The sequence below is a fragment of the Rhinichthys klamathensis genome, unplaced genomic scaffold, assembly GCF_029890125.1.
Source record: "Rhinichthys klamathensis goyatoka isolate OS25496 unplaced genomic scaffold, OSU_Roscu_1.1 h1tg000004l_1, whole genome shotgun sequence".
NCBI lineage: Eukaryota > Metazoa > Chordata > Actinopteri > Cypriniformes > Leuciscidae > Rhinichthys > Rhinichthys klamathensis.
In genome coordinates, this window is record NW_026606557.1 from 4,705,582 (window position 1) to 4,831,662 (window position 126,081).

Consider the following 126,081-nt stretch of genomic DNA (forward strand, 5'->3'; position numbering starts at 1 on the left):
TGAAACTCAGCAGATAAGGCGGGCAGGGATCAACCTGTGCTCTGAACGGTGTAAGCAACTTCGGAACGTAGCTTGGTATCGGACTGAGAGTGACGCTGCAGTCATCAGGTCCGAGACAATGCGACAACATTCACTAGAATGAGCGTAAGTCTCCAAGTGCTTCGCTGGGGCGAGAGCCGGTGGTAAGGCCATCTCAGGGAGAGCTCCGTCTCAGCACTTGTCAGTGTGAAGTGTCTTGCTCAACTAAGGACCCAGCAGCGGACACACAAGAAGGTTCCACAGCTTGGGGCTGGGGTGCCACCTTGTAGAACATAGCCGATGTTCTATAGCCAATGTACAGAAGTGCAAATCAACACATAACTGAATGTACATAAACACAGTGCCAGTGGCCGTAGCGACGAAAACTGTGAATATACGCAGTTAGAAAATAGCCCCATAATAGCATAGCACCTCAGTAAGCAAACAAACACAGTCATAACTGTAGCTACAACTGTGAATATATGAGTTTGCACAGAATAACCAGTTGCCCTGATAGGAACGGGGCAATATAACAGCGTAGCACATGCACGTACAGCATAGGTCGCTGTAGCGCCAACTTAATACACGCAGTTAGCTCCGTATTAGGCTGAAGGATACGGGGCAACACCGCTGCATGAACACATCCATTTGTAAATAAATGCAGCGCATGTCGCCGTATCGACGGAGACTGTGAATATGCACAGTTTGACTGGGATAGCTAGTTGCACTGAAATACAGGGCAACATGGCAGCATAACACAAGTGAGTAAGGAATAGCGCATCCTTGCATGTACATAACGCAGCGTAAGTCGCTGTAGCAACAGAAACTGTGTAGAGACAGAAACTAAGATGCATAGTTAGATTAGGATGGCTAGCAGCACTGAAGGAAACAGGGCAGCATTACAGCATAACACATCCGTTTACGTACATACATCCAGAACTGTGAATATGCACGGTTAGATTAGGATAGCTAGTTTTGCACTGAAGGAAACAGGGCAACAAAATAGCAAAAACACGTCCTTGTACGTGCCGTGTAGTCACCATAGCGACAGAACTGAATATGCAGTTAGATAGGATAGCTGGATGTTGCACTGAAGGATAGAGGGCAACATAACAGCATTACCCATCAGTGTGCACATATCAAACATCTGAGTGTATAATGCGGTGCAAGTCGACGAAGCGACCGAGACTGCATGAATATGCAAAGTTCACATAATGGTCAGTTACGTTAGCAACATAACTGCATAACGCTTCAGTGTGGACACAGATGCAGCGCAAGTCGCCGTAGCGACAAACTGTGACTATGCACAGTTAGATAGGATAGCTAGGTGCACTGAAGGATACAGGGCAACGCGATAGCATAGTCACATTAGTGTGTCCAAAAACACAGCGTCAGAGGCATCGCGACATCGACTGTGAATACATAGTAAGTCAGAATAGCCGGTTGCACTGATGATACAGGGCAATATTTAGCGGCGTAAACATAGCACATCAGTGCGTAGCGTGTACACAGCGTCAGTTGCACCGCACAACAACTGTGTACGTAATCAGAATAGCCATTTGCACTGAAGGATACAGGGCAATGTACAACGGCATAAATCATAACACATACAGTGTGTAGAGTGTACATAGACACGGCGTCAGTTGCATCACACGACAACTGTGAATATGCACTGCGTAGTAATCAGAATAGCCATTTGCACTGAAGGACACAGGGCAATATATAATGGCATAAATCATTACACATAACAGTGAGTTGTATGTACGTAACACAGTGTCAGTTGCATCGAACCACACTGTGAATACGTAGTAATCAGAATAGTTATTTGCACTGAAGGATACAGGGCAAAATACAAAGGCAAAATTCATAACACATAGTGTGTAGTGTGTACATAAACACAGCGTCAGTTGCATCGCACAACAACTGTGAATACGTCCTGCATAGTAATCAGAATAGCCATTTGCACTGAAAATTACAGGGCAATATACTGTATAATGGCATAAATCCCAACACATAACGCTGTGTAGTGTGTACGTAACACAGCGTCAGATGCATCGCACAACAACTGTGAATACGTAGTAATCAGAATAGCCATTTGCACTGAGGGATACAGGGCAACAACGGCAAAATTCATAACGCAGTGTACGGTGTGTACGTAACACAGCGTCAGTTGCATCGCAAGACTGTGAATACGTAGTAATCAGAATAGCCATTTGCACTGAAGGATACAGGGCAACAACGGCAAAATTCATAACGCAGTGTACAGTGTGTACGTAACACAGCGTCAGTTGCATCGCAAGACTGTGAATACGTAGTAATCGGAATAGCCATTTGCACTGAAGGATCAGGAACAGGGCAATATATAATGGCATAAATCATACACATAACAGTGCGTAGTGTGTACGTAACACAGCGTCCGTTGCAACGCAACAACTGTGAATACGTAGTAATCAGAATAGCCAGTTGCACTGAAGGGTACAGGGCAATATCGTGGCATAAGCATAACACACACATATCAGTGTACATAAACACAGCGTCAGTGGCATCGCACAACTGTGAATCAGAATAGCCAGTTGCACTGAAGGATACAGGGCAATTTATAGCGGCATGAATCATGAACACATATCAGTGTGTAGAGTGCACGTAAACACAGCGTCATTTCATCGCACAACAACTGTGAATACGTGGTAATCAGAATAGCCATTTGCACTGAAGAAACAGGGCAGCATATAACGGCGCAAATCTTAGCACATATCAGTGTGCAGTGTGAACAAACACAGCGTCAGTGGCGTAGCGACAACAACTGTGATTACGTGGTTAAATCAGAATGGCCAGTTGCACTGAGGGATACAGGGCAATATATAAGGGCATAACAGTTAAATCATAGCACATATCAGTGTGCAGTGTGTACATAAACACAGCGTCAGTGGCGTTGCGACAACAACTGTGATTACGTGGTTAAATCAGAATGGCCAGTTGCACTGAGGGATACAGGGCAATATATAAGGATATAACAGTTAAACCATAGCACATATCAGTGTGCAGTGTGTACATAAACACAGCGTCAGTGGCATAGCGACAACAACTGTGGATACGTGGTAATCAGAATAGCCATTCGCACTGAAAGAAACAGGGCAATATATGACGGCACAAATCATAGCACATATCAGTGTGTAGTCTGAACATAAACACAGCGTCAGTGGCGTAGCGACAACAACTGTGGATACGTGGTTAAATCAGAATGGCCAGTTGCACTGAAGGATACAGGGCAGCCTGACGACATAAGCTGTAAGCTGTGCACCTCCATTACCAGAGCGGGGCGTCCTGACGGGGCCTGTGTCGCCACATTCCCGGTCCCGCCCTCTGCCAACGGTGAAGATCCGGTTCGTTTCGGGTTCGAACCGTTTTGGCGGCTGTAGCCGAATTAGGGGGGACGAGGTGCCGACGAAGAGAGACATCGAGGAAGGCTGGACGTATAGAGATCAAAAGTTTTGGTTTAATGTCTGGCCGCGGCGAGACTAAATTTTATCTGCTGTGAGAGCTGGGATCGAACACGGGTCTCCCGTGCGACGGCTTTGGGGTTCGCCACTGAGCCACAGGGGGAAACAACCACTTTCGCGCCTTTAGACACAGAGCCATCGCCTTGCCTCGTCTCTCTGGATGCGTCTTCGCATGACTTACCATAGGACGTCGTGAAGACGGAATCTTTCTTGAAGTAGCCTGGCTGTTAGATACCGGGCTAAGTAAAATAATAAAAGTATCCTTTCCGACGAAGCCTATCGCGTCGGGTCCGTCTAGCGAGCCCGCGAAAAGGACCGGAGAGGCGACGGGCAGGTTAAAATGTATCTGCTGCGAGAGCCGGGATCGAACACGGGTCTCTCGCGCAAAGGCTTCAGGTTCTGCCACTGGGCCACAGGGGAGAACAACTGTCAACTCTTCTTTGGGCATGAGAGGGCCCACCAGCAGCCGCTGGCGGCAGTGGGCCTCATCCCTGCTGATGCCCGGAGTTTATGAGGGCGCGCACTGGTAGACCAGCACGTATGCCAGTCGTCCGTGAGTGCGGCCTCGGTAGATCCTTGTTTGGGTAGAGCGAGTCAATACCGCACATATCTGGCATGTAGCAGCCATCGGATGCGGGGAGGAAACATGGTGAGTAACCTCTATTGCAACTTCCACGATGACTTCAGATAAGACTTCTAGCGTGAAGAAAGAGATTCTGACGTAATTGTCGCGCCCATGCTATTTATACTGCCCGCGGACCGGTCAGCATTTGCATGTTTTGCGTCAATTGGCCAGCTGTCTCCAGCTGGCGTTAACCTATAAGATTTCAGTGAAAATGGAGAAGGGAGGAGTTCCCATATACGTCAGTATGACGTAATGTCTCGTTCCCGCCTCTCAGGGAACCGAGGTTACGATAGTAACCGGAGACGTTATCTCCTCTACTCGTGAAATGAGGGAAACTCTGGGTTTTCTGTTTCAGAATGGGAGGTAAGTCAAACCTGAGAAAGCAGGGTAAGTCAAGCCAGTTTCTGAAAGAGAGGTAACTTATACTCAGAGTCAGTTACCATGTCGAAGTGACCGCCTTGAAAGGGAACACCATATAAACACCAACATAAATTACACACTTTTCAAACTACACATCCTCAGCATGATTATGATCATTGTTTTGCTTAAGTAACAGTTTCATTTTAAATCTAGAAGGGGACTGCCATAAGCTGTCAAATGCGGCTTTACCAAACTCAACAGCTCTGGCCGAGTCGTGATATAAACGACACGCTATTGGCTCTTTAAAAAAAGGGGAGGAGCTGCTCGATATGTCCCGCCCTGTCTTCCTGTTTCAGTGGGAATTACTTCAACACACTGAATAATGCTGCGTGTTTCAAGGCACTTCAGTGGGAATTAAAGTGGATATTGGCACTATGTGAACAAGTTAGAACAAGTAATACATTTTTACTGGATTTATTGGCTAAGTTTGGCATACAGTTCCCATATTGCTTTAAAAATATTATTTACCAATCTAGTGCTGGAGACGACAATGAAATGCTTTTTTATTTTTCATTAATATTTTCCGTCTAATGGCCAAATACACATTTAAAAGCACCTGATCCATCCTTTTTGTTCTGTATTTTTCCCTTCTTGTATATTTTAGGATATATCTTTGGGGTAATGGTCACATCCACACTAGATGTAGACGTAACCAACACTTTAATTTCACTATCTTACAGATTCCTCAGAAAGAGAAGATGTGTCAGACTCAGAGACGACAAACTCACTGATGAAGAATGGACAGATCTCTGAAAAGTCTTATAGTCTATAGTAACATTATCCCTGAATGCTCTGGAAAATGTGTTTGAAACGATTCTGCATTCCTGTGAAAAATGACAAAGGGTTTCATTTAACTTAAAAATAACGTGTTTTTTTGGTGGTTAATTTAAAGTTGATGGAACGTGTTACCATTAACCGTGATCTTGTCTGTTATGCAGATATTAATGTCATGTATTTTTCATGTCTGTTACATTATATAGTGTCAGTTTCGTTGTTTTGATCAGAGTGAATATGAACAGAACAAAACAGGTGTTTGAATGTTTTCTGTCCTCTAGTGGACAATCGACACAGTTTCATAATGTGAACGAGACACTGCAGTTTTGGTCTGAAACTAAGCCTTTTAAAACAAAACATGCTTTATTTTTACATTTATTTTTATGCTATAACTTTTTAATATTAATAAAAAAACTTGTCTTGAGTAATGATGTGTCAACTGTCTAATTAATTGTCTTGCTAACAACATATTTTCATACTCATATAATATGCAACATAATTACTCATATGATATAAATGTTACAATTAACAGGATTTTACTGTAGCCTATTTAATTATTTTCCGTTAAAATTGGTAGCTTGCATTTTTAAAGTGTTTAAGACAGCTTGACTTTGAACTTTGAACAGCCCAGTGTCAATCAATAAAAGAACCAATGGGCCGCTAGGTGTTTCATGGTCCGGATTGTGAGAAAGAAAAAACCCCAGCGCCGCGAATTAAGCAAAACAAAACAAAACGACTGGGCCGCCGATGTACGAGTTTTATGGGCCATTTAGACACACACAAAAAAAGATTTTTTTTTTTTTTTTTATGTATCGGCTCAAAAAGCCAGATGGCCAGTCCGCCCCTGCTCGATGCGCTTACGTCACAAAAGTGTGAACTCGTAGGAAGACAAGGAGTGTTTAGGTGCCATATAGGACAGGGCCCAATATGTTGGGAATGTGGGTTCCATTACAGTTTTATAATGTGAAAGAGAGGCTGCAATTTTTGTCTGAAACTAATTTAAGCCTCATTAAAAAAAACATGAATTTATTTTAATAACTTTTTAATATTAATCATATAAAAAACTGCCCTGAGTAATGATGTCAAGTCTCATTAATTGTATTGGTAAGTATAATATATCACATAATGTACTATTACACATAATGTATAATATTTTTATAATTTGCAGTAGAATTACTAATTTTACATTAAAATTATAAGCCTGCATTTTTTTTGCTGAAGACACATTGAAAAAAAAAAAAAACATTAGTTTGACTTTCACACTTGCAGTGGGCCTCATCCCTGCTGATGCCCGGAGTTTATGAGGGCGCGCACTGGTAGACCAGCACGTATGCCAGTCGTCCGTGAGTGCGGCCTCGGTAGATCCTTGTTTGGGTAGAGCGAGTCAATACCGCACATATCTGGCATGTAGCAGCCATCGGATGCGGGGAGGAAACATGGTGAGTAACCTCTATTGCAACTTCCACGATGACTTCAGATAAGACTTCTAGCGTGAAGAAAGAGATTCTGACGTAATTGTCGCGCCCATGCTATTTATACTGCCCGCGGACCGGTCAGCATTTGCATGTTTTGCGTCAATTGGCCAGCTGTCTCCAGCTGGCGTTAACCTATAAGATTTCAGTGAAAATGGAGAAGGGAGGAGTTCCCATATACGTCAGTATGACGTAATGTCTCGTTCCCGCCTCTCAGGGAACCGAGGTTACGATAGTAACCGGAGACGTTATCTCCTCTACTCGTGAAATGAGGGAAACTCTGGGTTTTCTGTTTCAGAATGGGAGGTAAGTCAAACCTGAGAAAGCAGGGTAAGTCAAGCCAGTTTCTGAAAGAGAGGTAACTTATACTCAGAGTCAGTTACCATGTCGAAGTGACCGCCTTGAAAGGGAACACCATATAAACACCAACATAAATTACACACTTTTCAAACTACACATCCTCAGCATGATTATGATCATTGTTTTGCTTAAGTAACAGTTTCATTTTAAATCTAGAAGGGGACTGCCATAAGCTGTCAAATGCGGCTTTACCAAACTCAACAGCTCTGGCCGAGTCGTGATATAAACGACACGCTATTGGCTCTTTAAAAAAAGGGGAGGAGCTGCTCGATATGTCCCGCCCTGTCTTCCTGTTTCAGTGGGAATTACTTCAACACACTGAATAATGCTGCGTGTTTCAAGGCACTTCAGTGGGAATTAAAGTGGATATTGGCACTATGTGAACAAGTTAGAACAAGTAATACATTTTTACTGGATTTATTGGCTAAGTTTGGCATACAGTTCCCATATTGCTTTAAAAATATTATTTACCAATCTAGTGCTGGAGACGACAATGAAATGCTTTTTTATTTTTCATTAATATTTTCCGTCTAATGGCCAAATACACATTTAAAAGCACCTGATCCATCCTTTTTGTTCTGTATTTTTCCCTTCTTGTATATTTTAGGATATATCTTTGGGGTAATGGTCACATCCACACTAGATGTAGACGTAACCAACACTTTAATTTCACTATCTTACAGATTCCTCAGAAAGAGAAGATGTGTCAGACTCAGAGACGACAAACTCACTGATGAAGAATGGACAGATCTCTGAAAAGTCTTATAGTCTATAGTAACATTATCCCTGAATGCTCTGGAAAATGTGTTTGAAACGATTCTGCATTCCTGTGAAAAATGACAAAGGGTTTCATTTAACTTAAAAATAACGTGTTTTTTTGGTGGTTAATTTAAAGTTGATGGAACGTGTTACCATTAACCGTGATCTTGTCTGTTATGCAGATATTAATGTCATGTATTTTTCATGTCTGTTACATTATATAGTGTCAGTTTCGTTGTTTTGATCAGAGTGAATATGAACAGAACAAAACAGGTGTTTGAATGTTTTCTGTCCTCTAGTGGACAATCGACACAGTTTCATAATGTGAACGAGACACTGCAGTTTTGGTCTGAAACTAAGCCTTTTAAAACAAAACATGCTTTATTTTTACATTTATTTTTATGCTATAACTTTTTAATATTAATAAAAAAACTTGTCTTGAGTAATGATGTGTCAACTGTCTAATTAATTGTCTTGCTAACAACATATTTTCATACTCATATAATATGCAACATAATTACTCATATGATATAAATGTTACAATTAACAGGATTTTACTGTAGCCTATTTAATTATTTTCCGTTAAAATTGGTAGCTTGCATTTTTAAAGTGTTTAAGACAGCTTGACTTTGAACTTTGAACAGCCCAGTGTCAATCAATAAAAGAACCAATGGGCCGCTAGGTGTTTCATGGTCCGGATTGTGAGAAAGAAAAAACCCCAGCGCCGCGAATTAAGCAAAACAAAACAAAACGACTGGGCCGCCGATGTACGAGTTTTATGGGCCATTTAGACACACACAAAAAAATATTTTTTTTTTTTTTTTTTATGTATCGGCTCAAAAAGCCAGATGGCCAGTCCGCCCCTGCTCGATGCGCTTACGTCACAAAAGTGTGAACTCGTAGGAAGACAAGGAGTGTTTAGGTGCCATATAGGACAGGGCCCAATATGTTGGGAATGTGGGTTCCATTACAGTTTTATAATGTGAAAGAGAGGCTGCAATTTTTGTCTGAAACTAATTTAAGCCTCATTAAAAAAAACATGAATTTATTTTAATAACTTTTTAATATTAATCATATAAAAAACTGCCCTGAGTAATGATGTCAAGTCTCATTAATTGTATTGGTAAGTATAATATATCACATAATGTACTATTACACATAATGTATAATATTTTTATAATTTGCAGTAGAATTACTAATTTTACATTAAAATTATAAGCCTGCATTTTTTTTGCTGAAGACACATTGAAAAAAAAAAAAACATTAGTTTGACTTTCACACTTGTTCACTGCGTCAAATGTCAAAACGTTTGATAGTTAATGTGAGCTTTACTTCCAGTGTGGAGAATCGAATCTGATCCATTTAAAAATCCCAATGAACTTGCTTCCTCCTTTTTTCACGAAACTCGGATTTATTATGTTTTCCCAGCAGTGAAATGATCCAAAACAGTCACAAATAATTTTTTTCATTCGTGTAAACTTGTATAAACCTATCGATCTGAAGTTGGTTAAATATAATAACTTGCTTAGAAAAGTGAAATAATGACGTTAATCGTCGCAGTCAGCTAACTCAGAGATTAGACTCTAAATGAGTTCAGGTCTAATGATTATTATGTCATTAGACCTAATAATACATAACCATCACCACCTGATCACCTTTCCTCTTTGCTTGTCTGGCTGTTACAACTCAGTTACAACAGCCCAAACTAAATCTAATATTAAAAAGTCAAGGGAAAAGCCCAACTCAGGGGCTGTTCACACGAGACCTTTTTCAACTAAAAACGTAAAACGTTTTGGCCGTTCCTTAACACGACAACAGCGTTTTGGGTGCCTGGAAATGCACACTTTTGAAAACGGAGCAAGTATCCGTATGGATCTCTGAAGACAATGACCTCATGCACATGCGTATTACGTGTTCAGTCTATAGTGTTTTGTCGCCATCTACTGGCCTGGCAGCAGAATACAGCGTTTTTTAGTCGTTTTTGCGAATCCGTGTGAACGGGGATCATTTTGACAATGGTGTCGTCTGTATGCGGAAAAATCAAAGGAAAAACTTCTCCATTTTAAGCATATCGTTGTCGTGTAAACGTACCTTAAAAAAACACTGATCACCATAATAGTGACTTAAATTTAGATTTTTCTCCTTTAGTGATTCTGCTTGTTATCAGGTGTCTTCAATAATGGTCAATCAACTGCTCTGGACTTTAGTGACAATATGAAAGGAATTAAATGTTATAGTTAGACAAAATTAGTACGGTGCTGTCACTGTTTACAACAGGATACTGACGCTAAAGTCTCTCCCTTGTTTGCTTTTCACACATACATGACTGATTTCAGCCTTTCCGAGTATCTCCAGGAGTTGAGCACAACATCGGTTTTAAAGACACAGGTTTAGGCATAGGGATATGCTTAAGACTACATTTTTCTGACAGGAATGCTGTTCCAGTTCATCAAAATATGTTGCCCCAGGAATGTGTCTAACTCTGCAAAATCAGATCTATTGATCTGGCCCTATTGAAAGTTTTTAATGACCTGCTACTTGCCACTGACTCAGGTGATTATGCTGTTCTCATGCTCCTAGATCTCACGGCTGCATTTGACACTGTAGACCAACTTGATCATTCGTTTGGAGCACTGTGTTGGCATAAAGGGTACAGTGGTTTAGGTCTTGTCTGACAGAAGCTTCTCTGTTCGCCTTGGGGATTTTGTGTCCTCTTCGGCATCTTTTTCGTGTCCCCCAAGGATACATTCTTGGGCCTATCCTATTTTCCTTCCTTTATGGTCTATTTTTAAGAAGTATGGTATCTCATTTCACTTTTACACAGATGATACACAGGTCTTTCTGCCTCTGAAACGGAAAGATGCTAACTCAATAGTACCATTGTTGCGCTGTCTAGAGGATATTAAAGCCTGGATGACCTTACATTTTTAAAAATGTAATGAAGAAAAAACAGAAGTCATAATATTTGGACCTGAGGGTGCCTGTGAGTTTCCTGATTTGGATTTGGGTGATATAAAACCGTACGTGAAGCCTACTGTAAAAAACCTGGGTGTTATAATTGACAGTGAGTTTAAAATCTCATTGCAAAGAACAGAGATAAATGCTTAAAGATATAAGGCCCATAAGAAGACATTAATGGACCTCATTGCAAACAACAGTCAAGATAAACCCTATACTTCCATCAATGTTGAACATGCGCTCATACTATGTGGTGACATGTTCCCCAGAGCCCTGTTCGTGTGTTTTGTTTGTATTTTCCATTCCCAGATCTTTGCCAAAGTATGGGAATTCCATCGTTTCCCTTAGAGCGACATCTGTGGGATCTTGTTTTCGCATTCGAGGCAATTGAGTGGAACACATCGAGATGTACATCGAGACATGTGGTCTGCTGTGAGAGATATATGAGATACTGTGAAAGATGGGCTAATCTCCATTTCAATCTGTCTGGCTTTTGAGCCATCCATTTTTTTTCCTGTTTAAAAATCTTACATAACTTGGCTGAAAAACAACATACATCTATGTAATCTCAGCATGAGTTATCAGATTCTTAGTAGGAGCCCAAAGCTTTTGAAGTCCACAGACATTATCTCTCTATGCTTGTTAAATGTTTTGATCTTTATCTAATTATATTTGCTGTATTTCCTACGCATACCACTAAACCCATACAAAAACTTTTTAATTAAACTTCAAATATACTAAATAGTTTACTCATACAATGTTGTTACAATCAAATTTTTTTATATTTACTGGAATGAATTTATTGATGGATGAACTGCTTGTCACTTTCAGTGAATAGATGGTTAGCTACACCAATATTTTATTAGTTTGCAAAATAATTTCTTATTTGTTTTATCATTATTTTCAACATTGAAAGGTTTCAGACGTTCAAAAGTTTAAGACGCCCTGCGTTCTTCAGCCAATCAGAACACTTTTGAAGTGCTTTCTACCTGCCAATCATTTGGCGAAGAGGGAAGTCCATATATGGGAAGCTGACCTTCATCGCCAAACATGCTAAAATAATTCAAAAGAAAAAAGGAATAAAAGAGGCCGGTAATTCTTTTTTTTTGCTGGAGAGAGCTAAGGGCTTCTATGTACAGCTTGCGTTACTTGACAGGTAAATATCCCTTTATAAAAATGGAGCGTGTCTAATTTGGTGCCCAATTCAGAGACCAATATTTGCTCATTCTCTCTGGTTTACGAATGGCTGGCATTGTTTAAAGCACCTTTAAAGCCACACTGAAATCAAAATGGGCAATTCTTATTTTTTAATTGAATATTGTATTTAATATAAATGACTTATCTGTGCACAATGTGCCTCATAATCTTTAATCAAAATAACTTCCCCTCCCTCTTGCAGCTCATCTCTTCTCTTGTTTGATGATGTGTTTACTGGCATGAGGGCGGAGCAACCTGTCACTCACATCAGATCCACCAATACCAAACCACAGCCATCCAACCAGAAAATCAAGTCCCGGCCTACATTTTGTTGTTGTTGTTTTTTTTTTTTTTTTTTTTTTTTTGAAGAAGCCGTTTCAACTTCGATGTATGTCACAATATGAAAGAAAAGACTATCGCAACTTCCATCTCATGTCGACTTTAAGCTGGTGTCCTTGTGACAACTCATGGGTGCTCCAGTCACTGATGGATGGGTATTTCAGGTTTTATCCTTTTGGGGAAATTTGGTCACCAAAAAGATCTGGCCCACACAAGACAAACAAACATCCAGCTAGAACTGCTCATTTTCTTTATCATGCTATTTATAATTATGAAGAAACACCATTAACTCCCATATTTAGAAATCTCTGTTATTCTCAAGACTTCCTTCAGTAAACAGCATTTATCTTATCTGTCTCTTTCTCTCGTGACTGGAGCTTTTAAGCATAAATTCTTGCAAAACTAGAAAAACAAACCTTGTCCCAGTCATCCAATCATAGTACATCTTCAGAAGCTTTTGTTGAATAGTCCAGTAAAAATTGACTCAAGGTTTTATAGTGAGAATATATAATAATAAATAATTTCCTTAAAATATGGAAGCGGATTAAATCCTCTTTGGATCTTCCACATTTGGACTGTCCAATTCAACCCAGGCTTACAAGACAATGTTTTCTCCCAGTGGAAGCAAAAGGATTTCATTTCCATTAGAGACTTTTTCCGGTATTTAAAAATTAGGGATTTTACTAGAAAAAGTTACACAGGTTTCGAAGTATTATCTTTACATCAAACTCTCTTTCTTGAACATGCTATATCATACAAGAATGGGCAAATGAACTTGCTATAGAATTGTCTAGTGATTCATGGAAATGCTGTCTTAAAGGTGCATTGCGCAAATTTTCATGTTAAAAATAACTGTTTTTCTATCCTATACATGCTTAAAGAACAGCCTGATGGGCTGAATGAGCCCTTCTCTGCTGACTGAGATTGCCTCTATCATCCTGTACAGTAAAATATATAAGAGGGATTCGGGCTCGAATTTGAGACTGGGCGTGACGTCATGTGCGTTCACGCTCACCAGGCTATGTCTCGCAGGTTTGTGTATTCACCGGCGCCGCCATTCTCCGCATCAGCGAAGACAACTCGTGCGTCAAAGGTAGAAGATGGATTCAAAGAGACCGGCTTGTAGTCCATTCCAAACCCCAACGCAAACTCCACATAAAGTAAAAAAAAGAAAATTTTTGTCTAGTGCCACCAAAAGGTCCAAATTGGAGTCAGACAGGCGTCGGAGTAAGACGGGAGTCAACCTCGGGAAGGCATTCAACAAATGGAGAGATCTCCGGTCTGCTCTTGGTCTCAAACGGGATCCTCAGATGGCTTTTTTCTTGATAAAACGGTAAGATATAGCCCAGTCTCTAATGTTTGATACGGCCAATCTATGTATGACAACAAATGACGATGCGTAAAATGTGCAATGCTTTAGCGTAAGCTAGATACATGTACAATCAGAATTGGTTTTACTACCATTGTTAGTGAACAGTTTCACAAACTAGGAATTGTGTTCGGAAGAATAGTACAACATGAAACATAAAACATATCCAATAAAAGATGCGTGTGGTCCATGAGCGTGCACAACTCTGGTTGCAGTTTCGCTTGTTGCCAGAGGGGGCGTAGTTCTGCAAAAACTCAGAGACTTTTTGTGTGAAATAACTGTATATTCCAGGGTAATAATTGCATGACTTTCACAGTAAATCCACAGTAGGACTTCTCTTGTATCTAATTGCACTCTTGGAAATTTCTTGTAAAATCTACAATATCACACTCTATTTCTACAGTGCATACATGAAGGTACCCAACATGCAGTGTGGCATGAATTATGATGTGGAGTTTCTTGATTCTTGTTGGTTTAATCTGTGCTACTGAACTTATTTTTGGTTCACAATTGATTTGTAAAACTGATTTGGCACCTGAGCCAAAAATGGGCATTTTTGGAGAAACTGCGAGTTGTCACAAGCCGTTTCATTATGCATGATCTTAGCAAAGAAGGCAATTTTACAGAAATGGAAATCTGAGTCGGTGCCCACGTTTGAAACCTGGCTTGAATATTCATACACTTATTTATTTATTTATTTATTTATGTATTCAGTAATGTGTTCATTTGTTTTGTGTACAACACGTATGACTCGTACTCAGCCTAAACCCGTGGCATCTCAGTTCTCAGTGTCTCTGGCTCTTGTGTCTGACTGTGTTCCAGGGGAGCTCTGGCAACACTTCACAGCTCTGCTGAAAGATGACTCTACAGCAGACATGCAAAACTGTTCCAGTCTGAGGAGCCAATATAGAGGCCTGGATGTGGCTGGATTTATGCTTTGTCGGTCACTGACCCATTTCAGCTGGCCAAAATGACCCTTACACCCAATCTGGCAAAGCTGCCAGAGGAAACATGAAAAGGCTGTTAGCTTTTAGGTTACAGTCAGTGATCTGCAATAGGCACTCCTATGAATTATTTTTGATTGGCCCATTTAATCTGAGTGACAGTGTACAGTGACGTCCAAAAGTCTGAGGCCACTTCGACAGTCTGGTATTTAATTGCCATTTAAAACTAGAAGTAAATAGAACGTTTTTGAATTTTAACAAAGAACTATATGCACTTTATAGGTCACTAATCAAATAAGCTAATTTGTGACATTCAAATTTGTGGTATTCCACCAAAACTCAAGATGCTATATGTGTAAAGTGTAGCCTAAGGAGAGGTCAAAATATTATTTGTTTCGACACACAGGCCTTCATCAGGGCTAAAAGACTGCAGGTGCACAAAAACGAATTTAACATTTTTAAAGAACCAATAAGAAAGTCAGATAGTATGGCATCCACCAATGAGTGTGCCGGAAAAAAATAACTGGAGGACGAAGGAACAATGAAACGATGAAGCATCCATTTGAGAATTGAGAAACACCCCGTTTCCCTGTAGTTTAGTTCCTGTTTCCTGTGTTCTTGTTTCTAGTAAGTTTTCATGGTTACTGATTGAGTTCATCTGTGACTTGTTTCGTTCTCAGTATCCTGTGTGTATTTAAGCCCTCAGTTTGTTTCAGTTCTTTGTCCTGCATTGTCTATGTGTTAATGCTAGCTGTTCTGTTCTCTCCTGAACCCTAGTTTGGTTTCTTGTTTTATTACCCAATGTGTTTTGTATAGCAGTAAAACAGCTACAACCAGATCCACATTTCCTTTGCCTGCATGTCGTAACAGAATACAGGACCGAGAGAAGATATTAAAATGGATCTTCCAGCCGTTTGCCTCCTCACCCAGGATGATCGGCCCTTCGAGGACCACACCCGTGAGTTCTCGAACCTTGCATACCAAACACACTACCCTTGACCGCTCACTAATCGCTTTTTTGGACTGGACTCACATTAAACATAGTTCCCCTCTCTGTTGATGGTCCTTGAGGGAAGTTTAAGGATTTAGTTAAATTAGTGCTTGCTTGCCAAGACTGGTTCCTCTTTCACTTATGGTGAGGTTTAGGAGGATGATGCCACAGACCAAAACCTTGAGCTCAGTATGTTTAGTCACCTGTTTTCCTGTGTTCCTTTATTTCCCCTTTCCCGACTCTTTTACCATCACATCTGTTAGTCTTTGAGTTCTAGAAACAAAATGCACTAAAAACCACAGGACACCTTAGAAACTGCATAGCAACACCCTGGCAACTGGCAATTGCTCACATTTACTTCAGACAATGTGAAAATAATTATTTAAACTGCAGTCCTGTTTAATAAAAATAAAAATAAATGAAGCGAAATGAAGGTGTGCCAGTTATTAAAATGATAAAAGATCTGTCTCTTTTCTCCTCATTTGGCTAGTTGGTCAAATGCTATGGCCAGAGCTATGTACTTATAATTTGATATTTTAAGATATTCAGAGCATGAACTCTTGACCCAGCTAATTTTCTCATTTGTGTTAATCTGATTAATTCCACACTAATTTGATTCTGTTTGTGATAAAAGTGTGAGAAAGAGATAAACACCTACCAATTAGAATGATAAGTGACCCACACAATTTCACACAGATAACTTAAACCACTCAAGACACTTAAAAAAGGACTTGGCAACCCATTAAAATCTCATAATAATCCAGCAAAGCAAGCCGATGAGTCAGTGGCACTCCATACCGTAACGGAGTCACCAGATCAGCAAGCTCCGCCCACTCGTTCACTCTCTCCAGAATTATGATTACCTGCACCTGCACATCATCACCAGCACATCATCATATCAGTCTATAGACTCTCTTCTCGTCCCTATGAAAGCATACAGACTCTACCCTGATACCTGTACTTACCCTCTTCAAGGATTCCTTGTCATCAACTCTGTCATCCATCTTCAGCCACCTGTCACCCGCCTACAGCCTGCTGCTCTCTCTCCTTTAATCTGCACGACACAGACCCGTATTATCATCCATCTAAGTCCTTCATCCATTCTGTCTCTCTGCCACGAGCTCACCCGTCTGCATAACAGTTCGCATCCGTGCCACTGCTCAATAAAACTGTTTATCACTCACTTGTCTGCTTCCCTCTGTATTGTGACACATACCTTGTATGATCCCCCCGGAAACCTATAGACTAGACTAGAGCAATGAAAATTGTTAAATCTTTTCATGCTGCAGTACATGAAGGATTTTGGAGGGTAAAAGGCCAGAAATTGAGGAAATCCAGATTCTGCATAATAACCTTTGGAGTCAAGTTGCATTCTAATCTGAGTCACAAATATTTACATGACATAAGGAGAATGAAGGAAGACTGGGAAAATTATACTGGCCCAGACGTCCAACAATTTGTCAAGAATACTTGTTTGATATGCGTTTCACACAGACTTATCCAGTACTGTAAATGTAATTTAAAATCATTTATTAGTAGGCAAAATCTATTAATTAATTTGTGCTAAATCATAAGGTTTGTGCTGGAAAGTCATAATTCTCGGACACATATAGCATTAAAAGATTAGTTCACCTAAAAATTAAAATCTGTCATTATTTACTCATGCTCATGTCCAGACTCCTACTCTGTTAGGCTTTTTTTCTTTCTTTTTTTTTTATAGCAGAATTAGGTTGTCTACAAACCGGAAGGTTGGTGGTTCAATCCCCGGTTCCACCTGACCAAGTGTGGAGGTGTCCATGAGCAAGACACCTAACCCCAGCTGCTCCCGACGAGCTGGATGGCGCCTTGCATGGCTGACACCGCCGTCGCCCGTCGGTGTATGAGTGAGTGAATGGGTGAATGGGTGAATGTGAGGCAAATTGTAAAGCGCTTTGGTGGCCATTGGGTCTGTGAAAGCACTATATAAATGCAGTCCATTTACCATTTTACCATTTGCCCACTAAAGCCGAAGTTGTACGGCAGGGTTTGAAGGGCAGCGCCGGAGACTTAAGGGATGACGCAGCGTCGGGCGAGAGATATGACGCCACTGTCTCTTCAACCCACGGCATCACCCCATAGCTGTTCTCTTTCGAGCCCAGGATGGAGGAATGGGCTCAAAAGTCGTGACGAGAACGGCTTATTCCACAATCTCGACACCTCAGTGTGAAGATCAGTGAAAACTGAAAACTGCCTGAAGACTTTCTTTTGGCTCGCCATTGCTTTTATATGATATAAGAGACAGACAACACCATATAAGACACACAGGGTACATAGAACGCTTGCTGAAGACCAGAAGCTGACGCTGTTATGAGCCGGCGTCCCTTTATAGCTTCCTCTACGCCGTCACTAAATGTTAACTAGTGACTAAAGGCTAACAAAACCATTAATGAAACTAACTAAAACTAAACTAAAATTTATAGGAAACTTGAAAATGATATTAAAATAAAAACTAATTTGAAAATGCTAAACTATAATAACCTTGGTTAGCATCCCTGTTGTTCATTTTGGTTTGTAACGCCACTTCAAATAGCGCCCCCTTCCCGAAGTGCTCATCAAGGGAGCAAACTCGCCATTTGGAATTCACCGTTAGAATAATGTACACCGATCAGTCGTGCAAAATACAAACAGGAAAGTGCATTAAGGAGGTAAACGGGGTTCATTTCGATTTCATGTTGAGTATATTCCAAAATCTGTAACTGGTGTCTTTTGAAACATACAGTTCCTCCTGGTCTTTCTAGTTGATGTGCTCCTCCTGCTTTATACATTCATTGGGATTTCACAGAGCTCTGCTGTCTTTTGTAACTTGTCCAGGCCCTACTGTATACTACAATCTGTTGTACATTTTTAGGTTATGCCTAATTTGGTAAATGCATGTTGTTATTTTCTTTCTCATTTTGCCGTCCATCCATTTCTCATCTCCCCGAAGATTAATTCTGATGCGCTTCCAGTTTTAGAGTTAATGCTTTCATTTCTCTGCTCCTCCAGTTTTAGAGATAAAGCAATCAAGCATTAATATTCGGTCACTTAGATGGATGAATTGTTATTTTTACACACACTCCTTTTTTAATGTAGTTCATTACCTCTTGATTTTAAAATGGATTTGTTATTGCTTATACCGTCGCATGGATATTGAATGCTACACCACTTAATGTCTGAATGCTATTTATGTAAGCCTTTTTTTCAAGGCAGGGTCATTTTCTTCCAAGTCCTTTTAAATCTTGTATCATTTTTGTTATGACTGATTGAAGTGAGTGCTTAAACAATGGTTATGCACTGTGAAAGTTTATATTTTCAGGGTTTTATTTTAATGTCTGAAAATTGCATTTCTTATTGGTCTTTGCCTCTAATGTCACTCTCTAGAACTGCTCTCATGGAGCAGGTGGACAGTTTTTGTGTGTGTGTGTGTGTGTGTGTGTGTGTTAGAAAGAGAAAGAGAAAGAATGCTCTTCGGAAATTCTCTTCCCAGTCAACATCCCGAGGGCCGAGGCAGGACAGTTTTTCCTCAAAGCTATATAAAAAATCTAGTGTGTCTGGGGGAGTATATGCTCTGTCTCATTACATAATGCTGTGAAAGCCTTTGGGGAACAGCCAGTCGACCCTTTAGCTGGTGGTAACAAGCCTTATTAAACCACATTGTGGTTAGTGAACCTCGACGGTGAATCTTTTCCCACAGGATGAACACTACACACCAGCCATTGCTTATAAAGTGACCAGTTAAAGAGCACCATTTCTTGCTGAACTAGCAGGCCAGTTTCTCCATTACAAGATCAGTCTAAACACAACATTCACTTTGGATCAATAAGCATCCAGCGATCAACACAAACCGCCCACCACTTAACTGAGACAAAATAATTGTTTTAATACAGAGCAATATGTACCCGTTTATGAGGGCATTGACCATTTAAAACAGTGTGCACATCCATTAAAACAACCTATATCTGAATTTACCTAATAAAATATTTCCAACTATTTTTGAATTTGTCTACTTACAATTTGTCGTCTACTTACAATTTGTCCTCCTATTTAATCCAATATCTGGGGCATTTGCACATTTCAAATCAAGCTTAAATTATCAAATAAACTCAAATTCATCAGTCACTTGCTAATATGCGTGGTTCCATGTATTTGACAGTATTGTTTTTACTAAGTTTATTCTTGAAAGCCTAGGCCTACCACATGAAATTAGAGCTGCCAGCACTCTTACAATTAACTTTTTTAACTAAAGTGAATTTAAATTACACACAATATGTATAAATTCACTTTTTCCCCCTCTGTTTTGTCCCAGCTCTCACGATCAATGCAATTGAAATATATAATAAATACACTACCAGTTTTTTTAAAGAAGTATCTTATGCTTACCAAAACACAGTAAAATACCAATATTGTGAAATATTATTACAATTTATAATAATATAATAAACGAAAATTTGTAACATTATAAATGCTTTTACTCCACTGTCACTTTAATGCATTTACTGTCACTGATCAAATGAATGCATCCTTGCTGAATATATATATATATATATATATATTAAAAGTCATATAATAAATTGTTTGTCCTATGTAAAATGACTTGTTGTCCAGTGTAAAATCATCAAGCAAAAACAATTAAGAACCACTTATGTAGTGGCCTTAAATAAGCAAAGCTCTAAATGAGCAAAGTCAGCTAATAGCCATTCATTTTTTTTCATTTTTGCTGCCTTCAACATGATGTCTTTTCTGCTGTTACAGATGTGGCTCGGCCATCTGTCGCTCTTCTCTCTCCGCAGCCCAGAGCTCTGAGGTACGTGCTCGTGGACTGACCTCTGTCTATTACTACATTCAACGACTGTTGTGATGTTTGTATTCAGACACATTAGGAGGTCGTGTCTTTCATATAGTCGGTTTCCTCCTTGTGTCATGGGGCCAATTGCTGGTGCCATTTGGGAGGAGGAAATTAATCTGCCATATGAGCAGGAGAACATTGCATTTATATGTATGAATACATAGGTTGATGGATCGTAATAACTGTGGGGATTGAGCCATTTCCAATAAAGTCCGTTGTGTCAAAATAGTCCTACTGGTTGCATCTGATTAGGCGGGGACAGAACAGCTCTGACGTCTGAAACCCTGCCATTACTTTCACAATATGTTCTCTCGCGTTAGACGGAAGGCGGCTGTTACGCGGAAATTGTTTTCCACGTACTCTGGCCTCTACAAATATGGGCAATCATGGCTGCAGTTAGCATTAGTCATTGCCGAATGGCAGCATGGGGACCGCTTACCTCCTCATTACTATAAGAACAGGTCAGGAGGTCACTTCCCTCTCCGAACCGAAACAGGGACATGCACATTATCACTTCCTATTTCAATTACGCATTTAATTCACCGGCTCCACTGGGGAAAAGCTACAAGAAGTCAATCAGCACTATCTAGCACGGTGAGAGGTGTCCTGGTTAGGTTTTAAATGGTTCCTGCAAAACAACATGCTGGAGAAAATTGCCCTAAGCTAAGACTGTGTTTGAATATGTAGGTACAAATGTTCCAATCAGAGCATTTTTTAATGGTTAGTATACAGTTATGAGGAACGGGACTTTGGACCAGTGAGTGGGCGGGGCTATCCAGCACCTCAGAAATAGCTACATAAGTTCAGGATTTGACTAGTTAACTTCATCAGTTAGTCTCTGCTGGTAGATTTTGTAACTACACCATTATGGAGGTAAATGCATCCTTCTTCATTCACAGCCATTCAAAATAGACCTGTAGTTTTTTTTTTTTGCAAGCAAAATATAATGGCAAATGTTTCATTGCATTCTAGATGTTTTACCAGTGATCTTTTTTTGGGCGAACTAATGGACAGTGTGAAATAAACTTTAAAAATGAAGCATGATGACACCCAGATTGTGCACTTCCTTTCATGAGTTAGTAGGCACTTTGGTTGAACCTCCATACGGGTCAGTTTTGACCCAGAAGAAGTACATAATTTACAGTATTTAGGATGTGGACCAAACATTGGAAGACATATTATTCATAGTTTTTAAGTGTTATTTAAGAGATATGACCTTTTTTTTTTAAATTGCACATTATTACATCTTTTGTGTTCCGGGTCAAATTTGACCGTGTATCAACTGAGGCTTTATCATTGCTCTATTCTCAGGTCTTTCTCATAGTGTTGGATGACTATAAGAACTTGGCATGTGTGTCACTTCATAGTTAGAGTGAAACCTATTTCCCAGTGAAACAGGAAATCATGCCTTATCACTGTAGCTGATTACTACGGTGAACCTAAAAACATACCATATGAATGGGAATATACTTCACTTGGATTTTTACTAATTAGAATTTGAAGGGGCGCCAATAATTGTCCAATACATATATTTCAGAAACAAAATGTTGGTAACACTTTGGTTTAGGGTCCAATTCTAGTTGGTTATTAGAATGTATATTACTAGGAGATTGGCTGTTTATTAGTACTTTTAAAGCACATATTAATGCAATATTCTGCATGACCATTTTCTACATCCCTTAAAGGAACACGTTGACTTTTTGTGACTTTAGCTTATTCACCGTATCCCCCAGAGTCAGATAAGTCCATACATACCCTTTTCATCTGTGCCGTAACTCTGTCTGACGCACCCACCGCTAGCCTAGCTTAGCACAAAGACTGGAAGTAAATGGCTCCAGCTAGCATACTGCTCCCAATAAGTGACAAAATAACGCCAACATTTTCCTATTTATATGTTGTGATTTGTATAGTCACAGTGTGTACAAATAACAAGGTCACATGAGACACAGGCATCTTTTTACCGTAAACTGGGAACTATATTCTCAGAAGGCGAAGCACTGCTACTTGGGCGGAGTGATTTGCTCGCAGCGCCTGAGAAGCCCCGTGGTGAGGAGCAAAGAGTTCGCTCAGAGTCTTGCGCTAATCACTCCGCCCAAGTAGCAGTGCTTCGCCTTCTGAGAATATAGTTCTCAGTATGTATACGGTTAAAAGATGGCTGTGTCTCATATGACCTTGTTATAAGGAAGAAGGCACTTGTAAGAGGGGGCTAAAATGACATTTCCAAAGATTATTTAGATTCAACAAATATTTCAATAACATCAATGGCAAAACACTACTTGTATTTCGAAGCATGCACCATGTACTTCCTATACAAGAGCTGTAATTTAATATACTGAAGTTTCCATGTCTATTAGACAGTAATTACTCTAATGGAGAAGCTTCGGGTCGGTGAAACACAATGTGGATCATGATACTTCTGGGCATTTTAAGTTGGATAGAATTTGACACTGCTGAAGAAAATCCATTGGATTATTTTTCCGGTCACATTTGGCAACGCAGATACTCCAGTACACCAATCTTTTGCAAAAAGCACATTTTCTTCCTCACTTTAAAGTAAGAAGAGCTGCTCTGGTCTGGAAGAGCGGTGTGGGTTTCCACTCAGCTGAACTTCATCATTCACTTTATCATGGACGGGCAGAAAGCAGCGCACCCACATATATCACCACTGATTTTCAGGCTTTTATCCAGCAACATGAAACTACTCATCCCATGTTTCTAGAGCTTGACGGATATGTCCTCAATATCTGCTTAGCTTCTTCAACATAGACATCTGACTTACTGTAACTTGGAATTGTGAGTGGTGCAGCCTTCATGTGTTGTCACAATTATTGCGTGAGATAAACACACACCACAATCACTGTACACGATTACTGTATATTTGATATTTTATTGATTTAAGTACAGTGAAAAAGTTTGCTAGAGCAAGAATATAGGCTTGGATGACGATCCTCAAACATTCACTGTGGTTGACCAATAATGATAAATGGCATTTATTCAGTTACACCTACTGTATAACAAGCATCGTTTGCTCTTCAGTTTATTGCAATAGGGCTAAAAAAGTTTCCTGTTTTGTCGTCTAGTAAGAAAGAGAAAAATATATATATAACTAGGACCAAAATCACTTGAATGCACATCACGTCGTAATTGCGACTGCATAATTAGTCCAGGAGGATTAGCCATAAATCAGGAGAATCAGAATCCTATGGTTTGTCTTCACATTTTGTGTATCCTCAAACTGTATTACGCTAATATTACACAACAGTCATTAACATATTTATTGTTATATAATAAACTTGTTGCTGAAATATTTTCTTGTAGATTGTAAATATCTAAAATGAATCCTCCCGGTGTCATTCACCTTTCTCCGGCGCTGGGTAATTGCTTTCATTTCCATCTAGTCTTGTATTTCATGGGGCTGCATTTTAATTATGATGCAGTATGGATATGGGCATTATGAACATCATGCCTATAGCATAATGAAATGAAAAAAGCTAAAGGTGTGTGTGTGTGAGAGAGAGAGAGAGAGAGAGAGAGAGAGAGAGAGAGAGAGAGAGAGAGAGAGAGAGAGAGAGAGAGAGAGAGAGAGAGAGAGAGAGAGAGAGAGAGACTTCAGGAAACAAATGGGTTAGATGGTGAAGCAGTTCAGTCAGCGAAAGATAAAAAAAAAAATCATTGCAGTTTCATAATAATAATAATTTATTTCATACTATGAATGGAACAGTTAATCCTGGAATGCATTGCCTGGTTTTTAATAATTACTCACAAATAATAACGAACATCATTTGTATTCATCTAAATATTATGGTTATGTAAAATATAATTTCAACCCCTGCACCACTTTACTGCATGTTTAAAATATTTGCTCATTCATTTTTTATTATTTGATGTTCATTATTACAATTATTGTTGGTTTCATCAAGATCCTGCTGAATAACTGGAGGGAATTTAGGCTATTTAATTCAGTCTCTATCCATCTTTCTCTGTGTGGAGTGAAGGGGGTGTTTTTCATTTTGTTGTTCTTCTAACAGAGAAAATTAGCTTTCTTTGTTAGATTGTATAAATGTACTGCATGCTGGCTGCGCACACGCACACACACACACACACACACACATTTTATGGGGACTCTCCATAGACGTAATGGTTTTTACACTGTACAAACTGTATATTCTCTCCCCTACACTAACCCTAACCCTAAACCGGCCATCACATAAACCTTTCTGCATTTACAGAATAATATGATTTATAAGCTGAAAGAAAACAAGTTGATAAAATCCCTTAATATGGGATTGTATCTATACGTATAGTTTAGAGTGAAAAAACTACACGTATAGTTTAGAGTGAGTGATTTAGTTGTGTTTTTTAGTCTAGTTTATTTTAGGTAATACAAATGTTTTTCCTGTTGACGAGACGGCTGAAAGTTTTAAAAAGCAAAATGTTTTTTTCATGTTATTTTTATAAATAGAAGAGACTTACACAACATGCATTGATTTTTATTATGGGTAAAGTGCATTACCATCTAGCTGTAGAAACAAGTATAAGTAGTCTGATAATGGAAAAGGCAGGGAATGTGGGCATACGAGTACATGTGAGAGTGAGCTCTTGTCATTCTAGCGTGTTGTGACAGATGACAGGAGACGTGCACTGGAGCCGCGGGTTATTTTTACTTCCAGGCATGTGGGCCGGGGCCAAGACCTCAACCACTGGCCAAGATGGGATAGCATTGTCCCTCAGCTGTCTCTTAACATAAACACCTACCCAGACTCTCAAAATGATTATACACCGCACTGTTTGAGAGCTTCCTGTCAGAGAGAACACATATTATTTTACTCTGTTACCACTGCCGATTTCAAAATGAAGTCGACTCTTTATCTGTACCGCAACCTGCAACATTAATTACGCCATGTTGTTGGACAAACACTTCAAAAGCCTGTGACCTTCAGCTCATGGAGGGTTTTGTTTGTGCATATTTATTTGAACTGTAACATAACCATTGGCAAAATTCTTTAGGATAAGGATTGGAACATTTTTAGCCTTCTCTCGCCTGAATGCATTTGGTGAACATTATAATGGCTGTTTCTCTTTGGGAAAATGGGTCTGATTCACTAATAATTGCGTGGATTATTCATGTTTATACTGGGAAACTTCTCACGTAAAATATCCGCGTAATTCACAGCCTGTGCGTTGGCACATGCATTTGTTACTAACCTTGTTCTAATGTTAATGAGTTTTGTAAATGAGCAACAGCGCCCAAACCATCTCCATATCAGAGCTTTTGTGAAGCTTTTCCTTTACAACCTTTCGCCACTCACACCAAACACATCACAGTCTCCAATGTTGGGGAAAGTTACTTTTAAAAGTAATGCGTTACAATGTTGCATTACTCCCTAAAAATTAACTAATTGTGCCACGTAGTTACTTTTTGTGAAAAGTACACTGTAAAAAAAATCCTGTTATTTTTACGGAAAAAAACTGGCAGCTGTGGTTACCAGAACTTTACCGTCAAAACTACGGTATCAACGTTTTTGGTTTTACAGACTTAACTTAAAATTTACAGTAATAAACCGTAATTCATTATCTGATATAATGATAATTTACCAACCTATTGAATTATTAATATCTGTTTTGTACCATTGTAATACACTGACAACCAACAATCATCACAAAAGTGATGAGAGTCACATGATAAATCAATGCTCTTCACATGCAATCTTCCACAATAAAGTTAATACTATTATATTGAAGCTGCACAGCGTTATTCGCACAAACATTAAACACCATCATGGTAACACACATGAAATTTTAAAAAGGCAATAAACATTAATTTAACAACATTAAATGTAACATAAAACCCTAATGCACATAACTGATTAGAAAAGAACTAAGAAAACTAAGAAGAAACATAGTTATTTCAACAAAAATAAATCAAATGTGAAGTGTCATGCAGGGAATTGTGGGAATGTCAATTTACGGGTTTTCACTGTAAATTATACAATGAGTTGTTCTTTTCACTTTCAAAAACTGTAAATTTAACGGTATTTTACAGTAAAATTACATTAAATGTACCGTTAGATCTATCACAGTTATTTACCGTATATAGTAAGGAAACTTTCTGATAACCAATTAACAGTTTTGCACTGTAGCATTTTTTTTTTACCGTCTTTTACCGTTAAAATCACGATCATTTTTTACAGTGATAGTGCATTACATTACTTTTGTGTAACGAGGTTAGATGTTGTGGAAAGAAGGAGGCGGGAACCGGCGGACATTCAACAGACTAATACAATAAATTAAACAAATACAAAACGAAAGTAAAACACAGCAGCTCCTCACGGACGACTGCTGTCACATATAACAAAACACAACACAACGTAAATCCAGGCCTGGCCTCTCTCTCTCTTCACTGTCATCGCTCCGCCTTTATGCTTACGCTCCTCCGTGAGAGACACGAGAGTGGTGCGTCGCACAGGTTTAGATTTAGATTAAAATGTCATGCACTAGATCAAATTTTGCATGGTAGATTTATAAAATGATATAATTATAAAGTAATTAAAGTGAGTTATTTGTTTATATTTCTATATATTTTATTTATTATGTGGGTAACGATTGAACCTGAAAAGTAGTTTTTACTCCAAATAATTGGATATGAATTTAAAAGATCTGGTCAAAATTACGATGAATCATGAATTCTGAGGTGGAACATGCCATGATCATGATGTTGAGGCGATTTGGACTGTTGATGTACTAGCTACTTTTCATTAGTTTATTAGGTATATCTAATTAGAATCTGTTCAATTCACACTGCTCTAGTAAAACCAAAATGTTCACTATTTTGGTGATGTACATTTGCAATACATTTTTTCAATCTAATATAGTTATTCACTGTAAAAAAAAGCATTGTTGGTTAAAAAAAAAGTTACCTGGTTGCCTTAAAATTGTGAGTTAATTGAAGTAAATTGTTTTAGTTCATACAATAAAGGAGATTGGTGATTGAGATTATCTGAACCACATTATTATCTAAGTTGTTTTGAGAGAAGAAGAAAAAAGTTGAGATAACAAATCATGAAAATGATTGTTTACAGTTTACAAATGAATTTCTAAATATGAAATTGCTAAACGGTAAATGACCTACCGTTACACTGACACCGACGGCTGAATTATGATGCATTTAAACATTTTTATAGTCAAGAGGATTCAGTGAGACTGATTATTGCACAATTGCACATGGCATTGAATCCGCCTCATATTGATCCGTGTAAAGTATGGCTGTGTGCACTGGCAGTGATTTACAGTCACAAATCCACATTACATTGTGTGTTTTCAATGAGAGTTGGGGATTTCTTCCAATTTTTTTAATTAGCGTAAAAATATAATTTGCATAATAAAATAGACAGCACATATACAGTAGATAAAGGATCAAATAGTCCATTCACTTTGATTTTGCACACTCATCTAAAATGCTTTTCCCTCATATATCTCCTTGATGCAGAAAAATTTATGTTTTCTCCGTGTCCCCTACCACCTCCTCCCAAAAGAGATAATAAATGAAACCATCCATCTAAAAACACAGCTTTATGCTTTCTTGTACTGACTAATGATACAGAGCACATGGGGGTTTACTTTATGAATATTAATGCAGCGAATCTCTTTAGTTTAACTAATTGTTCCCTTTAGATTGCATGACAGGTTGCGTTGATGCTCAGAGAGAACGCAGAAGCTGAGAGGCAGAGAATCACTCAGAATTGCAGTGCTGTGAAAACATGATAATTAGAGCAAAAAGCCCTGATGCCTTCTTTTAGCCAAGCCATCCAGAACACTCAATGTTTATCCCTCATATTTAGAAACCATGTTGATACACGCTCATTTGCACCAGCCGTCCACATTCTTATTCTGACATGACCTAGTTAGCCTGTTGGTCACACACACACACACACACACACACACACACACACACACAAAAAAGTTTATTATATGAGTGATATGTAATGTAAATCAGAAAAGAAAAATAGGCCTATATGCATTTGAGTATATATATATATATATATATATATACACACACACTCACCTAAAGGATTATTAGGAACACCTGTTCAATTTCTCATTAATGCAATTATCTAATCAACCAATCACATGGCAGTTGCTTCAATGCATTTAGGGATGTGGTTCTGGTCAAGAAAATCTCCTGAACTCCAAACTGAATGTCAGAATGGGAAAGAAAGGTGATTTAAGCAATTTTGAGCGTGGCATGGTTGTTGGTGCCAGACGGGCCGGTCTGAGTATTTCACAATCTGCTCAGTTACTGGGATTTTCACGCACAACCATTTCTAGGGTTTACAAAGAATGGTGTGAAAAGGGAAAAACATCCAATATGCGGCAGTCCTGTGGGCGAAAATGCCTTGTTGATGCTAGAGGTCAGAGGAGAATGGGCCGACTGATTCAAGCAGATAGAAGAGCAACTTTGACTGAAATAACCACTCGTTACAACCGAGGTATGCAGCAAAGCATTTGTGAAGCCACAACACGCACAACCTTGAGGCGGATGGGCTACAACAGCAGAAGACCCCACCGGGTACCACTCATCTCCACTACAAATAGGAAAAGAGGCTACAATTTGCAAGAGCTCACCAAAATTGGACAGTTGAAGACTGGAAAAATGTTGCCTGGTCTGATGAGTCTCGATTTCTGTTGAGACATTCAGATGGTAGAGTCAGAATTTGGCGTAAACAGAATGAGAACATGAATCCATCATGCCTTGTTACCACTGTGCAGGCTGGTGGTGGTGGTGTAATGGTGTGGGGGATGTTTTCTTGGCACACTTTAGGCCCCTTAGTGCCAATTGGGCATCGTTTAAATGCCACGGCCTACCTGAGCATTGTTTCTGACCATGTCCATCCCTTTATGGCCACCATGTACCCATCCTCTGATGGCTACTTCCAGCAGGATAATGCACCATGTCACAAAGCTCGAATCATTTCAAATTGGTTTCTTGAACATGACAATGAGTTCACTGTACTAAAATGGCCCCCACAGTCACCAGATCTCAACCCAATAGAGCATCTTTGGGATGTGGTGGAACGGGAGATTCGTGCCCTGGATGTGCATCCCACAAATCTCCATCAACTGCAAGATGCTATCCTATCAATATGGGCCAACATTTCTAAAGAATGCTTTCAGCACCTTGTTGAATCAATGCCATGTAGAATTAAGGCATTTCTGAAGGTGAAAGGGGGTCAAACACAGTATTAGTATGGTGTTCCTAATAATCCTTTAGGTGAGTATATACATAATTTAATTTCTTGGTTGGGTTGGTTGGTATATATTTGTATATGTGCTCACTGTTCAAGGCTTTTAATCTTTCTTAAAATATGTGGAAATGTGTTTTTTTTTATACAAATATTCCATAATACGATTATTTTCATGGGACTTCTGCACTTTAACAGGTTGCATCCTTTACATGCTTGAATTACTGTTTAATTAATAACATGAAAAGCCTTGTTTAAAAAAGAGAGGGATTCCTGGCTTTCTTTTCATACAGTAGTGTGTGAGTTGAGCTCAGCTGTTGTTGCTCATCTGCCAAGATTTTAAATGAAAGACACATTCTTTGGCGAGGATATAGAGTGGAGAATAATTCTTTCCAAAAAATATGTCGTGAGACAAATTCATTTGCAAATGATCTGTTACAATCTGGTAAAGTTTGTTTAGGGAATGTATTATTTGGCCTTTGATACAAATTCATCTTAATCATATATTCTGCCAGGACCCGTTTTTGAAGAACTTTAAACTGGCATTTATAAAACTCTTCAGGGTTCCTTGAGGTATTAAAACCTGATGTCTGGCCAACACTTCCAAAGTAACAATACAAGAAAATGCTTGAATGCGTGCAACAAAACTTCCTTCCAGTCATATTTCACTGCCTAAAGGCTGCTTTAAACGATTTCCCCCCATGTGATTCCCACTACCAGAAAGAAATCAGTGAAATGTGTGTCCTAAGAACTCAAACCCTGGACAGAAACAGAAAATCTCTGTCTGTCAGGATTGGCAAGCATCATTGAAGTGAAGGGTTTTGAAGAGAGAGTTTGTTGGCAGAACGTCTGAAAGCACATGTTAGACTTTTTGTAACTTGTTGGCCCAGTGGCCCCCCCTAGAAGCACATTTCTGAATTGCAGTTTGGATGAAGGACATTTTATCTTATCTTTCTCCTCACAGGAGGTGAAATTCTCAGGGGAACACAGTATATGCTCTAATTCTGCTTTATAAATACATCTCTACAGTCACTGAGTTTCAACACTTAGTCACTTAACATAATTCACGTCTTTTTCTTTCCTCCAAAGAACTCTTGTCTGTTTATTTTACCATCTGTTTTGACAATTTGAGCCGCTTACACTTCCATTGCGGTGCCAAAACGAAAAAGATCACTGTGACCACTCAGCCTTTCCAATTGCAATTTCCAAACCATTTTGAGGTTCGGTTGATTTGAGGTTTCCAACGAACTCCACATGACACAAAAACTCAGGAATAATGGGATGTGCTTATCGGTCACAGGTCGTTTTTGATTCTTTTGCTGTGGAGCCACATGAGGACAATGTTAAGTAGAGTTTAGAAAATGTATCCTGCTATATACGGATGGGACTGCAAATGTCAGGAATCAATGAGTAAGTGTATGTACAACAAATTAAAATGACTTGCTGCTGTGCTGATTCAATGAGCTTATCTTACACACCTCGGTACTCTAATGCATTAAACATTAACATAGACAGACATCATTTATGCATTTGGCAGGATAACACTGTTTTTGACATGCAAATTGAGGTATATGAAAGCAAAACAGAAAAGTGTACTTGCATCGCAAACCGAAGCTTTATTTATCAGGTGGCTCTTGTACTACAATTTGTAATTTGCGCAACAAAGGACACAAAGGCAATGTTAATGTATTCAGTACCAATGCCTCTGAAAATTACATTTATATAATTTACCTGGCTGCTATTGCAACACGCTTTCCATACGAAAGAGCCTTTTTCAAAGAACATTGTAGATTAATCAGTCTATTCCGGCGAATGACTCAAAAGCCCAAAGCAATTTGATTAACTGATCTCTGGAAGACTTTGGAAGAAGCATTTATCCAATTCAAAAAGCTTTTCTTTCAGAACTGAGCGTAATATAATGGCTCAGGCCTGATGATGGATTTTCACAGAAAACTGGCACAGCTCTGGACCTTTAGCTCAGACTCTGGAACTACTCAGCACCATTTATAAGGAATCTCGTACTTTAACACCCACCGTCAGTCTTAAGAAATCTGTAATCCTTTAAAAAACAGAAGACATTCATTTACTGACGCCTTGATCTGCAAGTGCAGTTGTAGTCGGTCAATGTCACGTTCGTATTTATTGCTCCAGTAGCTTTTTATCAGGCCTGAGAGAAGTCACATTTTTTTTCACAGTTCACTGCTGGCTTTGGTGAGGGATTCCCACATTTGGTACGCGTTGGATCCACATGTACCAGATGTGGCCCGGATCTGGGCCGACACTGTGTTGCTGTCTGGCATGGGAGTCTGGACAGCTGGACCTGCCAGAGAATACACCTCGGGGAATAGTCAGTTCCCATTCAACTACCGTTCACGCTGGCTGAAGGTCAACGTTTATTCAAAACATTGGACCAGAGAGAAAAAATTATCGGCTTTCCTGAGTAGAAATAGATTCATATGCTAGTGTCATTATTTGTTCTTTTATGTTGGGGGAATTTTGCCTGCTTGGCCGATTAGCATAAGTGCCCTGTTAAAAATAACCTGTTAAATGTACAGTGAAAAATTGGCTGTATGGGGGCCAGAAATTCAGGTGTTAGGGGATGGCACATTGGTGCCTGTATTTACAACTGTATATATCGCTACGTTACTGTTAATATACCAAATTTGAACTACTGAAATCTGCTATCCACTTTAAAATCTACTTATAGCCACCATAATAATACAGGTGATACAATAGAAAACCACATGATGAATGAGTTCATTGTCCATAAAACATGGTCCGTGCTTTTATGTAGACGGTGCACGAGAAGGTCATACACAGAGCCATAGAGAGAAAGAGTTGCGACACTCCCATAGACCGCCATAGGAACTTTGGAATGCGGAAGTAAGGCGTGTCGTGGAGCAGCCAATAGTTCCAAACACTAGTTTCTCCATTGAACCCCATTCATTTTCAGTGCTTCCGAAGTACGCTCGCAGGTAAATTAATGAAATTACTGTATTTTTTTTACTTTTACACACATTAGCCGACCTCTCGTGAATCTAGTCTGTAGTTATATTTTATGTTGCCAGTTTTAGTAAATGTTTATTGGAAGATAGTAGGTTAATTGCAGCTATAGCTTACGTGACCAACACTTCACTAACGTTAGCTAACTTACGGTATATAATATATAATATTTTTAATAATATTTTATATGTATGTATATATATATAGCCTATATATAATATTATAAATACATACACACACACACACACACACACAATTCATTTATTTAAATGGGTTAGGGTTATGCATATATGTGCTTATATGTATTTAGGAACATAGTTAATTCAGTCATTAACTATCTCTCCGGTTTAATTTTATGAAGAATATTTTTCTGTTGAATATTTACCGAACATTGCTGTATATAGTCGTTGCTTTCTACATTATGGGAGCAGTCTATTTCCCTCCTAAATCATTCATTTGTACATGCACAGCGTAATTATTTATATTTTATGTTGGTTGGAATTCTGAACGGACTGCAGACCTCTTTGCGTGATCCCGAAGCGGAATTTATAAGCAAGATCACGGGAATCAATAGCCTAATACAGCCCAGTTGTGCTAAAATAAATATCATGAGACGTCCATCATCAGATGAATGACATGGAAAAGTTAAGTTAGAGCCGCTAAAGCCAGTGCTACTACCCATGCGAACATGAACACTAGCGTTTCCCTCCAAAAATATACCCTATAAACTTATCTAAGTTGTCACCCTGCCTCTCCAAATCCAAAATTGACATTAACAAAATGCAATAACAGCTGAAAAAGTACTTGGGTGTGTGTTTTATTTTATATTTACCGTTTAATAATGCAATCGCTGCTGTCTGTCCATAGAAGAACATGACAGCCCGCGTATGTTTTGGAACTATTGGGGCTTACATGAACCACGTGACAGCCGTCGCGGCGACATCAAAGCGTGTCGCAACTCTTTCTCTCTATGGCTCTGGTCATACACACATAGACAAAAAATACTAAATAAAAAAACATTATCAAACTTAAATATCAATCATCAAAAAGTCATTTTTGACCGTCACGGGACAAGCACCAAAGGGTTAAATGATATTTATGAAGCTCTCATGCTGTTTCTTAGAGTAGATATATTTTTGAAAACCTGACTATAATTGGCTATATAAAACTACTGAACATCTCATTAAACACACTCAGGCAATATGCCCCAATGCTGGACATGAAACCAAACCCACTACTATAGAGTTAAGCAAACATTTGTGTTATTGGACTTTTGACTAAGAACTTTGTAGTTGCTGAAATGTTGACAATGTAACTAGCTCCTCCCCAATATATTTACACGGGCATATTTTATAGATTTTTTGGAAAATAAATGATATTTTGACAGTTAACATTTGACTCGACTGTAAAAATCATTCATGCTCTTTAAAGTTTGATCATAACTGTCTTTCTTCTTATAGGGAGAAACACTGAAAGAATGAAAAGTGACCTCTGTTGTTTACTCAAGAGTCGTTTGACTCACCAAAGCTTATCTTCAAAGTTGGGCAATGAACTTTGCATTGGGACAGAGTTCACAGTAAACAGTAAACAGTAAACAGGGGCATTGGAGCTGCATGGGGAGAGGAAAAACATGTCTTTTGAGCTTTTGCAATGTTTTTTTATTTTTTTTATCCTTCAGTGCATGAGTGTCACTTCGTTTTAAGAGGAGGTGGGGACATGCCAGACAGTGTCACAGCAATGCAAAAGCTTAGCTCATGAATATTAATTAGGTTAGGTTGTGTATCGTCTTTCCATTGTGATGCAATATCAGACGGGCCAACTTTATGCTCCTCAAATATGACATGATGTAACAAGTTTTGATAAATAGTCTTGTGATGCTTTTTGTTTTTGTTATTGGTCTGTAGGTCAGGCTTGAGTAGACAATTTAGTCATTTCCAAATCAAAACGGGAATGTAAGCAAACAAACAAATAACTGTAACAGTAATTGCAATGACAATAAATATGATATATGTTGAAAGACTGAGTTTTGGATGCCAGCATTCTTTTGATCATAAATTCAAGGACTCAAACGTGTGTTTTATTTGACAGCATCATACTTACATCTGTCTCAGTGTTTTGTGGGTCAGTGGATAAATGCGATGAGCAATAGATAAATGGATGTGCGTGTCTTGGGGAGAAAACATCGCCGCTTAATGAAATCCACCGCTTATGACAACCGCAGCGAACACTCGGAAAAAAAACAATAAAAGATTCCAGGAGATCGCCCATTTTAGTACATGGAAGGGGAAAAAAATGAAGACTCTGAATTATATATTGCAACTTTTCCCTTATAAACAGAAGGATTTTATAAAGTCATCTCTGGACATATGAAAAATGAACACTGAGTACTTCAAAATAGTACTTCCAGACCCTTGGATCATAATGAATCCAAGTGAAAATGCATTGTATGATTTTACACAGCCTGTCCTCTCAAATGAACATGCTTGCTTGGTAATTATTAATACTTCCCTAGTAGGAAAGTCACTCATCATGGGGTCAATAACCCTTGACAGCGGTATTTATTTATGCTTGGCATTTCAGTGGCACTCACTAACAGATGCATCCGTGGGCCTGATGACTCCCACACAGCGACGACTACTGCGGTGTCACCGTAAGCAAGTGATCAGGATTCTACACGTGAATGGCTTGAAGCGGAAGGATAAAGCGTACGGGTCGAGTCGAGTCAGGGGAGCTTCATGAGGAGGCTGTTAGTCAGGGTTAAAGGAAGAACTGTTGGAAGTGTCCAGTTGAACGTTTTACAAGTCACACGTTAAGGGAATGATAAAAATTCGGTCATTATTTACTCGCTCATTTTTCCATTGAACACAAAAGGAGAATAGTTAAAGAATCTTCACAAAACTATTTTTCCACATACAGTAGGCCTACATTGTGTAATGGCTATTGGTGAATTCGGAACTGCGTACTAGTATACTACTAGTGCACTATTTTTAAATAGGAGTAGTTTCCCAGACAGCAACACAGTGTCGGCCCAGATCCGGGCCACATCTGGTACATGTGGATCTGGGCCGACACTGTGTTGCTGACTGGGATGGTATATGCATTTGATGGTATGTCGAATTCAGCATCTGTCAGCATTAGCGTCAACAAACAAAATTGTTTCCAAACCCTCCTAATTCTGCCATTGGTCAAACAAACAGATAGTCCAACCCACAACTCATGCCATTGGTTGAGAAACTGGTGCTACTTCAAAAATCGCGCACACACACACACACACACACACACACACACACACACACACACACACACACACACACACACACACACACTATATATATATATATATATATATATATATATAGCCGACATATCCTCTGAAGGAGCAATGTTCATGGGGTTTTAACATTAATTATGTGACTAAGCGAACATTGCAGTTGCTCTGTGTGAGGCTTTCAGTGTAATGATGGACCTCCCAGTGATTCTTCACACACAAAAATAAATCACACAGCAGAGGGGAGCAGATTTCCACAAACGAAACACAGCAACGGGTCTCATTCACAGCGTGTTTGTTGCACGATGACTTTGTGTTGGTGCATATTTCCATATCCTAATCTTTAGGTTGACGAACATGATGTTTGTCATGTGTTCTCTGTGTGTTTGTGGACTCTTTTGTTATTTCCTGTCTTGTGCCAGGTTTTGCAGTTCTTTGTAGTTTTCCATGTTGATAAGTTTCCACACCCCCTTGTTATCTTGTTAAGCTAGTCTTCCATCCATGTGTACATAGAGAGCTTGTGTTACACTTGTGTTTTGTTAGTCGTTGTTGGTGTTATGTGTGGTGTTTCGCTATGTGTTTAATTAAAGTATTCCTGCGTTTAGATCCGCTTCCCTGCCTGCTCATTTATACCTTCGTGACAATGTCCACATGCAGAGGACATTATGGCATTGTGTGCCGTGACACTGTATATATGATGAGTGAGTTACAGCACTGTCTGAATTTTCTTTAGGTCCCTAAATGGAGAGATTCATTGTGTGTATTCAGTCATACACTTTATCATATTTAAAACAGAGACCAGTCAGTTTTATTAAAGCTTTCGGTGTCTAATAAGTGTTGTCATATGTCATTTGTTTGATATAGCGGTTGGATAAATCCACACTGACATTCAGATAACAGTCAACTATATCCGATATAAACAAAGAGTTCTCGGGACAAGGGTGTTTTTCATAATGTCAGGTGGTCACATATATTTTATGTTTTCGTTTTATACAATGTAATGTTTAGGAATAGTTTATTTTGGCCAAAACAATGGTTTGGTATTTTTTGTTACCTTTTGCATTCAAGCTGTCGAAATTTATATATATATATATATATATATATATATATATATATATATATATATATATATATATATATATATATATATATACAAGTATAAAAGGCTATTTCCGTAGGCAGGTTCCATTGTGACAACTTACCCCATATAGTGTGGCAAAATGTCCTGCTATTGGGGTATGCTGTCACAAAAGTGCAATGTGTGTTCAGAGTCTTGCATCTTTTTTTCTTTCTTGGACAATATGGTGCTTTACATAAATGACCTTACAAATAAACCTGAGGAATACTAGAGTAAAAAGTGTTTCATCTGTACTCTGTAAAAATAATTTTTCTAAGTTTTTCTAAGTCGAAAAGATTGTTGGAGTAGGCCTATGATTTCATAAAAAAATATATATTATTCCGTTTTTCTACTTCAAAATTTCACGTTTAGGTTACAAACAATTTCCCAGTGAAAATTTCAGTGTATAGTAAACATGTTACTACTTGGCAGAGAAAAAATGCAAGTAGGCCTAGCCTATGTATAAAATAAAAGTATGTGTCACAGTATCATATTTGCAGAATTTGGGCGCTATTTATTATTATTATTATTATTATTATTTTTACATTAAATTGTCTTACATTCGTCTCATTGCCTGTTATTGATGCTGTCCTTTAGTAAACTGTATAATTAATTTAGCAGTGGTCGCTGCATGTGCTGAGTGTTTTTTTATTATTATTTTTTATTAGACATTAGACATAACATACAACAAATTACAACAATAACATGACATCCAAAAAGATAACAATCAAGAATTTAAGTTTACAATACATGAAAAAGAGACAAATAAAAATAGGACATAGTTGAAAGATAATTTTTTTTTTAAAATAAATAAATAAATAAAGGGTAGCCTATAAGTCAGAAAGAAACCAGTAATTGGTACTACTTAAAGAAAGAAAAAAACAGCAAATAATAATTCACTTTTCAATTAACTTCAATTCTTTAGCAAATACAATTGTATCACTACATTTTTTGTTATCGATACATTTGAGAGACTCAGTATACAACTGAAAATCAGCCAAAAAAACCTTCAAACAAGGCTAATAAAATCATAAGATTCATCGTAAAATTTACAGAAGCAGTTTTTGAATCAAAATATATGATAATGTAGATCTTGTAGATCTTCCCAAATATTTTTAGAATGAGAATATTCAAAGAAAAGATTTCTGGCTGATCCAAAAAAAAAAAAAAAAAAGAACAATTTTCATCAATATCCATACATTTTGATAAAGTATAGTTACTAACATAAATATTATGAAGTACTTTCAAATGTATTTCTGCATGGGCTGAGTGTTGACGTCAGGCTGATGATGATGATGATGATGATGATGATGCAGACACGCGCTCCGCAGCTTCACTTTGAGCGCTTCATTCTGCTCGTGCGCTGGAACTATGTGTGTGTGCGCGCGCGTGTGACCAGTCACACCAAACCTGAAGAGCAGACTGATATTCTCCGAAGGATTCATCTCGCATCAATCCATTCAGGATTGGATTACGTGTTTAATCCTGCACTGGGATTCAGTTTTGTTCATCTGAAGATGCCCGCTTGTGGATCGCAGATTGGGGACTTTCGCAGAATTAAACGAGCTAAAGGTAAAACACTTTTGATTTATTCCTCATCTGTGACCTTTGCGAGTAGTTTAAGTTTTGTCCTGGATAGTTAAACTACACAAAGTTGTATCTTTTAGTTTGTGTTTCAGAGAAAGAGGGAAGTTGGAGTTCAGTAAAAGCGACATTTGTAGCTCTTAGGTTATCGATATCATATGCGCATATTTTAACATAAAACTGTTATTTGGGGGAGAAAAATAAGTAACGCCTAAAGTTAAAAATCTATCGGTTTAATGTAGGTTAGCTACTCTTGCGAAAGACAACTTAAAAACAGGCTGTCTGATTGCTTAACTCATTCTTATCATACAGGAGACTGTGATAGGACAAAACAACTAAGTTATGTAACCATATAGACCCAGAGAAAACTATAGCCTAAAATAATATTTCCTGAATGATGTTTTTTTTTCTCTATTTTTTTATGCTTCGTATGCGAACACGAAGAGTAACTTTCACACGTCTATTTTGCAAGTTGGCATACACCAAATGAAAGTAATTAAATTAAATTGTAAAGTTGTTTCGAAGATAGGCTACTTTAGATTAAACCCCATTGAATTGAATCCACGGGGACACCGCGCGAGATTATTGAGACTCGCTACGACTAGACAGTTGATGACATTTCCAAAATTAAGTTAGACAGCCATTTAATCGTATTTTAATAACAATTTTGCTCATTGTAAAATTAGAATAATCGTGTTTCAGAGCAGTTTCCCCCGCCGTTTTAACGTTGGTTTTAAGCTTAATAATAGACTTCAGCAAATAATCACAAACATCGCGAAGCGCGAGCTGGAAGAGCGCGATCACTTGCAGTTTAAATGTGGTTTAAATGTTCATGTTCCTTTCTGTCAGTTGGTAAAGCAGTCTTCACACACCTGCAGTTAAATGTCTATTTTATCTCTCATCGATCTTTAATTGTAACGATTTAAAAGCATATGAAGCACCACCACTATTAAACCTAAAATGGTTCAGCTGCAGGTAATCACATCTGAGCATCTTTTCAGTACCACAACCTGCTTTTATACAACAGTTTCATTAACAAGACATTGAGTAATTTACACTTCAGACATTTTGGCCATTTTATGTATTGGTCAATCAAAACAGTTCCAAAAGAAACATCAATTTTGCATGTCACCAATCAATGCACAGACCACACAAGCCTTCGGGATTTCCCCCTTAAATATGATTTTTTTTTTGTTTTTGTTTTTTTGTAATGCTCTGAACACTGTGAAATGGACATGGACAATTCGGAACAGAACATTCAATAACCATATCATTATATGTGCCCAGCTACCACTTCAGAGGCCTCCTCAAAAACCTGCTACACCACAGAGCACCACTCACAATAATTTTTTTATTTTCCTAAATAATTTACTTTTTTATTTTGTGCTGTTTCATACAGCAACCTGGAAACTTGATGTTCATTCTTGAAGTGCAAAAACGTTTGTGTGTTACTGTTGTCTGTAGACTGAGTAGATTGTACTGTTTTGAACTTGAGCTCACCCGAACAGAACAACACATTCAATGTGCAAGACCTGCACTTTGTCCTAATTGTGACACAGTGTGGCATGGGGCTTCTTGTCCAATGTGCGACCCCCTTTAAAGGAACAGTTCACACAAACATACAAAGTTCTGTCATGAAACTCTTTATGGCGCAGACTGATAGGTCCTTAACTCAATACACTGTAATCACATCATTGTCTATAGGGTACAGCTGATTGGTTCCTGCTGTTTCAGTAGCCAATAAGCTCGCTGCTCAGCCTTCAAATACTTGGTCAGCATTTGCTAGCAGTTTCGGCATGCTTTCAGAAACCCTCCACCTTCCCCAGCTCCACCTGTATAGATCTGCTATACCTGTGTATATATATATATATATATATATATATATATATATATATATTGCTCACAGCTGCGTTTTGTGCGTGTATTATCATTAGCAAGTCCCATATTTGCTCTGCAGCAGCAGCAGATCTATTCCGCCAAGACCAAACATATTAATATTGTCATATCCATTGCCATGCTAAATACTCTTAGATTGTCATGACAGAAATGGAATTGTGCCATAATTTACTAACTCTAATTCCATTCCAAACCTGTTAGACTTTGTTGCATGTAAAGCAAAAAAGATGACTGAGGCCTGTGAAAACTTCACGTGGAACACAAAAGATGATATTTAGAAGAATGTCTCAACTGTTTTTGTCCATATAAGTCAATTGGGTCCAAAACTACAATCAACTTAAGTAATTTCACCTTAAATTACATTAAACTGCTTAACTTATTTGAAGATTTAAAGCAATGTAAAAACATATGGGGCCCTATCTTGCACTCGGCGCAAATGACTTTGTACACTGACGCATGTATCATTCCTATTTTGCACCCGCGCAAAGCGGACTTTTCCCTCCACAGACGCACGTCGGTTAACTAAGAAATACACTTGCGCTCCCCGGGGCGGTCCAGCGCAAAGAGGAGGCGTGTTCCGGCGCAAACTTTCCCTCATGCTATTTTGCTGTTCTATAAAACAATTGCGCCACTGACCAGAAAAAAACCTAGTCTAAAGTCAGTGGCGCGTTGCGCGTTGTTCATAATGCTATTTTAAGCGCGCATGCTTGGCCATAATCAATGTAGCGTGTGCACAACGCGCATACACTTTGATTCTCTCATCTAAGCAGCAGTTTTCATTTTTGCAAATCATACATTATTACGATAGATAGATAGATAGATAGATAGATAGATAGATAGATAGATAGATAGATAGATAGATAGATAGATAGATAGATAGATAGATAGATAGATAGATAGATAGATGATAGATAGATAGATAGATAGACAATTTATTATAAAAGCATACATGTAGCTTACACATTTACCCAAATTATCATACGCCTGTTTAACAGAAGTTAATTTGGGTGGGTTTCTCCATCCCCAATGTCACTTCTCTGTGTTTTACGGCCCTGACGAGAACGTTGCTCTCCTCGGCTGTGAACCGCTCCTGGCGCGCGCCTGGCAAATCCGCCGTTATAATAGGAATCCGCTTTAGAACAAGCGCGCCTGCTCTTAAAGGGAATGTGAGATGACGCTCTGATTGGTTTATTTCACGTTACGCCCAAACCACACCTATGAATAATGAAGCTACTTCAGACAACCCCTTTTAGATTTGCGCCTGGCGCAAGAGGCATTTATCCCGCCGGGAAAATAGCAACAGCGCCGAGATCCGCCCACAAAGTTACTTGCGCTTTGCGCTTTGACACTTGCGTTTCAGATCGTTAAAATAGGGCCCATGTTGTCATAACTTAATGATAATATAATTTGAAAAAAATGATGAAATGATGAAAGTTGATAATGACAACCTATTTTCCACATTGCTTTAACTCATCAAAATAAGTTCAGGAATTTTAAACTTTAAGTTATACATGATGCAACACACTTTTTAAGTCAGTTTAATGTTATTTAAGTTGAAATTACTTTAACATTCAAGTTGATTGTACTTAAACATTTAAGGCAGTGTATGGACTGAAAAAAAAAACCCACTTATGACTCTTTCTGGAGCTGAATGCACATGAAGAAAAGATGGCACCGTCCCGGTCGCGTTCTTCCTGGGAATGCTAATGGATAGCTCTCTCCATGTATTATAGACTTCCTTGTTTAAAACCAGCCTAATTGAGCGGATAACCAGTCAAGCTGGCAACACTGGTTGCTTCCACGTCATGTGTCTGGACTCAACATCTGCTTTGTCGCTGTTGGAGGGAAGTGTGAGAAAAAAAGAAATCAGAATTATCTAAGAGAAGTTTACACATGTTACACATGCAATGCAAACATAAACCCATCCAGATTGTTTTAATGCTTGAGGAAACCTGAAGTGGCCGTGACCCATTAATGCACTTAGACATTTATAGGTTTTTCTACCGGCTACAGCATCACACAGAAGCTGTTACAAGCCAAGATAGCATTTCATATCAAGCAATTAAGTACTAGAGAAAAGGTCTTTCGGATCATAGGGTATAATCCCCAAGGCATGCTATACTTGAAAAATTTGCAGCAATTTCCATTTTATTTAAATTCACATGCTGGGATAGTGACAGTATGTGACAACGGTTTTGTGTTGTTTCACTCTCACATTCTCTTCTCATTGAAAACCAGACCTAATTTCGTATGGATTTTGCTTATTATATAGACCTTCAGGACAAGTTAGATCTTGCATATGCATCACTTGTTGCTGCTGAACATGAAGGCTGAGTCTCCTACATGGTCTAATGATGAAAACGTGTGTAACTGGGGACCTTTCGGTTGTTCTTTAAATGGAAACCTCAAGAGACTACAGACATAAATTTCTTCACATGCCCTGATGGCGCCATCCTTTTTCATGGGCGTAGGAGTCATTTTTAATTTCTTGTCTTTGCCTAATTTAGTGAACAAATGCTTTTTATTTAATGACCTCCAAAAAAGTTCCAAAAGCCAAAAGTAAACCAGACTAACACATGATAGCGATGGCATCAGCGCAACCAAGTTCTACATGAGACGGAGACAAAACACAGTTGTCGTGCACATGATTGGTTGGAGCTGCACTGTTCATTTTGGTTGTGATCTTCGTCCTTACCATCGAACCATATGACGAAGTACGACTGAATGATTTATGCTTGTAGGTAGATTTGCATCATGTTATGGCATTAATGTACTAAGCCCCATTAATGTACAATGCCACTCATGTGTCTGGCTGAAATAAATAACTTATGTATTCCAGTAATGTAGAAAGTGTAAGCTTGTCCAATCAATGAAATGCATATTCATGCCTGTGCTTTATTCAGCCTTTTTTTCTCTCTCAGACTTTTAAGTAGGGACTAAGGAGTTAGTGCTTGGACATATTCTATAAGATTCTGGCCATGATTTGGCCATCTGAGTAGCCTGGGAAAACCCAGACAACTTCCGGCAAATTTAGATTTGCTCTGAAAGTTAGTCTGGCAAAGAGCTCATTCAAGCCCATTTCCAATCTGTCGAAATCACGGCACCAATCAGAAACGTTGGGGCGGGCTTTACACGATGACGACAGCGCTGGGATTTTGAAGCAGATTTTGTAGCCTACATTACAAAGATGGATGCCGCCGTCGAACATCACTCGTTCGAATCAGCTATCGCGTCTGTTTTAAGCGATTTGAACGTTTCCTTTTTGTTAAAAACCGAGCAAAGAACAACACTCGGAGATGTTTCTCCGCCGCTCTGCATACGTCATCTCCTTCATCGCTCTGATTGGTTTTAGGTCTATCCGCGACGTCCGTTGGTGACGCCCCTCTGGAAATGATTTGTCTATGACGCTTTGCCAGACCATAACTCAGTTACAACTGAGAATGGTCTGGTTTTAACCAGGCTACCATCTGAGACCAATTTTGTGAATCCTGAAGGAAGATCCTGAGGCCAAAAATCTGAAGTCATTGATTGTGAGTTTGACAACAACAACAAACCACCACTTGCTTCACACACATTCGTCTTCGTTTTTTCCCAGTTTCGTTTTTTCCAAAAGAAGACATGATTAAAATTAACTCTAGAAATAGTTTTTGCTTGCTAGCCACCATTTCAATCCCGTATGTAAATGCAGCACGCATCACTGAACATGTCACGGATTGATGATGTAAAACTCCATACGAGTCTTCTTGTGTGCATCTGTTTTTAATGCGTCTTGACTGCCGTACAGTCTGACATTAATGACAACACAGTGTGACATGGCTTACAGCGGGGATCGTACAGTCTGACAAGCAACAGTCGTAAATGACTATTATAAATCATAAAGTATGCACTCGGCTTTAGGCTGATATATCAGTATGTGAGGTGGGAAGCATCACATTAAGCCTGTGATCTTTCTTGTTGTTTTTCACCTTTCTGAAGGCAGTTTTCTCATTGCTACCAGTCTATGAATAATATCTAGGGTATTTTTAGTTCTCCCATTTAAGGCAGCAAAGAGGATATTTTAAAAAGATCTTTCCATGTCTGAATCACAGGACCAAATCAGGTAGCATAGCAAAGGGGAAGATAGAGGGGAAGATTGTATCCTTTGTGCCATATATTCTGTCCAGACACTGTTTATTTTCCAGCCCGATCTCACGGCAATTCGTACGAATTTTACGAGGTGGCTAATTCGTACTAATTCATACGACCTCACTCGTACAAATGCGTACGATTTTTGCTAATTCGTACATATTTTACGAGTTACCAAATTCGTATGAATTCGTACGAATGACCTACCCCTGACCCCGCCCCTAAACCTACCCATCACGTGGGTTTAGACAAATCGTACGAATTCGTACGAGTGAGGTCGTATGAATTAGTATGAATTAGCCACCTTTTAATCACTCGTACGAATTCGTACGAATTGGTCGTGAGATAGCGTTGGATTTTCCTATTACAGTATGTCAAATACACAAAGAAAAATGTCATAGTGGTGTTCACTTCAGATTGCACTCAATTCTGATTTGGAATGACTGTACTGTACATAATATTGTACTCAGTATCTGCTTTACAGTTGCCATAATACTGACTATCATCGTGAGATCTTGTAATGCTAAAGTGTCTGAAATCATTTACTTCTTTACTGATCTGAACTTTTAGACTGAAACTCATTCTAGACTCCAATTTTAATCAGATTTCAATTTTTTTCAACTATGTTTTTTTTTTCTGCGTAAACTAAATGGAATAAGTATAAGTAATATGCAAAAAGAAAAAAAATCATATAAATAGTTCCTGTTTGTCTGAACAGAGTCTAAAAACAGAACATGTCTCAGTACTTAATTTAGTCTCAGATTTTCAACCCAGGTTAGTTGGAAAAACAATCAGATTTAATCTTGCCAGACTGAAAAAGGGCTTGTCATTTTTGCATGTGGTATGTTTGTGGCATTGAGACAAACGTTACTAGCTAGGGTGGACCTCACAGTTTCATCATTCAATTGAAATTGGGTGTAACATGGTGTTGCGAGAGGTTGTTAGCACCAGTTGTCCTATGGGCTCTACAGCGTAGGGGTTCACAAGTTCACCTAGAGTTTCATTACAAGTTCAGTGACCACACGTGCTGCAGCACACATACCCTGTGATAATTACAGCAGCGTGTATCCCAGTGTTCATGTGTGCTCTATGTGTACTTACAGGTGTTCAACAAGTACAAACAGTGCCTGAGAGCTGTAGGAAACAATAACCCTTCACTTACTGAATTAGCATTGACTTCTCTCTTTTTAACCAGCTCAAATTTTATTGCCAATCATTCCTGCTTTCCTTCTTGTGGTGTGCTAAACGGATCAGCTCTGAGTTTATTAAATCTGTCCAAGTACATGAAACACTGCGCACGAAGCTGGATGCTGGTCAGGGCTCATTTAATAAAACGTTCTCAAACACACATGCTCTTTATCTCCCTGTGAAATCACATTACCGCTGTCATTTGTCCCGTGGAGGGACAGACACACATGACGTTAACACAATCTGCCTCTGTCATCTGTAGCTTAATCAGTCTTAACCAGGCGTGACGCGACAAGTGTTCAGCAACAAGTGATTCATCCATCCAAACTGAAAGCGAGGATGCATTAATGACACTATCAGAGCTGAACAGGACTTGTCTGATGTTTAATGTACAGTTATGTGGAGTTGGATTTTAGATGTAATAATAATAAAAAATAATGATACACACTTGTATGTTGTTTTATATTCCGCCTATATTGACTTGGCGAATTAAGGATTTTTCCAAACTGGACCATCTGACCAATCAGAGCAGAGTAGACCAATCACAACCGACTAAGCCATCTGACCAATCAGAGAAGAGTAGACCAATCACAACTGACTGGGTCATCTGACCAATCAGAGAAGAGTAGACCAATCACAACTGACTGGGTCATCTGACCAATCAGAGCAGAGTAGACCAATCACAACAGACTGGGTCATCTGAACAATCAGAGAAGAGTAGACCAATCACAACTGACTGGGTCATCTGACCAATCAGAGAGGAGTAGACCAATCACAACTGACTGGGTCATCTGACCAATCAGAGAAGAGTAGACCAATCACAACAGACTGGGTCATCTGACCAATCAGAGCAGAGTAGACCAATCACAACAGACTGGGTCATCTGAACAATCAGAGAAGAGTAGACCAATCACAACTGACTGGGTCATCTGACCAATCAGAGAGGAGTAGACCAATCACAACTGACTGGGTCATCTGACCAATCAGAGAAGAGTAGACCAATCACAACTGACTGGGTCATCTAACCAATCAGAGAAGAGTAGACCAATCACAACTGACTGGGTCATCTGACCAATCAGAGAAGAGTAGACCAATCACAACAGACTGGGCCATCTGACCAATCAGAGCATAGTAGTCAAATCACAATATACTGGACCATCTGACCAATCAGAGCAGAGTAGACCAATCACAACTGACTGGGTCATCTGACCAATCAGAGAGGAGTAGACCAATCACAACTGACTGGGTCATCTGACCAATCAGAGCAGAGTAGACCAATCACAAAAGACTGAGTCATCTGACCAATAATAGCAGAGTAGACCAATCACAACAGACTGGGTCATCTGACCAATCAGAGCAGAGGAAGCTCTCAGAAAGGAGGGATTTTGAGACTGAATCCTTTATCAAACTGATTCAGTCACTGTGAGAAATGAGGTGATGCTGTATATGTATATTTTTAGAAAATGAAAGTGTTTTTTGACCTTGGATGCATGGAGACCTCCAAAACAAAATCAGGAACATTTAAAATAGCATAATAGCGACACTTTAAGGAAAACAGCTGAAAGCCCATTACAACAAAAATGTATTTTTAATAAAAATGATCCAAATTTATACTGTAAAGATCATGGAAAAGTTAACGCACGATTTAGTTCATCAGAGCTCTTCACAGACTCAGGAACTGTTTGCTCACAAGGTTAGAGTCTGATTTCTGACCTGGGTCACATCCTGATCTCTCACAATAATTTCCTATAAATAATGTAAAAAATCCCCAAGAAGTAAAAAAAGACAATTTGTTTAAAGAAAAAATTGATAGCTACGTAGCACCAGTGGCTGATCCTGACAGTATAGAGGCTCACATATCATTCATCATCATTTGCATCAGTTTCAATAGATTATCCTGCTTTCTTGCACGCTGCAGCCTCCCGTCTCCGTGAAAATTGATTGTGTTTTGATTGCATCCATAACCATGTCATAGTAATCATCCGCTCCCGAAATTCATGTTATCAGTGTCTGGAAGCGACAGTGGCGGCCCGCTATGCGTTTCAGTGAAATCACTAAACAATGTGCAAACTAATTTGGTCCCTGCCCTTGATCCACTGACATACTGATGCAATTTTGACTTATTAAAATCAAAGATATATGAGGGTGGACTAAAACTCATTACTCAAAATCGAATTAATGCTGTACTGTAAGTCATCAAAATACATAAAAAAAAAACACATTAAAAATAAGATATTACCTTAGTTCCTCACCAAGAGATACTTAATTGTTTCTATTAAAAATCTAAACCAGTTTAAGCATTCCCACAAATGGGCATGATGGGACAAATCCTCTGGATATTCTCCATTTACAGGAAGCTCAAAGAGAGAAATACCGTCCTATAGCATCACATATTGTAGGCTCTACAGGAGTACACTGACAGCAGTTACTCTCTCATCTGTCCTCAGGACACATCACATCTGTCATCATTGCTGCAAACTTTTCCCAACATGTTTCATTTCTAAAGAGATCGTTGTTGCATCAATAAACACATGCCTCATGTTACAACCAAGGGGAGCCTCCGATGTAGCTAAAAAAACGAGTGAAACTTTCCAGTCATTATTAAAAAACAAACACTGACGGTGTATCAGATTTGCAAGCAATTTCACATTCGCAGTCATGATGTGTTGCATATCAGTGTGTGACAGTGATTCGGCTGCAGGTAATCACAACCATGGTGACATCCAGAACAACATCACCATTGCAAGTGTGATATTACTCTTATACAGAGGTTTTGTCAACTCTGGCGTTTTGCGAGTTTTGTCAAACCAAGTCAAGTCCCCTTCATTTATATAGCGCTTTTAACAATATGGACTGTTTCAAAGCAGCTTTACAGTGATAATAGGAAATTAAAGTAACAGAGATTGTTTTGGCTTTACGGCAGCTCTAGTAAAGTTATTGTCCAGCTAAAGCTAGTTTTGATAAATTCACTTCCGTTGAACAGCTTTTCAACAATATATAAAAAAATCTAGACAGCAACATAGTGTCGGCCCAGATCCGGGCCACATTCAACGCGCACCAAATTTGGGCCCGGTCTGGGCCGACAATATGTTGCTGTCTGGGTGACAATTCTAAAATGACAATAAATTCAGTTCCTTAATTTAGAGCCACTAATCCCACTCCCACTTTTAAACGTAACCATAACCATTTCTTAAAATATATCCAAAATAAAGAAACAAAAATGCAACAGACACGTGTAATCAACTCAGAAAAAGCTGTAAACGTAGACCAAACGACAATGTGTTTCATTCAAAGTGCTCTATGGTGGTATACAATAGTTTTGTATGAGGTACAGAGTGAAATGTAAGATGATAATCGCTGAAAATCTTATCCGGATCCACTCCGTGAAGGCATACATCACCCAAAACATGGCACGTCTCAGTCAGGGACAAAGAAATCGAGAGCCAGCGATCATTGATATCTCTAAAGTGAAACCTTTCTGTAGTCACACAGAATGAAATGTTATCGTTTCAAATGGAGTGAATGAGGCAACTTTATCAAACACATTGATCATAAATACAAAAGAATCAACCCATTAATTCCGCGAATGAAATATTCATCGAATAAAAAAGAATTTTAAGCATTCTTTAAGCATCTGTAAAGTTGTTCGTAAATGATTTACATTTAAGATGCTGTCAGTACGGCAATATTGTACATTTGAATGCCTATGCACAATAATACAGTGCATGATGTTTTTTATTTGAAAAATATATATATTATTTGTGTATGTATGAAAGGTCTGTGACTGTCGTATGATGTATGAAAGTCTAGCTAAGGCTCTGTTAAAGGGCAAGTGTTGTTTTATTAGGATCATATCTTGCCTTGAGGGAGTGACTGGACCGTTTACAGCTATAAGGATTTTGTGAGACACTGTAACATGTATGCTTTTATTTTTTAGGTCACACTTTATATTAGGTGTGCCTATTGTGTTGATGCAGCCTGTTCTCACATAAATGCGTCTCTATAGCACGCATTGTGTATTATCATGCAATTTATACGCGAAAATGAGTTTTTACGTGCATATGATACGCAGTTTTCACGTGCATTTGATACGCAGTTCATTTGCGTGTAATACACACGCACCCCACACCACTAATTCTACCCAAACGTATAATACACACGCACCCCACACCACTACTAAACCTACCCTAACCAACCCATGCGTATCCTATGCACGTAAAAACTCATTTTCGCGTATAAATTACACGATAAACACACTGCGTGCTATAGAGACGCATTAGTGTGATCGGGTTGGTTGATGTTGTGTTGTAAAACACTAGTGCTGCTATTGAGATGGGATATAATGTTCGAGAGGTTTGTGGTATTTGGTTTAACGGTGGGTTAAGGGGTAAAGGAAGAGTGTAATTAAATAATTATAGCTGTGTAATTATCGATGTAACTACATAAATGAATTACAGCTAATTACTTGTATTATTTTTAAATATAAGGACAATGTAAAATCACATAGGTACAATTGTACCGTATTTACAGTGCATTGTATCCTATGAAGGATTTAAATGTTACACTCTAAAAAATGCTGGGTTGTTTTAACCCAATTTTGGGTCAAATATGGACAGACTCAAACATTGGGTTAAAAATGTAATTAAAAAAATGTAACTCAATGACTGGGTTTGTCCATAATATTTGACCCAAAATTGGGTTAAAACAACCCAGCATTTTTTAGAGTGTAGTACATAGTCAAGACTCTTAATAAAAACTGGGACCATTCTTTCTATGGAGCACACGATGTTTTGATGAACCATCACGTACCTCTTTCGATGCAACAACAGTTCATAGTAACCACAGACTGTCAAGCTCCAAAAAACGCCATTATAGTATCACAAAAGTATTCCACATGACCCGTATGATGGGATGAGATTTAAGTCGTTGTTTAATTTTGGGTAAACTATTACTTTAAACATGACTTCATCCTGCCATTTTATTTAATTGAAATAAAAACATTGAAAATGATGGAGCCGTGGTCTTGTTGGGAGTGCATGTACGGCACTTTTCCGAAATGCCAAAATACTTGATAAATTGGAAGCCATTGTTTTTTTTTGTTTTTTTAAATAATTGAACCCATTATTCACGAACAGCTTGATGAATAACAGTCATCCTGTCTTTGGCTCAAATTAATTACCTGTGCATTTAATTGTGTGCGAACCTGTCAATGCACCGGAGCTCTTGCACAGACTGAAGTGTTTCTGTCATCGCGCGTGGCATTTATTCAGTTAAATTGGACTTCCATGAGTGGCACTCAGCGAGAGGCTGACAAACATCACGGTGACTTGCGTCATCAGAGTGGACTCCTGATGTCCGTGTGTTTAGCGTGTTCAGTGTTATTGTGTAAACGAACAGAAAGAGCTGACCTTGATCTATGCCCTACGTGCTGACGGCTGAACCCTGATCTACTGGACTCAAACACTCTCTCTATGTACAGAGGCTTCCTCTGCCCTCTGCTATACTGGTTTCTTGTTTAGAGTTTCATAGAGTTGCACACTGACACCAAACGTGCTTGAAATGCGACGAGAAGCACAAGACACCTCCATTCATTCTCATTTTCAAATCAAGTGCTGTAAGTTGTCATATGGAGATCTACATGATGCTTTGCATTTGATTAGCATTTGCTTTTGCTTTTTTCCTCTCTTTCGCTATTTTTAACCTTCACCATGATTTGGTGATTACATTAGCAAGCCAGCTGCCTATATCAGCTCGATAGCAGTGTGCTTTAACAAACATGTTTACGTCTCACACTGAGAACTAAGATGTTGATTGTTTACACAGCAACAGCAATACGAGTAAAGACGTACATATAGAGCAGGTTATGCGATGCAAACATACAAATGTAGGTTACAAATCATGCACCATGTTAGTGTTTTGAGGTCATAAACTATTTTAGAAGGATATTTTAATAAAAATACAGCTTTAGTTTTGTAGATATATATATATATATATATATATATATATATATATGTATATATATATTGTAATCTGAATGTGAATTTGGGAATCTTTGTGTCTCATATACTTTGTTGGTGATTGTCTTTTTAATATTATAATATGTTTCTTGAGGTTCACTTAATAAACATTTTTTAAACAATTATTTCCAACCTTCATTCTGACCCTTTCTGTCTGGTCAGTTTTTAAGGGGCGGCTCCTTTAAGTCTCGTCAGTAAACGGCCACTGTTACGTCATTGCATAGGAAACAGTATCAACGCCCTCTCACTATTTCACATGAGTAAATGTTTTGAAAACATTATACAATTTACAGACGAAGCATTATGAAATCATTTACTTACATTTTATGATCCGGGACGTCATTAAAGCAGCACTAAGTAGGAATTCCGTTTTTGTCAAACAGCGACCCCTAGAGTCGCTCTGGAGTACTTGTACTGTCGTGAATAGCACTCACGCAGAGATGGCTCGCACTCACGGCCGGATCCCCTCCCCCTGTACACCGGTACCTGTTCAGTAGGATGGACGCTGTAACGAGTGGAAATAAGATATGGCCCCTTTAAGAGCTGCGCGCACCCTGTTTAACTGTCGGCAGTCTGTATTGTATGTGCGCCTCGAACACCACATGTATACGGCGCCGGGTTATTTCTGTTTGATGCTCATTTTATCAGAATTTTATCAGATCTGTTTTTTGGCGTAAAGCAATTCGTTACCTCGCGAGACCTGATATCACACGATACTTCCTAACACTGAGTTCCTAACGGCGGTTCGCCGGCCCAAAGTTGCAAGGGTGGTTTTGCGGCTCACAGGCACCAGGGGGGTGCGAGACGACCACCATTCAACACGAAATCAGTAATATAAACATTACAATGACTCCAAAGCTGTTCGGTTAAGGTAAAAAAGTTACTTAGTTCTCCTTTAAAATGACGCAAACAAGCTGTTTAAACTGGACGCGTCAAAGCAAACGTTCTTTCACTCTTCCGTTTGTCCTGTTGTTGGCAGACTCAAGTGCGTGGAGTATGTCAGCAACTGAATGCACATCTGTATACTATATCCACTGATTATAATAGGTTCTATTTGCTTTTGACGCGACGCTCACATCCAGTTTAGTCACGTGTCAGCCGTGGGCGAAGCCTATGGTGTGATGATGTATAACTATTCATTGATATGTTGCTCTGGAGGCGGTCATATCCAAATGTATTTGGCTGTGCAACATCACAGATCCCATAATATCAAAACGAGCCGTTTTTGGATCATGATGAAATAAATGCTTTGTTTATAATGGGGAGGACATTTAAGCTATGAAACTTTCAGGATGTTTTAATGGTACAATATGGATGTCAAAAGATCAAGGCAAATATTATTTCTCATGTCATGATCCCTTTAAGAGGCATCAAATGTCAAATAAAGGTCAGCAGAAAAATATCGTAAGCATTTATAAAATAGTCAAATAAAAGTATAAAATAGTACATAATTCTAAATTATTATTATAAATATATTGATATAATCAATCCTTAGTATGTCCCCTCCACTTTAAAGTTGTTTGCACACGTCTGCACAGATCAAACAAATCCAGGGCATCTGCATTTAACAGCATAGGGAGAATGAGACAGGTTGGTACAGTTATTATTCTTTGTTGAAAAACTCTGGTGGAATAAACATTAAGATAATCCTACTAGGTGCAAATTGATTGAACTCACCTCTGAATGAAAAATGAAATCCTGTCAATTCAAGCTTTCATTCAGGAGCGAAATAGGTTACGTTTTTATAATCAATCATTAGGCCACACAAAATGTTTGCATGAGTTTATTGCATGAGGGTATTAAAGCTGCAGGTTTTGTGAACTAAAATGAATAAATATCACACATGAATGAGGGATATGTAATCTGATGGCTTGGATGGTGGCTTGGGGGGAAAGCATGTTTTGTGTGTGTGCGCAATATTTATCAAAACTTGTTGTCTGAGACATTTTTTATTATATTGATGTACCAAATAGAAATAATTATTATTAGTATATATTAGTTTCTCATTTTTATGTACAGTATGTCAGGAGTCTTCGAATAGCAGACCTCAGTCCGGTTCCGGACTCTGGCTTGGCTCCAGCCGGACCGCGAGATATAATGACAACTGTAGCACCATTTCACCTTTTCTACAGTTTAAAGTGAGCAGCGCGTCAAAACAACAGAGCGGTTCACACCACATGTGCTCATGGTCGTTTATGGTAATGAGCTTTCGGGACTATATCCTCTAATATTTTTATCTAGAGCCAAACGCACTTCATTCAAGCCCTTTTGGTTCGGTGAACGTTGCTTCTCTCTCCTGCTAAAGACACTAAAGCGCCATTTTAAGAGCTGCAGATGATGCTGTTATTTTAAAGGGGTGATATAATGCCCCTTTTTACAATATGTAAAATAAGTCTCTGTTGTCCCCAGAGTGTGTATGTGAAGTTTTTGCTTAAAATACCCCACAGATAATTTTTTTACAGCATGTTAAATGTGTCCCTTTTTGAGGGTCAGTAAAAACGCGGCGTTTCGTGTGTCCCTTTAAATGCGAATGAGCTGCTACTCGTGGCACAGAGGGCGGAGCTTCAAGAGCTCATGTGTGTTAGCAGCTCAGATTACCTCACAGAAATGTCCGAAACTGTTCTGCCTTTTATGTTTAAACTGGAGTCGGACAATGATGGAGAGACTCAAGAAGAAGTGACAACATGTAGAATGCAACAGGACGTCTCTGAATGGTTAGTTGAGGAATTTTTGTTTCTGATGTGGAGATAACTATCTTTAATTAGCATATTCTGTCATGATAATCTATAAAATCGCTGGTGTGGGAACTGTTGTAAGATGCTTTCAGAGTGACATGCTATTGCATTTGTGTTACATACTGTATTGCATGTGAAAAGACGGATGCGACAGCTTTAGCTGACTCACAAATGTGCTCGACTACAACAACTCTTTCCCTTCTCAACATGCACTGCGTGTCCCCGGAGGCGGGGTTTATTTAAAAATTAGGGTTAGTGATGTCACTAACCCGGGAGGAATGTCGTGTAGTCCCTACCAGCTTTTTGTTGTAGTCCTTAAAAAACGATTTCTTTAAAAGCAAATCTCTTCCTTTGCTTTAAACTTTGAGCGTTGTAACTTTGCAGATGTTGTTAATGCTCAAACAGCAACATTACACACTAACTAAAGTTAGAAAAGGGAAAACATAATCAACCACCCCTTTAAAGGGATACTCCACCCAACAACAAAAAATCTGTCATCATTTACTCACCCTCAAGTTGTTGCAAACCTGTATGAGTTTCTTTCTTCTGCTGAACACAAAGGAAAATATTTTGAAGAACGATTGGAACCAAACAGTTGTTTGGCACCATTGACTTCCATAGTAGGAAAAAAAAAATGCTATGGAATTAAGTCAATGGTGCCAAAGTTCCAATTGTTCTTCAAAAACAGCAGTGCTACTGTAAAGGGGAACTTACAGTAACTTACTGGCAATAATGCTGCCAGTAAGTTACCGCAAAAATACAATCAAATGTCTAACGGTGTATACACCTTGCTAGTACCATCGTTCTTCAAAATATTTTCCTTTGTGTTCAGCAGAGGAAAGAAACTCATACAGGTTTGCAACAACTTGAGGTCGAGTAAATGATGACAGAATTTTCATTTTTGGGTGGAGTATCCCTTTAACAAAAGGGGGTCCAACCTGGTACTAGCAAGGTGTATACACCGTTAGACATTTGATTGTATTTTTGCGGTAACTTACTGGCAGCATTATTGCCAGTAAGTTACTGTAAGTTCCCCTTTACAGTAGCACTGCTGCTTTTGCGTAAACAGAAGATTACTGCAAATACCCATATGCAGTAAGTTACAGTACATAAAAAAAAAAAAAACACAATGCAGTGCATATAACAGTAGTTAACCGTAAATAATATAAATGGTATTTTACTTTTTTGTGGTAAGTAACTGTAAAATTACGGCAAAGTCTAACAGTATATACATATGTTTTTGTTGTTTTGCAAAAAATGTAGGTTGAGGCACATTTTCCTAATGAGCCTATAACTATTTCAAACCGCCTAGTTTCTTTAAAATAAGGGCAGCATTTCTCACACCCTCTTTCTGTTTACCACACATTTCTGAGATTCCTGCATACATTAGTGAAGAACTTTGTTATGGTTGATTGCATTCAGTCGTTTCTGCTTTCTCTCATTCTTACTCTTTGTGTCTAGCTCTGTCATATTTTTCCAGACTTGCTCTGGAATACATCCCAGCTAATTAGCATGAATGGATGCAAACAACGTTCACTGTCACACTAGCTTACACTCTTCACGTTTCATGTCAGACCGGCCATCTTTGGACTGTCGCCCCTAGTGGAAGCTGGCTCATCCATCCATGTGAAGGATGGTCGGCTCACCTAGGCAAGAGTTTCGCCATCAGTAATCTTGCTTGTTGCAGGGAATTTTAATCGCAGTTGTCTTTGAGAAACTGAAGCCATCCTCAACCAGAAACGCCATGCCAAGAAGATAAAGGGAATTATACATTTAAAAAAATGCATGTTAAAAAAAAAATGAAGACTGTAATGATGCTGAAAATTAAGCGTCACCATCACTAATGGAACAATAAAACATTTTAAGATATATCACAATAGAAAAAGTCATTTTAATTGGTAACAATATTTCACCCTATTACAGTTTTTTACTGTATTTTCGATCAAATAATTGCAACCTTGGTGAGCATAAGAGACCACAAACAACAAACTTTTTAACTGTAGTGTGAGTTGAACTTATGACATTGGTGTTGCTATCATTATGCTTTAGTTGATCCATAGCTTCAGTGTATATAACCAAATGGGACATTTACAGTAAATAAACAATCTTCGGAAGCTAAGCGGGTAAGAGGCTAACCTGATCTGACCTGTCACTTTTTGTCCCCATTTATTTCTTAAATTCCTTAATGCCCTTCAAGCTCAGTGGAGCTTTCAAGGTTCACTCAGATTTAGGTGCGATGAATAAGAAATTCTGGTTGACCTTCAGTGATGGAGTGATGCTGTATTGTCCCAGTAAAGTACGTGTCCTATTATATCCTTAGATGTATCTTGTTATTTGAACTTAGTATTGTTTTTCCATGCTTTGCAGACCTTGTCAGAAAATATCTAAATTTCTGGATCACAACCCCTCAAGAACCATTAGGTTAAAAAAAGTTAGAGTTGCTCTACCTTTATTAAAGAAAAATTCCATTCTGAATTGCTTTTAGCACTAGTTTGTGCTGAAGGGAGATAAATTATACGATGGCTGGGAAGATAACGTTGCTTGGTATGTACAGCTGCATGGCTGGATGCTTAACTTGATAAATCCATTATTTATGTTCTGAGGCGCTTGTATGCCAGCTTCTGAAAACTTCATTGGAGAGACACGGCGCAGTGTCACCCTAAACTATGCTTCTCTCCAAAACATTTGGGAACAAATGAGACCTTCCTCTCTGCCCAAAATAAGAATGGAAGTTCAAGAGCCCCAGGCAATTTGATGCGGTTTACATAAGTGTGTGTGTGTGTGTGTAAGAGCATCTGGCAGGACATATGGGAACATGGCTTTAAAAAGTGGAAGTGTGATTCAGAGAAACACAAAATGAGAAAGACAGGAGAGGAGAAAACACTTACAAAGAGAAGACTAAATGAAACAAAAAGCCGAGGAAGCAATTGTATTATTCCACAGAAGTGGAAGTGAGCGATCCAAATGGGAATTTATTCCAGCCAATGCTACAGGAGCTCTGGGCATGTCAGACAGTTCAAGGCCCTGAAACCAACTCTTTATATGTCACTGCAGGGTGATTTACAAAGAATTCCGGAGCACAAGGAGTGCATATACAGAGCCTTTAGCCCCTCTTTCCCTGTGAAATGTTGTTGATTAGGGGTGTACTGTGCTCCCAGCAGGCAACTTTGCATTTAAAAGACGTCTAATAGCCGTCCAAACACTGCCCTGATGTCTGTCAGTGAAAATGTAATAGACTTCTAACCATAGCCCAAGAATAGACTTGTCATCTAGAACATGCACACGTCAAAGAAATGAAACCAAACATAGCACTACTAACTGTTCAAATAAAGTACTTTACATGTGCTTTAGTCAACACATCGAAAAGTGTACTTTAAGGCATGACAAAAGAGTATTAAAACAATGGTTTAAAATGTACTTTAAAGGGTTAGTTCGCCCATTTAAGACATGAAGTTGTATGCAATCCTTACCAGCACTATAGTGCATACACACTGACCCACTCTGTTGTCACCTCCCTGGTCAGAGTTCTGGCCGCTGGAAGTTTTTCAATAAAGTACTCCCGGTTATTTTCCGGGGCCACAAAACTGTGCGTTTTTACGTGAAAAAATTATTTGCGTTTCAAAGCTTGATTAATTTACCTCACAAAAAACACGCCGGTCAAAATTCATACTTCAGTTTTAATCGGCACTATTTTCGATCCATTTCTATCAATCCGCGCTGCTGTCAACGTCAACAGTGCACACGTTCCGATCAGCTGTTGATAGCGCGACTCGCTGACAACATGTCTGACTCCGAAACTTCTGATGATGAAACCAATTTTAGCACAATGCCAGACGGATCAGATGATGAAAGTAATTTTAGCACAACGACAATGTTATTGATTGCAACACAAAACCTCAATTGTGTGTGTGTTCAATCAAATAGTTTTTGATTGAACTAACTCAGAGTCTAAACATCAGTTTAATCATAAAGTTAGTAAATAGAGCTTACCCGTGGTACTGGTACAGCAAAACTCTTTAATTTTCCTTTTCCTCCTTGGTTGGGGATCGCTGAAGTGAGCACTACACACACGAAAATCCTTTATTCTGGATATTTTAGCTCCCGCAGAGTAGCCGATGGCAACCAGCCAAAGCTGTCTCATAGTTATATTCGAAACAGGAAAACGATGGAATCTGAACTTTGATCCCGGCACAATTGTGGTCACAGCCTGGGAATTTACAAGTTCGCACCATTGTTAATTTAATACTTTTTACGTCGTTGTCAATCGATTGTGTAAACACTATGGAACAGCTGATCGGAACGCGTGATTTTTTTTTCCCAAACCACGAAATCCCGCCCTGCAGCCGATTTCATTGGTTTAGGTTACAGTGACGGGTAGGTTTAGGGATCAGTGTTTGGTGTAGGCAATCTGTACAGTGATTGACATGACCAATGACAACTTTAGAATCAGCTGCAGGGCGGGATTTCCGCTGAAGTGGTTTGGGAAAAAAAAATCACACGATCGGAACGTGTGCACTGTTGACGTTGACAGCAGCGCGGATTGATAGAAATGGATCGAAAATAGTGCCGATTAAAACTGAGGTGTGAATTTTGACCGGCGTGTTTTTTGTGTGGTAAATTAATCAAGCTTTGAAACGCAAATCATTTTTTTCACGTAAAAAGCACAGTTTTGTGGCCCCGGAAAATAACCGGGAGTACTTTATTGAAAAACTTCCAGCGGACAGAACTCTGACCAGGGAGGTGACAACAGAGTGGGTCAGTGTGTATGCACTATAGTGCTGGTAAGGATTGCATACAACTTCATGTCTTAAATGGGCGAACTAACCCTTTAAACTAAAACTTTTGATTTGACATTATTAAAAAGTGCACTTTTTAAAAGACTAAGATACATAGTCAAGAATGTGTCATGAAACTCTTTTTAAATACACAAATTTTGAAATAAACTTTAAGGATTTAAAGTACACTGCACATTCAGTACAATTATGCACTCTTTTTTCTCCACAAAACAGAGACAGAATATCACAGAGACCTGAGGTTCTTTAAAAAAAAAAAAAATCCTGGCTAACTGGAAAATAAGATGTGCTTCACCTAACACCTACAGCAAGTGTTTCTCTCTCTCTCTCTCTCTCTCTCTCTCTCTCTCTCTCTCTCTCTCTCTCTCTCTCTCACACCATGGCGCTCTTTTTTGGGCTGGATGAAAATGTAAAACCTGAGTGGACATCTCTGTATAAGCCGCCATTATCGAAGAGGGCAGGGGATTTACAGTGGAGAATCCTTCACGGTATCATTGCTGTAAACTCATTTACTTCTGTTTTAAATTAAGAAGTTAGTTCGGAATGTCCCTTTTGTTCTAGATTAGAATGATTATTTAGGTTATTAAAAGAAATATTCAGCTGTTGTAAAGAGTGTTTTTCTGAAAAAAAAAAACTTTATTCTGGGGGTTAAATATAGTCGGAACAAGAGGTATGCGTGTCAATTGCTGAATTTTATTTTGGGACAAGCAAAATTGGCAATATATACTAGTAGGAAAAATAAAATAGAGCAAAAGCCTTGCCAAAGCATCACTGAGGTTTTTTTCAATGTTGGTTAGATCAAGAGTTTTGATTGATTTTAAGTTTTATAAAACTATGCAAGATTTGTCTACTTTTGAGATGATTTAGTGTAGTTATGCATTGTGTGTTGTTTCTGAAGATGATTTAGTTTTTTCTTTGCAGCTTTTTTTCCCCATTCCTCTTTTGTGAGGGTTTTTTGTATTTGTTATTGAGTTTTGTGTGTTGCTTTAAGGTGTTATTACACTCTTTTTTCAAAAAATTTTTTTTTTGTTTCTATTGTAAAAGTTGTGTGAATTATTGTAAATAAAGTTCTTTTAAAAATTCAAAATCTCTCTCTCTCTCTCTCTCTCTCTCTCTCTCTCTCTCTCTCTCTCTCTCTCTCTCTCTCTCTCTCTCTCTCTCTCTCTCTCTCTCTCTCTCTCTCTCTCTCTCTGTTTGTGTGTGTGTGTGTGTGTGTGCGTGTGTGTGTGTGTGTGTGTGTGTGTGTGTTATCTACATCTTCCCTTTTTTCTGGGTCTCGTTCCACTGCTGGTCAGTCAGGGTGATTTCTTTGGGTCCTTGTCATCTCAGCATATCCTTATACCTGCTCTCAACTTGATGTATTCATCCCTTGATCCTGGTCTGACATTATTCCATAAATAATGTATATTGGAGTGTAAAAGGTATATAGTAAAAAGCCATTTCTTGTTCCTGACATACAGTACAGCATAGTGCACATATAAAAGATTGAGCTTTATTTACTGATCATTTCTTTTGTTAACTGCATGTTGTTAATTATTGATTCTGATGTATTAATAACAAACACATATGGGAAAATCTCACTGGAACATCCCCAGGTTTCATTTCATGTAGGCTACTTTGCATAATGAAAATGAGGCCTGTTGTTTTGCATCATGACATAATTTTAATAATACATAAACAGTTAGACTGATTGCTACCTCTTGCTCTTGCTATCATATTGTGTCCAGAATTATTATTTTTTTTCAAATAATCTTAGTTCATTCTGCATTGAAGGAGCTAAGAGCTCTACCTGTTTGTTGCCTAGATAGAAAAAAGCTGCACAGGGAACTGATTTTCCTTAAAGGGACTTTGTTCATACTCAACACAGTCACAGTCCGGGCAAGTGGCTCTGTGTTTGATGAAGACCAGTATCATTAGACACTGGAACATGGGATTACTATGGTATTTTGTTTAAAACAAGCACTGTTTAAAAAATGATGTGTCATCTGACACAAACACAGGCTGCTGGCAGCTCGGGAGCGTTGCTGTTCACTAACAGTGAGATTAGTGTTTTACTCTCTACATACAGACAGAGGAAATAAGCAGGAGCAAGGCGCTATTAATGGGAACAGTTTGTTTCCCAGGCAATGCATATACTGTCTAAATGTGTATATTACACTAGTGCTGCGTCTGAATATGCATTTTCCATACTGTAGAAGATGACAAAAGATGTCCAAATTCATAGTATTCTTAAAACAGTAGACAAAAAGTACCAGGACTGCGTTTCCCAAAAGCATCGTAAGCCTAAGTTGATCGTAGAGACCATTGGTGGCAATTGTTCTACGATCAACTTAAGCTTACGATGCTTTTGGGAAACCCAACCCTGGTCTCATTTGAAAAACCTACCTGTGGGAACATTTTTTGCAAAACGCAAAATACGTTGCGTCGTGCACGTTTCGCGTCAGTTTCAAAGTGAAATGTCCAGTGAGTGGCACTAAAAGTGTGTTTATTTTTTTACGAAACAGATGAACGTGAATATGGCAACGTTTTATTACGTTGGAGTTTGTACGTCTCACCGCAGTTCTGAATTGAAATGTCCGGTGAGTGGCGCTAAAAGCTTAATGCTCCGTTTTAAAATAACGTGCACCCACTAAACCCTAAACCTACCCGATAGTGTTAACAAAAGCAAATGTGACATAAAAACGCGATCGTAAACGTATTTCATAAACGAAGTACGTATTTCCTATGAGACCAGGTTGAAAAGTACCTACTACTTCCACTGAGATTCTGAAGTGCACATCTGACGGACACTTTACTATCTCATGAGGGCACCACGAGAGGAGTTATGAATGTTGTCAATGTCATATGTCATGTTGTGAGTTATGTCACTTGACATTGACAACATGGCGAATGTAGTACATAGTACTTCTGTAGTTTACTATAAAGAAAGTACTTTTGTGAAGTAAGTTTCAGACTAAATGTAGTGCCTAGTATGCGATTTTGGACGGAGATTGGGATTCTGGATAATGCCTCTGTCAAATACAGGGACCTAGATTCAGATCCCAAAGGTAATATATCATTTTTATTTTAAATAATCCAAGACTGCATCCAAACTTAACACCCAGCGACAGCCCAAGTGATGCAAGAGGCAACAACCTGCATTGCTTCTAGCTTCCTTCCCAGTAGTGTTGGCTGAATGTTGTTGAAGGCACTGGAGAAATCAAAGAACATTATTCTCACAGCGCTGCCAGCTTTGAACCAGGTGTGAACTGACCCTCTGCAGTACGTAGAAGATCACATTTTCCAATTTTTAAAGCTTTTTTAGCATTGCAATTCAGTTTGCAGTTGGAATATTGTATTATTTTAAATACATTTAAGTTTATATGGCCCCCGGGTCCCTGGCCAAGAACCTCAGTTCGTTTGTGAGCATATTTGTTTGTGTTTTTGCATGTCACTTAATTTTGGAAGCCACCATTCAAATTTGAAACACTGGGAGATGAAACATTACCCTGCAAATTTTAATCTTTTTTCCTGATAGTCTACCCAGTTAATGCTGGAAAGCATTTGCACACATCCCTCCTGTGACTATTATTGTGCATTCGGTGTCCTGAAATCCTCTTTTGCTGGCACTTTCCTTGAGTGATTAGAATGATTTGATAGCGCTTCAGTACTGTGATACTCTTACTGTGATACTCTTTACTCATTCTGAATTGCTGTTTCTGTGTGAAATTTAAAGCTGGAGTGTGTCATTTTTTTAATGTTAAAATACTTAAATATTATATCTCAGCAGACTGTTATGCAAGCTTGTTTCCGCCACGTAATAAAACAAATGTAAAAGATAATTACGACTTTTTATCTCACAATTCTGACATATTTTTTTTAGAATTGCGAGAGATAAAGTCGTAATTACCAGTAAAAAAGTCATAATTTTTGAGATATAAAGTCGCAGTTGCGAGTTATAAAGTCAGAATATAAATTCGCAATTCTTAATTTTTTTCTCAATAGCGAGTTTTTATCTCGCAATTCTGACTTTATTTCTTGCAATTCTGAATTTTTTTACACAATAGCGAGTTTTTATATCGCAATTCTGACTTTATTTCTTACAATTCTGACTTTTTTCACAGAATTGTTTAATATAGTCGAAATAGTGAGTTATAAAGTCAGAATTGTGGGACATATACTGTACTTGCTATTGCGAGAAAAAGTCAGAATTGTGGGATATATACTCGCTATTGCGAGAAAAAGTCAGAATTGTGGGATATATACTCGCTATTGCGAAAAAAAGTCAGAATTGTGGGACATATACTCGTTTTTGCGAGAAAAAGTCAGAATTGTGGGACATATACTCGCTATTGCGAGAAAAAGTCAGAATTGTGGGACATATACTCGCTATTGCGAGAAAAAGTCAGAATAAGTCAGAATTGTGGGACATATACTCGCTATTGCGAGAAAAAGTCAGAATTGTGGAACATATACTCGCTATTGGGTTCACCTTTAGCACTGAAGTCCATCTGCTCAGACCGTAAGCTTGTGCAATATGTTTTCGAAGCTTCTCCTGTTGGTAACCCCAGAGGGCATCTGAGTTCACCCTTATAATCCACAGCCTCGCGGATTTCTCTACTGGATACAGGAAAACATATAGACATCAAGCTGTGTGCTTGATAATCTGTTATTTTTTCTCTCTATGGTGGATCACTGGGATAAAACACCCCGTCGTCTCTTATTTCTTGTCAATATAAGTGTAGTAAAAGTCACAACATGCATACAATGTCAAAGTGACCTGGACGGAAGCACTTGCTTCCATCAGAGAATGCAGGTGTAAACAGGTGCACTCTGAATCAATGTGTTTCTTCTGTATATTCAACAATCTCAGATCAGCGTGTGTCTGAGGCATTTAAGGTTTTGTGTTGAGTAATCAGTAGGTGAAGAACAACTCCTGTTTAGTGAAGAAACCAGGGTGCCTGGGAGTCTGAGCTGAGCTCAAAAGGTCACAAAAGCTGTCTGGGCTGCAGGTCTTGTTCCGTTTTCATTACCAGATCGACTGCTAGAGACTTTTTCTGGCACTCTGTCCAGGGCATGACTGAATTAAAGTCACTAAATCCAAGGAGACCAGAGGGGAATGATTTTTGTAGACCACTGGGAAAAAAAAAAAACACAGACACATTGCTTATTCCTCTCAGTTGTATACCACTGCCATCCTATTGCCATTCTGCACATGTTTGCTTCTTTCACTCCTATACGCTACTGGTCAAAGGTTTGGAGTAATTTCGATTTTTTTAATGTTTTTGAAAGAAGTATCTTATGTTCCAGGCTGGATTGATAATAACTGAGCATCAAATCAACATATTAGAAGGATTTCTGAAGGATCGTGTGACATTGAAGACTGAAAAAAGAAAGCAGTTATTTTAAATGATATTAACATTTCACAATATTATTGGTTTACTGTATTTTTTTATCAAATAAATGCAGCCTTGTGAACATAAGAGACTTTCAAAAACATTAGAAAACCATACAGACTTACCAAACTTTTGAATGAGTGTATAAATGCACAATATTATATATATAAGTGTGAGTTTGGTTAATTATTGTCATTAAGTAGGCTATTTCAACCGGTTAGTAGTAGTTTGAGAACCAATGTTTTTTTTGGAAGCTACATTGCAAACAAAACGCAGGTCCGATGAGAATGTGGAAGATCATATTTGACAAATCAGAAGAGGGTGCAACCCTTGGCTGCCTCTGAAAATTTAAAGGATAGTTCATCTGATTGCTCACACTACACAAGGAGCCTTGATTTTGCCAAGTAAGACATATTCCTGGATCGACATATTTAGTTGATTCTGGAACAACATTCCTGTCTGAAAATGTAGTCCTAACCCTATCCCTACCCCGAAACCTAACCCTACCCATAACATATCCCTAAAATCAGAGGGAATTAATGGTGAGTAACACTGATGTAGACGCACCTAACCCTGGTTCTAAACCTAAACTTGACATGAACTGTAAACTTGTCCCTCAAATCTGATGGGTTGCTTGCAATATTGTTCTAGGATCAACAAAGATCTTGATACATCTATGCTGCCTTCAAAAATCACTCAGCTAAAGGTACTGTATCCATACTGTCATTCAATATGACTCAGTATGCTACCCTTTCCTGTGGTTCTGGAAAATCCTCCTGGCATTTGACAGGGGACCTGTAACCTTTGAGTAAGTCCAGTCCTGCTCGCTCTGAATGTTGAGTGTTACTGTGTGCTCCTCTGCGCTTTTTTGAAAGGATATTATTAAGAGATTTTGTAGAGAACTTTCTTTCCGCTCAGAACCGTATTGTGACAACGATGTGCCCTTAAAACCTAGCAGCAACTTCTGATTGTGGCTTTAAGTTGGCTGCTTCCTCGTTTGAGCAGTTTTAATGTTAATTAAATTAGCCATTTTCACATCATTTGTCATTAATTCTGAAGAACTGTGAGTTAACATCACAAATTCTCCCTTGAGGATCGGTTAAGTACCTCTCTATTTAACATATGAATGATCATTAATACAATATTCTTCCTCTCTCTTTTCCCATCTGTTCCCCTCGCTCTTTGTCAGACTCTTTAATGCACATTTCATATTTTACTTAATTGTGCGCAAATAAAATCACCAAAGACTAAGTGAGGCTAATGGCAGCTATGTTTAATTATTGATGACTTGGGCTAAAGAGCCTTAAGCAAACCCTCTGTGTGTTTGCCTGGTGGTAATGCAATAACATATATATTTTTTTAAATATAGAGATTTTGAATAATCAATGCTCTCTTTATCATATAGCGTTCATTTGGTGCATTAGCAAGCACATTACATTATCAGATCTATAAGCACAAAGAGCACTGGCAGAACTGATTCTGTTTCTCAATTAGATGTACTGATGGATCGACAATGGCAGTGTCTGTGTATCCCAACGAGTCGCATAGGTTCATGATAATATTGAAGGGACATTTTTGCTTCTTTTTTTTTTACTTAGGCTATTGCCTAAGGAATATTTTTAATGAACAAGATGAATTCAATTTAAAGCCTCACAAAAATACTTTAAAACCTCCAGATGTTCAGCTTGTGGGATGATGTGAAAGGTAAAACCATGTGAAGCATCCGCAGGCACTGACAGAAATCCCAGAATATCGCTGCAAATGGGCTGTTAATGGATTCTTACAGACAAATGACAGAGCGTTCCAGATCTCAAGAACATACCTTCACGTCAAACCATTTATTACATGTAGCTACGTAGTCAGATGTCAAGCCTTTTTTACTTTCTGGACAACTTTGGTATTTTTTGCATTGCAGCATTTTTCATGTTATTGTTATGAACAAAATAAACGCTAACATTTATTTACAGTCATAGCGAGGGCCCTTTCATCGTTGCTTGCAGCTTTAATTTAGTCTGATGTTTATCTTGCATTGCGTCTTTACTTTGAATTTTTAATGCCATTGTACAGCATTTTTCTACACACCTTTTCGTCAGCGAGGTTTAAAATGCTAGCGAACACATTAAACCTTAAACATCCATATATTTCTAATATTATATTATGTCAAATAATGTACTTTATAGCTAGTCTGGGATCTTTTACTTTTCGGTGTGTGTTCCTCCCCAGCGGCAGCAGTGCAGTGAAAAAAGAACAGCTGACCCAAATTGGCATGAAACAGCATGGTTCCACAATGAAAACCATTCGGCAAGATGGTGGAAAAGCAGCTATTAATTCAGTTGTGTGAAATATTAATGACTCATGTCGACACAGGAAAGTAGTTTCATGGGGTTTGTAATGGTGTTTCCTCTGCCCTCTAAAACCCACATCCATGTCATGCCTTCAGATGGTATTCAGACAATGCATGTTGTCAGTGAGTTGACAGGGCTGTCGATGTGGATTAAAGTGTTGATATTACTATTTTAGGATATACAAGAAGATGCCTTATAGGTGTTCTGAGGTTAAAGCCAACACACCAGTCACATTAATCATCCAGCCACTTAACCGTAACAAACACACACACGTTTGTTTGTCTGCCATGGTGAGGACTTGACATTGACCTCTATTATTTTATACTGAGATTGTAATATATTTGGTAACACAAGTCCATGCTTATAATGAATTATAACTCAATTTATCAGTATTTATAAGCAAGTATTACTATTCTTTAAATATATTCATTAAGACTCATTAAGACCTATACTGCATTATAAGAACAGTTATAGTTACATTTATATTATTTTTATAATTACTTATAAGTCATGCATTTGCTTTTTCAATGCACATACTCATAATCCATCAAACACTGATGTATTAGTATTACTAATACATTAATATTGATAAAAAATTATGAATTAGTCCGACGTATGGTTCCATTAATGTATTTATAAAGATGTATAATAATGCATTGCTATAATGTTATTATTATAGTAACACTTTTTAGTAATTCAGATTTATTTGTCAAATAAGTGAATATATTGCCATTAATAGCTGTGTTGTGTTCTTATAAATACTTATTGTGAGTAATAATACAGTTACTAACCTCTATAAATGCATACTTGATGGCTTTAAGTAAAGTGAAAACTTAAAAGCAAATGTTAAAAAATCATGAAGATGTGCTTATTATACATTTAAAGTTGTTTACTTTTAAATTTAACTAATGAACAATCATTTCTGTAATAAAATAATGGGGGAAAACACAGAAATCAGTTGAATTTTTAAAATATTTTTTAATTTAACATACTTGCAAAACAATGCAACAATATTTTTTACAGTATAATTTCAAACTGCTATAAGCAATACCATGCATATGTCTGAGGAGAAATATATTTTAACAAATCAAAATTACCATTCATGACTCAATTATGTCTTTAATGGCTAATGTTTGCATTAACTAATTGGAACAGCAAACAAGTGTCTCTGGAACTATTTTATATTTATATATAATTTATAAATCAGTGAATAATGGATTATGAGCATGCACATTAAAAAAGCAAATGCATTACTTATAATTATAATAAAATATATATAAATGTAATTATAACTGTTCTTATAATGCAGTATAGGTCTTAATGAGTCTTTATAAATATATTTATAGAATAGTAATGCTTATAAATAAGTATAAATGGAACTATAATTCATTATAAGCATGCAATTCATAGAAAGTGTTTTTTATCCCATACATCACAGTGGCGTTTCTGCATTTTACATTTTCATTAAGATGTTATTTTGAATGTTTATTAAGCCATTTTTCTTATCTGGACTTCTAGCTGCTCACAAACATGTAGGTGGTTTAAAGTTGTACTATCCATGTGGACACACACACACACACACACACACACACACACACACACACACACACACACACACACACACACACGTAATGCATCTATAAGCAAGTTCACTCACCCGGTAAATTGGTTGTTGTTCAGGTGCAGTGATTGAAAACCTAATAGGAAGGTTTTTTTCTTTCAGTCATTATCCACGTGAACAGCTATATAAAATACTTGTCTATATAAATAGTCTGACCATTGAAGAAAATAATGTTATCATTCTACACAGTTCAAAGGCATAGGTTTGCTGTTTGGAAATAAATTAATTGTTCATCCATCACAAGCATGTATTCTTTTTTTCAGCACTGAATTAATTTTAGTATGGGTTACTAAATGAAGCATTGACTGATACAGGGTTTATGAAAACTTACAGCAGGGTTGCTGAAATGAATATGCAGAACCTACAGCAACATTAATACAATTACTGTTGTGAGTTATTACACAAAATAAAAACACTGTCATGTAAAATAAAACATTCTCTCATTCACCATCCATATGCACACATACCAACCACTTTGATTTCCCAAATTTAGTTCACAAAGCAAGCTTTGTGTACACTTATTTGTTTTGAATGTGCACTTTTAGTGTACTTCAAATCTTAAAAATATATTTTTTTAAAACATAACATAAAACATAAAAGACCACCTAAGTGTACTTAAAGAAAGTACACTTTCATGACTGTTTAACACACTTAAGTTCACTTTTAAGCGCACATTGTAATAATGCTAAATTAAAAGTATATATTAAAGCTTTATGTTTTAATAATCTTTTGTTGTTCTTTAAATAAGTACTCTTATTTTGATGTGTTGACTAACATGTAAAGTACTTGATTATAATTTAAACGGTAGTGTGTTATTCGATATGACAATTGTATTTTACAACAAAGATATTACAATATACTAAACTGAATGTCCGAAAACATTGCATTCAGCCCGCACTTAAGAATATTCCTATATTATATCGGTAATATTCTCTTTTGCTAAAGTGTATGCTAAAGTGTACTTCTTTTTCACAAGGGAATGCCATCATTCCTTACTAATGCTTTTCCTTTGGTAATGTACAGCAACCTAACTGGGAGGTTCAGGAGGTTATACAGGAATAACTATATATATTTTTTATTTTATAAAGTGATATGAATGAGATATGCTGGTGCAAATTATCCTGTTGCTAGGGTGATCTTGGGCTTACTGGCTAAAAAAAGTAAAAATATAATATTCATAGATTTTCAAAAATCTTTAATTATGTCGTTAATAAACAGCACACCTCCTCTCATCAGCCTGCATGATTTGAGGCATCATTTACGTTTGTAGCTCAATCGCTCCAGGATGAGTTTAATACTAGTGGTTTTGAAAACCCCTTTATTACAACAGAAACCTACATTGTAATCCACCTACACAACTGCTTTAGCCTGAGCTGTTTTCAAGCTAAAGCAGTTGTGTAGGCGTATAACAATATTGCCTTCTGTTGTAAAAATGTTCGCAATTGATGCTCAAGCTAACATAAGCGATGAATCATTTAAACATTTATTTGTGTGTGTTTTCTAAGCAAGGCATGCTTTTCACAGCTGAGGTTGTTTCAGCACGAAGCAATCATACATGTGCCTGCTTGTCCACTACAAACTCAGAGATCTGTAAAGATAGCACGAGATAGTGGAAGAAAGGGGATGAATGAAGATCATAAATCCACACTCTGTTCCAAAACCTAGTGTGCTGCCTACATAGGAAGCATTTAAGCATCATAAACACACTGCGGAAGCAAAAGGCTGTTCCAATAGTAAGATAAGTTCTTTTGGCCAAAGATTTTAACATCCTAAGGACAGTCAAAGGGAGAATTTAAAGTGGCATCCTCCCTTGACTTAACTGGAAGGCACATTGTGGTATCATCCGCATAGCAGTGATACAAGATGCCATGTTTTTGAAAAATGTAACTGAGGCGTATATTAAATAAAGCAAATAAGCATGGTCCCAGTATAGAACCTTGTGGGACACCACCAAAGGGCAACACCATGAATACCAATGTTTAAGTTTTTCAATAGGAACAGCATGATCAATTGTGTCGAAAGCTGCATTAAGATCCAATGAAATCAGACCCAGCTCCGCGACAACATTAAACAGAATATAATTAGTATCATATTTTTAATCATCATACATCATATATAATATTTATCCAATATGGTGGATGAAGTGAGAACATTTTCAATTATAAATACTGGTAATAAAAATAGTTCATTCTTATTAAAATTGAAATTTTTACTCAATATCTATGTGAAATAAAGTGATATTTTTGTGACACAAAGAGTTGCTTCCTATGTAGTGTTCCAAACCAGTTACTTGATGAAGGATGCTGCCTATGTAGACAGCAGGCAGTAAGTCAGCTCAGTTGGTTTTGAAACAGAACCACTGAGTCTCATCTGTGGCATATCAGACATGGTGTTGATGGAAATGGTGTGGTAGAGTTGCAGATGGAGTCAGCGGTAGTCAGTGAGTATCACTGCTGACACAGGCACAGAGGCAGTGACATTAATCTGAACCTCCATCAAGTGACAGCATTTGGGGTGTGATGTGACAGGGGTGTGCAGCACTGGCACTCTCAGACGTTTCCTACCGCGTTCCTCATTGGCATACAACCTCGCCAACATGCTGGTTCATGACACTGGTATCTCTGAAGCCTCTGTGAACTGCTAATCAGATCATCGGCTCCTAACTGTCACGTCCCAGAAGAGGAACTGCACTTGTTCTCTTACCCCAGTTTAATGGGGTAAAAAGGCATAGTGGTACAGTCTTTTGGGGTCACACTGTCTGTCTGGCTGTTATTGCCTACATGCTATTATAAAATGGTTAGTTCCAGACCTTGATTCTGATTGGTCAATAGCTGTGTTTTATTCACGATAAAGCATGACTATGACTGCTTCACCCAATAGTTCAGTGTATCACTGCAAACACCCTTAGCAACCACCCTTAGTAACATAAACATATGTCTGTGCTTATTTCAAGAAAATGCAGCAGAAGGAAGGCATTTAGTGATTTTACTTAATGAAAGTAGCGATTATAATTGTTTTTGCTTCAATATTTGTTTTGTTTGGTAACCATTTTATAAAAGCAATAAAGGTACTCGAGGATAGTGCTGTATGATGAATAATCACCTTCAGCCGTGACTTATTCACCATACAGCACAGCCCCTCGCACCTTATTGCTTACAAGTACAGTACTTATTGAATTTGAACTACTATAGGTAATTATACATTTACATTTACAACATGAATCCTCTTATCTAATTTTAAATTCATTATTTTAAAGATATAAAACAAACAAATGAGTTATGAATATCTGCATCTGCAAAGTGTATTTTTTTCTAAAATCTAATAAAAAACAAAACAAAAAATAGTGCCTATAACAAATGTTTATGTTTAACATGTAAATTCACATAAGATTAACATTTCAGTCATATCACTGGCCTTAACAAGTATGTAGCACAGTATGTATCACTTTTTTTAACAATCTTCCTATAATTTCCTATCTTACATTTTGTCTTGCTGAATAGTCTGTTTCACTCAGAAATGATAACTAAAAATTGTTTTATGTAGACTTAAAAAAAAAGAAAAGAAAAAAAGTTGTGAAGTGTTTGTTTGCGGTCATATTATTGTATGTAGTAACAAAGTCATGTCATCGTTTGGCTGTAAAGTCAATTGAAACTTCAGATTCACCAGCCTCATTTCACTGGGAAAGGGGTATCAGTGCACCTTTAAAGCTTATTGCATATTTGTCCGAGTCTATATGTCAGATCTCAGTCTGTTAGACCATCACTGTTCTATTAAGCGTTTCACTGATGGATCCACTCAGATTTGGGTCACTCAGCCTAGACGACGCAACAATGGCATGGCTGTAAATACACACTGCCCATGTGTCCACCAAACTCTCACTGCGCTCTTCAGAGGGGCACGAGCAGCCCTGCATTGTGCTCTTCAGTCCGAGAGGTTTGTTTTCTCTTTCATGACAGTCAATGTTTCCATTTTGCAAAATGCCAGGATTAAACTGAGCCCTTAAATATAAATAGTCAATGGTTGTTGTGTGGCACTTGTAAATTATGAGTGAATGCTCAATGCGTGGCTGCTTTGTTTGTTAAGAGACATTAACAGTCTCTGTAATTAAATTCTGTAGTGAATTAAATTCACAGTGACAATTATTACTAAATTATTGTTATTGCTTAAAATGAACTATTACTAGTATTATACACTACCGTTCAGTTTTTATTTGAAGAAATTAACACTTTTATTCAGCATAGTACTGACAAATAAATGCTGGTCTTTTGAACTTTCTAACATCCTTTATCCTGAAAATAATGTGCATCATGTTTTCCACAAAAAAATATTCATGACACTGATGACTAGACATCTTCTAGTATAGCATTTATGTACCAAAAGTAAATGTACCATTAATAGACTTACAATAAGGGAGACTAGATTATTACATATCATTTAGATGTCTGAGTGTTTGCAGTTATATATAGCATATACATAACCTACATTTTCATTATTTGAAACGGGTCAAATGCTTGTTATTAAATTATATCAACCAGTTATTCATTATTATTTCATAACTAGTGACATTTGCTTGAATAGCATAGTACTGCTAAAAGAATTAGCCTCTGTCATTCATGTTACCTAACATACTAGAATATACACTCACCGGCCACTTTATTAGGTCCACCTGTCCAACTGCTCGTTAACACTTAATTTCTAAGCATCCAATCACATGGCGGCAACTCAGTGCATTTAGGCATGTAGACATGGTCAAGACAATCTCCTGCAGTTCAAACCGAGCATCAGTATGGGGAAGAAAGTTGATTTGAGTGACTTTGAACGTGGCATGATTGTTGGTGCCAGAAGGGCTGGTCTGAGTATTTCAGAAACTGCTAATCTACTGGGATTTTCACGCACAACCATCTCTAGGGTTTACAGAGAATGGTCCGAAAAAGAAAAAACATCCAGTGAGCGGCAGTTCTGTGGGCGGAAATGCCTTGTTGATGCCAGAGGTCAGAGGAGAATGGCCAGACTGGTTCGAGCTGATAGAAGGGCAACAGTGACTGAAATAACCACTCGTTACAACCGAGGTATGCAGCAAAGCATTTGTGAAGCCACAACACGCACAACCTTGAGGCGGATGGGCTACAACAGCAGAAGACTCCACCGGGTACCACTCATCTCCACTACAAATAGGAAAAAGAGGCTACAATTTGCAAGAGCTCACCAAAATTGAACAGTTGAAGACTGGAAAAATGTTGCCTGGTCTGATGAGTCTCGATTTCTGTTGAGACATTCAGATGTTAGAGTCAGAATTTGGCGTAAACAGAATGAGAACATGGAACCATCATGCCTTGTTACCACTGTGCAGGCTGGTGGTGGTGGTGTAATGGTGTGGGGGATGTTTTCCTGGCACACTTTAGGCCCCTTAGTGCCAATTGGGCATCGTTTAAATGCCACGGCCTACCTGAGCATTGTTTCTGACCATGTCCATCCCTTTATGGCCACCATGTACCCATCCTCTGATGGCTACTTCCACCATGTCACAAAGCTCTAATCATTTCAAATTGGTTTCTTGAACATGACAATGAGTTCACTGTACTAAAATGGCCTCCACAGTCACCAGATCTCAACCCAATAGAGCATCTTTGGGATGTGGTGGAACGGGAGATTCGCATCATGGATGTGCAGCCGACAAATCTGCGGCACCTGTGTGATGCCATCATCTCTGTGTGATGGCATCACACATCTCTGTGTGATGGCATCACACAGATCTCTGTGTGACATGATGGCATCAACTGTGTGATGGCCATCATGTCAATATGGACCAAACTCCCTGAGGAATGCTTCCAGCACCTTGTTGAATCTATGCCACGAAGAATTGAGGCAATTCTGAAGGCAAAAGGGGGTCCAACCCGTTACTAGCATGGGGTACCTAATAAAGTGGCCGGTGAGTGTATATAGAATATAGATTTATTTAAATGCATCAAAAGAGAGATTTATACGCTGACAGATTGTAAGAGCAGCTGAGGTGGAAAGAAAGCTAGGCTGCATGCATACAGCTCACATCCTTGCTAATGGCGTTTTGTATTTATACAGTATCTCATTACCTATGGCCTCTGTGCCACTAGTCATTATTTCGCAATTTTCACAACCGATTTTAAGCGGGGCCTCATCTAATTTGCAAAAAGCGCATCTGTGCCAGATTTTAGCAGAAATTGGCTTAAGATGTGATAGGAGAGTTGGCTAAAGTTGCAGCTTTAGGTAGGCTTGAAGATATCCCTTTGTCAAATTTTAATCAGTCTTGTTAAGCCTAATAGGACTCAAGTACTAATCCCTAGGCATTATTCCCCATCCGCAACAACCTCCTACTAACAGCATTGCAGCGTGTGCGTGAGGCAAGGTCTCAGGTGTTGAATCTGTCACTCAGTGTTAGTGGTGTCAGAGGCAACAGTGTGGGGAATGAATTTAAAAAGTGCCTCTGGTGTACACTTTCCCGACCCACTGCCTGATTTTAAAGTCGCTTTAACAGCATGCAACAAAATGTTATGCTAGTATATAATACATAGTAATAGTTTATTCATGTACTGTCGTTTGTTAATGACAAAACAGAAGATCTCGCTTTTATTCAGGATTGCGGTAATTGTGAGTGACAGGTTGTTCCGGCCCTCTATGACGAGTGTTTTTCATTGAAGCTGTAGAAAGCAGGTTTAAATGGGTAATTTTTTTTTTTTTTTTTTATAATAGGTCCACTTATAGTTCTACCAAGATTTTTACTTCAAAAACATCCTGATTTAGAAAAAATAAGCTCTTTTCTATATTAATGTTGACCCTTTCTTTCAAACACTCCCCATTCAAGACTTGGAAGGAAACGCCCACTGCTATGATTGGGTAACAGTTTTGCATATTAAAATCATTTTCAATGTCCCTACCATAACATGTGTGGAATTGTTTTGAAAACGTTCAATACTGAAAAATGTCTTGTAACATAGCTAAAACATTTTCCAACAACGTGAAACATTTATGCGTATTACATATGCCTTATTAGTCTTGGTTGTGGCAAATACAATGTAAGTACTTGGAGTTACTACAGTAGTTAACAAGATAAATTGTGGTGTTTTGTGTAAACGATATTATGAATGAATGTACTGTCGTTTGTTAATGACAAAACAGAAGATCTCGCTTTTATTCAGGATTGCAGTAATTGCCTTAGATCAAAACAATAACAAAAGCAGCATTGTCTATGTGCTTTCTTCCGTATCTGGGAACCCCCCACATTAAACCCATAAATGCCGAAGCAAAGGAAGGAACAGCAAATCACAACTATTCACAGTTTGACTGTGGCGCTAAAGTATAAATACTCAAGTACATCAAACAATCTGTATCAGACAGAGCAATAGTGACACTTTACCATGTGATACCTTAAACACTGTTACACACATGTAAGTGTTGTGCCATTACTGTCGGATCCAATAAAGTCTGCACTGTATAATCTTTAATTTTCAGGTTCTCTGAAAAGCCTGCGCCGAACGGTGTCTTGTTTAAAAACGAATCCACAGTCAAATTAAGCAAACAAAGTGTCTTATTGAAGGTATACTTGCTTAATGAAGTTCATTCATGCTTAATAGGATCACAAGGACGGCAATGCAAAGACTTTGTTTTTCTACAACTTGTTATCTTATGTCTTGTAATCCCCAGAGGTATCTCTATTGTTCTGTAGAATAGAATAGAATAGAATAGAATAGAATAGAATAGAATAGAATAGAATAGAATAGAATAGAATAGAATAGAATAGAAAGTCTTTATGGTCATTATACTCTAGTACAACGAAAATAGGAAGTGCTTCCCTTGGTGCCGAAAAAATTATACAACAAACACAAACAATATTACATACAGTACAAACATAATTAATTTGTAGTCAAATTTAAATAGTGCACTAATAAGAATATATTGCACTAAGCCTGTTCATTGCAAAGTGAAAAATACAGAGTAATTGCTGGAGTAATCCTGTGTTTTCGTCTCTCTCATTTTTACTACTACATGACGTGCGCGAATCTGTGGGCGAGGATAAAGAGGCAATGATGCAGAAGTAGGCGTTGACTTTCCTCTGCAGAGGCTATCTTTCATCACACTATGACGTAATAATGTGACAAAATCTAAAACGAGTCGTTTTTCCAACTTGATTTCAATAAAACTGTTTTTGGACTAATGAGGAAGTTTTGAGTTCTGAAAGGCACAGGATATTTTTTTTATAGTATAATGACCCTCTTATATAGTATGTCAAAAGATCTAGGAAATTTGTATTTCTCAATTAATGACACATTTAAACCAGAAACCATAATTTTTCAATCAGATTAATATAAAAATACACTTTAAATAAATAGCATGCTTGTTTCACTTTTTTTGTGTACATTTTACATAATTATACATAACCTTGACATCCATAGCCAATTGGTTTGGATAATGAATATACTGCCAGGATGACCAACTGTCCATACAGTCATTCTCTGTCTGTGTGTCTGGGTTTAACTTTTGTCCTCCTCTCTCTGGAAGAGTTTTGATTGGGCCTCACTCTGCCTAACTAATCATTCTGATTGATTTCTGCAAAATGACAAGAATTTAGATTTTGGGTAGAGTTCGCATAATGCATTTCTGTGGTCTATTGGAGGCTTTAGTATGGAGGAGTGCTTTGTGTGTAATGGCCAGTATAATGGAACATTGCAGAATTTAAATAAACATATTTTCTCAAAACTCACTGAAATAATTTAAATTTAGAAAATGGTGCATGCAACTTTAGTTTAGTGAAAAAACTGCTCATCCCTCAGGAGTTCCAACATAGTTTGTGGGTTTAAGACAGGCTTTGGCTTTCTCCAAATGTAAAATCACCTAGAAGATCAAAGTAAATAAAAGATGACACAGGAAACCATTTTTTTCCCCTCTTTCCATTGGTCAGGACTCAGGAGTTTTGCAGCAAGTTTTGTGATTCTAAAGGCCCTGATATACGTTAAGTGAAATCGAAGAATGAAGTGATGTCACCTCGAACAAAATCAGGCCAAAACGAAGTTCATTTGGTGTTTGTTTCGAGAGTTTGAAACAGCTTGCCAAAGCAAACTTTATGGAAAAGTTCACTCTGGCTGGTAAACACCTTCAAACTACCATTGGTCTGTGTCAATTACATTATAGGTAGGTGTGGCTCTGAGGCTCTGAGGCTCTGCCTTCTTTGATGTGGAAATCTTCTCTGGTTCATTTCCTATGTTGAGTCCGTCAAGATCAGACGTCTGCGAGTAAAAACATGAACACACTGGAGATTCTCTTTATAGTAACTCCCCTGAGCATATGGGTATAAAAGGGAGATGGCATGCATCACTCATTCAGGTTTGTGCTGAAGAGCTAAGACAGTGTCCCTGCCCATTTCAGCGGGCAGTTCAGCGTTGCGGCAGGAGGGACATCACGCTTTGTTCCTTCCATCGGGGAACAGAGGTTACAATAGTAACCGCAATAGCTAAAAAGGTTTTGCCGGTGCAGATTTCGGGTAACAAGCGCACTCACAACATAATAACCTACCCAACGCCCCACATAAGCCGTGTAGTCCTTTGTACCACGTGGGGACAGAGAGGACAGTATTTACCATGGGAATAGGTCGCTTCAGCTGGTCTTTTTGACCTTTTCTCCATTTCTGTTTAAAAAATAGAAGCTCACAGCTATGCAGACCAGAATTAGTGCTGGGGATGCGCTATCTCACTACAAAAAACATATCATGCCATACGAGAGGTTAATATGTGGAGAATATATCACATGGACTTACCAACCAGGAAGTACCACACGTGAAAAAACGTCCCTGTGGTAGGTCCTACCTGAAAAGAGAGGAACTAGAAATGCAGCAACTGGCGGCAGAGATGGAGCTCTACCTAGGGGAACCGTATCGTGGAGAATACATCATATGGAATTACCATCAGCGAACCACTACGTATGGAGCACCTAGCACCAAGTATAAGGACTGACCAGAAAAAGGGCATGCATCATGAGTACTGGACCTGGCGTCATATTCCTCTACCGGATTCTCACCCTCACTTCCAGGATTCGCTAGTCCAGGGAAGTCACATGGACAAAAAAGCGCACATTATAACCACAGGGAGGGGAAAGGCGCTGTGTGCAAGCAGTACACCCGGCCCATTGTCCATAACTTACCTGTTCATACTCAATAGCTCATGGGATGAAAATGGCTCAACCCACAAATTATAAAATCTCACGGAGGGTTTTTGGTGTCGCTCCGCCTGCTGCTCTACAGATGTCTATTCACGAGTTCACACTTACAAATAAGTCAGATAGAATACATGCATATTTGGCGTGCTGTCCGAGGAGAGGGCTCCGGGCTCGGTATGCGGCCCGAACCCATAGTACTCCCCCGTTCCTGACTGTGGAAGAATGAGCCAGGAGTGAGGAGTCGGGGTGGTGGAGGGATGCTGAAACTGTCAAGGAATGTTAGGTGAGTTGACAGTGGATATTTATATATGCTTCCTCTCGTGCTGATAGGGTAGACATGTAATAGTTTGGTGACGAGTTGATTGGAATGATTTATTTGAACGTGCTCCTCCCGAACCTTGTTTATAAAACATCATTTAGAGAGACACCGTTTGCTGGAGCCCAGTAGCATGCAACCCTTCTTGTGGAATGTGCATGCACTCTTAAGGAGCACATCACGCCTTGGGCCTGGTATGCCAAGGCAATGGCATTCACAATCCAATTGGTCATCCTCTGTTTGGAGACAGCCTTCCCTCTTTAGCTGTCCCCCAAAACAGACAAGGAACTGCTCAGAGCTTTGAAGCTCTGCGTGTGGCCCAAAGTAAACACGCAGGGTGTCACGATGTGGGTTTGTGTCCTGTCATGTTCGTTGGTTCTCTGTCTTGTCTATTAGTTATCCCAGGTGTTTCTGATTTCTCACGCCCCCTTGTTATCTTGTCTAGCTCGTTTGTCCCTGATTATTTAAGCCCTGTGTTTCAACCTTGTCTTTGTGAGTTCTTGTTTAATGTTTAACGCTAGTGTTGGTTGTTCCTGTATCCTGTTCCTGAGTCCCGAGTCTTGTATCCAGTCTAGTCTTTATAGTTTGTAGTCTGTTAAATAATGCGTGTGCTGCACTTGGATCCAGCCTCTTCTCTGCTTCAACCGCACCACGTTACACAGGGTGTATACTGGACACAGCAATGACAAAGCTGAGTCTGCCTCATCCAGAGGCAGTGCTTGCAAGCTCACCACTTGGTCCCTAAAAGGGTAGTGGAAATTTGCACGTAGCCCGGCTGGGGTCTCGGGATCACGTGAGAGTATTCCAGACAGAACTCAAGGCGCATTTCCAATCTCTTCTGCAGGAAAGAAATCAATGACCCGACTGCGCATCTCTGTGGGTCTTCGCCTTGGGGGAACAGATTCCTTCAAGCCATAGGCACGCCTCGTAGAGGGGGCTCTAGCCTGAATTGATGTCTATAACCGCTAGTGATAGCCCACTCAAGTCTTCCGCATCCTGTCCAGAGGCCAGACATGGAGGTTCCTGAGGTCTGAGTGTAGGTGCCAGATTGTGCCCCATCCCTGACAAAGAAGGTCCTTCCTCAGGGGAATTCACCAGAGAAGGGCTGTTCCAAGGAGCAAGAGCTCTGGCTGAGAGTAAAGTTGCCAAGCATAGTTCCTGCATCAATCCCGTCTCAGAACTAGAGCTTGTGAAGTAGGATTGGGCAGTGAAAGATGCCCTCCATGACTTTGTCAGTTCTTCATACACTTCCCGGAAGAAAGGCATGGCTGTGAGTCACATTCCGAGCCCAGATATCAATCATCCTAGGGGAGCCACGAACGCTCGGGACAGGATGGAGGATCCCTCTCCAGTTCCATGTTTTCGATGGCCAGGGCAAATATGGCTGCCAACTCTGCATCAGACTCAGACTGAGCTACCACACCCTAGGGTGGGACTCCAGCCGAGTCCTCAGCGTCAGAAGGCAATAACCCCACCCTCTGATGGTGCTATTGTCCTAATCTGGAGCCCCAAGTGAGAAATCAGGTGCGCCATGTGACACAATGTCAAAGTCATTCGGGAACTCAATCGGGCATAACATGCAATACAAGGGACAAACAGGAGGCCGGTGGAGATTGACCTGGCGGAAACACTCCTGTTGCATTTGTATCACCCTCAGCTCTAGCCACCTTGTCCGTGTGCATCACAGAAGGACCGGGATGATAAAATTGTGGGCAAATTTGTGGGCAGTTGTGGCCTAATGGTTAGAAAGTCAGACTTGTAACGCAAAGGTTGCCGGTTCGATGCTCAATACCAGAAGTAAAAATGTAGGTGGAGGAGTGAATGAGGAGGTTCCCTTGAGCAAATTCCACTCACCAATTCCCATTGACCTTTTTCTCAAAGTGTCAGAGGTGTTTGACAGATAGTGTCATGTTCCACTGCCCAAAAAAACAAAAAAAAATATATATATATTAACTTACCTGCCAATAGAAAATACATTTTAACAATTCAAGTAAATTCATCATGTTTTAAGGATGTTTGGATATTTTTTAATGAAAGCCTAAAAAACTGATTATGATCTGATAATTTTTATTTTTTTTGCCCTGCAGCTCACTTAGGATGCAAGAGCAGAAATTAATTTCACACTGATTCAGTCTTTTGGCCCTTGCTCTGTATGCTCATCATCAAAACCATAGCATTTAGATAAGGATTGTAATAGCAGAATCCTCTCTAATTGTTTCTGTCCTGTGCCATGTTGCGGAAGCTCATTTCACTGACAGACCATCCTGAGCGTCCAGCGGTGGATGGGGTGTGCGGATGAAAAGCTTCGGGCATGTGTCACTCTAATTGTTCTGTACCTCTCCATGAACCGTCTTAACTGCTGTTTTTAATAACCACAACATGTTCTACTTAGCGTGAAGTTAAAAAATGATACTGAATCTGTAGTAGCATGGTTACCATGAATGCACAGTGTTATTAAAGTTTAAAACCTCTGCAAAAGTGTCAGTCGTTAAATCACCATTCTTAAATCGACATGAAACTGGGATAGTGTGGCATCTGTCAGGAATTATTAAACAATAGCACATAGGATAGGAGTAGTAAACTTCATCCATCTTGTTCACTTCCGTTCTCACACACATTACATCATTACACGACACTTCAAAATAGTAGTCAACAATGTACAATTCTTCTCATGAACACAACAGATTTGTTCTTCCCTATTGTGATGTATATCCAAGAGAAACAGCTTCTCAAACAAGAAAAAAAAAATGTAGGGCAGTACTTGATTTTATCCATGGGGAATTGATTAGATGGGTGTAAAGTTGTGGTTTGCTATTGGCCGATGTCATGTGAGTGACAGGTTGTCCCACCCTCATGCCAGTAAACACATCACAAGAGAAGAGATGTTGCTGCAAGGGAGGGGAAGTTATTTAAAAAAATTATGAGGGCAAATTAATTAAAATCAACAAAATTAAAGATTTCTTGTTTTCCTTTTTTCCTTTTTGTATATATATATATAATTGACTCAAAACATTCTGCAGAGTTTAAATTGTGTATTTCCAGAAGGTGTCATCTGACAGCAGAGCAACTGCCATCGGATGCAATTTTAAAAGAAATAATGTCAAATTGATGTAATTTTTATTTTATTTATTTCCGGAGCTATCGGCTGGTTTTGCTGTTGGTTATTTTTGTGTATTCACCACAATAAGGTCGAAAGATCATTTCAGTGGCATGTCTGTCCCAACCTGCCCAGACTGGAACAGAATGGAATTTGAAACGTTTTAGCCAAAAATGTTTCCATGGTAAAGGTGTTTTTTGCAGAAACGTTTCAGATTTCGTTCTGTTCTCCGACTACAGCTGAAGTAGGGGTGGGATGTGGATCAGTAACCAGGTGAGTAACTGTTACTACACTTTGCCAACATCAGTGAGCTACAGCACCTTGCTGTTTACTACAAAGGCAGCATCATACTTGAAACAGAACCTGCATGTCACAAGTAGTATGTGAAAACCCAACTGATTTCAGTAGTTTGCTCTTAGCATGTTGCTAAAGTACAGTAACAGTCTGAAATACACAGTACAATTGAATATTTAGTAAAACTGTTATATTGTAATTAGATTGACATTTTTATTAAACCATTTTTGTGTTGTCTTTGTATGTACACTATGGATTTGGAATAGCATACTAGCACACGACTTAAAAAGAGTAATAGTATGTTATTGTCAACATCCCATTTTTTTAACTGGGCTCATTGCAGTACATTCTGGCATTGCATCCTTCTGAAGTTATCTTGCCTATGATGCATTAAAAAGGATAGTTCACACAAAAAGAAAAAAATCTGTCATCATTACCCTTATGTAGCTCCAAATGCGTTTGGCTTTCTTTTTTCGGGGGGGGGGGGGGGGGGGGGGGGGGGGGGGGACATAAAAGAAGATATTCTGAGAAATATCTCAGTGTTTTTTGTCAATACAAAGTCAATGGTGACCAGAACAGTTTGGTTACAAATGTATTATTTTGTATTCCACAGAAGAAAGAAAGTCATTCAGGTTTGAAACAACATGTGTGTGAGTAAATGGTGACAGAGTTATAATGTTTGGGTGAGCTTACTAGAGTCTATATATGTACTGTGATCATATCTGTTACCATCATGTTCTGTTCTAACATCACCTCTCTCTAAACCACACAAGTAATTGAGCTGGATGCAGTGTAAGTGTTAGTGTACCCTATCCACAACTAACTGCTTCATCACGCGAGCAAGAGCTTGGAGCAAAGACAGTGACATGGTCAACAGTCTGTGACCTTCCTTTTCCCAGAGGCTTCTTCACTCTGGGATAATGAGCCTGTTGTTTTTATACTGTCGACCAGTAGTCCATGTCTTAATTGCACTGTAAACATTCTTTGTCCCGTATGCTATCCTGATTGCTTACATTTAGCAAACAGTGAAATAAGTTTAGGGAGCCAATGAGGCCCACACTTCTCGCATTATTACTCAAGAGCCAACATCAGTTCTGGTTCCCAGTCTTGTTTTGGGAGTGGCGATGGGGAAAATTGGCAAAATATCATGTTGTGTTTTGATCATTTTATATTGTTAGCTTTCTATATTCATTGTATGCGTTTTGGCCGTTCTTTGTCTCTTCGTACAAAAATGCGAATTTGTGAAAACGGTGACATCATGTGATGCGTATTACGTGTTCAGTCTAGAGATGCGTAGTGTTTCTTTACAAAGTCACACCGCCAACTACTGGCCTGGCAGGAATAATACAGCGTTTTCAGTCAATTTCGCGGATCCTTGGCGTATCGTATGCACGTGAAAAGCGCAAAGGAAAACCTTTTCTCTTTTTAGTACATCGTTGTCGTGTAAACGTACCCTTATTTTTCACTTATAGTGTGTACTTTTTGCTTAATGAGGTATTTTTAAAATCACAATTTTGAATAGACTAAATGTTGTATCACAGATCATGGTTTGCTGTTTGATAACATGCTGATCTCTGGCTCTCTGTCTGTCTGTGGTTTAGGTTGTGTGGTGACAGCTGAAGCCTTCCTATGAGGTGAGCGTATCCCTTTGGACCCTCGGCTCCCCTCCCAGTGCCAGCAGCAGCAGGACTAAGGGATGTCACAAGTATTCCTCCTTCTGACCCTACTCAGTTTCTCCTCCTGCATCCAGGTCAGAGATTATTCCCCCTCCTCCCTCTATTCTCTCACCATCTCTTAAAGTGACCAGACGACCGTGGAAAAATGATTCTGTCATTTGTGCAGTCACTGCATGTTTGTTACGCAGCTCTCAGTATCCTGAAGAGGAATCAGTGGTTGGACACTTCTTTGTATAATACTTACTGTTACCAATATCAATTTAAAGCATTTTTTTTATACAATCGGACTAAAGCTAAAACGAATTATCAGGAGAAATGTCGCCCTGTAGCTCCATCAGGACGTAAGGCATGGCTCGTATAATCGGGACTGTCCTAATTTTATCTGGACATCTGGTCACCCAACCTGTCTCCCGAACAGGGGCTTGACTAGCCCTTTGGTGAAAAAGATAGCACTTTCAGCATACTTAATATGGAAATAATATACTTTAAGAGAATATTTAAAATGAGTGTTATGTTTTCCGACACCTAATTGAATGTTAATTGCAATTAAATAAAAATGTGTTGTACTTTGTACTAAATGCAATTAGCTGACCCACTTAAATTGGACTTACGGTAAACTAAAATATACTTTAACGTAATTTCTATTGAAACTTGTATGTCATGTATTTAAATATATTTGTAATTACAAAGTTGCAATTTAGTAACTTTAAAAGTAACAAACTATCACAGTACCGTTCAAATTATAATCAGGCGGGGCACAACGTAACGCGGGGCTAGTTGTAACACCCTTGTTTTAAATACTTCCACACATGCTAGCATGACGGAAATTATTGTATTTACTAGCCGTATCAACACTATATAGAGAAAAAAACTGTGCCAAAATTCAGAATTATTTGGAAGATATCACTGAACATTTATTTAACCGTAAAAAGTACATTTTTCTTACTTATGTTAATTTTCCATCTCTATTTTTGGTGTTTTATTTTAAATTAGACAAATCTGATATTATTTTAATCTCCAATATGTTATTTAACAGTTGATATGGTTCTTTAATGCTTTGCTAACTAGCAGAAGACACTAGCAGGGTTTAAATCCCAGTTGTGCAGCTGGGGCACGTTATAACACTGCGTTACTATTAGAACTATGCTATTCTATTCTGTACTTTTATGAATTCTATTGAGAAAACATGAGAAAAAGGTGAATAAAGACTGAGAGTCAATGTTCAGAAATTATTCATTATTATGTTTTGAACATTATTGAATAGCTGTTTCCTGTGTTTTCGTTGTCAATTATTATTATTTTTTTAATTATAAAAAAATGCCATTATTGTATTATGAAAAAGTTAATAATTGTATTTTGAGAAAATGTTTTAGTTTGTCTTGTATATTTGTTTGATTAGATCAGATATTCAAAGCCCTTTGTAATTCAAAGTTACAATGTGCCCATCACATGTTACAGTGTACCCCACCTATGGGGCATGTTGTCACATTTCACATCCATTCTTTCGGGGTATATCAAGAAAAAAAGTATACACTGTAAGAAAAACAACACCACATAATTGTACTTGACATGTGGGGGAAAAAATACTCTGAACCCTAAGTAGATTTACACAAACTGAGAAAATCCAAAAGCGTTGTACCCGCTCTCCCCTACTTTACATGTGATTATATGTTAGTCAACACATCAAAATAAGTGTACTTTTTAACTCATGACAAAAACGATTAAAACATAAATAATTAAAATGTACTTTAAAGTAAACATTTGCCACATTCTTACAAAGTAGGGTTAGTAACCCTAACCCTAACCCTAATTCTGCTAGCTAATTTCTTTAATGTTTTATAGAAAAATTAATTAACTTATTGGATCTTACAGGTGTCATCTTCTGTATCCCTCAAAACTTTGATGGCAAGATGGATGATGTACCGAGATGAATGTTTTCGAAATATCAGCAGAGAACCGCCAATGACAGGTGATTTGTTATTGTCCTTCATAAGGCTTTGCTTGAGTCACAGTTGGTGTGTAAGTTCAGCGATGATAAAACTGCACAGTGCTGTTAAGGTATGTGTGTTAGAAAACACTGCTGAGCCCTCAGATTAGGACTCATGTCACATACAGATCCTGTCCAGCACAGCAAGCAAAGACTAGTAGACTTTAACATCAATGGTTGTTTTCCAGGTGTCGTGTGCAACCGAACGTTTGATAAGTACGCCTGCTGGCCGGATGCTCTGCCCAATACTACAGTGAGTGTGGCTTGTCCCTGGTACCTGCCCTGGCACAAGGAAGGTACTGTAAATATAACATTTACATTTGTTTATTTTAGGACTATTAAGCATTATTTACATTGCAACAATTGCTTAAAAAGGGGTAGTTTACAAAGGATTGTTTTCAGGCTACAAAAAGCATAAATCAAACTTAAGATCTAGTTACACTTGTTCAAGCTTGACATTAAATATGATTGTAGCAATTTCAATGATGAAAAATGTATTATGTGTGGCTGCAGTTTGCATAACGCACTTCTTTTAGCTTAGCTCATCTTCTTCCACTAATTTAACACATTTCTCCACATGGAGTATTCTCTTATGCACCCTGTGTGACCACTCCATCTGTGAACGTGTTTGTGTGTCAGTTCGACATGGGCTCGTGTATCTGGAGTGTGATGCAGACGGACAGTATAGCAAGCAGAAGAACGCCAGCGAATGTCTGTCACGTGACCCCACGCAAATCAACATGGTATGTGAGAAATAAGTGATTGTTATAATAAATATCTATAAGATCTTAAAAATTTTTTTAAGATCAGTTGTGTTCATTTCTGCACCACTAAAGGTGGGAATACACTAAACAACTTTTAAATTCTACACACAGATTCCCCTCTAAAGTCGCCACAAAATATCAGACATGTGTCGTGTGAAATCTGTCAAAATCTGCATACTGGCTCTGACTGGTTGCAACTATTATCAATTCAGCCCGACTGCAGATCGATGTAAAAGTTTGAGCTAAAATGGCATTTTATTTCAGCATTAATGCAGTTTAGTTTTACACAGTTTGTGTCTTAAAAAGCAATGTTGGTAACACTTTAAATGCATTAACTAACAATTAATAATCGTTTGTTATAGTATTTATTAATCGTAGTAAACATTAGTTAAAAAATCCTGTTCGTTGTTCAGCTCAGGTCAATTAAATAATATGAACAGATACAACTTCAGATTTTAACAATGCATTAGTGAATGTTGAAATTAACATTTAACTAAGATTAATAATGCTTTATTATTTTTCATTAAAAGTGATCAGTTGTCTTCACTTAAAAAAAGTGAGGAAACCCGTTGCCTTAAAATTTTAAAGCAAATAAACTTCATGCGTAAATTATTATTATTTTATTTATTTTTATTGCAAATTACCAAAACAGTAACACATACAAGGTAAGAAATCAGTGACACGCATATACAATACAGAAGAGAGAAAAAGCACAAAAACAAAACAAAAACAACGAAATACAAAACAGCCCAACACAGTCATCGACAAAGTGGTGTATGTAGGCACATGAGATGAACTTCATGCGTAATTGAAAAAATTAAGTTATGTGGAATTGTCAAGTTCACATAACTTATTTTTTTCAATTACGTGTGAGGTTTATTACTTAATAATTTTAAGGCAACGGTTTTCCTCACTTTTTTTAAGTTAAGTCAACTGATCACTTTTTACAGTGGTTAACTAATGTAGTAAACAAATCTTAACAAATGAAACCTTATTGTAAAGTTGGGTAACACTTTACTTGAAGGGGTGTGCATAAGACTAACATGACATCTTCATAATCATGACATGACACATGTTATGAATATGAAGGAAGTTGTATGCATGTTTATGACAATTGTCATTAAGTGTCATTCGCTCAATTATGACATTTTTAATGCAAATATGAAATTGTTTGAAATGTCTTTGTTATGACACCTTGACATAAGCAAATACATCATAACCTGTCAGTGTTGTTGTCATGACAACTTGACATTACTAAGACAACACAACCTGTCATAAACATGACATAGCAGATTAATTATCAAACTTAAGAAACCACTTAGCTTTATTGGTTAACATTACATTAAACTGTCAGGTGGTTGGTTTTGACATTGGCTGTTATGAAGCCATTATAACTTTTTAATGACAAATTCAATTTGTACCACTGTAGTTGAGGTCACGACACAGTTATAATGGCCTCATGACAGCCAATGTCAAAACCAACCACATGACAGTTTAACTTAATTTAATGTCAAGTTGTCATGACAAAGACACTGACAGGTTATGATGTATTGGTTTATGTCAAGATGTCTTAACAAAGACATCTTAAACAATGTCATATTTGCATTCAAAATATCATTATTGAGCGAAAGACACTTAATGACAGTTGTCATAAACATGCATAAACCCTACTTCATATTAATGACATATGTCATGTCATGATTATGAAGGTGTCATGTCAGTCTTATGCACACCCCTTCAAGTAAAGTGTTACCTAAAGTTGTTACCAAAATGTCTTTTTAAATTTAGTCACTAACTAGTTGTCCAGTCCGGTTCCGTTCACACATTGCGGGTTTTCTGGGAATGCGGCTGTGAGTCCTGAAAATTTACGGGTGTGAGTTCGGTTGTAGAATGTGATTGAAACTCCTGTAAAAAACTGAACTGTGTGTGAACGTAACCGTACTGAAGACTCAAATACAGGTCTGACAACTGAATTCTGATGCTGTGTGAACTGCGATCATACTGTATAAACATAGACATATTATCAACAAAGAATTGAACCTGCATGCTCATTTAGAAGTTGCTTTAGAGACTGGTATATTAATAATTTGTGTGCATTTAATAAATCTGATCAGATGTGTTTGTATGTCTGCGTGCAGCAACACTACGGACGGATCCTCAGTCAGTTTCGGACCATGTACACCGTTGGATATTCTCTGTCTCTCGGGGCGCTGGTGCTGGCGTTGGGCATCCTTGTGGCCTTTAGGTAACATTCAAGTCATCTATTCCTTCTGCTTACATTTTAAATTGAAAACGTGTTTTTGCATCAGTTTTTGGATCTTTGAAAGCGTTTATGGTTAAGGAGTTGGTTTTCTTTGTGAACAGCTTTCTGACTTTTCATTCGTTGCTCGTTGGTCCCTGTAGGAAGCTGCACTGCATGAGAAACAACATCCACATGAACTTGTTTGCCTCCTTTATCCTGCGAGCCTCTTCTATCCTTATCAAAGATGCCATGTTGGAAAGGCCTGATACCTTCCATGTTGGTCAGGACATCACCACTGAACTGGAGGTGGAGTGGCTGGTTAAAAACGAGGTCCAATAACCTGCTGTCTTTCTTTATGATTTGTTATGAAATGATAATAATACACTACCGTTCAAAAGTTTTTTCAATGTTTTAGTCTCTTCTGCTCACCGAGCATTTCAAATTACAGTTTCAAATAACCATTTTTTATTTGAATAAAGTTTCAAATGTAATTTATTCCTGTTAACTACTGTCTTCAGTATCACATGATCCTTCAGAATTTCTTCTAATATGCTGATTTGATGCTTAAAGAAACAATTCTGATTATTATCAGTGTTGAAAACAGTTGTGCTGCTTTATATTGTTGTGAAAACCGTGATACATTCACTGTAAAAAAAAAATTCTAACCTCCCCAACTCAAAATTGTGAACTTCTGCCAATTTTATCAATTTGCAGAATTTCACTTGGGCCAATTGAAAAATTTAGATGTGACCAGTCGCTAGAAAATTTCGAGTTGGGAGGTTAGACATTTTTACAGTGTTTCTTCAGGATTCTTTATTGAATTTAAAGCTCAAAAAGCACTATAAAGTTTAACTAATTGCCTATAATGTAAATTTAAACTAAAATACATTTTCATTTGAATTGGAATTAACATCCAATTAAGTGTTGTGAAAGATGAAAGTGTTGAATAAAAGTGTACATTTCATTAAAAAAAAAATTAAAAATACTAACCCAAACCTTTGAACAGTAGTGTATATCTCTGGATTCGTGGACATTTTTAATAGTCCTATGCCTATGGAAAGTTGTGATCAGAATTAATGGCACCCCTGGTAAATATGATCAAAGATGGCTGTAAAAAATAAATCTGCATTGTTTATCCTTTTGATCTTTCATTCAAAAAAATTGCTAAAATCTAACCTTTCATTGAAGTAAAAAAAAAAGAAAAAAAAAGTGGGGGGAAAATCACATTATGAAATAAATGTTTTTCTCCAAAACACGTTGGCCATAATTATTGGCACCCTTTTATTAAATTCTTTTTGCAACCTCCTTTTGCCAAGATAACAGCTCTGAGTTTTCTCCTATAATGCCTGATGAGTTTGGAGAACACCCAAGAAGAGATCAGAGACCATTCCTCCATACAGAATCTCTCCAGATCCTTCAGATTCCCAGATCCATGTTGGCGCTTCTTCTCTTCAGTTTTCTCTAGGGTTCAGGTCAGGGACTGGGATGGTCATGGCAGAAGCTTCATTTTGTGCTCAGTGACACATTTTTGTGTTGATTTTGATGTTTGATGGAAGATCCAATCACGGTCCATAATAAGATTTCTAGAAGAAGCCGCCAGGCTTTGATTTAGTGGTATTTGCTAGAATACATGTATCTGAACAAGATGTGCAAGACCTCCAGCAAAAAAAATAGGCCCACAACATTAAATATCCAGCTGTATATTTAACCGTGGGCATGGGGCACTTTTTATCCCTGTTTGCACCAAACCCATCTAGTTTAGTTTCATCTGACCACAGAATTTTTCTTGAAACCCTCCCAAACAACATGTGGTGATATAGTGGTTGTTCGATTTTTTTTTTTATAAGCTTTCTGACCCCAAGACTCAACTAATCTCTGCAATTCTCCATCTGTGATCCTTGAAGAGTCTTTGGCCACTCAAACTCTCCTCCTCACCGTGCATTAAGACAATATAGACACACGTCCTCTTCCTGGCAGATTCGTAACATCTTTAGTTGATTGGAACTTCTTAATTATTGCCCTGATGGTCAAAATGGGGATTTTCAATTCAGCCACTTTCTATTTTGTGAACCTCAACAATCTTTTGCAGCAAATTAAAACTATATTCTTTGTTTTTACTCATTGTGATGGATGATTAAGGGAATTTGGCCTTTGTGTTTCGTCATATTCATACTCCTGTGGAACAGGAAGTCATGGCTGGACAATTTCATGTTCCTAGTCACCATGGTGTGCTAAAAATTTCAATATTAATGGGAATATACTTAAGAGATATTTTACTCTGGCAATAATTGAGGTGTTTTGGAGAAAATACATTTATTTCATAATGTGATTTTCCCCCCACTTTCAATTATTTTACTTCAATGAAAGGTTAGATTTTTGCAAACAAATTTTTTTTTATTAAAGATCAAAAGAATGAACAATGCAGATTTATTTTTACAGCCATCTTTGTTCATATTTACCAGGGGTGTCAATAATTCTGTCCTCAACTGTAATTACTTTAAAGAAAGTTATTTCAGGGTTATTTACAATTTAATATATATGGACAGCATGTTCTGAATTCTTCAATTAAGGGAACTTTCTTTTCCTGTCGGATGGTTTTATAGAAAAAAGTACTAAAAGCACCATTCCACTTTTAAAGGATAGATGTAATGCAATTAGTTTGAATTAGTGTCCCTAAAACTAACTGCAGAATTATTACTAATATATTAACTACATTCAGCATATATAACATGATTCTTGTTAAAAATGAAACGCTATATAACAAACATAGAAATGTCATAAGATTTATGCTGTAAAATAGTTGTTTGTTGTTAGTTTGTGATAGCTAACTAATGTTAACATGCATACTGTGCATTTAACGTAATGAAGATTTCATGGAAGTGCTTTAATAAACAGCTTCTGCTTTCTGCTTTTAAACTCTATGCTGTTTAAAATGCCGTCCATGACCAGGAATGACTGGGAATATTCCTTGAAATGCATGTTTGTATAGATATGGCTTAAATACCTGTTTACTGAATAGAGGCGGCAGGTTCAAATTTAGCCTAAGGCTTTCAGTGACCCAAAAAACACGTCAACTTGTATGTGTTTCAGACGGCCGTCGGCTGCAGAGTTGCTGTGGTGATGATGCAATACAGCATACTTGCTAACAGCTACTGGCTGCTGGTGGAGGGCATCTACCTCCACAGCCTTCTGGTCGTCACAGTCTTGACAGAGAGAAATTACTTCGGCATCTACCTGTGCATTGGCTGGGGTGAGAGGTTCAAAGCTTTTACGCCGTGAACTCATTAACAGGGTTGAAGAGTTTCCTCATACAGAGCACGGCAGATGGTTTATGCCTCATCTCACAAACTCTCTCTCTCTCTCTTTCTCCCTCAGGCGCCCCTCTGATATTCGTACTGCCGTGGGTGATTGTGAAGTACTTGTACGAGAATGAAGAGTAAGTTATCTGGAGCCACGTGGGATGAGTGTGTTTGCGTCGGGAAGACTGATGGAAGCCAGCGCTAGTGAAGCAGTCAGTGTGTTTTTGCGGTTGGAGAGTTGGCAGACAACAGTACTCTGTCACTGTAGCGTTTGTTTTATAACAAATCAAATACATAAATTGTGAACACAAGCTACCTTTAATCCAGATGTCAAAAGCTCTGATGCTATGCAGATATTCAGCTTCTATATGATAGATGAGTATTGAGCACTTTTATGTACCTGCAACATCCACTCCTGCCTCTGGGTTTTGCCTTAAAGTTACACAGTGCGTTGTAAAATCTTGTACTGTAAATCATTCATTCGGTCGCTGTTATTGATGAAAGGGCTTTCAAGATGTACATTTATATTAATGACCCTTTGCGTCTGTTGATGTTACATATATAATAGTATCTATTTCATCTATATTTTTTTTAAACCTGACTGCATTATATAATTCCCATAAGTTACATTGCTATCAAATGTAAGTAGAACCAAAAACTTTAGATATACAAAGATGGTGCACACGTATTACTGTGAAGGGGACGCGCAATATGGCGGAATAAGACCCGCCTTCTAAATAAAAGAGCCAATCGCAGATTAGTAAAGTCATTGCAGCTGCCGTTAGAAGCTCCTTTTTGCTGTAGAAACAGTCAGTGTTCTGAGACGAGCACATGGGCATTGGCTGGTCCAGCCTGAAAAATGCATTTTTTTTGTCATGATTTGAGTGTTTAGAAACTTAATTAATGAGTCAGTTGTTGTCAGATTTCATTGGCGATTTCAAATATTTTACAGGGTCGTAAAAATTCCATCATTATTATTACCCGTCATTTGAATTGTTATATTTTAATTATAATAAGCCATTTAATAGGCTCTGTTTTTGTTCACATTTTCATTTGTACACACAAACTTACAGGAGAAGCATATAGGCTAGATTATGCATTTATTTATGAAGAGAAAGTTGAACAGAGACTGTGGGTCACTTTTCAGGTTTCATCATGAATGTTTGTCCAGTTAATCGCAATAATCTTTGTGCTTTGTACTTTTGATGTGAAACAAAGTATCAGCTTTCAAATTCTGTCTGTTTTATCACAAAATTCTAACAATAAATGCCATTTTGGCTTTATTTAATGTGGCGCGAGAGATCACTGATCGTCTTAATTTAAGCAAAGCAGAGCTCAAGTGAAAGGGATCATCCATTCAGTACGTTACTGAACGAAATAAACATGAATGAACATCAAAAAACATATTGAGAGGTACAGAACAACTTAGAACAACTTACCGAAATCATTATCATGTCATCTTATGTAATCATTCAATCAGTGTTTCAACTGCAGAAAGAAGTCAATAAAACAGCTTAAACAATGTCACGTAACTCAGAAAAGACTTTCAATGACCAATAACTTGATAGTCAGCAAGAGCGCAGAATTACAGTTACAGATTACAACACATGACTATTAGAATGTCAAAATGACGGACAGCTTTTTCCGATCACTGCTAAAAAAAATCCTTCAATGACGGAAAATTTTCAGTTAACGCGACCTTTGGCTGAGAGTAGACGCCTCTCGTGGTTCAAACAAACAGGGCTGGGCAACAAATTCAAGCTCCTCAGACATTTCTCTTTAAAAATTCTCATTTTAGACTTCTAATTCGTGTCCAGTGTCTTGTTTTGCTCTTTTCTCTGCGCTCCCGTGTTCATCAATATGTCAATACGTCATGTGTCGGGGTCAGAGGTCACTCTCCCGCCAGATTACGAGTCCTTCCACTCGAATACGGCCTTTACCAGAAGCCAGTGATTAGAGTTTATAGTTATAAATATGGATATTTTTTCTTACAAAAACGCGTCGCTTCACTTGAGAAGGCCCCTGGAGTCATATGGATTACTTTTATTATGGATGGATGCACTTTTGGGGGCTTCAAAATCACCAGCACTATTCGCTCCCATTCTAAAGCTTGGAAGAGCCAGGATATTTTTAAATATAACTCTAATTGTGCTTTGCTGAAAGAAGAAAGTCATATCACCTGTAGGATGGCTTGAGGGCTAGTCAATTATGGGATAATTTTCATTTTTGGGTGAACTAACCCTTTAAAGTTAATATATTTTAAATGTAAATTGCAACTTCATCATTACAAATGTGTAATTACAGATATATTTAAATATACGAAATGCAAGTTTCAATAGAAATTAAAGTATATACTATAAATGCTTGTCAGTACATTCAGCTGTAAATTTTAATTTAGTTAATTTTGAAATCACATATAAAGATGTCCTCAAGTCCTACTTAAGTGGGTCCAAAAACCCTTTAAAGTTCAGCTGATTGGATTTAATATATTTAAAATATAATATATTTTCATTTAATTCCAATAAACATTCAGTTAAGAGTTTTTTACAAGGGATTGTCTAGTCGCTTTCCTATACTTATTTTAAACCTCACCAGCAGGCACAGAGACGGATATAAGCCGTGTAGGTTGTAAATCTTTAATGTGTCATGCTCTGCTGGGGTTGAGGAAAGGTTCATGCTCTCTCACACTCATCAACCCGTCCATCCTGCTGTATTGGGCAGATAAAAGAATCACTCTATCCTGTTGATAAGCTGCACATCGTTTCCACTCTCTTCATGTCATCTGTCATGTGTCTGCGATGCCATTTGTTACCGTGCCGCTGTGTTTTTTGCACACTATCACTGCATGTGTGATAATGCTGCATTTTCAGTATGCAGATTTCCGGTATGCATTGAAACTATATTTGTCAAAATATGCAGTATGGCAATATAAAACAATGATTCAATTTCTAGTGTGATGAATGAACCAGAAGTAATATGAGCCTCAACTGTAAACATCCTATTCTTTATATTTATATTCTTCGTTTTTATTTAATAGGACTGCCTAAAAAAAAAAAAAAAAAAAAATTGGAGTGTAAAAACTATCAAAATGGATTTACATTAAAGTGATAACTACTACTATTTACCGAATTAAAACAATAATGCACGATGGAGTCATATGACAACAAATTAGGACAGTACATAATGGGCTGTGTTTTTACTAGCTTTTTAAATATTAAGCAGTATCCAGTAAAAAGTAAGCTGGTATTCCTTTCTGGATAATATTTTCTTCAGTGGCGTTAAATGTACTTTAATTCTGGCTATATTAAAACGAATCGGTTACCTAACGTAACCTCGGTTCTCTCTAGAAGAGGGAACGAGTATTGCGTAAGCTAGCTTACGCTGCGGGAAAGATTCATCTTTGCTGAGATATTGAAGCCAAAAAATTATTTCATAATTTGTATCCATTGACAACGCAGTTCCTCTGCGGCAGACCTAGAGCAGGCTAGCTAGCAGCTCATTGGTTCGCTCAGAGAGAACTGCTTAAGCCTATGGGAGAGCGGGGCTGAACCCGCTTCCAATGAGAGGCGCCCGCGCGCTCATTGCGTCATGGCCCGCCAGAATGGGCGTGGCTATGGTGTATATAACAGTCTCTCCCAGGCTTATACACTCTAAAAAACGATTCGTTGGCTGAACAACCATTACTTATAAAAGTAATTAGATTAAACACAAAAAATTAAGTATTCATAACTTTTCAACCTCTACTTAACATATTTAGTGTGTGTAACACAAAAATATAAGTAACTAAGTGAACTTAAATGTATGCATAAATAAAATGAAAAAACATAAGTCATGTCAACTACTATAATAATTACTTCAAAATTAAGTAAATCGAGCATAACATTTTAAGTACCTATACGAGCCACGTGATATGCAATTTCCCGTGATGCCTTTCCAGCCAAAAATTGGAGCCATTTTGTGAAGCACATATGTGAAGACGCTGAAAAGAGGTAAGCTTAACTTTTTTTAACTTAAGGTACACTCAATCGTTTATTGCATTTTTGGTCAAGAAACTAACTTTTAAACTGAATTTCAGAATTGCTACGAATTTTGCATCAACAATTAGAAACGTGTTACGAACACCTATGTAGTCTACAAGTTAATGTATGAAATGAGTGACTTTGCACGAGAGTATATTTGAATTATTAAGCGAGTGTGCTTCCATTGAATAGGCTATCAAGTGCCAAGTGTTTATAGTAGTCAGAGTATTTATTGTGTTTTTCGAAATATATGACCATGACGTTGGCACGTATGCATTAATGGTGTGTTCACACCGAACGCTAATTTAATCATTTGCGCGAGTAGATTACAAAGTCAATGCAAAGACACGAATAGACGCATCGGCGCGAATGACGCGAATTGGGTGACGCGTTTGCCGCGAACGTCTTCCACGCAAGTTGAAAAATTTGAACTCAAGCAGATTCAAGCGTCTAACTAACTAGACGCGTATTGACGCTCTATTCGCGTTCGGTTTGAACACACCATAAGAGGACAATTCGGACGGCGCTTTCCCCCACGGATAAATTCGTAGGCCTACTTTATTAAAGAAATGTAGTTGTCATTTATTATGCAGGCTATGAGTTTTCGGATTAAAAAAAAAATTACTTTGCATATTTACAAATTCCCATCAAGGCCTATTCTATTCTGTAATATCTATATGGATCGCGGGAAAGGGGGGCGGCCAGGCCTTGGGCGCGGGTTAGCCTACTGGTAACGTTCGTTAACATACAAATATTAAATTCGAAAACACATTGGCTACAGCTCCGTGTGCACGATTTATCATTAAATAATGGCGATCTTGATTCAAACACAATATTATTCCTAAATGACAGCTACAACACTGTCTATTAAACCTTCAAAATTATTATCAAAATAAGTAAATAGCTTTTAAGCAAAAGTTTGGCTTCAAACAAAGATTGTAGATCTTTATTTACTGTTTGGCTATTCCAGTAGTGACTGACTGTTAAAATGTTTTGAAGAGATTTGTTCAAAACCTCTGGACAAAAGTCTTCATTAATTAACTTGTTTTGTTTAAATTAATAGATATTATTTAATAGACTCATTTTTATATTTATAGGCATTTAATAATGGACTAATTTGTAACATTTAATTATTGTTTTTTTCTTTTTAGATATATTTTTGATAACCAGAAAAAAATGTGTGTGTATATATATATATATATATATATATATATATATACACACACACACAACCAGTAAGATTGTTTAATGTTTTTAAAAGAAGTCTCTTCTGCCCACCAAGCCTTCATTTATTTGATCCAAAATACAGCAAAAACTGTAATATTGTGATTATTATTATTATTATTTTTACAATTTAAAACAACTGTTTTCTATTTGAATATATTTTAAGATGCAATTTAAAAGTTTTGGGTCAATTAAAACTTTTTTTTTTAAAGAAATAAAATAAATTAATACTTTTATCCAGCAAGTATGCATTAAATTGATAAAAACGTGACAGTATAGACATTTATAATGTTGCAAATGTAAGAGGCTGTAAGAGATTCATAAGGTACATTTCTTTCTCATTCTGTGTTTCAATGCAATTGATTTTTTGCAACAGTCTGAACAATAACAAGTGATGTTGCAAGTAAATGCAGATTTCCTGTTTTTTTTAAATGTTTTTTTTATACTCATAGGAACGAAGAGGAACTGGAACATCTCACATTGAGGATCATCACGAAAGGTGGCTCAGCAGATGATCCTTTACAGACTGGGGTAACGCTGGAAGGCATAGAGGTGATGAGTCACGAACGCTGTGCTAAGTGAGCTGGTCGATAGGAATTACGTTTGTGAAACTAATTACATGGAAATGCATGAATTATATCTGTTTATTAAAATAGTTTCTTCCGTAAACAACGGACCATATTATGAGATTCCAAGTCACAGTTCATCTCACTTAGCACAGCGTTCGTGGCTCGACTGGTCGAGACTGTTTTCCAAGATGGCTCCTGCCTGTATAAGTGTAATGTACTGTCTTTATAAAGTATCTTCTTATTAAACTGTCTGTACACTTACAAAGTTCTCAATGCTTCGGTTTGCATGTAGGGACCCTCATTATGTTACTGTGTTAGTGTGGGGCTATTTTGAGCCTTGTTAGTGGTATTAACTAGCGATTTACTTTTGCTTATTCTATGCCCTATATACTAGCGTTATAAGCTAAACATTTTTTAGAGATAAAACTCTGCGTACATTCGATTATCATGAAAACGCATCCCAGAGAACGATCAACTCGGTAACCATGTGTTAATTACCACTAGGTTCATTTTTCACCGGAATTGTCCTTTAAGAGTTTTTTTGTATGTTCCAAAAGTAAATATTGGAAAAATGTAAATCTTTTGAGAAGTGTTGCAAAGGTGAAAAAGTGACCTGTTAAAAGTGATTTTCCATTTGTCGATTTGCCACATTTTGTTACATTTCATGTGTGGTTTCAGGCTTTCAAGCCTTTGGCAAAAAATAAAAAATAATAAAGTTAAATGCTTTATTGTGTGTGATTTGCATGTTTAATTTATTTTAAGACATTGAATGTACTGGAGCAGTGCAGTTAGCAGACCAATAGCTGAAGATCTAAAATAAGTTAAAATGGTTGGTTTAACTCATTTAATTGTCTTATTTTTATATACAAATGGGCTTAAATGTTAAGTTAACAGAACTAAGATTTGTTTTGATCTCACATGGCCTGCACTGTGTTGGATTTACTTAAAATGTATATGCACCATTTTTGCATCATACTTTTTAAGTAATCCCAACTTGGAATTATTTTACATAAAATAAACAAGAAAACCTTTGTTATATGTACTTAAATATTTGAGTTCACATAACATTCTTTACTTAAAAATATATGTAACGTGATGCATATATTTTTAAGTAAAGAATGTTGCGTGAACTCAAATATTTAAGTACATATAACAACGGTTTTCTTGTTAATTTTAAGTAAAATTATTCCAAGTTGGGATTACTTAAAAAGTATGATGCAAAAATGGTGCATATATATTTTAAGTAAATCCAACACATCGTTTTTTAGAGTGTATGTTGATTTATTTCAGCGTGAAGCGAAACGCTAGTAGCGCAAGCACGGCCGGGAACGCAATACTCGTTCCCTCTTCTAGAGAGAACCGAGGTTACGTTAGGTAACCGATTCGTTCTCTTACGAGAGGTTCTCTCGTATTGCGTAAGCTAGCTTACGCTGCGGGAACACCTGGTCAACGCCGTGCGCGCTATGAATCCACTCATGAATCCCAGGGTGATACCGGGGGATTTTTAACGTGGAGTGAATGTATTATGAGGCCGGCAGAGCGGGCACATGAAGTGTATACATAAGCATGTATGATGAAGTGTACAAGCATTTAAGGAGAGCACAAGGGGCGAACCGGTTGTGTGAGGGACTCCCAGTAATGCAGCTTCTTAGAGAGCTGGTCGTTAGACAGCTAGTAATTTTGCCTGCAAGGCGGGAACTTCCAAGTTGTAAAATCTGACAAAAGTGGACGGGGAGGCCCATCCCGCGGCCACACAAATGTCATGAATGGAAATTCCACAGGACCATGCCCACGATGAGGCCATGCCTCTAGTGGAGTGCGCCCTGATGCCCAGAGGGTAGGGCAGGCATTTAGATGCGTAAGCAGAGGCGATAGCGTCTACTATCCATCTAGACAGTGTCTGTTTAGAGGCGGCCAGACCTTTGGTGCGCCCCCCAAACGACACGAAAAGCTGCTCAGCGCGTCTGAACGCGGCAGCGCGCGTAGTGTACAATCTCAGAGCCCGCACCGGGCAGAGGAGATTGGCGTCGCGCTCACTATCGGATGAAGGCAGAGCCGATAGGGAAATAATCTGAGCCCTGAACGGGGTACCAATCGCCTTCGGGACATAGCCATGTCTAGGTTTGAGAATGACAACAGAGTCATTCGGTCCAAACTCGAGACACGCGGCGCTGGATGAGAGCGCGTGAAGATCCCCCACGCGTTTTACTGAGGACAGAGCCGTCAGAAAAACGGTTTTGAGCGAGAGGTATTTTAGGTCCACAGACTCGAGCGGTTCGAACGGGGGTGCTTTCATAGCTTCGAGAACTATAGAAAGATCCCAGATAGGAACCGAGGGGGGGCGCGGAGGGTTCATCCTCTTAGCTCCCCTGAGGAAGCGGATGACTAACTCGTCTTTGCCCAGGGACTGAGCGCGTCGGGGTTCAGAGAACGCCGCGACGGCTGCCACGTAAACCTTGAGAGTGGAGGGGGACCTGCCCTTGTCCAGCATCTCTTGAAGGAAAACAAGCAAAGACGGCACCTCGCATGACCGTGGGTCCAGATGTTTGTCGGTGCACCATTTTGAGAACACAGACCATTTAGACGCATAGAGCCTTCTCGTGGAAGGTGCTCTAGCCTGTATGATAGTGTTTCTTACTCCTTCTGGCAAATCGACGAATAGTCGTTGATCACCCATGCATGTAGCGCCCAGCGCCGTGGATGGGGGTGCCAGATCGTGCCGCGAGCTTGAGAGAGGAGATCTGCTCTGACTGGGATGGGCCACGGGGCTGTCTGTGACAGCTGAGTGAGCTCCGGAACCCAATTCTGACTCTCCCAACGCGGAGCACCGAGTGGCGTGTGTCCCTGATCCTCTGAATTACCTGTGGTAGCAGAGCGATCGGAGGGAATGCATAGAGCGGGCGGCGAGGCCATTCCTGGGCTAGCGCGTCCTCGCTCCTTGAGAAAAATATTGGGCAGTGAGCGTTCTCTTCTGACGCGAAGAGGTCCACCTCTGCTCTGCCGAATAGCCGCCACAGTATTTGGACCGTTTGTGTGTTCAGGGACCATTCTCCTGAGGAGATGAGGTTCCTGGACAGTATGTCTGGACCGTCGTTCAGATGGCCCGGCACATGCGTCGCTCTGAGCGAGAGCAGGCGGCTCTGAGACCAAACTAAAATGCGGTGTGTCAGTAGGAAGAGATTCCTGGACCTGACACCGCCCTGACGGTTGAGATAGGAGACCACAGCCATGTTGTCCGAACGGATCAGGACGTGGTGTCCCCGAATGAGCGGGAGGAAGCGCGAAAGCGCGTTCTCGACCGCAAGCATTTCCAGACAGTTTATGTGTAAGGGGCTTTCCTGTGTCGACCAATGGCCGAAGGCCGGTGAGCCCTCGCAGACTGCACCCCAACCCGTGTTGGATGCATCTGTCGAGATGACTTTTCGGCGGGAAAAGGTCCCCATCGTGACGCCCTGTCGAAACCATTCTGCTACTGTCCATGGCTGCAGCGCCGTGAGACATGTCTGCGTAACTCTGATCAGCTGGCGGCCCGTGTTCCACGCGCGGTGGGGTACACGGCTGTTTAACCAAAGCTGAAGCGGACGCATGTGCAGAAGGCCCAGCTGAAGCACAGCGGAGGCTGAGGCCATGTAACCCAGCATCCTCTGAAAAGTTTTCAGAGGTGAGCGGGTGCCCATCTGAAACGAGGCGGCCAGTCGCTGTACACTGCGCGCGCGCTGTGTAGACAGGCGAGCCGTCATCGTGACCGAGTTCAAATCTATTCCTAGAAAGGAAATCGATTGACTGGGTTGAAGGGAGCTCTTTGTCCAGTTGACAGAGAGGCCCAGCGTTTTTAGATGGTCGAGGAGAACTGCGCGGTGCGACAGAAGCTCCGTCTGTGATTGGGCCAAAATCAGCCAGTCGTCCAGATAATTCAATATGCGCAGCCCCTGGCTCCGCAGGGGGGCGAGCGCCGTATCCATGCACTTCGTAAATGTGCGGGGCGCCAGGGATAAGCCGAACGGGAGAACGGCGTATTGATAAACATGACCCTCGAAGGCGAAACGTAAGAATGGCCTGTGACGGGGATTTATCTGGATCTGAAAATAGGCGTCTTTCAGGTCTAGAGAGATGAACCAGTCCCCCTGGCGCACCTGCACGAGGAGTTTCCTGGTAGTGAGCATCTTGAACGGTCTCTTCATGAGCACTTTGTTCAAAGACCTGAGATCTAAAATCGGTCTGAGGCCGCCGTCTTTCTTGGGAACCAGAAAATAACGGCCATAAAACCCCGACTCGGTCATAGATGGTTGGACTCTCTCTATGGCGCCCTTTTGCAACAGCGTCGCAATTTCTGAGCGGAGCGTGCCGGCGGCCAGCGGGCTGATAGTAGATTCGAGCCGCGCGCGCGCGCACGAGGCGGGCGGCGGCGAAACTGTAGCAGATAGCCGTTCTTTATAATGCTTAGTACCCACGGGGAAATGCCTGGAATGGCTTCCCACGCTTTGGAGCATGCGGCTAGTGGCCGAATGGCTATATCGCCCTGATTGCTGCACATAGCGGGCTGGACACGGTGTGTGGGCGCGCTTTGAATGTGTGTGGCAACGGGATTTGCACTCAGAGAGGAGTCTATGGGCCGTGAAACAGAGCGAGCAGAGAGGGGACACGCGCACGAGCTCGTGGGCGTGTTTATGTTCTCTGATATTAGAGCGGGCTGTGCCTGTTTCATGTGATGGGGCTCTGATAGAGACACGGGATATGTTATGCTTGTGTGTATGGGTGAGCACATGATTGTGGGCACATTTTCTACACAACTGGCAAATTTTCTCTTTTTGAGATTTCTCTGGGTAGCCGTAAAAACGGCTTTTTGTCGCTCGCAAGCGGGCTGGGACACCGGCTTGTTTGTGGCGGTCAACACTACAGCAGTCGGCGAAATAACGGGGACTGGCAGAGGGCAAAGCTTTGACGGCGGTCCGGCCGCAGCGGGAGAGCACCGTCGTTTTCTTGACTTTGCTAGGCAGACTTCTGATGATCAGGCTTCAGCGTGATCTTAGGTCGCGGGCCTCGTGGGGGCGGCGGTCTGCGGCGGCTGTCAGAGCGAGAGCGAGGGCGGCCGCCCTGTCTGCGCTGGGCTGTTTGAGTCTGCGGAGGGGGGCGCTGTGGGGGAGCTCTGGCAGGAGGCTCGCGAGAGCGGCCCGCGGAAGAGCTAGCGCGGCGGGGCAGAAACAAATTCATCGCCTGAGTAGCTTTCTGGACCTCAGAAAAGCGATCGACGATTCCCATGACAGCAGATCCAAAAAGGCCCGTCGGGGAGAGGGGCGCGTTAAGAAACGCGGCGCGCTCAGAATCGCCCATGTCGGCGAGCGTGAGCCATAAGTGTCTCTCGGCAACACAAAGGCTGGCCATGCATCTCCCCAGAGCTTGTGCGGCGGCTTTAGTGGCGCGAAGGGCGAGGTCCGTAGCACTTCTCAGATCCGTGACAGCGGGGGAGGGGTTTCTACCGCTTTCGGCCCACTCACGGAGAATATCGCTCTGTAATACTTGGAGGACAGACATAGAATGTAGCGCTGCGGCGGCCTGACCGGCGGCGGCGTAGGCGCGAGCATGAAAGCTCGAGGTCGCTCTGCAAGCTTTCGAAGGAAGCGTGGGGGAAGAGCGCCATCTAGCAGAGGGCGGGCAGAAGTGTGCGGCGACCAAGTCCTCGATGGGCGGCATGGCTGAGTAACCTTTTTCGGCGGCTCCGTCCACCGAGCGCAGCGAGGCGGATATATCAGAGCGGTTTCTAGCCGAGAGCGGGGCATTCCAGGACTTCGTCAGCTCAGCATGAAGTTCAGGCAGGAATGGGGCGGCCCGGTTGCACGCGGGGGTCGAGCGCCGATGAAAAAAGCTGCCGTCCATCCGGTTCGGGGCCTGCTCGGGTGGAGGAGACCACTCGAGACCGAGGCGTTCGACGGCCTGTGAGATTAGTGCATTAGTTCCTCCTCTATCCCGGCGCGGATCCCCGCCGACTCTCTCGTGGAACCGAGAGATGACCATTCTTCACTGTCTGATGCGAGCAGTGAACAGGAGTCCTTCTCCTCCGCGGCGTCATCGGAAGCGACAAAGCGGCCACTCGGCGGCAACTGTATGTCCGGCAGGGGCGGGGAGGGAGAGCGGGAAGCGGGAGGCGGCGACGGCGGCCCGCATGGTTCCGCTGGGGGCTCCGGCGGCCTCTGGGAGCGGCGTTTTCTTCTTACGCGGCGAAGAGGGAGGCGGCGCGGGAGCGGATTTTGCTGCCAGAAGTCGTGCCCGCAGGGACGACAACGGCAGGCTCTCACAGAAGTCACATCCTCCATCCGCGAGGGCGAGTTCTGCGTGCTCGAGTCCCAGGCAGAGAGCGCAGATGACATGGCGGTCTCCGTCCTCGAGACGAGCGCGGCAAGAGCCGCAGGAAAAACGAGACATCTTTAAAAAGACGCTCGGCTCTTTTAGATATAAATAGAGAAAAGAGAAGGATACAGTCGTCGGATGGCGCTAGCTTGCAGGGCGGCTGAAGGTGGCGAAGACGGCCGGCTTCTTCAGGGTCCGGGAGCTCGCTAGAGTGATGCCTTCTCGACGGCGACGGCTTTTCTCAGGACAGCAGAAGCGTGCAGCTTGCTGAAGATGAAATGAATCAACATATAAGCCTGGGAGAGACTGTTATATACACCATAGCCACGCCCATTCTGGCGGGCCATGACGCAATGAGCGCGCGGGCGCCTCTCATTGGAAGCGGGTTCAGCCCTGCTCTCCCATAGGCTTAAGCAGTTCTCTCTGAGCGAACCAATGAGCTGCTAGCTAGCCTGCTCTAGGTCTGCCGCAGAGGAACTGCGTTGTCAATGGATACAAATTATGAAATAATTTTTTGGCTTCAATATCTCAGCAAAGATGAATCTTTCCCGCAGCGTAAGCTAGCTTACGCAATACGAGAGAACCTCTCGTAAGAGAACCCTCAGTTTTCGCCAACTCAGAAAAGCCAAGCCAATGTTGATTCTTGTTTTATTACGAATTCTGTCGCGTTCTCTTTTTGCTAGCAGACTCTCCTCTGTTCGCAAATGTTTTTTTTAAACTGGTGATTCCCCGGAGGTTGGAGATTTAGCTGATCCATGCATGTCAAACTTTCTCACTCATTGTGACAACTAACCACTCCCACACCATATACTTGTCAAAGTAACCAGAGAAACTTTTGTCTATTTACGGATATGACGAGACACACACGGACGACGAGTGACGTATGTACACAGTTTCCCATGAAAACCTTCCCGCTAGGTTTAAAATATAAACATATATAATAGGCTTAGCATAGTGAATCAGGGTAAGGCACACACACACACACACACACACAAAAAAACACAAATTTTGAAAGAAGATTTAAATTATGTTCATTTGAACAAAAAAGTTGCATAGTGTGCCTTTAATTAATATGATTCAGTACGTATTTGTGCAATTACAGTGTAACAATGACACCTTAAAATAAAGTGTAACCTAAAACGTTATACATTTAGACTATATCAACCCTGTAAAATCTGACGCATTTTCCCTTTTTTTTTTTTATGGAACAGTTTATTGAAACTTCAGACAAAAGATTTATAAATAATCCTCAAAAGCCTGATGCACCATATTTGATACTCACATGTTAACATGATTTTTTTTCTTTCTAAAAAGTATGTATGTATAATTAAGTAAACCTAAGTTGCCTCAGTAAGTGTTAATTATAAGTGATTATGTTGTGTGTGTTGAGTATATTTAATGAACACAAGTAGCCCTCATTTGCTCATTTACTGTGATGTATTTGATCTCTTGTTGTTGATCAGATGCTGGATGCAGAATATTCACATGGAGTACTGGTGGATCATTCGCTCTCCCATCCTGCTGGCCGTGTTGGTGAGTGAGACACTCGTTCATGTCCCTCATCAGCCTCTCTTAGCTGTACTTATCAGTCTGAGTCTCCCACATCCAGAGCACTGTTAATGACACTTCATCTCCTGTAATGCCACTTTACCTCCACCCTTGAAGTCAACATGAAACCAAAATTGCTTTTTTGCCTTGATTATCTGGAGATTGGACAGGAAAGTAGAAGGAAAGAGGGGGAATGGATTCAGGACCTGCACACACAACATTACCAACACGCCTCTTTTATGTTGTTTTTGTAATTATTTAACATCATTTAAACATCATTTAAACATTGAATTGCTCCACATCTGCTTATGTCACAAATCCCAATCAATCAATTAATCAATCAATCAATCAATGGATAAGCTTCTCATATATTTTTCGTCATTGAATATTCTTTTCCACTCAGAAATGCATCTTTTTACAACTTCAGTGACCCAGTGTTTAAAAAGAAAAGGGCTGGCAAATTTAAAAATAATGCAATAAAAAAGTGTGTAGTACTAAACCAAGTTGTATTAGTGTAATTCGGTGTAATAGCAGAGTGATGACCACACACAGTTACAATACCACTAATTATGAAGAATTAATGTGGTACAACACAAAACGTAAAACGTATTAGTTGTTTCTTAGCTAGACTTTTAGCCCAGACAAGACTTGAGACTTAAAAGCCGATTTTCCACCGTCAGGTCGAACGGTTCTAAGAACGGTAAGGAATGGTTCCGGTTATGGGTGAATTCCAATCAGAAGTGAGCATCCCTATTCACTATTTACTCCGAAGGGCAGAGCCCTTGAAGTGGGGAGTTTTGAGGGAGCAGGGCACTTGCGTGTCATAATGTAGCCATTTTGGAACGCACTTGCTGAAGGGAGCAATGAAAGACCACGTAATTTCCTCATTATCTTCACCTGGAATGTTACCAATACAATGCAGTGTGACGTCCATCAACCCCATTAGGTGTTCTTACAACAGGAATTTTGTTATTATTGCTGTTAATATAATTGTTGCCAAAAAATGTGCATTATAATGAAGTTCTTAAAATATGCATTATCTATTTGTGTGAGTGTGTTTCCTCTGTGCTCTGCATGTAGTCACATTTACCTTACATATACACTCACCTAAAGGATTATTAGGAACACCATACTAATACTGTGTTTGACCCCATTTCGCCTTCAGAACTGCCTTAATTCTACGTGGCATTGATTCAACAAGGTGCTGAAAGCATTCTTTAGAAATGTTGGCCCATATTGATAGGATAGCATCTTGCAGTTGATGGAGATTTGTGGGATGCACATCCAGGGCACGAAGCTCCCGTGTCACCACATCCCAAAGATGCTCTATTGGGTTGAGATCTGGTGACTGTGGGGGCCATTTTAGTACAGTGAACTCATTGTCATGTTCAAGAAACCAATTTGAAATGATTCAAGCTTTGTGACATGGTGCATTATCCTGCTGGAAGTAGCCATCAGAGGATGGGTACATGGTGGCCATAAAGGGATGGACATGGTCAGAAACAATGCTCAGGTAGGCCGTGGCATTTAAACCATGCCCAATTGGCACTAAGGGGCCTAAAGTGTGCCAAGAAAACATCCCCCACACTATTACACCACCACCACCAGCCTGCACAGTGGTAACAAGGCATGATGGATCCATGTTCTCATTCTGTTTACGCCAAATTCTGACTCTACCATCTGAATGTCTCAACAGAAATCGAGACTTATAAGACCAGTCAACATTTTTCCAGTCTTCAACTGTCAAATTTTGGTGAGCTCTTGCAAATTGTAGCCTCTTTTTCCTATTTGTAGTGGAGATGAGTGGTACCCGGTGGGGTCTTCTTCTGTTGTAGCCCATCCGCCTCAAGGTTGTGTGTGTTGTGGCTTCACAAATGCTTTGCTGCATACCTCGGTTGTAACGAGTGGTTATTTCAGTTAGAGTTGCTCTTCTATCAGCTTGAATCAGTCGGCCCATTCTCCTCTAACCTCAAGCATCAACAAGACATTTTCGCCCACAGGACTGCCGCATACTGGATGTTTTTCCTTTTTCACACCATTCTTTGTAAACCCTAGAAATGGTTGTGCGTGAAAATCCCAGTAACTGAGCAGATTGTGAAATACTCAGACCGACCCGTCTGGCACCAACAACCATGCCACGCTCAAATTTGCTTAAATCTCCTTTCTTTCCCATTCTGACATTCAGTTTGTAGTTCAGGAGATTGTCTTGACCAGGACCACAGCCCTAAATGCATTGAATCAACTGCCATGTGATTGGTTGACTAGATAATTGCATTAATGAGAAATTGAACAGGTGTTCCTAATAATCCTTTAGGTGAGTGTACATTTACCTTAAACATATTTCTTACCTATGAAACTCGGATGACGAAATATGTGTGAAATATCACAAACAAAACAACTTGAATTATTCTGTTAATGCGTTAACTTTAAAATGAATCGCAAGGATTTGCCACTCTGGGTCACATGACCTATAAAATGACTATCTTGAAATTTAATATCACAATTCCCTTCACTAACAGCCTTGTGGAAGGGCCCTTTGTATTCAGTTGTTCACTTTCATTTGGAACACCCATACAAATGACGTCCCCTTCCCGAAGTGCCCTTCAAGGGAGCACAAACGCTGTTTGGAATTCGCCCTATATTTCCACTAGCTTGGTTCGACACGGCACGCATACAAACCGTTCTCAGACCGTGCTGCTAAAATGCATGGAGTGACGTTTCCACTCAGGATTGGTCACTTGTCTTTTGCCTGGCTGCCAGTTTCTCTGTAGCTGGCTAAGCACGTCATTTGAGCAAAAGTCAATAATAAAATTAAATTAAATATCTGGTCATCCTCCATAACACAGTCGCTATTGTCACTACACGCCCATGTCATTCCAAACTCGTAAGACTCTTGTTCATCTTTGGAAAACAAATTAAGATATTTTTAATGAAATATGAGAGATTTCTGTCCCTCCATTGAAAGTCTGTTCACCCAAAACTTCACTTCAAAAAGTTCATAAAGAGATCATAAAATAAATCCATAGGAATCGAGGGGCTCAATCCAAGTCTTCTGAAGAGACATGTTCACTATATATGTAGGACAGATTTAATTTATTTTTTTTGTCACATATAAACATTGTTTAGCATAGTTCTAACATATAACTCAACCGTACTTGCTTGAAACGCGAGAACAAACCTCAATGGTTATTGTACATGCTTAAGATTCCTTTTAACAAATTTAAGAGCACTTTTACTATAAGGTACCTATTATGTACTAACCATTGTTAGCATTACCTAACAATGACAATGATGTTAATGATTATTGTTAACATTAGTTGCTAAAAATATTACTGTTCATTGTTATAATATAATATTAACAGAAATAAATGTTGATTTTAATAATATATTGGCAAATGTTGAAATGAACGTGTACTAAGATTAATAAATTCTTTAGAAGTATTGTTCATTGTTCATGTTAACTAATGTAGTTCACAAATGTTAACAAATGAAACCTTATTGTAAAGGGTTACCAAATAATATATGTATAAGGAAACAAAATAGGTACAGAGCACGGTGAAGGAAAAAATCGATGAGATGCGAGGAAAAATGATGTCAATGTTTTCGTGTTCTCTTACTAATGTCTGCATTCCCCAGAGAAAGTTTGTGTCCGCTCGCAAAATGTTTTGCATCCAGAAAGTTTCTTGGAGAAATGCAAAAGTTTTGTGAGAGAACACAAAAGCTTAGAAATGTATTTTTTCCTTGCATCCCATATTTTTTTCCATCACCATGTCCCAGACTCCTTAAATAGGCATGATTAGTCTACACTCACCGGCCACTTTATTAGGTACACCTGTCCAACTGCTCGTTAACACTTAATTTCTAAGCAGCCAATCACATGGCGGCAACTACGTGCATTTAGGCATGTAGACATGGTCAAGACAATCTCCTGCAGTTCAAACCGAGCATCAGTATGGGAAAGAAAGGTGATTTGAGTGACTTTGAACGTGGCATGATTGTTGGTGCCAGAAGGGCTGGTCTGAGTATTTCAGAAACTGCTAATCTACTGGGATTTTCACGCACAACCATCTCTAGGGTTTACAGAGAATGGTCCGAAAAAGAAAAAACATCCAGTGAGCGGCAGTTCTGTGGGCGGAAATGCCTTGTTGATGCCAGAGGTCAGAGGAGAATGGCCAGACTGGTTCGAGCTGATAGAAGGGCAACAGTGACTGAAATAACCACTCGTTACAACCGAGGTATGCAGCAAAGCATTTGTGAAGCCACAACACGCACAACCTTGAGGCGGATGGGCTACAACAGCAGAAGACTCCACCGGGTACCACTCATCTCCACTACAAATAGGAAAAAGAGGCTACAATTTGCAAGAGCTCACCAAAATTGAACAGTTGAAGACTGGAAAAATGTTGCCTGGTCTGATGAGTCCCGATTTCTGTTGAGACATTCAGATGTTAGAGTCAGAATTTGGCGTAAACAAAATGAGAACATGGAACCATCATGCCTTGTTACCACTGTGCAGGCTGGTGGTGGTGGTGTAATGGTGTGGGGGATGTTTTCCTGGCACACTTTAGGCCCCTTAGTGCCAATTGGGCATGGTTTAAATGCCACGGCCTACCTGAGCATTGTTTCTGACCATGTCCATCCCTTTATGGCCACCATGTACCCATCCTCTGATGGCTACTTCCACCATGTCACAAAGCTCTAATCATTTCAAATTGGTTTCTTGAACATGACAATGAGTTCACTGTACTAAAATGGCCTCCACAGTCACCAGATCTCAACCCAATAGAGCATCTTTGGGATGTGGTGGAACGGGAGATTCGCATCATGGATGTGCAGTCGACAAATCTGCGGCAACTGTGTGATGCCATCATGTCAATATGGACCAAACTCCCTGAGGAATGCTTCCAGCACCTTGTTGAATCTATGCCACGAAGAATTGAGGCAGTTCTGAAGGCAAAAGGGGGTCCAACCCGTTACTAGCATGGGGTACCTAATAAAGTGGCCGGTGAGTGTATATTAAAAGCAATATAATCACAAAACTAATGAAATTTAGTTATATAAGTCCTGTTCTGTCAGTCTAATTCAAAATCCTGTGGCCATTTTAATTCAAATTCACATTCATGACCTAAAAAGAGGCTATTCTTAAATTCAGAATTTTGCCCATATTCCATATTCATAGTAAGAATTATTATATTAACAATATTCCTGTGACTCAGGCTTGACTGTATTATTTGACGTAACAGAAGGAATATGAAGAACACAGGAAGGTTAAATGTTTTATGCTGTTTTATGCTCACACTGTCACACCCAATTACATTGCATTCGCTTTAGCATTAAACACAAGTCATTTCCATTATGCACAATATTGCCATAATGTCGACTCTCAGTAAATCAGGAGGTGACTACATGTAATATGTTTTAGAGTCTACAGCTATGATTTCAAAGAATCGCCCTCCCCTAATCCAGTGTCTTATTTCCACATGATTGCGACGAAAGGCGCAATACTGTGTACAATTGTTTGGCATCCATAATGCTCACATTGGCTGTGAAGTGCAGATGAGCATTTAGCAATGTGCAGTGATGTTTCTATGTAACTGTTCAAGTGTTCCTCTAGTGGGCAGAAATTCCTATGTTTGAATTATCATAGGGCTGGACTGTTCTACTTCTATTTCCAGACTCTGTCAAGCATTGCTGACTTCCTTCCCCCACTCTTCTTGCCACCCCAGTCACTCATCCTGAGTCATTTGTTCTTCTGTTAAAAGCGCTTTATAAATGAAGGTGACTTGACTTGACTGTGAGGGAACTGTTGTGTCAGTTTTGTCCTGCTAATATGACATAATGGTCTTAACCAGGGCATTATGATGTTCTCTTCTCTGTTCAGATTAACTTCTTCATATTCATACACATCATCAAGATACTCGTGTCCAAACTGAGGGCGCACCAAATGAGATATACTGACTACAAGTTCCGGTGGGTGTCCTGCAGTTTAAGGGTTAGTTCACCCAAAAGTGTAATGTCTGGTATTATTTATTCACCCTTATTCCAAACCATTTGCTTCAGAGATACAGCATGAAATTTAAGTTATTTATTTGCTGAAAATCTCACATCTCCTTTAATTCAGAGTCTTCAAACTTTTTGCATCACAATTGGTTATGAGAGACTTGAAAACCAATAACATTTGCAAATAGGATGTGATGTGTTGATGCACAATATCCACCATATTTTAATAATTTGCATGCAAACGTGATCAAGATGTGAGACCTGCAGCATATAGTCGAGGGATTTTCAGTCTTGCATTAATATGTTCATGGTTATCTAATGTTGATTATGGTAACATGACATGCAAGTTAACAGATATCATAAAATATTTAATATTTTTTAGTAACACCGTGTCCACACCAAATTGAGACTACACTGGATGCAACAAAGCGACCGTTGCAAATCCATTTGTCCTTCTTGACAGAAGTAGTGCATAAATGTGTCATTTAATTTCTCACTGCATCCAGTGTAGACAGCATCATTGATTATAATGTATTGTATTTGCTTTTTTCGTATCGCGTCACGCCGCTTGCATCTGATGTAGACATGGTGTAAGTTTTTTATTTTTATAGTTGTTGTTTTTATTTTCTAATTATTTATATATAGGGTTGCACATAAAGAAGGCATATTATTATTATATTGCTTTACCTCTTTTATAAAAAGTTATTTTACTACTGTTGTAGATTACAGTTGTCCTGAAAAAAATATATATTTCATGATTCTAATAATTAGAATGTTTATTTATTTTAATTTCACATTGTTTAATTATTAGCTTTTCACCAACTCATGAACCTTCTGCAGTTCCCTCACGAACCCCCATTAGGAAAAACCCTTGTATAAAACATTCAGTACTTTCTTCAAAACAACAGAAAGAAAGTCATACGGGTTTGGAACAATATGTGGGTGAGTAAGTGATGACAGAATATGCATTTTTGAGTGAACTGTCCCATTAAGCATTTGCACAATATTGTGTGTTTGTTTCCAGGTGACCTGTGTATCTTTCTTTTTTCTCTCCTTTTCAGGCTTGCTAAGTCCACCCTCACTCTGATTCCGTTACTGGGGATCCATTCGGTCCTGTTTTCGTTCGTTACTGACGAGTCTACCTCACATGGTGCTCTACCCCTGCGCCTCACAAAGCTCTTCATTGACCTCTTCTTTAACTCCTTCCAGGTAAGAAAGCCTTAATACACCATCACTCTTCCTTTCATTGTGTGCATTTTCAGTGGAATGACAGGACAATGAATTGACTGAATTGCATTCAATTCAAATCAATTCAACACACCCACACAACAGATCAATTTAGTCCAACAAATACTGTTTTCAGGTACTGTAACTATAGAAATAAATATTGACCAAATCTATTGAATCTATTGATTATATAATATGCTGAGTAGAGCATTCTACTTATTAAAAGTAGTATGAAAAGAGCATTACATATAATTAAAACATGTATATTAAATACAAATGATCATATGTGAATAATTAAATTTTTAGAAAACCTACTGAAAATTGTAGTTATTATGTAGTAGGCTTATTACTTAAATGTCTCAGGTTATGACTGTAAACATGGTTCTCTGAAGGGGAACGAGACATTATATCATGAGTTGACGCTACGGGAACGCTGCTCGTGAGCTGGTGTCTGAAGCACGTGTTGGATGCCAATCTTGATTGGTTACTGCAGTCGGGTGATGTTACATCTGCGCTGTTCGAGTCTATAAGGATGGCTAGAAAGAACGTCAACAGCTTTGTTTGTCTGAAGGAAGATGTACAGGAATGCCTGAAAGTATGGCAAAGTGATGCAGTGTCTCCCCTTCTCAGGGAACCATGGATACAGTTGTAACCTGAGATATTACCTAAGTGGAACTCTACACTGCATCATGAGTTGATGCTTTGGGAATGAAACATCCACTATGCCATACTGAAAAAATGCCTGCTCACTGTGCTATGAAATCACCAGCGAGCTAAGCTGTAGCCAAATATTGCCATACAGTGCACCTACTGACCCAGAACTAACAGATTGAGACAAAGTCCGCAGCTCAATACCAACCATGTTATATGATCTTAGACTAAGTGACCCAAAAGCATAACTGACTAAGTAGATCGCAGCCTCACTGCATTTGCCAACCAAAAAGGAGGGGCAGACTAGAGGACTGTCACCCAGATTCTCAGCCATAGTTCCAGAGGGACAACGTCCTGCCAGGGAGCAAATTATTAAGCATCCTATCCTAAGGACCAGAAGAGGCCTCAGAAGGGTACACCATTCTCTCAACTGCCTGTTCTACCCAGGAAAAAAAGAGTCCTTCCCTCTTGGGATGCGCTCTACCAGATATCAAGTCCTCTAGAGAACTAGTCGATGTAAAGTCGTCCGACTATTACCTACAGTATGAATCGAAGGGGCTACTGAGAGAGCGGGAGCCATAGCGCTCTCATACCATTCTCTACCAAGTCCCTCTTGTTGGCTAATGGTTGTCCATTCCTACAGTTCCAGCAAACGACAGAGAGCAGGCCACTAGCTAGTACAGAGTCCACTTATAGTTAGTCCCAATACTCCTTATGGACTGTTAGGAAAACTTGCTAACATGCCCACAGAATGTCCGTACTTATCACCTCCAGGTATAGACTGGAGGTGCAACAAATGAAGGAGTGAGGCACAGAAGCGGAAAAGCTCATTATCATTACTATACTGCCCATACATATATGGGAAAAGACTGATGCAGCCTCCAATCTAGGAAGAGGCTCAGATAGCTCAGATATACCCATTACTCCAATATGAATGTAATTCAACGAGAAGCAGATTATAGTGTTCAAGGACACAACAGACAAAGGGATGGGGCCCTAACAGCCAAACCCTGCTCCATATCTGTGTGGCACCTTTCCCCAAAGGGGACACACTCTGTAACTAAAAGTGGGTAATAAAATGTGAGCACACCAACTTTACTGAATGAGTATGATTCTGAGGGAAGCCCAATAAACCGCAGAGGCGATATACTAAAAAGGTGGGGCAATATGTGGCCACTTATTCAAATTAAAGCACCTGAGCTTTCCATGCTCAGGAAAAGATAATACCTGAGCCAATACTACTGCACTAGTCCAATTTATTCAAGAAGTGAACAGATGAGACCCATCGGCTCCAACTGACTTGTTGAATTTCCTCATTCATATCTGGAGGAGTGAAATATTGATACAGGAGGAAATAAACTCGACCTCAACTGCCACTTCACTCATGTATCAGAAGTCAAGATGAGGATTCGGCTTCTTTCACTCTTAGCCGAGATGACATCCCTTAGATCTCTTTTTTACTTCTTACGAGGTCGCCGCCTCGAGCCCCGACTCCTCGAAGCGGAGCACAGATAGAGCCGCTCTCCTTTTGACCCTGTCTCCAGCTGGGGTCAGGAACAGAGTCAGAAGTGGGATGTGGGATGTGGGACTGTGGCGGTGGATGTACCACTTAAACGACTCTCTGATCTTCTGGACCACTGCCTCGACAGCGGTAAGAAAAAGACCAGTAGGCATTACAGAGACATCCAGAAAAAAAACTCCATCTTTATCCTTGAGCCCCGAGAGACTAAAGGTGATGATACACAGGGCAACTTTTTGAGCAATGTTGCTGGGCAATCTTGCCGAGTGATTGTTGCTTGGGCACTTTCCCATTGAAAATGGGCAATAAATGTATAAATGGATAATTTATATCGGTCTTGGGCACTGTGTCTCATCTGGTTGCCCGTTGAGGGAAACATTGCCCAGCAACATTGCCCAAAAAGTTGCCCTGTGTATCATCACCTTAAGTCAAAAATGCCTCTCCATGGCAACCATGGCAGCAAGTGAGGAGCCGATGGAGCAAGCCTCCTGCTTAGCCTTCCATGAAGACGCCACCACGGGGACGAGGTAGCTCGCAAGAGACTCCTAAACAGGGCATCACCGCATATCTGTCTTCAGCAAGCCCCTTAAAGTTGGTGTAACTATTCATAATAGGGGCGTGAACACGGGCCGAAAACAGATTCTCCCATAATCTTGGAGGAAAGGAAGGCTCACTGGATCGTAACTCTTATGATTTGCTTGAAATCTCTCAAACCTGCTTGGGATAGATTCCTCTCTCTCCACAGACCAATCCAATTTTAACTTGGCCATGGCACTGGTCTTTACATCAATCAGCTCCTCATATGTGGGGGTGATGGAGGAGACAGACTCACTCATAACATCCTCCTCAACTCCCATCACATCTAGTTCCTCAGAACAAGATCTAGCCAATAACATGCTCTCTGCTATGCTCCCTTTGCAGCAGCGGGCCACATTCTGCAGGGTGCAGACGCCTGGGTCCCATCCCCCTTAAAAAAGTATCAGACGGGAGTGGAGCTTCCTCACTGTGAAGCAGGGTTCTCAAGTCTCACGCATTGGCCGTGAGACACACGCAATTCAACCAGTTCACACGCTCACACGCCACACCATGTATTTCTCACGCTGAAAAGACAATGCCAACCAAGTTGTCCTGCAAGCTTTATATATAACGTTGTATACGAGGCGCAGGCACACAAAGTGAAGTTTCCTGCCGCCAGCGCGTCCGTATCTCGGCCAGATTGCGTTCGTTACTAGGCAACATAGATGCACGAACACACGGAAGTTGACGGAACATTCTCGGCCACCGTACGTCCGTTACTAGGTAACCAACAATATCGCGCGAACACACGTCGTGATCATAGGTCGTGTTGGAGAAGGTAAGTTGGAAGAAAGCTTGTCTAACATTTTTAGGCTAGAACATTTAATATATAGCCAATCGTATACATTATTATTGATGCAGTCAAAAACTCTACAACTACTTTGCAACCAGGCCAGAAGCTTTTGCTAGGGGAAATGTTAGTGGGTATGGGAAGGAATGAAGTTTATTGAAGAATTGAATTTTATTTTAAATTATATATTATACTGTATTAATAGTCTTTCTAGTTACATTAAGGCTACATGTATTAAGGCAGAGTGTTCTGGGTAATATTTTATATCCTATCAAAACATACATTATAATCATTGCCATTGCATTTGTATTTTTCAAAGATGTCAGGGAAAAATGCAAAAAGATTTGTTTTTCCAAACTGTTTGGAGCAATTTGTTATATTTTAGTAATTTTGAAATATAACATTAAAGAGTATATTTGATGTGATGAATTGCTCTGTCATTTATCAGATTTACCAATTGTTATAATTTTTATTTGTACTGGTTAATTATGAACAATGGGTAAAATTGGGGGGGGGGCTCCACTGGGGCTCCTCCCCTTGGGCTCCTCCCCTAACCGCATGTGATCTCACTCCAAGCTTTTGATAAAACTTGAGAACCCTGCTGTGAAGTGTTCAAAGTGAGAACAACCAGCCCCCTCAAGAGGGCTAGGATTGAAAAATAAAGTCAAAGTTTAGGAGATGTGGCACATCAAGACATTTAACACACAGATCATCTACAGGCATCATCATCAACAGGCATCATCTAGGATTATATATCTTAAGAACGATGTGACACATTTCCTAAACCTTGACTTTTTGTTCAATCCTAGCCACTAACACAGAGATCTCACGAACAGACAAACAAATGGCTTCCTGAAGACAAAGACCCTTATATAATCTGCCAGTGCGACCTGTGATGTCACCCAACTGCGGTAGTCAATCAAGATTGGTGTGTAACACACGTGCTTCAGACACCGGCTCATGAGTAGCATTCCCTTAGTGTCAACTCATGCCACAGTGTAGAGTTCCACTTCTAAATGAAACTCTTACAACATTTATATGGATAATTTTATTATTTATCTTACAATTCTGTATCTTGTTTGTCACCTCAATTCAATATCAGAAATTTAATTGAAATTTAAGGCACTCTCAATTCAATTATGAATTATGCATTACAAAAAGATGGATAACAAGCTCAAAGCTCAGATGTAATAACAAATTAAACATTGTCATGTTCTCGATATGCGAGAGAGAAATCACTTCACCTTGCCAAAATCTCCCTGAAAGCCCCACATGCTGCAAATCAGCAATGCATTCAAATGTCCCTTGATCGGGCAGCAGCTTTGAAAAAAAAACAACATTTTGTAGCTTATTTTACTGTCAGGACTAATTGCTTTGAGAAAGCAGGAGCTACAAATTGGCTGACTCACCCTTTGACAAACTGATAATGAAACTCAAGTGGAGCACAGCTGCAATGCGTTGAATTTGTATCATCTGCCTGGAGGAAATGGCCTGATGAGACTTTTCATATGTGCAAAGATAAAGAGAGAGAGAGGACATACAACTTGACTGTTATTTATCCATCTGCAGATGGATAAGCACTTCATGCTTATTGGCTTTTGAATACTTTACTGCAGATTGCACTAACTGAACCCTAGGCCTCTTTCATATTGTCATATTTAGCACATTCGCAAAATAGGCTGATTATTACTTTTATAGATTTTTGAAAGCACTTTGTTTTTATTTACAGAATGTTTGACTATGAACAACCACAGATCATGATGTTAAGTATACGTTGTATACGTTTAGCAGTGTGTGGTCCCTGGGAATCAAACCTATGAACTTGGCATTGCTAATCTTACTGTACTAGTCGAGCTACACCTTGAGAACAGCTTGAATTGCTAATCCAGGCTGGTTTATGGTGGTTGTTAGTTCTGGTTTAAGTTAGGGTTAAGTGTAGGGTTAGAGTCGCGGTTTGGACTATTCGATAGGAATGTTGCCCTCGACCTGTGGTTTGTAGCTTAGTTTTGTGGCGAGCAGGACGAGGCAGAGGGCCGTGAGAGAGCGGCACGAGGCCGGTGGCGTGATTGATAATGAGGGACACCTGCGCGGCGCACCGGTCTCGTATCTCTCACTGTCGTCGCTCCTCCTTTATGCTTCCGCTCCTCCGTGAGAGATACGAGAACGGTGCGTCGCGCAGGTGTCGCTCATTGTCAATCACGCCACCGGCCTCGTGCCGCTCTCTCACGGCCCTCGTCCTGCTCACAACAAGTTTATTGTTAGTATGACATGGACTTAAAAAGAACATGCTTTTGTACAAAATATTAAAATATGTATCTATTCATTAGAAGAGGTTTTTCCTCCACCACCTGCATGACGTCATTAAAGGGATAGTTCACTCAAAAATGTCAATTCTGTCATTTACTCACCCTCAAGTTGTTTCAACCCTGTATGAGTTTCTTTCCTCTGCTGAACGCATGAGAAGATATTTTGAAGAATGTCGGTACATTCAAACAGTTGATGGGAGTCAATGGGGTTCATCAACTGTTTGGTTACCCATATTCTTCAAAATGGTAAAATACTATGGTAGTTAAGCGACACCTCTGGTCTTTTCAGCAGGTTGTGTGTTTATACCAAACCACCTTGTTGTAGGTGTGTCTTAAAGTCGGCATGAAACGAAAGGTCCGATAGTCTTTTGAAGTGAAACATTTCTCGAACAAGAAAAAATTATTTTGTTAATGGGAAATTGATTGGATGGTTGTGGTTTGCTATTGCTGCGATCTCAAGTGACAGGTTATCCTGTCGTCGTGCCAGTAACCATGTCATCAGAGAGAAGAAGAGATGTTGCTACAAGAGGGAGGGGAAGTTATTTTGATTAAAGACAATGAGGGCACATGAATAAAAAAATTATGATGTGCAAGGATTTATAATAAGCAAAAATGAGAATTGTCAGTTTTGATTGCATGGTGACGTTAAAAGATTTACTTATTCATGCTCTGACATGTTCACAGGGGCTGCTGGTAGCAATCTTATATTGCTTCGTCAACAAGGAGGTGAGTTCAACTCTTTTCTTTAATGTACACAACCTTACAAAGGTAGTTCTGGATTCACAAATCTGTTTCTTTTCCATTCTGTGCATCTTCTTGATTGGTCAGGTTCAGTCTGAGATTCTGAAGAAATGGAGACGCTGGAAGCTTGGGAGGGACATTGAGGAGGAGTACCGCCACACTTACAGCCAGACCCTTCAGATGAAAAGTGGCAGCATCCTGGTCCATTCCTCCAACCTCCCTCGGCTGCCTGATATCGCTAACACTACCTCCCGGCTTGGGAGTCCAGAAGAGAAGCAGATGTTGGTGTCCAACAACCAAAATGGTATGGGTACTGGGCAGGGATGCCTGCAGTTCACCTCCACACCCCAGGATGGCTCCACCTGCAGTTCAATAACAGAGGAAATAGTGGTGGTGGACAGAGGAAAGTGTTGTAGCGTTCCACAGGGCAATGCTGAGAGAAACCTGTGAGATGAAGAAGACTCCAGGTGTCTCATCGAAGACCCATGGCCCAACCACTCTTGCTTCCTCTGGCTGAGGGCCCTGAACCCTTAGCCCTGGCTGGAGCGAGAGGTGTGTGTATGTATGTGTGTGTCCCTGGCAACCGTGTGAGTTTGTGAGAGCGCTGCCCTCTCTGAAGCTCAGCAGAAAACTCATGTTACATGGGCGAGCAGAAGGTGGACATATGTTAAGAAAGATTTGCACAAATGTACATGCTAACAAACCCTTTGATGAAAACAGAGTCTTAACTCTAGTGTTATACAATATAGCTGTCTGTGATGTTCATGATTTAGTAGAAAAAACCCCTCTGCACTGCATGGTCCAAATGGAACCAGCAACGGTTCAGCAAAAACATCTACAACCAGCGTCTCTGGATGGACAGAAAATTGGAGATACACTTAACTGAACTCATCAAAAACTTAAGCAAACCGGTTAATGCGTTACAGAGTGTGTGAGTTCGGACTGAACCGAAGGAACCCTACACAAATTTCCATGCAAGTTTATGCTAATTTGGGGCAGGTGGACCAGCAAAGCCATGCTGTCCACCTGCAAAAATATCTCGGGTGATGCTGATTGGTCAATGACATTCTCCTGGTTAAGTTAGTGAAAAAGCCTTGTGGTGAAACCAGCACACCAGCATTTTTGTTTGCATATATTTTGGAATCAATTGATGCTTTTGGGTACACGTAACAAGTAAAGCTGTTTGTGTTTAGTTTCATTAAAACCATCTTTGAATTTGTTAGAAATTAATTGCCAAGGCAAGGTATAGATATAGACTGATCAAGCCCCGTATTGCCCATGTGCCTTTTTCTGTAGGTCATAGACCCCAATATCAAAGCAAAAACAGAAAAGCCGCTTTTCCACCGTTGGGCCAACAAAAATGTAAGAATGGTAAGGAACAGTTCCAGTTATATTTCACTTGAGCTTGGTTCAACACGGCACGATTACAAACCGTTCTCAGACCGGAATTCTCAGCACGGTTGGCTAGAATGCATGTAGTGACGTCGCCACTCAGGATTGGTCACTTGTTTGTTGACTGGCTGCTAGTTTCTCTGTAGCTTGCCAAGCGCGCCATTTGAGCAAAGTAAATACAAGTTGATAATAAAATTAAAAGAAATATCTGATCATCCTCCATAATGTTGTCGCTATTTAAATCTCGTACCGTCTGTAAACACTTGTATTACCAGAGTAGCGACGGACTTGTTTGTATTATCAAAAGAGCTCTGTCATCAGCCCCACAGTGGAAAATGAAACCATAGAATAGAACCACAGAATGGAACAGTTAAGTAATGAGAACGCTTTGGCCAGACAGTGGAAACGCGGCTAAAGATTGACCAAACAAAGTAAGTGAAGTACAAATCCATCAGTCACTGACTCAATCTTCAGAGATGAAAGTTACTTAAAGCAGATTCTGTATAGTGAACTGGACATCATGCACACATTAGATGAATGTACCACTATTAATCACTATTAATGATGTGCTCCCTTCAAGGAAACATGCTTGGTATACTCAAGCATGCAAAATAGAGCCATACTGTATGTAGAAGACTTCAAAGGGTCTGGGTCAATGCCTTAATGGAGGATTATGCCAGATCTGATTCCCTTGTGTCAGTTGTCAGAGGAGAGGACAGTCCACAAGACATGTACAAGAGTCAGTGTTAGTTAGCAACTGCTTCTTCTCTCGCATACTTCTCAACTCCCAATAGGCATTCAAATCATTTGCTGTAGAACTTCGGGATGTGTTGGAGGAACTGAGAGGACGAGAGCGAGAAAGCAAAGACAAAATTTAGAACAAATTCCAACTTAAGACATCGATCAAAATGATTCCTCACTCAGAGGATGTTTTAATGCTCAGATCAAGGATATGCTATAACAATACGCAACTGCAAGACACTGAAATGAGGTTGCGGCGAAGGTTAAGTGTGTAATTTCTGTGACATTAACACCACTAAAACTGTTTGTTTCAGTGGCCCAACTGGGACATAACAACATTGATTCCACCAATACCTTGAGTTTGGGGTGGGACTCTCTGTCTGAACCATGTGGTCAAGTTTTGTCTGGTTAATATCAGCAGTTTGCTCCTGCTGTTAGATCCTGTAACTACATAATTATGAAGGAAAAAAACTCTCTTTTCCTCATTGACGGCCATTCAAACGAAGCTGTGTTCTCTGACAAAATACATTTTTATTCCAAATATTTTATCATATGATAGTTGTCGAGAAACTGCATTTAAGAGGAATTAAAATGCTAATGAATGAGTTTCCCCTAGACATCCCCGAGAAGAGTCTGAAATTTGTCATTTTTGCCATTTTGTTTAGTGCCGATAATGGCGAATAAATGACATACTTCACCTTTAATGACAATGAGCAGCTGATGCCCCATATTGTGGCATTTGTGTGCATAATGATGCACATTTTTATTTTCTTTAGATCATCAAGCACATGATGATCATGACAACGATTATTGCAGATACTATGTGGGGCAATTTGCACAATTTTAATTTATAATTGTTGTAGATATTGGTAAATGCCTGTTGAGATTTGTAATGACTTTGTTTTGTGGTGTCTGCTATTTGTGCACATGGTGTGTATTTTGTGCTTGTGTGTGTTTTGTGGAGAGTAAGAGAAACATTTAGGTCCCGGTTTAGTGTTCAGTCAACTAAGAAGAAGAATTGCTGGCATTTTTTGCAACACTCAAGACCAATTTGCCTTTTGAGCGAAACTGGCTGAGATAAATCAGTCCTTCTGTGTTAAAGGTGAGGTAGCGGTGGCTAATTTGTAATAATTGCAGGTGAAAGACTTACAAAGTGCTGAACATTAGAAAATTCAGTTGAATCTTTGCCAAAAGGAAATACTTTATCGCCACAAGGGATCAAAAGCCACGATCTTATTTGCCTGCGGTTGTCTGCCAAAGCAAAACAATCCTGTTGAATATTTCAAACAGATTTTTCAAAATTGGCATCATCTAATGTTATCCAAGCATGTGAGTAATCGCGGAAGTCGATAAATCATGCATGCATGGGTCTGTCTTCTATATCCATGTGAGCGTAAGCCCTCTGTTTCTTGCAGCCAAACTGAAGGGATGCCAAATTCTTCAGTGAGGGAAGCAAAGTGTCTGTTATGCTCATCTATCTGCATTCAAACTTCAGACCCTCTTGGAATGTCTAGGAATGAACTTGCAAAAAGTATCCCAGGAGAACCAGAGCCGTGCTTTGGATGCAGAAGACATGGAAAGCTGAATCTATGTAATAAAACATGCATTTTATCAATTGAACCGATTATTAAGCCTCTGAACGGTAGTAAGGTCACATCAAAAAATGTAATATGTTGAAAAAGTCAATATTGAATAGCTTGTATAGATGTAAACCGTTGGGGTCGATATTGGTCACATGACACATGAGGATCAATTATGTTGAAGAAAATATTAATATTAAATGTGTTGCTCGCCCAAAATTGCCATACTGTATGACTTCAGAAAGCTTCATGAACAGAGCACATATGGACATATGGACTAATTGTTATGGTGCTTTTTACTTTTTGAAATATAAATTGTCATGTATGGAAAAGAGCAGCTTGGACATTTCTTATAATGTCTCATTTTGTGTTATATGGAAGAAAAAATGTAGGGTTGGAATGTCATCAGCATTTTCGGTTAAACTTTATTTTAAAGTGTCCTTGTTACAGTGTAATTATACTATTAAGTACTATGTAATATTAATATCAAACAATATGTACTTAACTATAGGGTTATGGTTACGAATAGGGTTTGGTTTACAGTTATTTGCATATAATAATGCATCATTTACTGATATTTATATAATAAGTATGTAATATGTAACAGGGACACTGTAAAATAAAGTATTACCCAATTTTTCATTTTGAGCAAACTATTCCTTTTAAGTTTTGTTTTTGCCAAAATTCTAAAACAAAGATGCCAGTATATCAACAAAAAATTATCTTGCAAAATATATTACGATATCCTGTTTGCCCCTGAAATACACTCTATTCTCTGACTGCAGTGTCTTTGGTTGAATGTATTTTGAAGGAATCCCCACGCTTTATTTTTCACAGTGTTGGTGTTTCATAGCATACACCTCAGCTACATTGCAAATGACTGATGCAAAACAATACATTTAGAGCACTCCCATTATAATCAAAGACACAACGAATGCAAATAAACAATGTGGAAGCGTTGCTCATTGTAACGGGTGTGCTCTAGTTTTGTGTTGCGTAGCTTGCTTGCTTTGGGCTGATAGTATGGCTGGCCAGACAGGGAGTGTAACAGAGAAGGCCTGCCATGCTGTAGATTAAAATATGTGCTTGTGTAATGTTTTTTTTTTTTTTTTTTTTTGGATTAATTATGATATGAAGATGGTGAATAAATAAATTCAAGTACAAAAAGTATTTGTGGTTTGTCTTTCACTGTCTTTCAATGTCAATCCTAACGTATGCTGTCATAGACAACCTTTCATTGCACCATTGAAAGAGAAAAACTTATTGACCCTGTCAAGTTATCTCTAGCACTACAAACAAAATTAGAAGCGGATCGTTTGTACTCACTATCATGGCTGTTTGTAACTATTTTATGTTTTGGTGGATTGGTGGCTAATTCGTATAAATTTGTATCAGCTCATTCATAGGTTTTCGTATGATCCTTTTACACCCACCTGATGGTTATGTTTGGGGTGGGGTGAGGGGTAAACCTTCATGCTTAATTTTTTAAACATGTACATTTCCACGCAAATCACATCATACAGATTCATACAAAATCGCATAAACTTCAGCTCAGCTGCTCTCCACTATATTGCGGCTCGTAAACATAGCCACGCACAGCGGATTCGAGCAGCAGAATTTCAAAATCCTCTTCTTCCATATCATGTTTAGTTTCTTCCATATCATGTTTAGTTTCTTCCCTCATTGTCGTAACTTCCTATCTCCACAGCGCTTGTTAGCTTAGCTTATAAACAAGATGGCTGATATTGATTTCAGTTTCTGCAAGTGAAGTCCCACCCACTGATCTGTGATAGCTCTGTTAGCGCATTAGGTCCAACCCCCTATGGGCGGGTTTGAAAGGGTGGGAACTAGTGCTTGTAGTCTTTACAGAACCCCCCCCTCTTACACTTCCTCCTCCAATGACGTAAAATGACTATTTTTGCGTCATTGTAGGAGGAAGTGAAAAAGGTAAATAGTGGATTTCTCTCGTCTCAGGGGAAAATGAGAGAGTTTTGCACGACCATTCAATAGTATGACTGGGTTTCTAACAATGGAAAGCTTAATGCAAATAGGTGGAGTGTCCCTTTAAGAGAATCTTGGTGGTTGCTAAGTGGTTGCTAT

The 126,081-nt window shown here is 39.2% G+C and overlaps 1 protein-coding gene across 2 annotated transcripts; it reads left to right on the top strand.

Annotated features, from left to right (window-relative positions):
• Positions 1-38,616: 38,616 nt before the first annotated feature.
• gcgra (glucagon receptor a) lies at positions 38,617-121,241 on the top strand. 2 transcript variants are annotated; one of them, XM_056252355.1, is made up of 14 exons: positions 38,617-38,789; positions 84,387-84,535; positions 86,334-86,430; positions 86,637-86,744; positions 87,088-87,191; positions 89,351-89,457; positions 89,616-89,784; positions 92,545-92,704; positions 92,830-92,890; positions 106,374-106,443; positions 112,340-112,428; positions 113,520-113,667; positions 120,212-120,253; positions 120,356-121,241. In XM_056252355.1, the coding sequence occupies exons 2-14, from the start codon at positions 84,482-84,484 to the stop codon at positions 120,716-120,718; spliced, it is 1,572 nt and encodes a 523-aa protein (XP_056108330.1). In that variant the 5' UTR covers positions 38,617-38,789; positions 84,387-84,481; the 3' UTR covers positions 120,719-121,241. The 2 variants fall into 2 exon arrangements, with proteins under 2 accessions (XP_056108330.1, XP_056108338.1); XM_056252363.1 differs by having other exon boundaries at positions 89,616-89,760.
• The last annotated feature ends 4,840 nt before the right edge of the window (positions 121,242-126,081 follow it).

Coding starts and splice junctions, on each gene's coding strand:
- gcgra (XM_056252355.1), top strand. CDS start 84,482: ATGTCACAAGTATTCCTCCTTCTGACCCTACTCAGTTTCTCCTCCTGC. Junction 86,745..87,087: donor CCTGCCCTGGCACAAGGAAG/GTACTGTAAATA, acceptor TTTGTGTGTCAG/TTCGACATGGGCTCGTGTAT. Junction 92,705..92,829: donor CTACCTGTGCATTGGCTGGG/GTGAGAGGTTCA, acceptor TTTCTCCCTCAG/GCGCCCCTCTGATATTCGTA.